Here is a 144,179-nt window from a genome sequence, read left to right as displayed (position 1 = left end):
TCTCTTTCTAGCCTCCCGAATCAACAGGTCTTTGTTCTGGAAGCGGTGAAAGGAAAGCAGAATAGGTCGCGGCTTGTCCCCGTGTCCCGGCTTGGGACCAGGCTACGATGAGCGCGGTCCAGCTCAGGTGGAGAGGCGAATACTTCCTCGCCAAGTACTTCCTTCAGCAAATGGGAAAAAAACTTTGTTGGTTGCGGGCCTTCTATCCCTTCAGGTAAGCCAACGAGCCGGGCATTACTCCGCCTGTTCCTTCCCTCCAGGTCGGTTAGTTTAGCTTTTAGCTTCATGTTGTCAGCCTGCAGCATGTCACAAACAGCCTCTACTTGCTCCAACCGCTGATGTACGGATTCGGCATTTTCCTCCAAAGAGGTCAGTCTGTGGTTATGATTGCTGACCGTCTCTTGAAGTCCGTCCAGCTTCTCATTCACCTCGCAAAAGGATGTTTTGAGCTCATTTAGCAGGGTTGATCTGTGGTCCGATAAAATAGCAATCAGCTCGGATTTGCTAACAGGTGTAGCATCGGAATCTGCCTTTTCTTGTGATTTTACGGATTTGGGAGGCATTGTCAGTCAGGAAGCGTGTTGTTTGTGAGTTGTAGTGGTAGAAAGACGTTACCAGCAGTAGATGCTCGTGAAATTCAGGTCGGGTGCATGTCAAAGGAATAGTGTAGCAGGAGCTGGAGGCTAACACGTCTTCACGCCATGGATTTTACACATAACATAGTAAAATCACACACAATACTCCACTGTGGAATTGTTCTTATATTAAAATGAGAAACAAATCCATCTTTGTACAGCAATGGTTTGAAAAAGGCATTTGGTCGCTGATGCACTTATTGACTGATAAAAATATTTTAATATTTCAAGATTTAATTAAGTATGACCTGCAAATAAGAAATATTACAACATTTAAATAGGCTTTTATTTAAAATATTCTAGTTACTGCATCTTTTTTAATTGTTTTCTATTTCTTCTTCTTATTATTTTCTCTGAAACAAAAAAATACTTAAAAGTATCCATTCTTTCTGAGATAAAAGAGTTAATCTAAATTAAAAAAAAGGATGGAATTGACCACTTAAAATTATATTATGGATGTTATTTTGCAATTGAAGACAGCACTTGTTGGTTCTGTGATTGGGAAACACAATAAACAGTTTATTTTATGAATGTATGCAAAGTAAATCTCTGTGGGATGATGTACAATATTGGCTTTTGTCTGACACTCCAAACTTTGACTGATATTGATGTTGTTTTGGGGATGTTGAAAAAAGAAAAAAATACATAAAAAATGTTTAGAACACAATACCGGATTTATTTGATGTATCCAGAAATGTAAGTTTGTAAAAACAAAATCCTTTCACAAAAACAAAAAAAAAATCTGCTATTTTCTCTCACTTGTATATTGCATAAAGGTCTGGGGACATACATATAAAACAATCACAACACAATCATTATAATACAGAGTAATAACGATAATGAATAAAATAGATTATAGAGACCCAACAAATGAATCATAAAGTTGTTAGAAAGTCAAAATGAAAGTCTTGACAGTTTATTTCAAATCCTGCAGTTTCATTTGCTGCTGCTGTTCTCACCAGCACACTTGTGTTTCTTACACTGGTACTTAGAAGACAATCTTTCACCACACACACTGCAACTCAGCACTTTCTCTCCTGGGTGTCTTCTCATGTGTGCTAAAAGGTTTGATCGGTCACAAAAGCTTCTGTTGCAGATTGAACAAGAATGTGATTTTTCACCGGTGTGTGTTCTTATGTGTACTTTCAAACTGTTACTTTGTACAAAACCTTTACTACAGATTGAACAGGAAAAAGGTTTTTCGCCAGTGTGTGTTCTCATGTGTACTTTCAAATATTGATTTTGTGTAAAACCTTTACCACAGGTTGAACAGGGAAAAGGTTTTTCTCCAGTGTGCGTTCTCATGTGCACTTTCAAATATTGACTTTGTATAAAACCTTTACCACAGATTGAACAAGAAAACGTTTTTTCGCCAGTGTGTGTTCTCATGTGTACTTTCACATTATGACTTCGAACAAAACGTTTACCACAGACTGAACAGATAAAAGCTTTTTCACCAGTGTGTGTTCTCATGTGCACTTTCACATTGTGACTTCGAACAAAACGTTTACCACAGACTGAACAGATAAAAGGTTTTTCTCCAGTGTGTGTTCTCATGTGTCTTTTCAGATGACTATGGTTTTTAAATGTTTTGTGACAGTGAGAACATGTGAAGTGAGTGTTGTCAGTGTGACATGTCTTATCATCTTTAGAGTCTTCATCATCAGTGTCAGGAGAGTGTGACGTTGTGTCCTCACTATCTGATAGTGGAGCTAAGAGCTTGTCTGCTTGTGATCCTCCACAGTGGTCTCCATCAGCTTCTGTTGTCATGTGTTGTGTTGAGCTGCTGCTTGGAGGCTCCCCCCCTCCCCTCTCCTCACTTTCACCTTTCACCTCATCATCTTCACTCTTCACAGGGACACCAGTCACTGGGAACTCCTCCAGTCCTTCAAGATGATCTCCCTCTTGAGTGATGCTGTGTTCCTCCTCTTCCTCTTTAATGTGGGGCGTCAGTGAGTCTTCCTCTTCCTTTTTACAGGGAAGGGTCTGTGTCAAAGAGGAAAAGGAGATGCCAGAGGGTCCGTGGCGCCTGGTCTTCCTCTTTGAAGGATCCTCCTTCACCATCCTGAAGCTACTCTCCTTTTTTTCAGGCAGACGTTGTTCTCCACAGACGTCTGCAGGACACACAATGACAAATATGCTTGAGAAATGTCCAGATTTGCTCAGTCACATGAGGCATTCAGTAAGTTTACATGTACTTAAAATAAAAAGTGATTATATTAATTGGCCTGAAAACAAACACATTGCTCTTTACAACATTATTCACAGGAATAGAAGACCACTTTTTACGAGGGATGGGCAATATGGCCTAAAATCTAAATTGTGATAAATTCCCTTTAACCTGAATGCAGCTGGGATAGGCTCCAGCGTCCCCTGTGATGTTAATGTCAGTTACTGATGTATAAGCTTGGAGAAAAGATGAGGTTGTTTACAGTGTAAATCTGTATTCTGTATTGTTGTCTCAGCTATGATGGAAAGTTTGATCTCCGGGAATTTTAAACAAGGAATCACCATGTGTTTGTGTGGCTAAAGGCTAAAGCTTCCCAACTCCATCTTTCTACTTTGACTTCTGAAATATTAATTGAACAAATTGCAAAAGATTCAGCAACACAGATCTCCAAAATACTGTGTAATTATGCCGTGAAAGCAGACGACTTTTAGCTGTGTGTGTGTGCAGCGCTCATACTTCCTAAAAACCCGTGACGTCTTGCGTACACGTCATCATTACACAACGTTTTTAAGACGAAACTCCCGGGAAATTTTAAATTGCAATTTAGTAAACTAAAAAGGCCGTATTGGCATGTGTTGCAATGTTAATATTTCATCATTGATATATAAACTATCAGACTGCGTGGTCGCTAGTAGTGGCTTTCAGTAGGCCTTTAGGAACCAGTACTAAAAAAAAAAAAATGGTACTTGGTATACAGCTCTTATCTTCATCACTAAACCCTTGAAATATGCTGACATATGTGCTGCCAAAGGTAAATAAACAGTAGCCATATTGAATGATTGCCTTCATCTGACCACGTGAGGTAAGGAGGACGGCCTCTAGGTCACATGGTTACACCCCAGCAATTACACTGTTGATGATTGATGAACATTCATTTTTAAATGGTGGTGTTAAAAAGCAAATATATCTCCATCTTTAGTGATAAATGTGGCCCCTGGATGAACATGTGTCACAAACATTGTATTAGATGATATGTGGATGTTGTGCTTACTTGGACTGTGATGAAGCTGTGAGGACTCAGGTGGTTTGTCTTCATGCTCTTCAGTCTTCACAGAGACAACAGTCAGTGGAAACTTGCTGACATCAGCCTCCACCCGCCCTACAGGACACTCTCCCTCCTGACTGATCCACACTTCCTCCTCTTCATCTTTAATGTGGGGGGGCTGTGGATCCTCCTGCTGCTGAAGGGGACGTTCTTCTTGACGAGCGTTCATCTGTTGGACGTCCGCAAGACAACACAAACAAACTTCAGCTCAGATGTGTCAAATGTTGTTTAGTCTATCAAATATAAAATTTTCCAAGTGGACTGACACCACTTTGTGGTGATGTTCTTCTACACATGGAATAATCATCAGTTATTGATTATTATGAATTGTGTCATTGATTCTATTTTCTGCATTTACATTAATTATTGTTTAAAAAGTAACAACTTATAGAAAACCTCCTGCTGGGATTTTAATACCGTCATGACTGCATGAAGTCAGTCTGCACGTATAAAAGTGTCATTGTGCTGCAGCATCAAGTGACGCCAACTGGCTCCTCCCACTACCAACCTACCAGCCAACCTTGACGTGCACCTCCAAAATAGTCCCACCTCACGTCAACGGTGACCAGGACTACAGAGCTGTGGTCGGTTGGCTTTACTTTTACGCGCAATATCCTCTCCTTGTTCTCCATTACCTCCCTGCTTGGCACTCAGCATCAAGGGTTGTGATTGGGGGTTAAATCACCATAAATGATTCCCGGGCGCAGCACTGCTGCTGCCCACTGCTCCCCTCACCTCCCAGGGTGTGATCAAGGGGATGGGTCAAATGCAGAGGAAAAATTTCACCACACCTAGTGTGTGTGTGACAATCATTGCTACTTTAACTTTCTTCTGCGAAAGCAACATTTTTAACCCAACAGAAAACAAACAGAAGTGCAGCGAAGCACGTGGAACAAGTGCCAGTGAGTATATATATAAATATATACATATACACATACATATATATATATATATATATATATATATATATATATATATATATATATATATATATACAAATTCATAAATGTAAACAATTATTTAAAATATTTGGGTACCTCATGTTCTGACTACATACAAAATATTGATGCAAATTTTTTTAAATTTTATTTTAATATTCTATTCTTTTCTCCTACCCCCACCACCCCCCCCACCCCCACCCCATCTTTTTTGTAAGGGGCGCTGGAAGCCGGCAGACCCGTCAGCGATCCTGTTCTGTCTCCCTATAATGTTTGTCTGATCTTGAATGGGATTGTGCTGAAAATTGTAATTTTCCTGAAGGAACTCTCCTGACGGAATAAATAAAGTACTATCTAATCTAATCTAAATTCATTTTGTGTGCAGTATATTAAAGCTATTTTTAATATTTAACATTTATTTAATTAAATATTTATTTTAGTCCGACTGAATAAGCATTAATCACTTACAATTGTGCAAATAGTGTTTTCGTAATAACAAACATCAGTTGATTTAATTTCCATGATATGTCCACCCAATGCAGCTGATAGGCTCCAACACCCCCTGTCCCCCCTCGCAACCCCAAATAGGGACAAGCGGTAGAAAAATGGATGGATGGATGTTATCAAGGTAATAGAAGTGCGTGCAAACATCATTTGTATTTATTGCTAATACAGTTGACACCAACATAAAGCAGACCACTGCAATAGTACATTATATTACACTGTCATTACAATAACAATAATATTTTTTGTTCATCCTGTAAAACATCTTTGAGTACACTGAAAAGCGCTATACCAAATAAAATGTATTATTATTATTATTATACCATGTGACTTATTCCAGACTTAAATTTCGAGACGTTCGTTTCTTTCTAGTAACAAATATTTAATGATGTTAAGCGTGACTGTAATATACAACAAAAAACAGTTAAAGTATTAAATAAGTCAATATAATCCTCATAGAGAACATATAAAATACACTCCTCAAAAAAAAAACGCTCGCATTTGCTACAAAGGCCTGCTAGCGGGCTAACGCTAGCACGTTAGCTTCGAACAACATATGAGGTAAATAAGATAAATAATATGAAAATATATCATGTATATTACCTCATAAGCCGCGTGTACAAGAGAGGAGTGGAATATATTCTTCCTATTGTTACACCAGCAACTCTTTTTTGTCTTCTGTGGCCGGGCGAAGGAAGTGTGCGCCACTCACTATTGTCCCAGTGAAACACGTGCTGGGCCAACATTTGTTCCGCGGTTGAGAACACCTCGATGACGTCACACAGGAGGAAGCACAAAACAAGATGGCGTCTGGCGGAGAATACGTTGTTTTGGTTATTATGGTTTCTAGGTCTTAATTACAACGTACATGTGCACGTGTGTGTCGTTTAACAGAGTAAACGTCCTTATTAATTGTTTGTATGCGGATACATTAGTCTGAGTGCACTTTGACGTGCTAGCCTAGCCTGCTGGTTAGCTTAGCTTGTTAGCTGCTAACAAAGAGAGGCGGAAGTGATCGACACATCAAAGCAGAGATCCAATGTAAGTGTAAAGTGTTTTTATTGTGTGAACATGTCTACATTACAAATGATGTGAGTGTTGCTGAATCAGCGACTAACTGCTGCCGTTGAAGAAATATTTGTGATTTTAGAAAAAAAAAAAAAAAACGACAACAGAATAAGAGGAGGAACTTTGTCCAACAAAAAAGGAGAAGGAGCGACAACATCAACTACTGGACAGTGTTTTCAAGAAACATCAAGTTGTGTTACACATCCAATCATCTATCTTCTTCTGCTTATCTGAGGTCGGGTCGCGGGGCCAGCAGCCTAAGTAGGGAAGCCCAGCCTTTCCTTTCCCCAGCCACGTCATACAGCTCTTTCTAGGGGATCCCGAGGCGTTCCCAGGCCAGCCAGTTTCTAACATAATAGTGAGAGTCCAGTCCATAGTGGGGCCAGCTGGAGACCATCCCGAGCGCAGACAGGTCAGCAACGCAGAGATGTCCCCAACCGTTGCACAGGCGAGCGGTCCACCCCAGGTCCCGACTCTGGACATATATATATATATATATATATATATATATATATATATATATATATATATATATAATTAAAAACAAAATAAGATAAGGCTCTGAATTGGTTTCTTAACAAAACCTTTCTACTTATAAAATGCAACATTTTAACGTATAAAGTGCAACATAAAACTGCTTCAAGTTGTAGCTCAGATTAAATAAAATGACAAAACTTTCCTTCTACATACAAAAAGTGCAACATTAAACAGTTTCAAGTCAACTCAGCCTCAGATTAACTTTTCTTCCCCCTCCCCACCCTATAACCCTGATGACTTTCACTCAATTGTCATGTTTTCTGCCAGAAAAATCAGTTTATCCACATTGTCTGCAGAAAGAGCAGACCTGCTTGCAGTTACAATATCCCCAGCTGTGAAAAATACCCTTTCGCTGGACACAGAGGTAGCAGGTATGGTGAGGTAGTGCCTGGCTAACTTGGCAGTAAGAGGATATATGGGCTCATTGTATTTCCACCATAGAAGTGGGTCAAAATCGAGTTTTTAATGCACTATGGTCTTAAATCTGCTGCTGTAAAAACACCAACAGCATTTGTTATTGCTTTAGCCCTGCCTGAGTCGCCGAGTAGAAGCTGCTTGAATGCAGTGGGAGCTGCGTTTGTTCGTCTTTCTCTTTGTTGAAGCCATGTTATCCATTGTTGTATCGCACTGCGTAGCCGAAGTGTTCCCAAACGGGAGATCTTAACGAGGCAGGAGTGTCTTTCAGCTCTGGTTTTTACTCTTTGTAGTAGCCCGGTCATTGCTAGCATGCCGTGTGTTGTGCCTCAGTGTGCATTGTTTACACAACGTGTGGTGCTCTACTTAATATGTCCGTGTGGAAACTTGTTCGATACACCACCGAACCGAACCCAAACCCCCGTACCGAAACGGTTCAATACAAATACACGTACCGTTACACCCTTAATACACACACATCTGAAGATTATAAAAAAATAAACATATTTGGTGGGCTAAACAAAATGACTCGGCGAAACAATGTTTGGTATGAGTGATATGACCTCAAATCTATATCTTAATAACAATATATGTCACGATACATCATTTGGTATATGATTGATAATAGAAGAATTTCAAAACTGTTTACAAAGGCTCTTAATTTGGCAGCTGACATATGCAGTAACATATTGTGTCTTTTCTAATTGTATTATTTTATCAAAACAATTATTATTAATGTACTTGTTTATTTACTGTTAATATCTGGTTAATTTATTTGAGAACATAGTACTGGGAATGATGTAATAATAGGGACGGCGTGGCGCAGTGGGAGAGTGGCCGTGCTCAACTCGAGGGTCCCTGGTTCAATCCCCACCTAGTACTAACCTCGTCACGTCCATTGTGTCCTGAGCAAGACACTTCACCCTTGCTCCTGATGGGTGCTGGTTAGCACCTTGCATGGCAGCTCCCTCCATCAGTGTGTGAATGGGTAAATGTGGAAGTAGTGTCAAAGAGTACCTTGAAAGTAGAAAAGCGCGATACAAGTACAACCCATTTATAGAGGTTGTCGTCTGAAAACACACATGTCGTCTGAAAACACACATGAGCAGACACACTGGAGAAAAACCTTTTATCCGTTCAATATGTGGTAATGGTTTTACACAAAATTGGAGTTTGAAAGTGCACATGAGAATACACAGTGGTAAAAAACATTTTGTCTGTTCAACCTGTGGCAAAGGTTTTGTAGAAAGTCACAATTTGAAAATACACATGAGAACACACACTGGTAAAAAACCTTTTTCTTGCTCAACCTGTGGTAAAGGTTTTACAGAAAGTCAAAATTTGAAAAGACACATGAGAACACACACTGGTGAAAAACCTTTTTCTTGCTCAGAATGTGGTAAAGATTTTGTACAAAGTCCCCTTTCAAAAGCACACATGAGAACACACACTGGTGAAAAACCTTTTGTCTGTTCAATCTGTGGTAAAGATTTTACAGAAAGTCGATGGTTAAAAGTGCACATGAGAACACACACTGGTGAAAAACCGTTTTCCTGTTCAGTCTGTGGTAAAGGTTTTACACAAAATCAATATTTGAAAGTACACATGAGAACACACACTGGTGAAAAACCTTTTTCCTGTTCAATCTGTGATAAAGGTTTTACAGAAAACTGGTGTTTGAAAGTACACAAGAGAACACACACTGGTGAAAATTCACATTCCTGTTCAATCTGTAACAGAAGCTTTTGTTGACGATCAAAGCTTGTAGCACACATGAGAAGACACCCAGGAGAGAAAGTGTTGAGTTGCAGTGTGTGTGGTGAAAGATTGTCTTCTAAGTACCAGTGTAAGAAACACAAGTGTGCTGGTGAGAACAGCAGCAGCAAATGAAACTGCAGGATTTGAAATAAACTGTCCAGACTTTCATTTTGACTTTCTAACAACATCAGCACATATAACATGTGTGACATTGTTGTTTGTCTAACAATCTGGTTAATATGCTTCTGCATTTATAGATTAGATATTTTATATTTGTGCTTTTTTCAGTCAAGCACATACATTAATATGCAACATTGTGTACTTTTATTAAAAAATGGACAGAACAATTTGAGTAAAAAGCTGAGTAAACAGTACAACACACATTTTACATGCAATAAACATTTTGTGCGTATGTATACACACACACACACACACACACACATTATATATATATATATATATATATATATATATATATATCCTGTATATTCATCATACAATTTTAGACTTAATTATATGAAATATTGTATTTGTAATTGTTAATAATCCCATAGATTATCACCTTAATATGATATACATATGTACTGGTTCACATCTGAAACATCTTCTGGACCACTTCAGGAAGCATATTGTTATTTACTTTATACATCATTTAAACAGTTGTCTTTTATACAATTTCAAAATGTGTCTTTTTAAACCATTTGTTGGGTCTCTACAATCATTTTTATTCATTATCGTCATTACTCTGTATTATGATGATTGTGTTGTGATTGTTTTATATGTATGTCCCCAGACCTTTATGCAGTATAAAAGTGAGAGAAAATGGCAGATTTTTTTTTTTGTGAAAGGATGGTTTTGTTTTTACAAACTTAAATTTGTGTATTATATATATTGTGTTTTAAACATTTGTTTTAATGTTTTTTATTTTCTTTTTTAACATCCCCACAACAACATCAATATCAGTCAAAGTTTGGAGTGTCAGACAAAAGCCAATATTGTACATCATCCCACAGAGATTTACTTTGCATATATTCTTAAAAAAAACAGTTTATTGTGTTTTCCTATCACAGATCGAACAAGTGTTGTCTTCAATTGCAAAACAACATCCAAAATATTACTTTAAGTGGTCAATTCCGTCGTTTTTTTCTCAAATTATTTATTTTGCCTTAGAAAGAATGGAAAATTTTAAGTTATGAGTTTTTTTCTTGTTCCAGGTTGTACTTAATGAAATCTTCAAATAATAAAAATGTTATCAGTCAATAAGTGCATCAGTGACCAAATGCCTTTTTCAAACCATTGCTGTTCAAAGATGGATTTGTTTCTCATTTTAATATAAGAACAATTCCATAGTGGAGTATTGTGTGTGATGAAGTTGTGTTTGTAAATTAGTTTCCAGTACAACAACACTTGCTGGTAGGGATGGGTACTGTTCACATTTCAACTGATTCGGAACAAATTCCACTACCTCCAAATCAATACCAGTCCTCAACAGTACGACTTTTTGGTACTTTTGTGTCTGTTAATAATTTTGATTGTTTGCGATAAATTTATATTGCAACGTTTAAAAATAAGATTATTATTGATAACTGCGGTCCTTTCGTTACCCTTTGTTTTTTGTTTTTTTGTTTTCATATCATCATTTACATGTAGCTTTATTTACATTTGCAAGTCCAGTACGCTAGATGGCTGTAGTGTAAATTCATAATGTGTTTTGTTGCGCCCAAAAAAGTGTTAATACTGTAAATATTGGATTTATTATGCACCAGCTGTCTGATTCTAACATTTATCTTAGTTATAGTTTTAATTAACTCATTTGGTGGGTGTTAACGTCATGAGAAATTGCTAATGCTAATCAGTAGCATGTCAATAGCAAAGCCAATGTATATTAGCATCAAGCTACCATAACTTTTATAGCGTTTTTTTGAGTCCATTTCTTTGTTGGCATTGACAATTGCAAAATTTATCTCAAGGTAGTTTGACTCAGACTGCTCTCAGTGCTGCTGGGGTGATCTCCAAATGCCAAACAGAGGTCAAATGAGTTCCAAGTTGGATATTCAACAGACATTCAACATCCAGCCAGGCTGACTGTTTGAAAACTCATGCCACGTCTGTCAGTCCCTGCTGACAAGTGCTTTACTTTAAGGGACCGTCAATAAAGTACTTGTCATTGGCTCACTAAGAACATTTCAATTGTCAGTAGCTTTAGTCATGTGACCTAGAACCTCAAACCTACTTTCATATTGTTTGTTCATCACTGCTGTAGTCGGCTCATGCCTTGAATTGTCCGGTTTTAAGGGATAAACAGTAGAAAATGGATGGATGGATGTTTAGTGACAGAGTGGAAACTGTCAAACCTCAAGCCCACCAAGTGCTTGAACCCAAAGCAGTTTTGGGAGAAAAGTTTACAGGTCAGATGAGACTTTGCCTCACCTCCATTCAAGAGTGAAAAGGCTGATCTTTGTACACAAGCAGCTTTTCCAACAAGACAACAATATTAAACACACATAAAAACTGTTTTCAAAGGGTTTCAGGCAGGTTTCTGGGATGTCCGTTCCAGAGACTGGACCTTAACCCTGCTAAACATTTGAGAACATTGCTTTGAACTGGCTCTGTGTCAAGAAAGCAACACATTTCAATCAAATCTACCAGTATTTCCAAGAACGGGGTCAAATATGCAAGTAAAATGTTGCCAGAAGCATCTTGCTTCATTTTTATTTATTGTTACGTGTTGTGAAGAAACCCTGAAGTGCTCTGTTATAAGAACATCAGACTTTCATTCTGACTTCCAGGATTCAAGTCCATAACTTTTATGGACAGAATTTCGAGGCGCAGTCAAGGCGTTAAGGGGATCGGGTTTGGTGACTGCAGGATTAGGTTTCTGCTTTTTGCAGATGATGTGGTCCTGATGGCTTCATCTGGCCAGGATCTTCAGCTCTCACTGGATCGGTTTGCAGCCGAATGTGAAGCGACTGGGATGAGAATCAGCACCTCCAAGTGTGAGTCCATGGTTCTTGCCCGGAAAAGGGTGGAGTGCCATCTGCGCGTTGGGGAGGAGACCCTGCCCCAAGTGGAGGAGTTCAAGTACCTCGGAGTCTTGTTCACGGGTGAGGGAAGAGTGGATGGTGAGATCGACAGGCGGATCGTAATGTGGACGCTGTATCGATGAAGAAGGAGCTGAGCCGAAAGGTAAACCTCTCAATTTACCGGTTGATCTACATTCCCATCCTCACCTATGGTCATGAGCTTTGGGTTATGACCGAAAGGACAAGATCACGGGTACAAGCGGCACAAATGAGTTTCCTCCGCCTGGGTGGTGGGTCTCTCCCTTAGAGATAGGGTGAGAAGCTTTGTCATCCGAGGGGACCTCAAAGTAAAGCCGCTGCACGTCCACATGGAGAGGAGCCAGATGAGGTGGTTCGGGCATCTGGTCAGGATTTAGGGCACGTCCAACCGGTAGGAGGCCACGGGGAATACCCAGGACACGTTGGGAAGACTATGTCTCCCGGCTGGCCTGGGAACGCCTTGGGTTTCCCCGGGAAGAGCTGGACAAAGTGACTGGGGAGAGGGAAGTCTGGGCTTCCCTGCTTAGGCTGCTGCCCCCGCGCGCTGACCTCGGATAAGCCGAAGAAGATGGATGGATGGATTAAGTAATGAAGTTAAACATTGTACTGATATGATCCATGAGTTTATAATGCAGTTTTACCAAGTGATAAAGTAACAGCACAAAGCACACATCAGTCATATTAAATGATGCATCAAGGACAATACTGTAATGACATCAAATAGATATTTTCAATTTCGCCAGAGTACCTGGTTGGTTTCACATCTTGTTCAATACCTCTTTTTTCAAAAGTTATCCTGCCACCGTCACCGTGTGGGTTGCCGTGACACTGGACACAAGACGCATCATAGCAGGTTTGACTGTTTATTATTTCAATAAACCAGTCTTCTTCTGGCCATCCGATCGCGTCACTTTTCAGCGCGCGGGCTCTTCCTGCTTGCCGCCGCCGCACGCCTTTCGGCATCCGGCGTTTGCGTCCGTTGCGGGGCTCGTCATCTCACTCTCTCGTCCTTGATCGTCGTGCTCGTTTTCTGTTTGCCGTGGTGTCCTCGCCTACTCCTCCTCGCTCGTTCCTCCTTCCCCTCTTTTGTGCTGCAACAATAGATGAGCAGATTGAGCGCAGGTGTGTGGTGAACGCACCTGACTTGGCTGGCTGGGGGCGTCGCTCTGAGTGCGTCCCGCCTCCTCTCTCCGCCACACGCCCCGCCTCCTGGCCGCCATTGCGGGTAGGACCGGCATTTGTCCGACCCTGCTGTTGGCTCCTCTGCTCCGTCTCTCCACACATCCAAAAAAAACAGGAAGGGTATGGTGCCATGACCCGGAGTCAAACCAGGGTTGCTGCAGCCACAACACAGAGTACTAACCACTATACCATCATGGCTGTAACAAACCATCCAGACTGAGAATGTGTTTGCTTCCCTGTTCATGTTCATAGACAGAATAGTCACAACTAGTTTGAATGCTAGTGACCAAGCCCCAACATGTTTTACTCTAACAAGAGGAAGGCGTGCTCAGGTAAGATTTGTTTTGTTTCACCTTTTTCCTCACCCACTTTATTCTAAATAAATGTCCCGAGTATACCAACAGATACAACGTCCAGTTATCTATTCACAATGATAACAAGACAAAATGTTCCAGTTAGTAGATATTTATTTTAAATGGAGAAAAACACTCTCAAAGAAACAGCACTGAATTTTGTTTCAGTTCAATTAACAAAAACCGATGAGCTAGCCAGGAGTTGAACCTAGAATCTTCTAATCCGTAGTCAGACGTGTTATCCATTGCACCACTAGCCCTATGTGAAGAAATGTTTTACTGTAGTACAAGTTGTATATTGTAAACATCTTAGGCCAAAGGAACACACAGTTTACATGAGGCTTACTACCAAAACAGGGCTTTACTGACTGCTTATGTTGGACTTTAAAATCTAGTGACCTTCTATTTGTTGCAGCCTGGGCCTTCACCAGCTCTACCTGTTGCAGCTAACCTCCACTAAAAATTAAAACAAAATGCTTCTGGCAATATTTTGGGGAGCATCCAAGTTAAATGCAGCTCAGAGTTTGCAACTTCGGGAGAGGAGCTTCTTTTTTGGTCAAAACCTTCTTTGTTGATGACGATGTAAAACTGGCCTATCTGTCAAAAATGAGCTTTGTGTTCAAGCACTTGGGGAGCTTGAACTTTGACAGTTCCCAGCTTGTCACTGAACATGCTGACTAATTCACCTTCACCTGAGATTGCCAATATGGATGTTATCTCAGATGTTGGACATATCAGCATATCAAAGGTCCTGGGTAGCTCAGTCGGCAGAGCATCAGACTTTTAATCTGAGGGTCCAGGGTTCAAGTCCCTGTTTAAGTGGCTGATGCTGACCTCCATACGTTTCTCAAAAAATGTCCCTTTGCCCCCCTGCAGCAGTCCTTCGAATCTATATTTAATTTAAATAGTTTTCAACAATGATTGTTTTTCCTCTGTTTAATTTGAAAAACTGATATTCAAAAACATCCCTCACATCCACTTTAGTTCAGGTGGGAGAGCGTTAATGTGATCATCTGAAGGTTTAACCACAATACCTAAAACACAAATAGTTAGACAGTGTATGTGTATGAAAAAGTTGTGGTTAATATTTTGCTGTAGGTGTGTTAGATGCACCTTCACCTCACACTGAGCTCAGCTTTATTACTCTCAGTTTCAAGTTATACAGTCCAAGACAAACCCCTAAGGCAACAAATTTGTGTTTGAAACAGCCCGATGTAAGGCTCAGTTAAAGACCAAACATTGGCTTAAGGAACGATACACCGTTAAACCACGTAACGCTTGTCCAAATTAAAAAGAGAGGAAAGGTGTGTCACTACTGATACTAGGATTCCACCAGCAAGGCTGGCAGGCCAGGGAGACCATTTCAGTATTGTAAGAGCCACAGAAGGCTTATTAGTAAAATGAATTGATTTGGAAACTCACCGAGTTGTGCTGAAACCCAGGATTGAACTAGGGACCTTCAGAACTTCAGTCTGACGCTCTCCCAACTGAGCTATTTCAGCTACGAAACATTTTCTTGGGTTTACATATTCAAATGTAACCAAGGTCTGCCCTATTGGTGACTTTTGAGGGGTGGAAGGAGGTCTTTCCAAGGGGTCTCAAAGTCTAGTATTGGTCAGCAGAACAGGTACTTGAGTCCCGGAAGCTCAAAAAGAATATCTTACACTCCATGACTGAGCATTTCAGGGTCTCTAAAAAATGTACCAAAATGCTTCTGAAGAATGTTTTATTACCGAGAATGTTATGATTACTGCAAACATTTGGCAGATTTTTCAGAAATGTTCAAAAGTTCTTAGCTGGCTAATAATTAATTCTTCAAGTGTAGATGAACCATGCTTAGAAGAAAGGTAGTTTAAACGGTATAAGAACAGATACAACTACCAGTTATACATTCGCAATAATAAGGAGAAAAAAACACATGTTTCAGTTAGTAGATTTAAAAAAAAAAAAAAAAAAAAAGCAAAATAAACTCCCCCTAAAATTGTACAGAATACTGTTTCAGTTGAGTTAACAAACAACAGCACGCTGGCTAGGAGTTGAACCTAGAATCTTCTAGTCCGTAGTGAGACACATAATCCATTGCATCACTATCCCTACAGAAAGAAACATCTTACTGTAGGACAGGTTGTGTTTCGTAAATATCTTACGCCAAAACAACACACAGTTTACATCCTCAGGATGTAAGACATTATTTGGATTCTTATTTGAACGACGTCACACAGAAATGTAATGTATGAATGAGTGAGAATGAGGGAGGGATGTTTTGGGTTGGTGCACTAATTGTAAGTGTATCTTGTGTTGTTTATCTTGATTTCATAATAAAAAAAAAAGAGTAATCCTTCGAGCCGGATTTGAACCAGCAACCTAAGTATTTCAGCATGAGCAACTACAGTCCTCCGCTCTACCAACTGAGCTATCGAAGGTTAGTATCACCACATACTTACTCTGATGTTTGAGTCACTTTAGTATCAAAGTTGACTTAGTTGACCTAAGTTGACTTATATAGCCCTAAATCACAAGTGTCTCAAAGGGCTGCACAAGCCCCAACAACGTCTTTGGCTCAGATCCCAAATCAGGGCAAGAAAAAACTCAACCCAATGGGATGACAATGAGAAACCTTGGAGGGGACCGCAGATGTAATTAAAAATATACCAAAATGAGGCCACGTCATTGAAGAATGTTTTACTACCATGAATGTTAGGAATATTGCATACAATTAAACTTCATGTAACCTGCCTGAAACCCTTTGAAACCATCCTGTTTAAATACCCTGTTGTGTACCTTGTTCATTTCGCTGTCAATTGGACTTCAACAAAAGTAGCTGACTATTTGTATGGCGTCACATTAGTGCCAAAAATCGAAGCGCATAAAAACTGTTATCGCGTGCTGATTCTCCACTTCGTGCGCGCGGTGCATTTTCGTTTTGGCACTTTGGGCGCGGGTATGCTTAGACGGCCCCTCCTTTCTGATTGGTCAGGCGAAAAAAGCTGAGCGTCAATCTGAAGTATAGCAGGGCGGGTCATGGTCAATATGTATCAAGATAATACAGCTCCTGTCGACAAACACATTCTAAATCATCCAAATTTAGTGGAGTTGTGGAAAATGTCAATTGAATTTTATCTAAAAGTCTTTGACGAAGGTAATGTCTCATCTGTTGAGAGAACATCACATAGTTAATGTGATTAATTTATTAATTTTCTTTCCTCTATCTACTTGAAGTTTACACCAGAGTCTACCCGAACCCACTTATCTATGCCTACTTCATATCAGGACCACATGATTAGCATTCTGTGGGTTCTTCCGAGGATGTCGTAGTCGTAGTGGTTTGTACAGTCCTTTGAGACATTTGTGATTTAGGGCTATATAAATAAACATTGATTGATATGGGCCTAATTATTCATGTTATGATTGCAATGACTATTTTAGTAGAATAATGAATGACAGGCTATCACTACAATTAATGAATATGGTTTTAATATTACTATAAAAAGTATTTACGTTTCTGCAAACAACTCAAATTATGGAACATGAGATATCAGCCCAGATCAGTACAGATGGCAGAGTTTAAAATATGTATTTAAAAAACAACCAAAAAAGCTAGCTCCCTACATTAGGCAAATTAATGAATGATATGATATGAATAAACACTCCATGTTTCTTCATTTTACCTCGGACAGCTGGTCCCCATCATTTTATTGGTGTCAATGGTACATGTACTATTTAAATATACAATACTCTGACATTTATAACAAATCGAACTGTTTGGAAATGAGTTGAAGTGGAGAATCAGCGCGGGACAACAGTTTTTATGTGCTTGGATTTTTGGCACTAATGTGACGCCATACATGTACTATTTAAATAACCATAACTTTCTCAATTTTCAACTAATTTCCAAACGGTTCGATTTGTTATAAATGTCTGAGTATCGTATGTATGTGTATATTTAAATAGTACATGTATCATTGACATCAATAAAATGATGGGGACCAGCAGTCCGAGGTAAGATGGAGAAACATGGAGTGTTTATTCATATCTATGATGAAAGGTCCATGGCAGTTCCCTGGGATTAAAAAGAAAGGAAATCAGGTTTTCATGGCTGAACAAGTAAGTCTTTAATACTATTATCTCTCAGATTGAATTTGCCTAATGTATGGAGCTAGCTTTTTTTGTTGTTTTTTTAAATACATATTTTTAACTCTGCCATCTATACTGATCTGGGCTGATATCTCATTTTCCATAGTTTGAGTTGTTTGCAGAAACGTAAATACTTTTTATAGTAATATTAAAACCATATTACTTAGTTGTAGTGATAACCTGTCATTCATTATTCTACTAAAATAGTCATTGCAATCATAACATCAATAATTAGGCCCATATGCTAATCATGTGGTCCTGATATGAAGTAGGCATAGATAAGTGGCTTCAGGTAGACTCTGGTGTAAACTTAAAGTAGAGGAAAGAAAATTAATAGTCCCCCATTGTGGCATACATTCAATATTTACATATACAAATATTAAATGAATAACAATATTTTTTTAAACAGACAAGTGAGGAAAGAAAACACATTTGAAAATATAATTTCCATCATTGACTGACATGTGTGGACTGATTGTATGAAAAGAGAGATATTGATCTTGACTCTTCATTAACTATGTGATGTTCTCTCAACAGATGAGACATTACCTTCTTTAAAGACTTTTAGATTAAATTCAATTGGCATTTTCCACAACTCCACTAATTTGGACTTTTAGAATGTGTTTGTCGACAGGAGCTGTATCATCATGATACATATTGACCATGACCCGCCCTGCTATACGTCTGATTGGCCTGCAGCTATTTTCGCCTGACCAATCAGAAAGGAGGGGCGGTCTAAACATAATCGCCCCCAAAGTGCCAAAACCAAGACGGCGCACAAAGACACCGGGCGCAAGCAAAAAGGACGCCACGCGCGCGCACAAAGGCACCAGACGCGCGCAAATGGGTGTCGCGCGCGTGTACGAAGTGGAGAATCAGCGCGCGATAACAGTTTTTATGCGCTTGGATTTTTGGCACTAATGTGACGCCATAGATTTCTCAACTGACCATTAAACTTGTGTCCCCAAGGCATTTGGCTCCAACTTCGGGAGAGTAGCTTCTTTTTTGGTCAAAACCTTCTTACTTGATGAGGATGTAAAAGTGTCTTAATTGTCATTAATGAGGTTTGTGTTCAAGCAATTGGTGAGTTGAGCTTTGACAGTTCCCAGCTTGTCACTGAACATCCTAACTAATTCATGTCCACCTGAGGTTGCCAATATGGCTGTTCTCTTAGATGTTGGGCACCCTCACGTCACACTGAGCCCCGCTTTACTACTCTCACTTTCAACTCATACATGTTTGTTTACTTTGGACTGTAAGTGTGTTGGATGCACCCTCACGTCACACTGAGCCCCGCTTTACTACTCTCACTTTCAACTCATACATGTTTGTTTACTTTGGACTGTAAGTGTGTTGGATGCACCCTCACGTCACACTGAGCCCCGCTTTACTACTCTCACTTTCAACTCATACATGTTTGTTTACTTTGGACTGTAAGTGTGTTGGATGCACCCTCACGTCACACTGAGCCCCGCTTTACTACTCTCACTTTCAACTCATACATGTTTGTTTACTTTGGACTGTAAGTGTGTTGGATGCACCCTCACGTCACACTGAGCCCCGCTTTACTACTCTCACTTTCAACTCATACATGTTTGTTTACTTTGGACTGTAAGTGTGTTGGATGCACCCTCACGTCACACTGAGCCCCGCTTTACTACTCTCACTTTCAACTCATACATGTTTGTTTACTTTGGACTGTAAGTGTGTTGGATGCACCCTCACGTCACACTGAGCCCCGCTTTACTACTCTCACTTTCAACTCATACATGTTTGTTTACTTTGGACTGTAAGTGTGTTGGATGCACCCTCACGTCACACTGAGCCCCGCTTTACTACTCTCACTTTCAACTCATACATGTTTGTTTACTTTGGACTGTAAGTGTGTTGGATGCACCCTCACGTCACACTGAGCCCCGCTTTACTACTCTCACTTTCAACTCATACATGTTTGTTTACTTTGGACTGTAAGTGTGTTGGATGCACCCTCACGTCACACTGAGCCCCGCTTTACTACTCTCACTTTCAACTCATACATGTTTGTTTACTTTGGACTGTAAGTGTGTTGGATGCACCCTCACGTCACACTGAGCCCCGCTTTACTACTCTCACTTTCAACTCATACATGTTTGTTTACTTTGGACTGTAAGTGTGTTGGATGCACCCTCACGTCACACTGAGCCCCGCTTTACTACTCTCACTTTCAACTCATACATGTTTGTTTACTTTGGACTGTAAGTGTGTTGGATGCACCCTCACGTCACACTGAGCCCCGCTTTACTACTCTCACTTTCAACTCATACATGTTTGTTTACTTTGGACTGTAAGTGTGTTGGATGCACCCTCACGTCACACTGAGCCCCGCTTTACTACTCTCACTTTCAACTCATACATGTTTGTTTACTTTGGACTGTAAGTGTGTTGGATGCACCCTCACGTCACACTGAGCCCAGCTTTACTACTCTCACTTTCAACTCATACATGTTTGTTTACTTTGGACTGTAAGTGTGTTGGATGCACCCTCACGTCACACTGAGCCCCGCTTTACTACTCTCACTTTCAACTCATACATGTTTGTTTACTTTGGACTGTAAGTGTGTTGGATGCACCCTCACGTCACACTGAGCCCCGCTTTACTACTCTCACTTTCAACTCATACATGTTTGTTTACTTTGGACTGTAAGTGTGTTGGATGCACCCTCACGTCACACTGAGCCCAGCTTTACTACTCTCACTTTCAACTCATACATGTTTGTTTACTTTGGACTGTAAGTGTGTTGGATGCACCCTCACGTCACACTGAGCCCAGCTTTACTACTCTCACTTTCAACTCATACATGTTTGTTTACTTTGGACTGTAAGTGTGTTGGATGCACCCTCACGTCACACTGAGCCCCGCTTTACTACTCTCACTTTCAACTCATACATGTTTGTTTACTTTGGACTGTAAGTGTGTTGGATGCACCCTCACGTCACACTGAGCCCCGCTTTACTACTCTCACTTTCAACTCATACATGTTTGTTTACTTTGGACTGTAAGTGTGTTGGATGCACCCTCACGTCACACTGAGCCCAGCTTTACTACTCTCACTTTCAACTCATACATGTTTGTTTACTTTGGACTGTAAGTGTGTTGGATGCACCCTCACGTCACACTGAGCCCAGCTTTACTACTCTCACTTTCAACTCATACATGTTTGTTTACTTTGGACTGTAAGTGTGTTGGATGCACCCTCACGTCACACTGAGCCCCGCTTTACTACTCTCACTTTCAACTCATACATGTTTGTTTACTTTGGACTGTAAGTGTGTTGGATGCACCCTCACGTCACACTGAGCCCCGCTTTACTACTCTCACTTTCAACTCATACATGTTTGTTTACTTTGGACTGTAAGTGTGTTGGATGCACCCTCACGTCACACTGAGCCCAGCTTTACTACTCTCACTTTCAACTCATACATGTTTGTTTACTTTGGACCGGCTTTGAGATTGATTGCAAGGTTTGCAGTATCACCAACAGTGACCCACGTGCCATCAAGGCACTTCAGTGCTAGCAGTGGCGTAAACGTCCAAAGAGTTGGAGAGGCTGAGAAAAAGAGCACCTTGCTCATTGCAGAAAGGACCTGTCAAGCAGCTTGTCACATTTAACAATCTGATGTTGAGGTTATTTGCTCAGTTTACGGCCAGACTACACTGAGCATGCCGGATCTGGTCAGCTCTGAGAATGTAAGCCCGGTCAGGCCTGGTTAGTATTTGGATGGGAGAGTGAGCGGGAATACCATGTGCTTTACGCCTTTGGCAATGCACCCTTTTGCTTTTCTTACAACGCTTACAGGAACTTGCCATACTTGTCAATACAGCTACATATTGCTCGTCCAAACAAAACCTTGCTCTTCTGACAGAAAAACATGATACAACCTGCCTATCATGTGATTCTACCATGTTGGCAAAATACAAACACACAATATATTGACATATATAACACATAAAACATGGAATTAGAAGTGAACAGTACCCATCCCTACCAGCAAGTGTTGTTGTACTGGAAACTAATTTACAAACACAACTTCATCACACACAATACTCCACTGTGGAATTGTTCTTATATTAAAATGAGAAACAAATCCATCTTTGTACAGCAATGGTTTGAAAAAGGCATTTGGTCGCTGATGCACTTATTGACTGATAAAATATTTTATTACTTGAATGTTTCATTAAGTACGACCTGCAAACAGACAAAATATTTTAAGCAATTATAAAGGCTTTTGTTCAAAATATTGTGATTCCTGTAAATCTTTTTTTTTTTACTTCTTTACTATTTCTTCTTTACTGTATTTTCTCTGGAACAAAAAAAAAAGAAAATACCCATAATTTGAAAGTTTCCATTCTTCCAAACGCCAAAGGGTTAATTTAAGAAAAAAAGCCCCGGATTGATAACTTTAAATAATTTTTAAGATGTTGTTTTGCAATTGAAGACAACACTTGTTCGTTCTGCGATAGGGAAACAAAATAAACACTATATTTTATGAATGAAATGAATGAATGAAATCCCTGTGAGACGATGTACAATATCGGCTTTTCCCTGACATTCCAAACTTTGATTGATATTAATATTGTTTTGGGGATGTTGAAAAAGAAAAAAAAAAAATGTCTAAAACACAATAAGGGATCTTTCTGTGTGGAGTTTGCATGTTCTCCCCGTGACTGCGTGGGTTCCCTCCGGGTACTCCGGCTTCCTCCCACCTCCAAAGACATGCACCTGGGGATAGGCCCCTCCCACCTCCAAAGACATGCACCTGGGGATAGGCCCCTCCCACCCCCAAAGACATACACCTGGGGATAGGTTGATTGGCAACACTAAATGGTCCCTAATGTGTGAATGTGAGTGTGAATGTTGTTTGTCTATCTGTGTTGGCCCTGCGATGAGGTGGCGACTTATCCAGGTTGTACACTGCCTTCCGCCTGATTGTAGCTGAGATAGGCACCAGCGCCCCCCGTGACCCCAAAGGGAAAAGTGGTAGAAAATGGATGGATGGATGTTTTTAATTCACAAATGTATGTTTGAAAAACAAAACCATCCTTCCACAAACAATTCAGACATTTTCTCTCACTTTTTATTGCATAGAGGTCTGGGGACATACATTTAAAATAATCACAACACAATTATCATAATACAAAAGAGAGTAATAAAGATAATAATAAAATGGATTACAGATTCCCAACAAATGATTCATAAAATCACACATTTTAAAATTGTATAAAAGACAACTGTTTAAATGATGTATAAAGTAAATAATAATATGCTTCCTGAAGTGGTCCAGAAGATGTTTCAGATGTGAACCAGTACATATGTATATCATATAAAGGTGATAATCTATGGGATTATTAACAATTAGAAGTACAAATAAGTAATAATTTTATATTTCAAACTATGTAATCTATAAATGTAAAGATCATATTAAACAGATTGTTAGACAAACAACAATGTCACACATGTTATATGTGCTGATGTTGTTAGAAAGTCAAAATGAAAGTCTGGACAGTTTATTTCAAATCCTGCAGTTTCATTTGCTGCTGCTGTTCTCACCAGCACACTTGTGTTTCTTACACTGGTACTTAGAAGACAATCTTTCACCACACACACTGCAACTCAACACTTTCTCTCCTGGGTGTCTTCTCATGTGTGCTACAAAGTTTGATCGGTCACAAAAGCTTCTGTTGCAGATTGAACAGGAATGCGATTTTTTCCCAGTGTGTGTTCTCATGTGTCTTTTCACATCTGTACTTCTTGTAAAACCTTTACCACAGATTGAACAGGAAAAAGCTTTTTCACCAGTGTGTGTTCTCATGTGTCTTTTCACATCCTGACTTTGTGCAAAACCTTTACCACAGGTTGAACAGGAAAAAGGTTTTTCACCAGTGTGTGTTCTCATGTGTACTTTCAAATTGATACTTTGTCTAAAACCTTTACTGCAGAGTGAACAAGAAAAAGGTTTTTCTCCAGTGTGTGTTCTCATGTGTGTTTTCAGACTACAATGGTATTGAAAGGTTTTGTGACAGTGAGAAGATGTGAAGTGAGTGTTGTCAGTGTGACATGTCTTATCATCTTTAGAGTCTTCATCATCAGTGTCAGGAGAGTGTGACGTTGTGTCCTCACTATCTGATAGTGGAGCTAAGAGCTTGTCTGCTTGTGATCCTCCACAGTGGTCTCCATCAGCTTCTGTTGTCATGTGTTGTGTTGAGCTGCTGCTTGGAGGCTCCCCCCCTCCCCTCTCCTCACTTTCACCTTTCACCTCATCACCTTCACTCTTCACAGGGACACCAGTCACTGGGAACTCCTCCAACCATTTAGGCTGACTGATGCCCTCTTCCTCCTCTTCCTCTTTAATGTGCGGCGGCTCTTGGTCCTCCTCTTCCTCTTTAAAGTAGGGTGTCAGTGGGTCCTCCTCTTCCTTTTTAATGTGAGGGGTCAGCAGGTTCTCTTGCTCCTTAAAGTGAGGGGTCAGTGGGTCCTCCTCTTCATTTTTGATGTGTAAGATCAGTGGGTCCTCCGCTTGCCCTTTAATGTGAAGGGTCAGTTTAACATTATGGGTCTGTGGCGTCTCGCCTTCCTCTTTAATGTGGGGGGGGGTGTGGCTCCTCTCCTCCCTCTTTGCTGTGCTGGGAATGTGGTACCTCTTCTTTCTCGCGTATGTTGGGGGACTGTGGTTCCTTCTCCTGCTCATGGGGTAGAGGTTCTTCTTCAACGTCTGCGGGACAGGAGAAAACAAACATTGTTTAGAAAAGTCCAGCTTTGCTCAAATCAAACCAAATCAACTTTACTTATAAAGCACATTTAATATTTACCACAAAGTGCTGTACAATAGGCAGGTTAAAAGATAACACAAGGGAAACTAGCAAACACACCACAACACAAACAAAGCCCGATAGATAATAAATAAAACATAGAAACAGGTTCACAGCAGGTGCATAATGGGCTGCCATAGCAAAATGGAGATCACAGAATGTTAAAGGCCATGGAATAAAAGTGTGTTTTTAAGAGTGATTTAAAAACAGGAAGAGAGGAGGCCTGTCTAACACTCAAAGTTAAGTTGTTCCAGAGCTTGCGAGTAGCAGCGGCGAAAGCTCTGTCACCGCTTAGCTTCAGCCTTGTGTAAGAGACCGTCAACAGCAGCTGACGTTACTACCCCACCCCCCACCCCCCCCCCCCCCCCCCCCATTATCTAAGGGATCAGGTGGGGGTGGGGGGCGTGTTCAGCAAGGCCGAAGGAGGTCGGAGATGTATGTTGGAGCGATGTTGTTTAGACATTTGAAAACAAATAGTAGTTCTACTAATTGATTCGGTAGAGCCCAGGGAGCCAGTGAAGGGACGCTAGTATGGGGGTGATGTGCTCACGCCTGTGGGTCTGTGTTAGCAGACGAGCAGCAGAGTTCTGCACGAGCTGCAGGCAGGCGAGGGAGGCCCGGCTAATGCCTACATACAGGGCGTTGCAGTCGTCAAGACGAGTCGAGATAAATCCCTACGTACAGTAGTTATAAGTGCCGAGGGGAGGGAGAGCGACTTGGACTAAACAACATAAAATCACAGGGCCAACACTGATAAACAGACAACATTCACACTCACATTCACACACTAGGGCCAATTTAGTGTTGCCAATCAACCTATCCCCAGGTGCATTTCTTTGGAAGTAGGAGGAAGCCGGAGTACCCGGAGGGAACCCACACATTCACGGGGAGGACATGCAAACTCCACACAAAAAGATCCCGAGCCCGGGATTGAACCCTGACTACTCAGGGCCTTCATATTGTGAGGCAGACGCACTAACCCCTCTTCCATCCTCTAAACTCTGCTGGTACTATTCCAGAAGAGAGGCTACTATTGATAATGTTAAGGACGCTTGATCCAATAGTAGCAAGTACCTCCTTAAACAGGTAAGGTGGGAGGGCATCTGCAGGAGAACCAGAGGGCTTCATATGACTAACCGTGTCCTTTAGAAAGGAAAAGGACACCGGCTCAAACTGATGGAAAACAGAAGAAAAGTGCAGAGGAATAGAAAGGTCCTAGGAAAGCTGAGATAAACTGGCTCTAGGTGACACAATTTAGTCAGTGAAAAAGTGGACAGAATTTTCACAGAATTCTGAAGAAGCATCAAAACCAACAGATTTGGGAGCGTCAATGACAATGCTAATGGTCTTGAACAGAACTCTGGGGTTGTTACAGTTAGAAGCTATAATCTCAGATAGATATTTATTCATCTTTGCTGGAGGACAACATGCTCTCTTTAAAAATGGCAAAAGACACATGCAGCCTGTCTTTTTTCCATTGTTCTCTCTGCTCTCCTACATTCGCGCCTGGCCGCACGAGTGACGTCATTCAACCAGGGCTCAGGTGTGGGTTTGGCGCGGCGGAACTTGAAAGGAGGGATAGTATCCAGTGTTTGTAAACAAATAGAGTTGAACCCAGAAACCAACTCTTCAGTATTCAGACACACAGAGGCTGCAGAATTATCATCACAAAGATTCTAAAAAATGGAAGAGAAAACAGAGCAGGAGACCAAGAATTAAACATGCGAGAGCGTTGAGGCGGAGCGCACAATGTAACGGACACTGAGTGGGAATATCAAACAGGATCGGCATATGATCAGAGAACACAGCGTCGCAAACCATACGAGAGCACTAAATGGAGTTTATGCCTGCGTTCATGTGTGGAACCACACACAGACTGTACAAAGTTAAATGAGTCAGGAAGCTCCTGGAAAGCGACTCGTCTGGGCTTAGGTGTGAATATTAAAATCACCAGCAATAAGGACAAGATTATATTTAGGCAGGATTTCAGCCCAAATTTCAGAAAAGTCAGTTATAAAGTCTTTGTGGTACTTGGGTGGTTGATGGACGACGGCACACAGGACGACATCAGAAAGACCCAGTTCAAACATGCACAGTTCCAAGCTTGAAAAGGAGGATTGCAGGCGTATCAGACGGCATTTAAATTCATTTTTAAAAACCACTGCTAATCCTCCTCCTTTTTGACCAGACGACCGCGGAGAATAAACGTAGGAACACTCTGGAAGCAGAAGTTCATTAAGAGGGGCGGACTCACCGGCTCTCAGCCATGTTTCCGTCACACAGAATTGGTCAAGTCTGCGGGAAGTTCAGGATAATCGTTTTGTTTGTCAAAGATTTTGCGTTCACAAGACTGAACCTGGCAGGGGCCACCACGTCCAAGGCCGCAGCTATTCCAGGTGGGGCCCGACAGACAGCCCGCAGGTGGCGGGAATCCACCCCGCGCCTCCGGGGGCAGGGACAGCAGGAGCAACGGCGGCAAGTCTCATCCTCCAAACCAACGATATAGGAACAAGCCAGGAACCGATGGGATCCAGCGAGCATGGGTGCAGGAGGAGACCGGATACCGCACCATTCCTCCTTCGGGAAGCCATGGGAAGCCGGGCCAGGAGTGCCCTAAATTTCACCAGCTGGCCGCCACGTTTACCACGGCGCCGGAGACACTGCCGCTGGGGGAGAGGAACCAGGGGGCGGGAAAGGAAGGCAGGAATCCATGCAGGTGAAAAAGCTGACTTGGACCCCAGCAATTACACAGTCGATGCTTGTCCTGGACTGTGGTGCCGGGGAACCACACAGTGATGGAGGAGGTGAGGATGGACTCGATGATGGCTGAATAAAACTGCACCAGCATCTTGGTCGGCACCTTAAGTTACCTCAGCTGCCGCAGGAAGTACATCCTTTGTTGGGCCTTCTTCGTCATACACAAGCAGTGAGCTGACAGAGACGAAAATAGACGCAAACAACACAAACACGAACAGAGCTGACAGCGAGACACAGCAGGCCAAAGCACATACTAGCGCCATCTTTGAAATACCTAAAACTCATTATTATATCAACGATCAGAGACAGAAACTCTTCATTTAACATAATGTCCTTGTTTGATGCTTCAAAACAGCTCAATTAACACATAAAAAGGAAAAGTGAAATAACAGACGGACAGGGCTTTGCTGTTTGTAACACACACACACACAGCAAAATGCGCTAATGTTAAAAGCTAATTAGCCTTCACCTCAAGCCAGGACTGCGAGCGAGCTGAGCTGCTGTTTGTTTCTAGAACGTCAACGGGCTCATAGTGATGTTACTAGTACAAACCTTGTTTCCATATGAGTTGGGAAATTGTGTTAGATGTAAATATAAACGGAATACAATGATTTGCAAATCCTTTTCAACCCATATTCAATTGAATGCACTACAAAGACAACATATTTGATGTTCAAAGTCATAAACTTTATTTTTTTTACAAATAATAATTAACTTAGAATACCATGGCTGCAACACAAGCCAAAGTAGTTGGGAAAGGGCATGTTCACCACTGTGTTACATCACCTTTTCTTTTAACAACACTCAATAAACATTTGGGAACTGAGGAAACAAATTTTTGAAGCTTTGAAAGTGGATCATTTTTTACCATTCTTGTTTTATGGAGAGCTTCAGTCGTTCAACAGTCCGGGGTCTCCACTGTCGTATTTTACGCTTCATAATGCGCCACACATTTTCCATGGGAGACAGGTCTGGACTGCAGGCAGGCTAGGAAAGTACCCGCACTCTTTTTTTACGAAGCCACACTGTTGTAACACTTGTCTTGCTGAAATAACCAGGAGCGTCCTTGATAACGTTGTTTGGATGACAACATATGGTGCTCCAAAACCTGTATGGACCTTTCAGCATTAATGGTGCCTTCACAGATGTGTAAGTTACCCATGCCTTGGGCACTAATACACACCCATACCATCACACATGCTGGCTTTTCAACTTTGCGCCTACAACAATCCGAATGGTTATTTTCCTCTTTGCTCTGGAGGACACCACGTCCTCTGTTTCCAAATATAATTTGAAATGTAGTTACTGACAGTGGTTTTATGAAGTATTCCTGAGCCCATGTGGTGATATCCTTTACACACTGATGTCGCTTTTTGATGCAGTAACGCCTGAGGGGTCAAAAGTCCGTAATATCATCGCTTACGTGCAGTGATTTCTCCAGATTCTCTAAACTTTTTGATGATTTTACGGACCGTAGATGGCAAAATCCCTAAATTCCTTGCAATAGGTCGTTGAGAAATGTTGTTCTAAAACTGTTCGACAATATGCATTAAAATTGGTGACCCTCAGCCCATTGTTGTTTGTGAATTACTTAGCATTTCATGGAAGCTGCTTTTATACCCAACCATGGCACCCACCTGTTCCCAATTAGCCTGCACACCTGTGGGATGTTCCACATAAGTGTTTGATGAGCATTCCTCAACTTTATCAGTATTTATTGCCACCGTTCCCAACTTCTTTGCTTCTTTGTCACATGTTGCTGGCATCAAATTCTAAAGTTAATGATTTGCAAAAAAAAAAAAAAAAAAAGGTTTATCAGTTTGAACATCAAATATGTTGTCTTTGTAGCATATTCAACTGAATATGGCTTGAAAATGATTTGCAAATCATTGTATTCCGTTTATATTTACATCTAACACAATTTCCCAACTCATATGGAAACGGGGTTTGTAGTTGACTGGGAGGTGTTTACTATAATTTGGGGAGAGTCCGCTGGCTGATGCTTACCTGCTAAACACCTACCTGCTCATGACACACACTGCTGATTGGCTGTTACTGCTCTGTCTGTAACCAATCAGATGGTTGTGTGGGTGGGACAATGCTGGGTGCTGTGTAGAGTACTGATGGAAACAGGCAGAACGAAGCGGCGCAGCTTGTTAAGACTTTAGATTAATATGTTCGTGTGGAAACTCGTTCGTTACACATCCGAACCGAACCGAAACCCCCATACCGAAACGGTTCAATACAAATACACGTATACACAAATACATCCCCAATCTTCACTACTAAACCTTTGAAATATGCTGACATATGTGCTGTTAAAGGTAAATAAACAGTAGCCATATTGAATGTTTGCCTTCATTTGACCACGTGAGGTAAGGAGGACGGCCTCTAGGTCACATGGTTACACCCCAGCAATTACACTGTTGATGATTGATGAGCATTCATATTTAAATGGTGGTGTTAAAAAGCAAATATATCTTCATCTTTAGTGATAAATGTGTCCCCCGGATGAACATGTGTCACAAACATTTTATTAGATGATATGTGGATGTTGTGCTTACTTGGACTGTGATGAAGCTGTGAGGACTCAGGTGGTTTGTCTTCATGCTCTTCAGTCTTCACAGAGACAACAGTCAGTGGAAACTTGCTGACATCAGCCTCCTCCTGCCCTACAGAAAAATCTCCCCTCTCTTCCTCTTTAAAATAGGGGGGCTGTGGATACTCCTTGTCCCCTTTAAAATGTGAGGGCTGTGGATACTCTAAAGTGAAACTGTCCCCCTGCAGATGAGGGAGACATTCTTCTTGGTGTCCAATCAGCTGATGGATGTCTACAGGACACAAACAAATCACATTTTAACTCCTACATGCTATGAAATAATGTGCTGTGGCTATTGAAAATGTTATTAATCAAGTGTTCCACTGGGAACGTTTTCGATTAATCGTGTAACTGGATAAAACATAGTGTTGCTTGGTTAAAAACAAATTTAAGCAACTATAAGACACTTCACTTAATAATGAACGGTCAATTAGTCTGAGATGGTATGAGATCAAGATGTCATCTTTAGATCAGGCTTGGTTTTTCCACAATCACTGCCACGTTAAAAAGTTAAAGTACCAATGATTGTCACACACACACTAGGTGTGGGGAGATTATTCTCTGCATTTGGCCCATTACCCTTGATCAACCCTTGGGAGGTGAAGTGAGCAGTGAGCAGCAGCGGTGGCCGCGCCCAGGAATCTGTTTTATGGGGATTTAACCCCCAATTCCAAACCCAATTCCAACCCTTGATGCTGAGTCCCAAGCAGGAAAGTAATGGGTCCAATTTTTATAGTCTTTGGTATGACTCAGTTGGGGTTTGAAATCACAACCTACCCATCTCAGGGCAGACACTCTAACCACTAGAACACTGAGTAGGTGGATGTAGTAGGTGTTGTAGTAGGTTAATGGCTGCACCAATATGAAGGAAATAATAGCTTTGACACACATATGGGGCGGCATGGCTCGGTTGGTAGAGTGGCCGTGCCAGCAACTTGAGAGTTGCAGGTTCAATTCCCGCTTGTGCCATCCTAGTTACTGCTGTTGTGTCCTTGGGCAAGACACTTTACCCACCTGCTCCCAGTGCCACCCACACTGGTTTAAATGTAACTTAGATATTGGGTGTCACTATGTAAAGCGCTTTGAGTCACTTGAGAAAAGCGCTATATAAATATAATTCACATAATTCACAACATATATAACTTGTCAAACCTGCCAGCTAGCAGGCTAGGTTTACAGAGTCAGTCACCATGGTAACTGACTCTGACTTTGTCTTACCTTTCTTATTTTTGGAGGTAAAACTCTCGAGCTTTACATACTCAGGACTTTGCACTTAACCTGCTCTCTGGAATATTCCCCCGGTGACTGTGTGAGTTTTGTGTAAACATGTTGATACACATTGTTACAAACATCAACCTCTCATAAATATTGTGTGTCTGACAAATTCTCCTTCTTATGAACAATGTAAAACAATCAGTGCATCATCCTCACATGACCGTTCGGGCTCCAGTACTCTGGAATGCCCTCCCGGTAACAGTTCGAGATGCTACCTCAGTAGAAGCATTTAAGTCTCATCTTAAAACTCATCTGTATACTCTAGCCTTTAAATAGACCTCCTTTTTAGACCAGTTGATCTGCCGCTTCTTTTCTTTCTCCTATGTCCCCCCCTCCCTTGTGGAGGGGGTCCGGTCCGATGACCATGGATGAAGTACTGACTGTCCAGAGTCGAGACCCAGGATGGACCGCTCGTCGGGACCCAGGATGGACCGCTCGCCTGTATCGGTTGGGGACATCTCTACGCTGCTGATCCGCTTGAGATGGTTTCCTGTGGACGGGACTCTCACTGCTGTCTTGGAGCCACTATGGATTGAACTTTCACAGTATCATGTTAGACCCGCTCGACATCCATTGCTTTCGGTCCCCTAGAGGGGGGGGGTTGCCCACATCTGAGGTCCTCTCCAAGGTTTCTCATAGTCAGCATTGTCGCTGGCGTCCCACTGAATGTGAATTCTCCCTGCCCACTGGGTGTGAGTTTTCCTTGCCCTTTTGTGGGTTCTTCCGAGGATGTTGTAGTCGTAATGATTTGTGCAGTCCTTTGAGACATTTGTGATTTGGGGCTATATAAATAAACATTGATTGATTGATTGATTGACAATTATTCTTCCTGTAGACAATCTATTTAGGAATAGTGTTAATAATGAAATATAAAGTTAGTAAAGATGTGAGAGTAAGAAGTAAACAAACCTGTTCTGTGCAACACAACTTGATGTTTTTCATGTTGTCGCTCCTTCTCCTCTTTTGTTGGACAAAGTTCCTCCTCGTACTCTGCTGTGGTTCTTTGGCACATTTTCACACAATCACAACACTTTACACTCACACTTGATCTCTACTTAGTGATGTGTTTTGATCACTTCCACCTCTCTTTGTTAGCAGCTAACAAGCTAAGCTAACTAGCAAGCTAAGCTAGCTCGAGAAGCATCAAAGTGCGCTCAGACTAATATAACCGGATGCAAACAGTTATTAACGATGTTTACTCTATTTACTAGAGTGTAATAAAGGACATATATGTGTACATGGAGGCATAGATTAAGAACATTGAACTGTGACGACTGCAATAACGTCTTCATCGTCAGACGCCATCTTGCTTTGTCCTCGCCGTGTTTGGTTCGCGCGCAGTGTTGTCAGATCTCGCGAGAGAAACAAGTAACCAGCTCTTTTCCAAATCTCGCGAGAGGAATAAGTACAACCAGCTTTCCACCCCCGGTTTACTTCTTGTGAAAATAAAAGTAAACTTGTCCATTTCAAAGCAACCAAAAAAAAAAAAAAAAAAAAAAAAACTATTTCCATAAAAATATTTAAATATTTGAAAATGTTTTGAAACAACAGTAGCATCAGGAAAGAAAAACAAGAAACAAAATAGATATTACACTAATGGTATTCTTTTTGTCTTTGATGGTAATCGTTTTTATAATGTATTGTAGCGTCCCGGAAGAGTTGGTGTCGCAAGGGGTTCTGGGTATTTGTGTTGTTGTTTTTCTGTTGCTTTGCGGTGCTGATGTTCTCCCGAAATGCATTTGTTGTTCTTGTTTGGTGTGATTCACAGTGGGGTGCATGTTTGTGACAGTTTTGGTGTTGTTTATGCGGCCACCATAAGTGTGACCTGTGGGGCTGTTGACTAAGTACGCATTGCTTTCACTTGTGTGTGTGTGTTCAAAATTAACATGATCATTAAAGCTGGTAATAATCTTACAACGTGTTAGCATTTCTTGATGTCTTTGAGTAGAGACTTCTAAAGAATCCCGTCCAACGCTACATTGGTGTCAGAAGTGGGATGGCTTTCTCAGAAAAACTTGAGGATCTCATCAAATGCCTGGAGAATGCACTTTCGAATGAAGATCAACTACCTCACCACAAGGAAGAGGGAAGGAACAAGCGCCGCCCTGGTGGATTGGAGGCTCCACTACTTCAGCGCCAAGTAAGGGAGAGGAACTTGCGCCGCCCTGGTGGACTGGAGGCCCATCTACTTGGAGGAAGAATGGAAGCTCAATCTGATGGGACAAGAGTGGAAGTGCAACCGGAAGGAGGAAGTGCGCCTCGTGTGGGAAGGAGTGCCAGGCGAAGAAGTGCCTCTCCTGTGCGGATGGTGGACACAAATTCCCTGCGAGATGACTACAGGCCAAGCATCGCCACACCAAAGCTTCCTCACTATAGTGGAGAAGGCTCTATTGAATCCTTCCTCCTTCAGGTCCAGCTAGCAGCACGTTTAAATGGCTGGTCTGATGTGGCAACCGCAGGGCATGTGGCGCTGTCCCTGGAAGGCCCAGCCCTACAGTGTTTGGTCGATTTACAAGAGGAGGAATTGGCTGATTGGCATGCCATGCGCGAGGCTCTTCAACGACGTTACGGGCGACCAATCCATGCAGACGAAGCACGAGAGCAGCTGTACAAGCGGCGACGCCTTTTGGGAGAAAGTCTCGGAACTTATGCTGCGGACCTTCGCCGTCTGGTGCGAAGGGGCCACCCAGCGTTTCCAGAAGTATTACAAGAAGAGCTCACCGTGCAAGCTTTTGTCCGTGGTCTACAGCCTGAACGACTTCGAGAACACCTCAGACTGTTTGCTAAACACTCTCTCTCTGCCGCATTGATTGAAGCCGAACGTGTGGAGCACGTCCTGTGTCCAGATGGCCGCCGTGATGTTCCGCGAGTCCGCCAGGCTGGATGTCACGAGACAGAACGAGAGGGAGCCGACCAAGTGACTGCAACGCCACGGCTACGCTCCTCCCGGAGGAGGCAGACCGAAGTGAACTGTTACCGCTGCGGTGTCCCTGGCCACATTGCCAGACACTGTCCAGCCCCTTCCCCCATTGATGTTGCTGCTGAGGTGTCGTCAAACTAGAAAGGGGTGTCAGTGTCGGGGAACTGACACCCGGGATGGTTTCTACGGTACCCGAGGGTGACGCACAACGCCTGGGCCGCCTGGGCAAGGCCCGGGGGCTATACCTGGAATGTGAGCTTGATGGAACGGTCTGCAGAGCCCTGGTTGACACGGGGTCCACTATCTCCATCATCCGGCCGGGTGTCCTTCCCCACTTGCAGCACAGCTTGCCACCAGGCTGGACAATCACCAACACCCAAATTACAACAGTCACAGGAAGCAAGGCCACCATGCTGGGCCAAGGGACAGTGTGCATTAAGGTGGCGGACCAAGAGAGACGACACCCATTCTGGCTGGCTGACATTCAGGACCCCTGCATTGTTGGACTTGACCTGTTGGAGATGTGGGGAGCCGTGGTCGATGTATCTAGGGCCATGCTTCATCTTGGTGAGAAAACAATTGCCCTTCAGGGGACTGATGAGCCCGGCGCCTGCAGAGTGACAGCCCCCACAGAGCCATCCCCTGCTACGGCCTTCATGGTGGACCAGGAGAAGTCTCAGCCTAACCCTTCTACTAATAGGCCGACTACTAAAGAGACTCAGCAAGCTATTGCAGAACTGTTAGAGCGAAGCAGTCAAGGCCTGGATACCAATCAACAGGACCGACTGAAAAGCTTACTAAATGCCTTCCAGGACATTTTTGCAGCGAAAGATGAAGACTGCACGCACACCAGTCTCGTACTCCACGACATCGACACAGGAGACGCACGACCAATCCGGCTTCACCCACGCCGTCTGCCTCTTGCCAAACGAGTGGCTGCCCAGGAGAAAATTGAGGAGATGCGCCAGGCGGGGGTCATCGAGCCCTCCAGTAGTCCATGGGCAGCACCCGCAGTTCTGGTCAAGAAGAAGGACGGCTCGTGGCGGTTCTGTGTCGACTACAGACGGCTCAACGATGTAACCCGCAAGGATTCCTACCCGTTGCCGCGCATAGATGATGCGTTGGACTACATAACTGGCTCCTCCTGGTTCAGCTCCCTGGATCTCCGAAGCGGCTATTGGCAGGTGGAGTTGGCTGCCGAAGCTCGACCAAAGACAGCATTCACGATAGGTCAAGGACTCTGGCAGTTCAAGGTGATGCCATTCGGGCTTTGCAACGCACCCGCCACTTTTGAGCGGTTGATGGAGAGAGTGTTGGCATCCATCCCCCGTGATCGCTGCCAGAGTGTGGTATACCTGGATGACCTCCTGGTGCATGCTGCAGGATTTAAGGGGGCTCTACAGAACCTCCAGCATGTGTTCCAAGCCATTCGTCAGGCTGGGCTGCGATTGAACCCCAAAAAGTGCCATTTGCTTCGGCGTGAAGTTTCCTTCCTGGGGCATGTCGTTAGTGGACAAGGTGTTGCCACTGATCCAGCCAAGGTTGCTACTGTCCGTGACTGGCCAACGCCAAGAGATGTTAAAGAGCTGCGGAGTTTCCTAGGACTGGCCTCCTATTACCGGAGATTCATCAAGGACTTTGCAACCATCGCTGGCCCCTTGCACCAGCTCACACACAAGGGACAGTTATTTGAATGGACTGACAGCTGCAATGAGGCCTTTACACAGCTGCGAGAGGCCTTGGTCCGAGCCCCGGTGTTGGCCTACCCAGACCCCAGCCGATCTTTCGTGGTTGATACAGATGCCAGTGATGTCGGTGTGGGGGTTGTGCTGTCACAGGAAGGGAATCACGGCGAGCAGGTGGTGGCCTTTTACAGTCGGGGGTTGAGCAAGCCAGAGCGGAACTACTGCGTCACTCGTCGGGAATTGTTGGCCATTGTCCTCGGCCTTCGCCATTTCCGTCCCTACCTTTATGGTCAAAGGTTTGTGTTGCGGACTGATCACGCCTCCCTCACCTGGTTGCTGAACTTCAAGGAACCCGAGGGGCAGCTTGCCAGGTGGGTCGAGATCTTGCAGGAATATGACTTCACGATTTCTCATCGACCAGGCCGCCTGCATGGCAACGCTGACGCGTTGTCCAGACGTCCCTGTGAGGAGGCGTGTCGTTTCTGCCGGCGGGCGGAGGAGCGGTGCATGCCAGACCCGTCAGTAGCTGCAGTCAGGCAACATGACATCACGGTCGGCCTGGACTGCTTCACCCCCCAACAATTGATCGACCATCAAAGGCAAGACCCAGTGCTTGAGAGAGCTCGCAGCTGGGTGGGGGCACAGCGGCGGCCGGAATGGGCCACAGTGGTGCACTTGGACACTGAGACCAAAGCACTGTACTCCCAGTGGGACAGCCTCCTGTTGTCTCGCGACCTGCTGTATCGCCGCTGGGAAGCCCCGACAGGACAACATGCTGCCCTCCAACTCGTGGTACCCCGTGTGCCGCGGCCTCAGGTCCTCGAAGTGATGCATGGCTTCCCAGGGACTGGCCATTTTGGAGTGACCAAGACCTTGCTCCGACTGAGGCAGCGTTTTTACTGGCCAGGCTGTCGCCGTGACGTAGAGATGCATGTCCATCGCTGTGATGCATGCACCGCAAAGAAAGGTCCCACGCGCCGCTCCCATGCTCCCTTACAGCAGTTCCAGGTGGGGGCCCCTATGGAACGAGTGGGTGTGGACATTCTCGGCCCGTTCCCGGTCACTGATAGCGGAAACCGCTACATCTTAGTGGCCATGGACTATTTCACAAAGTGGCCCGAAGCGTATGCGGTACCCGACCAGAGCGCTGCGACAACTGCAGAGAGATTGGTTTCGGAGATGTTCTGCCGATTCGGAGCTCCAGAGGAGCTGCACAGCGACCAGGGACGGAACTTCGAGTCCCAGGTATTCCAGGAGGTGTGCCGTCGCCTGGGTGTGAAAAAGACTCGCACCACACCGCTGCATCCCCAGAGCGACGGGTTGGTGGAGCGTTTTAATAGGACTTTGGCCACACAACTTGCCATTCTCACTGACAAGCGGCAGAGAGACTGGGACTTACACCTCCCACTCATTCTTTGGGCCTACAGGACAGCGGTGCAGGAGTCAACACGCTGCACCCCTGCATCATTAATGTTTGGTCACGAATTGCGTACGCCTGTTGATTTGGTTTTTGGCCCAGCCCCAGAACCAGAAGTGACCGGAGCACCGGGCCTGGACTACTACTACCACCTTGTGGAGCGGCTGCGGGAGGCCCACGAGTTTGCCCGGACCAGTCTAATGGAGGCTGGGGTCCAACAGAAGCGAGCATATGACCTCCGCAGTCGAGGCCAAGCCTTTGAACCCGGCGCACATGTCTGGGTCTACAACCCGGTGAGAAAGAAAGGACTCTCCCCAAAGCTCACTAGCCACTGGGTGGGACCCTGCAAGGTCCTCCAGAGGTTGTCCGACGTGGTCTATCGGATACGACTGGCACCTCGGAACCGGCTGGTGGTGCTGCACCGGGACCGCTTGGCCCCATACCAGCCATTGGACCAGAGCCGGGGGCACTTGGACTCAAGTACCCTGCCGGAGAGGGAGATACCCCCAGGGAGAAATGAGGATGCTGAAATAACCCCCCCTTCTGACTTACCTGCAGACAGTGGTGGCAGCCAGCCGCCAACAGGGGGGCGTCGACGACGCCAGTTACCTCAGCACCTACGGGACTTTGTGATGAACGCATGGGCTGTTGGGGACAACGAACCCAGCTAGGTGGGGGCTGTGTAGCGTCCCGGAAGAGTTGGTGTCGCAAGGGGTTCTGGGTATTTGTGTTGTTGTGTTTCTGTTGCTTTGCGGTGCTGATGTTCTCCCGAAATGCATTTGTTGTTCTTGTTTGGTGTGATTCACGGTGGGGTGCATGTTTGTGACAGTTTTGGTGTTGTTTATGCGGCCACCATAAGTGTGACCTGTGGGGCTGTTGACTAAGTACGCATTGCTTTCACTTGTGTGTGTGTGTTCAAAATTAACATGATCATTAAAGCTGGCAATGATCTTACAACGTGTTAGCATTTCTTGATGTCTTTGAGTAGAGACTTCTAAAGAATCCCGTCCAACGCTACAGTATTTTAGAATGTGGGAGGTTTTCATGTCCTTTTAAAATTTCCTTTGTCGTTATTTATATTATATCTATCTATATACCTATATATCGATATATATATATATATATATATATATATATATATATATATATATATATATATATATATATATATATATTAGGACTGGGCAACAATTTAAAATTTGAATCAAAGTTAATCGCACTATTTCTCCGATTAATCGCGATTAACTGCATTGTATACACAAAGCCCAATAATGAATTCAAAAGTAGTGTGTAGTGCACCTTTATTGGAATATTCTCTCACATGAACAAAAGGGCCAAAACATTTGTTGTGCAAACACAATTTAAATCAGTCCTTGTTAAACAGTAGCAGTTAAATAGCATATTTTATGAAAATCAACTCAAAAATTTTAAATACAAACATTTAAGCTTATTGCCACTGCCAGGGTATTAAAGTTATCCTGTTTGTTATGGAAAATAAATATAATCTACATACAAATCTCTGAGCCACAATCATAACATCTGAACAGGCAATTTCTGAGGTAACAGCAGAAACATTTTTCTAATCAGGGATCTTATGTTTAAAAAACCTATATTATAGGTAGTGGGTTGTTTTAGGGAATGTTTGATCAAATTATCCGTGGTAGCAATATTAATAATGTTGTGTTTATTCTGCGTAGTGCACTTAAAATAATTATGACCATATCTAGGAATTGATATGATGGGAATTTTCCGATTGTTTGCTTGGTGCTTTGATAAACTGAAGGCATCATATTCATGGTACTATATTGTGATGTTTTGAGCCAGGGAAAAAAGAACTACCCTACCCAGCATGCAACAGGAGTGACGAGCATGCGCGGTAGCCCAGTATAGGTTGTGTCGCCATGACGGCATCTTGTATGTTGTGATATGCACGCTCTGAAAGCAAACGTTAAGAACTCAGCCAACACTCCTGGTCTGCATTATTCATAAATAGACAGACAACACATATACTCCGCTGCTTCACAGGCCGCTGGATGTAGCCGGCAAAGTATTCCCATGCTAGCTAGCCGGTCTAGCAAGCACGCCTCATTCAGTCCAAAACGGCCCGATCTATCCACATCCAGAATTGTCTGGCGGTCGTAAGTGATCCCCGAGTGACCACGCTGTAAGCCAGCCAGGAAATTTGCAGAATTGTCCGGTATTTTTGCCAAATGTTCCATCTTTACCAAGAGCCCATCGACGCCGAAGTACATCCGGGAGTTGCCATCTTGTTAAGAAAAGGCGTTAACAAAATAAAAGCATGTAAACAACATACGCAAATGTGCGATCAAATAATTGTCGGTGTTAATAGATTGATAAGTTAACGCATAATTAACCCATTAATTTGCCCACCCCTAATATATATATATATATATATATATATATATATATATATATATATATATATATATATATATATATATATATATATATATATATATATATATACATATATATATATATATATATATATATATATATATATATATATATATATATATAGTTTTTTTATATAAATAGTTGGCAGCAGAAGCTCCATGTATTACCTGAAGAAACATTTTGACTTCTGACCTTTCCACATTATTTCTCTCATCTTTACTGCTGGAGTTCAGCTCACTGAGGATGTAAGCTCTGTTTTTTGTATTTTAATTATCTTTAATTATTCATAAACAGGCTAAAAACAAACCATTATTATGACTACTTCCTCATTTGTTTCACTCTCTACTAATTAAAACTATTCTAGCATGAAAACATTCAGGATGTTAATTCAAACAATATTACACATCCCCAAACGTACCATTTTATTAATGTATTAATATCATACGATATTACATTGAATATTCACATGTTAATGAAAATGTTTATTTCCACTCAGGGATTAATAAAGTATTTCTGATTCTGATTCTGATAATTACATCACTCTCATAAAGCCTTCAAAGCTGAATATGTTTTTACCATAGCTCAGCTTCACAATGTTGGAATATTGACTGCTGATATTGATATTCTTCTATTGTTTACAATATTACACTTTACTCTCTTTCTTTGCTCAAATGAACAGGATGAAAGTGTCTTTAATTGTCACTACTATCTATATATAATTATGTATATAATAATCTTCCATTCTTCACCTTCATTACAGCTTGATTTAACTCTCATCTTATTTTATCCAGAGAGAACTTGACCATAAAATAGATAGCTGCACGTCAATAAACTGTCACTAAACTTCAATAATCCAATCAATCCACTTTATTTATATAGCACATTTAAACAACAATAACGTTTCCAAAGTGCTGCACAGCCATGTTAAAAACAATATTATGCTCCACCAATGACTGAATAAAACAAAAATAAATACAAATAAAACCAATAAAAACAATACAAAAACAAATATGATTAAAAACTATTTTAAAGGGTAAAATCAATTTAAACTGTAAAATAAAAATCAAAGTGTATAAAAAACACAGAGGACAACAGAGGACAGAGGACCACACAACTCACGTAGTGTTAAAAGCCAAAGAATAAAAGTGGGTGTTAAGACGAGACTTAAAACACTCCACTGTGGAAGCAGTTTGAACATGGAGGGGCAGAGTGTTCCAGAGCTTAGGGCCGACCACAGAGAAGGCCCTGTCTCCCCTGGTCTTAAGTCTGGTCTTGGGCACCACGACCTGGAACTGGCTCTCGGACCTCAGAGCGCGCGCAGGAATGTAAATTTGGATGAAGTCCGAGATATATTGAGGTGCCAGTCCATGTAAAGATTTAAAAACAAACAGCAATGTTTTAAAATCAATTCTAAAATGAACAGGGAGCCAGTGCAAACTGAAGAATTGGGGTTATATGCTGGCGTTTCCTGGCCCCTGTTGAAAGTCCTGCTGCCGCCTTCTGGACTAACTGCAACCGGGAGAGATTTTTTTGGCTAATGCCAGCATAAAGTGCATTGCAGTAGTCCAGGCCACTTGAAATAAAAGCATGCACGACTTCTTCAAAAAGGTTAAAAAATAAAAACGGTTTAACCTTTACTAAAAGACGAAGGTGATAAAAACACGATTTTAAAACGCACTTGACTTGTTTGTCTAGTTTAAAATGGCTGTGTAAAGTGACGCCAAGGCTGGTGACTTTGGGACGCACATCATTTTGCAATGGTCCCAAGTCAGTGAGGGCCGGACCAAAAACTAAAATTTCCGTTTTTCCCTCATTCATTATTAAAACATTCTGGGCTAACCAAGCCTTGACGTCACATAGACAGTTAAGGAGGGGTGTCAGGGGGCCGTGGCCTTTTGAAATCGGCATATAAATTTGGCAGTCTTCTGCATAAAAGTGATAAAACACTCCATGTTTCTTAAAAATATCTCCAAGAGGGAGGAAATAAAGAGCGAACAGGATGGGGCCTAAAATAGATCCTTGGGGGACACCACAGTAAAGCGGGGCAGAAGAGGAGGTGGCGTCCCCCAGCCTGACAGAGAAGGACCTCTCAGACAGGTAAGATCTGAACCACTCTAACGCAGTCCCCCTGACAGCCACACAGTCTCTCAGGCGGTCTAAAAGAATTGTGTGGTGGACTGTATCAAAGGCAGCTGTAAGATCTAAAAGCACTAAAATGGCAGAGCTGCCAGAATCAGACATTAAAAGCAAGTCATTAAAAACCTTTAAAAGTGCAGATTCAGTACTGTGCAAAGCTTTGTATCCAGACTGAAATGGATCGAAAGTGCTATTTTCATCTAAAAAAGGCTGCAGTTGTGCCAGAACACATTTCTACAAAATCTTTGACACAAAAGGTAATTTAGAAATGGGCCGATAATTTGACAAACTTGTCGAATCAAGACCTGGTTTTTTAATCAAAGGCTCAACAACAGCTCTTTCACAAAAGGAGGGGACACAGCCAGAAATCAAGCTGCTGTTGATGATGTTCCTAACAGACACATCAATAGTGTCCCAGATTTCTTTGAAAAAGCGAGGGGGGACTGGGTCTGTGGAACATAACGAGGGTTTTAGCTTGCCGACTATTCCTGTAAGTTCAGGCATGGACACAGGCTCAAAGTGACAGAACACAGTCGAGCACTGAGTGGCCACATTAAAACCTAATGGAAAACGAGAAAGATTTGCCAGAATAGAAGCAACCTTATCATTATATCCAAAATAGTTTCTCTCGTTTTGATGAAATAACATTAGAAGGATTGTTACAACGTGTAAATGGAATAAAACAAACAACATGTTTACTTGACCCACTTCCTGGGAAACTTATCAAGGAGCTTTTTGTATTATTAGGTCCATCAGTGCTAAATATTATAAACTTATCACTTTCCTCGGGCACTGTTCCCGTTGCATTCAAAAAAGCGGTTATTCATCCTCTCCTTAAAAGACCTAACCTCGATCCTGACCTCATGGTAAACTACCGACCGGTGTCTCACCTTCCCTTTATTTCGAAAATCCTCGAAAAAAATTGTTGCAGAGCAGCTAAATGAGCACCTAGCGTTTAACAATCTATGTGAAACCTTTCAATCCGGTTTCAGGGCAAATCACTCGACGGAGACAGCCCTCGCAAAATTGACTAATGATCTATTGCTAACGATGGATTCTGATGCGTCATCTATGTTGCTGCTCCTCGATCTTAGCGCTGCTTTCGATACCGTCGATCATAATATTTTATTAGAGCGTATCAAAATACGAATTGGTATGTCAGACTCAGCCCTGTCATGGTTTAACTCTTATCTTACTGATAGGATGCAGTGCGTCTCCTATAACAGTGTGACCTCGGACTACGTTAAGGTAACGTGTGGAGTTCCCCAGGGTTCGGTCCTTGGCCCTGCACTCTTCAGCATCTACATGCTGCCGCTGGGTGACGTCATACGTAAATACGGTGTTAGCTTTCACTGTTATGCTGATGACACCCAACTCTACATGCCCCTAAAGCTGACCAACACGCCGGACTGTAGTCAGCTGGAGGCGTGTCTTAATGAAATTAAACAATGGATGTCCGCTAACTTTTTGCAACTCAACGCCAAAAAAACGGAAATGCTGATTATCGGTCCTGCTAGACACCGACCTCTATTTAATAATACAACTCTAACATTTGACAACCAAACAATTAAACATGGCGACACGGTAAAGAATCTGGGTATTATCTTCGACCCAACTCTCTCCTTTGAGGCACACATTAAAAGCGTTACTAAAACGGCCTTCTTTCATCTCCGCAATATCGCTAAAATTCGCTCCATTCTGTCCACTAAAGACGCTGAGATCATTATCCATGCGTTTGTTACGTCTCGCCTCGACTACTGTAACGTATTATTTTCGGGTCCCCCCATGTCTAGCATTAAAAGATTACAGTTGGTACAAAATGCGGCTGCTAGACTTTTGACAAGAACAAGAAAGTTTGATCATATTACGCCTGTACTGTATATACCTTTATATACATATATACATACATATATACCTATACTGGCTCACCTGCACTGGCTTCCTGTGCACTTAAGATGTGACTTTAAGGTTTTACTACTTACGTATAAAATACTACACGGTCTAGCTCCATCCTATCTTGCCGATTGTATTGTACCATATGTCCCGGCAAGAAATCTGCGTTCAAAGGACTCCGGCTTATTAGTGATTCCTAGAGCTCAAAAAAAGTCTGCGGGCTATAGGGCGTTTTCCGTTCGGGCTCCAGTACTCTGGAATGCCCTCCCGGTAACAGTTCGAGATGCTACCTCAGTAGAAGCATTTAAGTCTCATCTTAAAACTCATCTGTATACTCTAGCCTTTAAATAGACCTCATTTTTAGACCAGTTGATCTGCCGCTTCTTTTCTTTCTCCTATGTCCCCCCCTCCCTTGTGGAGGGGGTCCGGTCCGATGACCATGGATGAAGTACTGACTGTCCAGAGTCGAGACCCAGGATGGACCGCTCGTCGGGACCCAGGATGGACCGCTCGCCTGTATCGGTTGGGGACATCTCTACGCTGCTGATCCGCTTGAGATGGTTTCCTGCGGACGGGACTCTCGCTGCTGTCTTGGAGCCACTATGGATTGAACTTTCACAGTATCATGTTAGACCCGCTAGACATCCATTGCTTTCGGTCCCCTAGAGGGGGGGGGGTTGCCCACATCTGAGGTCCTCTCCAAGGTTTCTCATAGTCAGCATTGTCACTGGCGTCCCACTGGATGTGAATTCTCCCTGCCCACTGGGTGTGAGTTTTCCTTGCCCTTTTGTGGGTTCTTCCGAGGATGTTGTAGTCGTAATGATTTGTGCAGTCCTTTGAGACATTTGTGATTTGGGGCTATATAAATAAACATTGATTGATTGAATGTTTTGCATCCCCTGTCATCCTAGTTCCCCCCCGCCCCCCGCCCCAGAGAGGAGTTGTACAGTCTAATGGCGTGTGGGACAAAGGAGTTTTTGAGTGTATTAGTCCTGCACTTGGGATGAAGCAGTCTAGAACTGAACAGGCTCCTCTGGCTGCTGATAACACTATGCAGAGGGTGACTGGCATCATCCAGGATGCTCACCAGTTTGTCAACAGTCCTCTTCTCTGCCACCCTCACCAGTGAGTCCAGTTTCATTCCGATTGTAGAACCGGCCCGCCTGATCAGTTTCTCAAGTCTGGAGCTGTCCTTCTTAGATGTACTGCCCCCCCAGCACACTACCATGTAGAACAGAACACTGGCAACCACAGACTGGTAGTACATCCACAGGAGTTTTCTACAAATGTTGAAGGAGTGCAGTCTCCTGAGGAAGTACAGCCTGCTCTGTCCTTTCTTGTACTGGTGGTCCGTGTTAACAGTCCAGTCCAGCTTATTGTCCACCCAAACCCCGAGGTACTTGAATGAGTCCACGGTCTGTACCTCAACTCCCTCGATCACAATAGGTTGTGACCGTGGACTCGACCTCCCAAAGTCAATGACCAGCTCCTTGGTCTTTGACGGATTGAACTGCAAGACGTTCGTGTGGCACCAGACAACAATGTCCCTCACCAGGTTCCGAAACTCCTCCTCTCTGCCGTCCCTGATGCACCCGACGATGGCTGTGTCATCCGCGTACTTCTGGATGTGACACAGCTCTGAGTTGTAGCAGAAGTCAGCGGTGTACAGGGTGAAGAGAAGAGGGGCCAGCACCGTTCCCAGCACCAATGATGTATAAAGTAAATAATAATATGCTTCCAGAAGTGGTCCAGAAGATGTTTCAGATGTGAAGCAGTAAATATGAACTAAGAGGGATTTATGTGTACTCAAAAGCAAAGGTATGAACACATGTAAAACAAATATGTACATCATATAAAGGAGTTCATCTATGGAATCATCTACAATTAGAAAAAAAAATGCAACTCTTCATTATTACAAAAAACATATGAAACACTATTATGAATAAGTATAAAAGTAAATTATGGATATCTGCACTTAAAATGTTTACTGTAACATATTTTATATACTATTTATTCTCACCTTTTCAGTCAAAAATCTGTTCATTTTAAAGTACACAAATGTGTATATTAACTCATGTGCTTGACTGAAATAAAAGCACTAATTTGAAGTGTCTAATCTATAAATGTTAGAAACATATTAACATTATTGTACACACACAACAATGATGTCACACATGTTATATGTGCTGATGTTGTTAGAAAGTCAAAATGAAAGTCTGGACAGTTTATTTCAAATCCTGCAGTTTCATTTGCTGCTGCTGTTCTCACCAGCACACTTGTGTTTCTTACACTGGTACTTAGAAGACAATCTTTCACCACACACACTGCAACTCAACACTTTCTCTCCTGGGTGTCTTCTCATGTGTACTGTGAAAGATTGTCGGTGACGAAAGCTTTTGTTGCATCTTGAACAGGAGTATGGTTTTTCACCAGAGTGTGTTCTCACGTGTGTTTTTAAAAGGGGCCTTAGAGTAAAATTTTTACCGCAGATTGAACCCGGAAAAGGTTTTTCACCAGTGTGTGTTCTCATGTGTGCTTTTAAGGTTTGATTTGTTACAAAACTTTTACCACATTCTGAGCAGGAAAAAGTTTTTTCTCTAGTGTGTATTCTCATGTGTACTTTTAACCTTTGATTTATTACAAAACTTTTGACACATTCTGAGCAGGAAAAAGGTTTTTCACCAGTATGTATTCTCATGTGTGTTTTCAAATTGTGCCAATGCGTAAAATCTTTACCGCAGATTGAACATGAAAAAGGTTTTTCTCCAGTGTGTGTTCTCATGTGTCTTTTCAAATTTTGTCTTTTAGTAAAATCTTTACTACAGATAAAACATGAAAAGGTTTTTCTCCAGTGTGTGTTCTCATGTGTCTTTTCAGATGACTATGGTATTTAAAAGTTTTGTGACAGTGAGAAGATGTGAAGTGAGTGTTGTCAGTGTGACATGTCTTATCATCTTTAGAGTCTTCATCATCAGTGTCAGGAGAGTGTGACGTTGTGTCCTCACTATCTGATAGTGGAGCTAAGAGCTTGTCTGCTTGTGATCCTCCACAGTGGTCTCCATCAGCTTCTGTTGTCATGTGTTGTGTTGAGCTGCTGCTTGGAGGCTCCCCCCCTCCCCTCTCCTCACTTTCACCTTTCACCTCATCATCTTCACTCTTCACAGGGACACCAGTCACTGGCATCTTGGTGACATCAACCTCCTCCAGTCCTTCAAGATGCTCTCTCTGCTGACTGATGCTGTGTTCTTCCTCTTCCTCTTGAATGTGAGGGGTCAGTGGATCCACATATTCCTCTTTAAATCGGGGTGTCAGTGGGTCCTCCTCTTCCTTTTTAAAATGGGGCATCAGTAGGTATTTCTCTTCCTTCTTAATGTGGGAGGGCTGTGGCTCCTCCGTCCGCATCCTGAAGCTGCACTTCTGTTGCTCAGGGTGAAGATGTTCTTCACAGACGTCTGCAAGACAAACACAGCATCTCTGCTCAGTCACACAATGCATTCACTACTTTTACATGCACTTAGGAAAAACAAGTTATCGTATGAACTCTCTTGAAATCTCAGTGACGCACAAACACGCTGCTCTTTACAACATTATTTACAGGAATAGAAAAACAAACCAGGACGACAGGACTTTCTACTATGGATAGACGATATGGTTTAAAATGTATTTTGCGATACATTATTTCATATAGAATTAGTAATAAAACCATTTTAAAACAGGCTACATGTCAGGTTCAAACACTGATGACATCAATTAAACAAGACAAGATGCAAAGAATCAAACAGAGACATAATTCAATTTGGATTCAATTGAGGAGAAACGTGTCGACCTCTAACTTTTTACAGTGTCACCCACGCTCTGGCGAAAGATTGTACTCCCCCTTCTTTATTTTACTTTCTTCGACCACATGACCACAGCTACTTCGAGAGGGAAGTGTGTCATAAACAGCGTTGCCTTTGGTTACGGAACAGTTCAAAAGAAAAGGTCGTAAATGAGTTCAAAAAGAGGTTCGTAAAACAGTTCAAAAAGAGGTTCGTAAAACAGTTGAAAAAGGAGGTTCAAAAAGAGGTCCCCTGGAGGGGACACTGGTTCTGCTTCCTCTTTGCTTTTGTAGTACTTGGGTCAGACAATATCTTTATGTTTGATTATAATACATGAAAGAAAACAGGAACACCTTCATCTTGCTTTCCCCAACACAGTGGAGTTTTACAAGCCTTACTCTTGGTAGGTTTCAAAGACAGCTTTTGCTTCTCACCAGTCACTCAATGCAACACAAAGTTTTTGTGATAACTTAGAAACAATTATTCTGACACTACACAGGCTCCTAATTTAGTTGCTGAAATATGCAGTCAAATATTACATGATTTCCAGTATTATTTTGTCAAATAAATAAACCAGATATTAACAGTAAATAAACAAGTACATTAATAATAATCGTTTCGACAAAATAATACAATTAGAAAAGACACAATATGTTACTGCATATGTCAACTGCCAAATTAGGAGCTTTTGTAACCCGCTTTGAATTTTTTCTATCATCAATCATATATCAAATGATGTATCGTGACATATATTGTTATTAAGATATAGATTTGAGGTCATAGCACTCATACCAAACTTTGGTTTGCCGAGTCATTTTGTTTGGCCCACCAAATATATATTTTTTTTATAATCTTCAGATGTGTGTGTATTAAGGGTTTAACGGTACGTGTATTTGTATTGAACCGTTTCGGTACGGGGGTTCTGGTTCGGAGGTGTATTGAACAAGTTTCCACACGGACATATTAAGTAGCGCACCGCACGTTGTGTCAACAATGCACACTGAGGCACAACACACAGCATGCTAACAACGACCGGGCTACTACAACATGTAAAAGTCAGAGCTGGAAGACCCTCCTGCATCGTTAAGATCTCCCGTCTGGGAACACTTCGGCTTTGCAGTGCGATACAACAATGGGTAACATGGCTTCAACGAAGAGAAAGACGAACAAACACTGCTCCCACTGCATTCAAGCAGCTTCTACTCTGCGACTCAGGCAGGGCTAAAGCAATAACAAATGCTGTTGGTGTTTTTACAGCAGCAGATTTAAGACCATATTGCATTAAAAACTCGATTTTGACCCACTTCTGTGGTGGAAGAACAATGAGCCCATATATCCTCTTACTGCCAAGTTAGCCAGGCACTACCTCGCCATACCTGCTACCTCCGTGCCCAGCGAAAGGGTATTTTTCACAGTTGGGGACATTGTAACTGCAAGCAGGTCTGCTCTTTCTGCAGACAATGTGGATAAACTGATTTTTCTGGCAGAAAACATGAAAATTGATTGAAAGTCACCAGGGTTAAAGGCTGGAGGGTGGGAAAAAGAAAAGTTAATATGAGGCTGAGTTGACTTGAAACTGTTTAATGCTGCACTTTTTGTATGTAGAAGAAAAGTTTTGTCATTTTATTTAATCCGAGCAACAACTTGAAGCAGTTTAATGTTGCACTTTATATGTGAGAATGTTGCACTTTATATGAAGAAAGGTGTCATGACGCGGAGTCGAACCCGCGTTACCTCAGCGGCTGGAGCTGCGTGTGCCTCTGCTGACAGTGAGCCAAGAGGCGCCTCTGCTGACAGCGCACCAAGAAGCACCCTCGCTCGTGCTGAGGGCACCACGCCCACGCAGCAACGAGCCTACACGCTATCAATAATCAACACATCTGGACTTGATGAGAGGGAGCAGCATAAAGACCAGCAGACCCGAGGACCCTTTGCCAGAACGTCGCTAACCTTCCAGTAAGCATCACGTCTGACATTCCCTGTTTTCCCAGTGAATTTCTTGCCCTTGTTTTGCTCTATCTCTCTGTTTTCCCCTGGTTCATGTCCTTTTGTATTTCCTCAGTGACTACGCTATCCTTCCTTATTTGTGCCTTGTCACTCAACTCGCATCCGGATTCCTGACTGCTCTCCTCGATCCACGACCTCCCTGCTCGGACCCAGACCACGCTGCCCTGCTCTTGCCCATGACCTCTTGCCTGTCCACGACCTGCCTCTTCGCCTTGCCCTCTTGGATTACGACGAAAGATACAACCAACATTTACAGACAACAACCCTTGGTAACATTTACATATTTAATATTACACATAGTGAAGTGAAGTGAATTATATTTATATAGCGCTTTTCTCTAGTGACTCAAAGCGCTTAACATAGTGAAACCCAATATTTAAGTTACAGTTAAACCAGTGTGGGTGGCACTGGGAGCAGGTGGGTACTCATTCACTTTGAGTAGCATACACACGCCACGCATTCATCAAAGGTTTTAAATAAACCTTGTAAACCGCAGTCCTGCCCTGGTTGTTGCCTCCTTCCCTTCTCTGGTACACAACAAAAGGTTTGGTTAAGAAACCAATTCTGAGCCTTATCTTATTTAGTTTTTATTGTGTGTATATATATATATATATATATATATATATATATATATATATATATATATCTGCCTAGAGTCGGGACCCAGGGTGGGCTGTGCATCGGTTGGGGGCATCTCTGCGTTGCTGACCTGTCCCTGCTCGGGATGGTCTCCGGCTGGCCCCACTATGGATTGGACTCTCACTATTATGTTAGAAACTGGCTGGCCTGGGAACGCTTTGGGATCCCCCGGGAAGAGCTGTACGAAGCGGCTGGGGAAAAGAAAGGCTGGGCATCTCTTCTTAGGCTGCTGCCCCCGCAATCCGACCTCAGATAAGCAGAAGAAGATGGACGGATGGTTGGATGGATGGAAGGATGTGTAACACAACTTGATGTTTCTTGAAAACAGCGTCCAGTAGTTGATGTTGTTGCTCCTTCTCCTCTTTTGTTGGACAAAGTTCCTCCTTGTACTCTGCTATCATTTTTTTTTCAAACATCACACATTTTTCTTCAACAGCAGCAGTTAGTCGCTGATTCAGCAACACTCACATCATTTGTAATGTAGACATGTTCACACAATAAAAACACTTTACACTTACATTGGATCTCTGCTTTGATGTGTCGATCACTTCCGCCTCTCTTTGTTAGCAGCTAACAAGCTAAGCTAACCAGCAGGCTAGGCTAGCACGTCAAAGTGCACTCAGACTAATGTATCCGCATACAAACAATTAATAACGACGTTTACTCTGTTAAACGACACACATGTGCACATGTACGTTGTAATTAAGACATGTAACCATAATAACCAATACAACGTCTTGTTTTGTTCTACCTCCTGTGTGACGTCATCGAGGTGTTCTCAACCGCAGAACAAATGTTGGCCAAATACGTGTTTCACTGGGACAATAGTGAGTGGTGCACACTTCCTTCAAACACGTGTTTCACTGGGACACTAGTGAGTGGTGCACACTTCCTTCAAACACGTGTTTCACTGGGACAATAGTGAGTGGTGCACACTTCCTTCAAACACGTGTTTCACTGGGACAATAGTGAGTGGTGCACACTTCCTTCAAACACGTGTTTCACTGGGACAATAGTGAGTGGTGCACACTTCCTTCGCCCGGCCACAGAAGACAAAAAAGAGTTGCTGGTGTAACAATAGGAAGAATATATTCCACTCCTCTCTTGTACACGCGGCTTATGAGGTAATATACATGATATATTTTCATATTATTTATCTTATTTACCTCATATGTTGTTCGAAGCTAACGTGCTAGCTTTAGCCCGCTAGCAGGCCTTTGTAGCAAATGCGAGCGTTTTTCTTGAGTGTATTTTATAAGTTCTCTATGAGAATTATATTGACTTATTTAATACTTTAACTGTTTTTTGTTGTATATTACAGTCACGCTTAACATCATTAAATATTTGTTACTAGAAAGAAACGAACGTCTTGTAATTTAAGTCTGGAATAAGTCACATGGTATAATAATAATAATACATTTTATTTGGTATAGCGCTTTTCAGTGTACTCAAAGATGCTTTACAGGATGAAAAAATAATTACAAATATTATTATTATAATGACAGTAGAATATTATTGCAGTGGTCTGCTTTGTGTTGGTGTCAACTTTATTAACAATAAATATAAATTATGTTTGCATGCACTTCTATTCCTTTGATAACATCCATCCATTTTCTACCGCTTGTCCCTATTTGGGGTTGCGAGGGGGGACAGGGGGTGTTGGAGCCTATCTCAGCTGCATTGGGTGGACATATCATGGAAATTAAATCAACTGGTGTTTGTTATTACGAAAACACTATTTGCACAATTGTAAGCGATTAATGCTTATTCAGTCAGACTAAAATAAATATTTAATTAAATAAATGTTAAATATGAAAAATGGCTTTAATATACTGCACACAAATTGAATATGCATCAATATTTTGTTTGTAATCAAATCATGAGGTACCCAAATATTCTAATATATATATATATATATATATATGTATATATATATATATATATTAGGGCTGGGTAACGATTAAAAATTGTAATCGAAGTTAATCGCACTATTTCTCCGAGTAATCGCGATTAACTGCATTGTATACACAAAGCCCAATAATGAATTCAAAAGTAGTGTGTAGTGCACCTTTATTGGAATATTCTCTCACATGAACAAAAGCGCCAAAACATTTGTTGTGCAAACACAATTTAAATCAGTCCTTGTTAAACAGTAGCAGTTAAATTGCATATTTTATGAAAATCAACTCAAAAAATGTAAATACAAACATTTAAGCTGATTGCCACTGCCAGGGTATTTAAGTTATCCTGTTTGTTATGGAAAATAAATATAATCTACATACAAATCTCTGAGCCACAATCATAACATCTGAACAGGCAATTTCTGAGGTAACAGCAGAAACATTTTTTTTTATCAGGGTCTTATGTTTAAAAAACCTATATTATAGGTAGTGGGCTGTTTTAGGGAATTTTTGATCAAATTATCCGTAGTAGCAATATTAATAATGTTGTGTTTATTCTGCGTAGTGCACTTAAAATAATTAAGACCATATCTAGGAATTGATATGATGGGAATTTTCCGATTGTTTGCTTGGTGCTTTGATAAACTGAACGCATCATATACATGGTACTATATTGTGATGTTATGAGCCAGGAAAAAAAAGAACTACCCTACCCAGCATGCAACAGGAGTGACGAGCATGCGTGGTAGCCCAGTATAGGTTGTGTCGCCATGACGGAATCTTGTATGTTGTGATATGCACGCTCTGAAAGCAAACGTTAAGAACTCAGCCAACACTCCTGGTCTGCATTATTGATAAATAGACAGACAACACATATACTCCGCTGCTTCACAGGCCGCTGGATGTAGCCGGCAAAGTATTCCCATGCTAGCTAGCCGGTCTAGCAAGCACGCCTCATTCAGTCCAAAACGGCCCGATCTATCCACATTCAGAATTGTCTGGCGGTCGTAAGTGATCCCCGAGTGACCACGCTGTAAACCAGCCATGAAATTTGCAGAATTGTCCGGTATTTTTGCCAAATGTTCCATCTTTACCAAGAGCCCCTCGACGCCGGGCGACGCCATCTTGTTACGAAAAGGCGTTAACAAAATAAAAGCATGTAAACAACATACGCAAATGTGAGATAAAATAATTGTCGGTGTTAATAGAGTGATGAATTAACTCGTAATTAATTTGCCCACCCCTAATATATATATATATATATATATATATATTCTCACGCCAGCACATTCCTTAAGGTGTGAGTGAGGTTCAAGCAACATACTATCACACGGCCACACTCGCTGGCACTTGTTACACGTGCTTCGCTGCACTTCTGTTTCTTGTCTGTTGGGCTAAAAATGTTGCTTTTGCAGAAGGAAAAACAAGGAGAGGATGTTGTGCGTAAAAGTAAAGCCAACCGACCACAGCTCTGTAGTCCTGGTCACCGTTGACGTGAGGTGGGACTATTTTGGAGGTGCACGTCAAGGTTGGCTGGTAGGTTGGTAGTGGGAGGAGCCAGTTGGCGTCACTTGATGCTGCAGCACAATGACACTTTTATACGTGCAGACTGACTTCATGCAGTCATGACGGTATTAAAATCCCAGCAGGAGGTTTTCTATAAGTTGTTACTTTTTAATCAATAATTAATGTAAATGCAGAAAATAGGATCAATGACACAATTCATAATAATCAATAACTGATGATTATTCCATGTGTAGAAGAACATCACCACAGAGTGGTGTCAGTCCACTTGGAAAATATTATATTTGATAGACTAAACAACATTTGACACATCTGAGCTGAAGTTTGTTTGTGTTGTCTTGCGGACGTCCAACAGATGAACGCTCGTCAAGAAGAACGTCCCCTTCAGCAGCAGGAGGATCCACAGCCCCCCCACATTAAAGAGGAAGAGGAGGAAGTGTGGATCAGTCAGGAGGGAGAGTGTCCTGTAGGGCAGGAGGAGGCTGATGTCAGCAAGTTTCCACTGACTGTTGTCTCTGTGAAGACTGAAGAGCATGAAGACAAACCACCTGAGTCCTCACAGCTTCATCACAGTCCAAGTAAGCACAACATCCACATATCATCTAATACAATGTTTGTGACACATGTTCATCCGGGGGACACATTTATCACTAAAGATGGAGATATATTTGCTTTTTAACACCACCATTTAAAAATGAATGCTCATCAATCATCAACAGTGTAATTGCTGGGGTGTAACCATGTGACCTAGAGGCCGTCCTCCTTACCTCACGTGGTCAAATGAAGGCAAACGTTCAATATGGCTACTGTTTATTTACCTTTAGCAGCACATATGTCAGCATATTTCAAAGGTTTAGTGGTGTAGATAAGAGCTGTATACCAAGTACCATTTTTTTTTTTTTTTAGTACTGGTTCCTAAAGGTCTACTGAAAGCCACTACTAGCGACCACGCAGTCTGATAGTTTATATATCAATGATGAAATATTAACATTGCAACACATGCCAATACGGCCGCTTTAGTTTACTAAATTGCAATTATAAATTTCCCGGGAGTTTCGTCTTAAAAACGTTGTGTAACGATGACGTGTACGCAAGACGTCACAGGTTTATAGGAAGTATGAGCGCTGCACACACACACAGCTAAAAGTCGTCTGCTTTAACGGCATAATTACACAGTATTTTGGAGATCTGTGTTGCTGAATCTTTTGCAATTTGTTCAATTAATATTGGAGAAGTCACAGTAGAAAGATGGAGTTGGGAAGCTTTACCCTTTAGCCACACAAACACACGGTGATTCCTTGTTTAAAATTCCCGGAGGTGAAACTTTCCTATGGATCAGAGCGCGGTCAAGAGAACATGAATCACGACAGAATGTCAACCAGCAGGTTTCGGTGAGATAATTGTGGTTAAAACGTCGCTTCTTACCGGAGAAAAGCTGAGCTTGTGCCATCCATAAAGCTGCCGTCAACTCCTCTGAGACACTGGCGTCAAGACACCCGTGGAGACACACCTCCGACTATCAGGTACTATTTAACTCACTAAAACAATAGCAACACAATAGAAAGATAAGGGATTTCCCAGAATTATCCTAGTAAATGTGTCTAAAAACATCAGAATCCGTCCCAATGCAATCGCGTTTTTTTTTTTTTCTAGTCCGTCGCTATCAATATCTTCAACCACAAATCTTTCATCCTCACTCAAATTAATGGGGAAATTGTCGTTTTCTCCTGTCCGAATAGCACTTTTTGTTGGAGGCTCCCATTAAAATCAATGTGAATATGTGAGGAGCCCCCACACTTGTGACGTCATCGTCTGCGACTTCCGGTAGAGTCAGGGCTTTTCTCTTAGCACCGAAAGTTGCAAACTTTATCGTGGATGTTCTCTACTAAATCCTTTCAGCAAAAATATGGCAATATCGCGAAATGATCAAGTATGACACATAGAATGGACCTGCTATCCCCGTTTAAATAAGAACATCTCATTTCAGTAGGCCTTTAATTATGTGGTCCATGAAGACCGTGAAGATTCTGGACTAACGGCACAACTATTTGTATTTTTAATTCCAGCTGACTGAGGTAACTATGACACGTTGTCACATTGAGTTCAGCTGCCGCTGCTACACATTACAATCAGCTTTGAATGATGACAAATAAGGAAGCAACCAAAGTTTGATGTGTGTGTTATTGAGAAGAAGATGACATAACTGCATTTCACCTTGCACTGCACACATAGTTGACTTCTTTAAGACTTCAACCTCTTCTGCAAATAGGAATGCTATTTAAAATGCCTCTTTTCCACTTTTTTATTTCCACAAATTACATGTAGTACCGAAAAGAGTACCGATAAATACTGGTATCGATAAGGAATATTGATTAGGGTATCATATCCATAAATCTATAAATGTACATCCCTACTGAAGATACAAGCCAGATATTGGTCTCAAGATGGCGGCGCCCTGCTCGGCTGCGGCTGCAGAGGCTCTTGGTAGTAATAGAACATTTTGGCAAATCTACCAGTAATTTCTGTGAATTTCATGGCTGGCTTCCAGCGTGGACACTCCGTAGTAACGTACGACCGCCAGACAATTTTGGATGTGGATGGATCGGGCAGTATTAGACCGAAAGATGCGTATACGTTGGACCTCCTCGCTATCCTGGGAATACTACGCCGGCTACATCCAGCGGCCTGTGAGGCAGCGGAGCCTAGTACCAGAGGGGACCGCAGACAGAGGAGACATAAGCGGTGTGATCAGAAACAGAAACGGAGATGCTGAGCGGGGCTAACAACAAAGCTAAAGGCTAATCCTCACAGAACGCCGCTTCCTTCCATCCTGCTCTCAAATGTCCGCTCACTGGAGAACAAACTGGACTACCTGACGCTGGATTCATATGCAAGACACTGCTGCAGGAATTGTAATTTTCCTGAAGGAACTCTCCTGAAGGAATCAATAAAGTTCTATCTATCTATTTATCTATCTAGATGAGAGACTGCTGCGCCATATTTCTCACAGAAACGTGGCTGAAACCATTCGTCCCGGGCGAGGCAGTTAGCATCGAGGAGCTAACTATGTTTCGGTCGGATAGGAGCAGCACTCTCACTGGTAAATCCCGAGGCGGTGGTGTTTGTATATACATCAATAACAACTGGTGCAACAACGGGAAGAACGTCTCATGTCACTGCTCTCCCGATGTAGAAATATTAACTATAAAATGCAGGCCATTTTATTTACCTCGGGAATTCAGTGCTATGATCTTCACAACAGTGTACATTCCCCCCAGTGCTCACACCAAAGAAGCTTTGAATGCTTTGTGCTGCTCCATCAATGAACTGCAAACTACACATCCAGAGGAAGTTTTCATCGTTGCAGGGGATTTTAATCAAGCTTACATGAAAACAGTTTTCCCTCATTTCCATCAATATGTGAATTTTGCAACCAGGGATGGAAGCAAGCTGGACTTGGTTTATAGTAATATTAAACAGGCGTATAAAGCTGCACCACGCCCCCACCTGGGCTCCTCAGACCATCTATATGTGATGCTAATTCCTGCATACAAGCCCCTGCTGATCAGAAAGCAAGCTACAGTGAAGCAGGTGAGGACCTGGCCAGAGGGAGCAATGGAAGCATTACAAGACTGCTTCGGAACCACAGACTGGGACATGTTCAAGGCAGCCGTCACCGATAATCATAACACATGTGTGGAGGAGTATGCAAAGTCTGTGTCCGCATACATTCAGAAGTGCATGGAGGATGTCAGTGTGATCAGATTAGGGGCGGCATGGCGTAGTGGGTAGAGCGGCCGTGCCAGAAACCGGGGGGTTGCAGGTTCGCTTCCCACCTATTAACATCCAAATCGCTGCCGTTGTGTCCTTGGGCAGGACACTTCACCCTTGCCCGCGGTGCCGCTCACACTGGTGAATGAATGATGAATGAATGATTGGTGGTGGTAGGAGGGGCCGTAGGCGCAAATTGGCAGCCACGCTTCCGTTGGTCTACCCCAGGGCAGCTACAGATGTAGCTTACCACCACCAGGTGTGAATGAATGATGGCTTCCCACTTCTCTGTGAGCGCTTTGAGTATATAACAATAGAAAAGCGCGATATAAATCGAATCCATTATTATTATTATTATTATTATTATCGAGAACATCCCCACACGGGCCAACGAGAAACTCTGGATGGATGAACAGTGAGGTACTGCGTGCAATGCTGAAGGCTCGGAACAAGGCGTTTAAGTCTAGCGACATGGTAGCAGTAAAAACAGCCAGAGCTAACCTGAACCGTGCCATTAAGGTTGCAAAGGTGCTCACAGTCAGAAAGTGCAGGACTTCTTCCAGAACCCCACGAACACTCGACAAATGTGGCAGGGCATACAGGTCATCACGGACTATAAAGCTGCCCCCCATCCCTGTGACAACAGTATCAGCTTCCTAAATGACCTAAACAACTACTTTGAAAGGTTTGAGGCACTTAACACCCCTCCGGCGAGAAAATCCATCACTCCGGCGAGAAAAAACACCCCTCGCTCTGATGAGCAGCCGCTCAACTTGGACACAGCGGATGTCCTGAATACCCTGAGGAAAGTGAACCCCCGGACCTGATGACATTCCGGGCCAGGTGCTTCAGGGATGTGCAGACCAGTTGGCGGGGGTTCTCACAGACATCTTCAACATCTCGCAGGGAGGTGGTGAAACATCTGGTTGACTGGTGCAGAACCAACAACCTGGTCCTGAACGTCGACAAGACCAAGGAGATCATCGTTGACTTCAGGAAGCACCGGTCCAGCCACACTTCACTCTTCATCAACGGCACAGCGGTGGAGATGGTAAGCAGCACCAAGTTCCTGGGGGTGCAGATTACTGACAATATAACCTTGTCCCTACACACCGGAGATCTTGTAAAAAGAGCTCAGCAGCGCATGCACTTTTTGCGTCGGATGTAAAGAGCACAGCTCCCTCCCCCCATTCTCAGCACATTCTACAGAGGAACTATAGAGAGCCTGCTGACCAACAGCATCTCTGTCTGGACTGGAGCCTGCAATGGCTCAGACTGGAAGTCTCTCCAGAGAGTGGTGAGGACGACGGAAAAGATTATCAGGTACCTGAGGCAGAGCAACAGCCCCAGAGCATGATTGACCCCCCACCATGCTTAACAGTAGGAATGGTGTTCTTCTCTTTGTAAGCTTCATTTTTTTCTCCTCCAGACATAACGTTGATTCATAGGCCCAAAGAGTTCCAGTTTTGTCTCATCACTCCATAGAACAGTTTCCCAAAACATTTGGGGTTTGTCCAGATGATTTTTTGGCATACTGGAGTCTATTTTTCTTGTGCCTGGTAGTCAGAAGTGGGGTGCGCCTGGGAGTTTTGGCACGGAGGCCTTCATCTCGTAGTGCGCGCCTTATTGTCTGGGACGAAACCTGCGTTCCCCCCTCTGCAATGTCCTGTTGTAGTTCCTCAGTTGTTACCCGGGGGTTTTTCACCACTGTACGCACACAGCATCCTCTTTCTACCACGCCCAGGTAGTGTTTCCACTGTGCCTTTAGCTTTAAACTTGCGAATTATGCTCCCAACTGTGTCTCTTGGAATGTGTAATGTCTTTGCTATTTTCTTATATCCATATCCTTTCTTATGAAGAGAAATGACCTCCTCTCTTGACTTCTTTGACCACTCCCTGGACTTCACCATGTTGCAAATACACCATTGACCATCTACAAGAAGCTGAGCGTCAGTCTTTTTCAATCACTTTAATTGTTGCTCGTTATGGTTCTAATCACATCTACAGGTGTGTTCAACACCTGATTGAAAATACCTTATTCAAATTCTGTTCTTAAGAGTTATGATCTGCAAGGGGTTGAATAATTTTGTCAATGAGATATTAAGAAAAATGTCCTTTTTTGGTATTTTGTAAAATACAGTGTTAAGATTTGAGTTGCATTTGTCTATTTGACACATCTTTATTTGATATGACTATAAACAAAATACGGAATAAATGTCCAACTAGCTAAAACACCAAAATTGTGTGGCGGTTTAATAATTTGGATCACAACTGTATATCTGCACCTTATTGTTTTTTTTATCCTGCACTACCAAGAGATAATGCAACGAAATTGCGTTTTTATTTGTACTGTAAAGTTCAACTTTGAATGACAATAAAAAGGAAGTCTAAGTCTAAATATCTTATAAAAAATAAAATCATTTTTTTATTTGGATTTAGTTACTTCTCCACTGTCCATCAATGTCTCAACACCTTTGAGAGATGATTTAATCTAGTTCATTTCTACTAATTAGCTATGTTTTGTTGATATCAAACATCAGAATCAAACATACTTTATTAATCCCTGAGGGGAAATTAAAATGTTCAGCAGAATCCCATTCAAGGTCAGACAAACATTCCAGGGAGACAGAACAGGATCGCTGACTGGTCTGCCAACTTGCGGCGCCCCTTGCAAAAAAGGTGAGATACATACGTGTAAACAAGTGGGGGGAATGTGAGAAAAAATGAAAAATCGGTCTCAGCCTGGGCCCCTGGAGAGGGGGTCCAGACTGAGGCCAAGGGAAAAAAACTACTTATAGCCCTAGCATACATCCCTCTTTCATGTGTGTAAGAGGGAAACATCAAAGAAGACAAAGGACATTAAAAGAGCAGAGCTGATGCAACCAGACACTTCTACATACAGCTATGAATAAAAAGTAAAAGAAACAAATACACTGTGGTGGCTTTTGCGGTGTCCCACACCATTGTCTGTTGGGGTGAAGGGAGCTTGGCCAGAGACGGGAGCAGACCCAACAAAGCAACCAAGAGAGCCGACTCCACCCTCGGCCGCCGACCAGGTCTCGGCCAGTGTCCAGTCCGCATGGATGAGTGAGGATACGTCCAAGGAGACCGAGGTGTCCGATACCTGCTCATTCAGCCAAGACACTGTGAAGCTTTTCCGTCCCGGCGCTCAGTGCTAGCTCCGCAGTCCTGTCTCTTCATCTGCATCTCCTCCAGTCTCTCCAAACGGATTCTGGTGTGGCAGAGACCCAGCAGCTGGTCTCCATGGCCACAAGGCTCTCGGGAGGCGGATCCAGAAGTCCACAAAAAAGCACTGCAGAAGTCACGAAAGTACCACCCCTTGTCACACAATCCCAAAGGGTCCGGACCAAAAGGCAAAAAAAAAAAAATATATATATATATATGTATATATATATATATATATATATATGTATATGTATATATATATATATATATATATATATATATATATATATACATATGCATATGTATATAAACACATGAAAAGAAGATGGAAACACAAAAGGATGACACAAGAGCACAGAGTTCCTGCCAACAGCAGCCACTACAGGGTCACCATCTTGGGGCGGGGGGGAATTGCAGCATACAAGCTACAACAACACAGAAATCGTAAAAGTTTCCTAAAGGAAAATGTTCATATTTAAATAAGTAGAGTAAATAAATCATAAACAGGATTTTCCAGTTTAAATGCAAATGTTGATGCTCCTCTTAGACACTGTTCTTTGTTCTCTTTCGGGTGTACAAGCAGCTGTCTTGTTTGTATGTAAGTGTTTTACTGCTGTGTTTATTTTTTTCATGAGTTTTTGTATTGCTTCGCTGATGTACCGTATGGTTTTGACATCTTGAAAGTCAACGTGGGGACTGATAAAATCCTCAGAGACATTATCAGAATATATGCAGGACAAAGTGTCATGTGACTGGGTAAATCTGGACTTTTCTTAAGCATTTGTTCGTCTAACTTGTGTATTGAAGAACATTTCCCTGAGCAGCAAGAGCGGACCTCAAGGATGGAGCAGAATCAGTCACAACCACCTTATATTAAAAAGGAAATGGAGGTTCTGCAGTACCCCAAGATTAAAGAGGAAGAGGATTCAAAGCAACCCCACATTAAAGGGAAGGAGGAGCCAGATAGCTCTCACATTAAGGAGACAAATGAATCACAGCCCTCCCTTACCTTACAGAGAAAGAGGAGTCACAGCTCCACTCACAATAAAGAGGAAGAGTAGGACTCACTGACTTTTTGCTGCGTCAACACAGAAAAAGGTTAAGTGAAATAACTTAGATGTTAACTATCGGTCAATAATGCTTGTCTTTCTCTCAGACAGACAGGGCTTTACTGTCCGTAACACACACACACGCACGCACGCACACATCGCAAAATGAGCTAACGTTACGCTAAAAGCTAATCAGCCTTCACCTCAAGGACTGTGAGCAAGCTGAGCTACCGCCTATACCTCCAGATCGTCAACGGGCTCATAGTGATGTTACAAGCAGTTGACTGGGAGGTGTTTATTATGATATGGGGATCGTCCGCTGCATTATGCTCACCTGCTGAACACCTTTCTGCTAACATGCACCGTCTCTCCTCTCTGCCTGCCTCTGCCATGAGCCCTGATTCCATGCACTCTGAATACGCACTGCTGATTGGCTCTTACCGCTTTGCCTGTAACCAATCAGATGGTTGTGTGGGTGGGACAATGGTGGGGGCTGCAGAGACATAGTGACAGAGACAGAGGCAGTACGAAGCGTACCAGCTTGTTAAGACTTTAGTTTAGCACAAAATGATAATATCAATACGTCTAATGAAGTCAAATACAAATAAGGCAACCAGAGAAGTATCCTACACTTCTCTTTTGTAAAGTAAATGTGAACATGCGATACGGGCATCTACATCGACTATATGATTTGCCTGAGAAGCCGGACAGGACAAAAAAAACAAAAATGTTTTGGTTTTTTTAAGACTTTAGTTTAGGCGGTGGGTAATGTGTTGATGTTGTTAAGGTGGCCTGGCAGTATAGCTCGGTTGGTAGAGCGGCCATGCCAGCAACTTGAGGGTTCCAGGTTCAATCCCAGCTTCTGCCATCTGAGCCATTGTGTCCTTGTGAAGGACACTTTACCCACCTGCTCCCAGTGCCACCCACATTGGTTTAAATGTACACTTCCACGTGATGTAGAACAGTAGTACCACATTTTAAACATACACACACATCTAAAGAATATAAAAATAAATATATTTGGTGGGCCAAACAAAATGACTCGGGGAAACAATGTTTGGTATGGGCCATATGACTTAAAATCTATATCTTAATAACAATATATGTCACGATATATCATTTGGTATATGATTGCTAATAGAAGAATTTCAAAATGGGTTACAAAAGCTCCTAATTTGGCAGCTGACATATGCAGTAACATATTGTGTCATTTCTAATTGTATTAATTTGTCGAAATAATTATTATTAATGTACTTGTTTATTTACTGTTAATATCTGGTTGCTTTATTTGAGAAAATAATACTGGAAATGATGAAATATTTTACTGCATATTTCATCAACTAAATTAGGAGCCTGTGTAGCCTGTTTTAAAACGGTTCTATTAGTAATTCTATAAGAAATAATATATGACAGAATCAATTTTAAACCATCAACCGTCTATCCATTGTAGAAAGTCCTGTTGTGCTGGTTTGTTTTTCCTTCCTGTGAATAATGTTGTAAAGAGCAGCGTGTTTGTGCGTCACTGAGATTTCAAGACAGTTCATACGATAACTTGTTTTTCCTAAGTGCATGTAAAAGTACTGAATGCATTGTGTGACTGAGCACAGATGGATGTTTCTAAAACGTGTTTGTCTTCTTGTGGCCTGCAGACGTCTGTGAAGAACATCTTCTCCCTGAGCAACAGAAGTGGAGCTTCAGGATGGAGCCACAGCCCTCCCACATTAAAAAGGAAAAGAAACACCCACTGATCCCCCATTTTAAAGCGGAAGAGGATGACCCACTGACCACTCACATCAAAGAGGAAGAGGAGGACTCATTGACCCCCAATTTTAAAAAGGAAGAGGAGAAGCCACTAATAACCCATTTTAAAGAGGAAGAGGAGGACCTACTGACCCCTTACTTTAAAGAGGAAGAGGAGGACTCATTGACCCCCAATTTTAAAAAGGAAGAGGAGAAGCCACTAATAACCCATTTTAAAGAGGAAGAGGAGGACCTACTGACCCCTCACTTTAAAGAGGAAGAGGAGGACCAAGAGCCGCCGCACATTAGAGAGGAAGAGGAGGAAGAGGGCATCAGTCAGCCTAAATGGTTGGAGGAGTTCCCAGTGACTGGTGTCCCTGTGAAGAGTGAAGATGATGAGGTGAAAGGTGAAAGTGAGGAGAGGGGAGGGGGGGAGCCTCCAAGCAGCAGCTCAACACAACACATGACAACAGAAGCTGATGGAGACCACTGTGGAGGATCACAAGCAGACAAGCTCTTAGCTCCACTATCAGATAGTGAGGACACAACGTCACACTCTCCTGACACTGATGATGAAGACTCTAAAGATGATAAGACATGTCACACTGACAACACTCGCTTCACATGTTCTCACTGTCACAAAACTTTTAAATACCATTGTCGTCTAAAATCACACATGAGAACACACACTGGAGAAAAACCTTTCTCTTGTTCAATCTGTGGTAAAGGTTTTACACAAAGTATCAATTTGAAAGTACACATGAGAACACACACTTGTGAAAAACGTTTTTCCTGTTCAACCTGTGGTAAAGGTTTTACACAAAGTCAGAGTTTGAAAATACATATTAGAACACACACTAGAGAAAAACCTTTTTCTTGTTCACTCTGTAGTAAAGGTTTTACACAAAGTATCAATTTGAAGGTACACATGAGAACACACACCAGTGAAAAACCTTTTTCCTGTTCAATCTGTGGTAAAGGTTTTAGAGAAAGTCAACATTTGAAAAGACACATGAGAACACACACTGGTGAAAAACCTTTTTCATGTTCAAACTGCGGTAAACATTTTACTCAGAGGCCAGATTTAAAAGTACACATGAGAACACACACTGGAGAAAAACCTTTTTCATGTTCTATCTGTGGTAAAGGTTTTTCAAGAAGTCAACATTTGAAAGTACACATGAGAACACACACTGGAGAAAAACCTTTTTCATGTTCAATCTGCGGTAAAGATTTTACTCGAAGGGAAAATTTCAAAAAGCACATGAGAATACACACTGGAGAAAAACCTTTTCCTGTTCAATCTGCAGTAAATATTTTGCGCAACGACACTATTTGAAAGAACACGTGAGAACACACACTGGAGAAAAACCTTTTACATGTTTAGTATGTTGTAAAAGTTTTTTACAAAGTCAGCATTTGAAAAGACACACGAGAAGACACCCAGGAGAGAAAGTGTTGAGTTGCAGTGTGTGTGGTGAAAGATTGTCTTCTAAGTAGCAGTGTAAGAAACACAAGTGTGCTGGTGAGAACAGCAGCAGCAAATGAAACTGCAGGATTTGAAATAAACTGTCCAGACTTTAACTTTGACCTTCTAAAAACATCAGCACATAGTTTCTAAGATTTATAGATGAGGTATTTTAGATTATTGCCTTTTTTCAGTCAAGTACTACACATGACAAGTGTTTTTTAAAGTTGTTCATGATTTATCCCCCTTTTTTAGAATTCCTCAAACATTATCAATTTCAGAAAACATGGGAACGTTTGGAATGTTTGGGAAAAGTTAATTATGTACATCATCCCACAGAGCTTTACTGTACATCCATCCATTTGTTCTACCACTTGTCTCTTTCATTTTATATGTATAGCATTTAATCACATACTTGTCCGCCAAAGGGTGTTGCGTTTTGGAGGAACTCCTTCTGTCAGAGTGCTGTTCACACTTCTTTTACTGCGGAAATCTACTCACAAAAACAATCCAAACAGTAGGAAACAAAAAACGATGGTGCGAAAAAGAGAAGACTAAACGTGCATTTTGGAAAAAATAACAAAAGCTACTTCTATACACAAATAAAGTCAACTTGGTTTGGAGTTACAAGACGTGCACACTACAAAACAACACCAAGATGGATGGCACTGGGAATGGCCAAGGTAGCAAAATACTCAAAGCATGTAATCAACTGGCGTGGAGTAGAATCGCCGAGTGCCATCCAGCTGTCAAGGTGCTGCTTAAGTAGCACCAGGGTCAATTGGAAGCAGCTGTGCACGTCCCACAACTCCGCCCACAAAGGCAACACAGGAACTCGAGGAGGAAGGAGAAATGTAAGAACAAGGTCAACTGCACCAAAAGACGAAAACTGACTGTTGGAGCCAAATTTCCTTATTTGCTTATATTGTTTTTATTTTGTTTTCTCTGATTGATAGCTGGCTTCAGTTCATGCTGAATGTCCCTTTCTGCAGATTGCTCCGCCCACTTCCTGTTGAGAACCAGGAAGTGTTGACAGGGATGGGACTGTTGCTATGGTGCGGTTGCCATGGTAGCCTCCTTTAATTGTGTTCAGCTGGGAACACTGGGGGGTGATTGCATGGAGGACAAACAGTTTTGGAGCGTGTGGTGTGGTGTGTGGTCAGGTCTCACTGCTGTGACAATGTGCCATTCAAGGTCAGCATACATAATGTTCTAGAACCTACTTTTCATTTCATTTTGATAGCTTGGAATAAAGGGATTGTCATATCCAAACACATTTCTACAGTACTGGACATTCAATCATCAAACTGGTCAACACAGTATCAGTATCAGTATCAGCCCAAAGATAAGTGCTGTACAATGAGAATAAAATGCCTCGTAGCCGATTATACAAATGTGATCAATTCATCTAGATATTGTCCTGCCACAGTGAATAGGTTTCCCTTTTTAAAGGGCAAATTCCTCCCAGGGTCTTTTGTCCTAATGACTGTCTGGATAAAGTGAGGAGAATATAATTCAGGAAAACAATTTATTTTACTAATAAACTAGATTAAGTAACACATTTTTACAGTTAGCTAAATTGGACAGAACACCTGCATCATCTTCTCAACAACACCCACATTCTTACAAACAACATATTTAAGAATGGTGGTGTTAAATACAAAGTGCATTCAGATACAAACAATTATTTTTGATGTTTACTCTATTAAAGGACATATATGTTTACATGTATGCACTGATTAAAAATACAGAACAATAATGCCCACGTTTAGACTTTCTCCATCAAACGCCATCTTGCTTTCTCCTCCTTTCTATTTCCAGCAGACTAGTAGAACATCTTAGGTGTATTGCTGCCCTCCACAGTCTATTAACAAAATGTCTTCCTTCTGTCCTATGGCCCACACTACAGACTTGGACACAAACAGGACAGAAAGTAAAAAGCAGCTTTAAGGAGGTCAAAACAAAATGTATGCATTCTTGCCAACGGCCGCTGGGTGGCAGCAGAGGCTCCATGTATTACCTGAAGAAACATTTGACTTCTGACCTTTCCACATTATTTCTCTCATCTTTACTGCTGGAGTTCAGCTCACTGAGGATGTAAGCTACATTTTGGTATCTTAATTATCTTTAATTATTCATAAACAGGCTTAAAACAAACCATTATTATCATTACTGCCTCATTTGTTTCACTCTCTACTAATTAAAACTATTCTAGCATGAAAACATTCAGGATGTTCATACAAAAAATATTACACATCCCCCAAACGTAACAATTTATTATGGTATTCATATAATATTACATTTAATATACACATGGTCATAACAGTGCTGACAATTTAAATTCCCTGTGGGGATTAATAAAGTATTTCTGATTCTGATCATTACATCACTCTCATAAAGCCTTCAATGCTGAATATGTTTTTTACGATAGCTGAGCTTCACAATGTTGGAATATTGACTGCTGATATTAACATTCTTCTATTGTTTAGAATATTACAGTCTACTCTTTTTCTTTGCTCAAATGAACAGGATGGAAGTGTCTTTAATTGTCACTACTGAGTGTAATTATGTATATAATAATCTTCATTACCGCTTGATTTAACTCTCATTTTATTTTATCCATAGAGAACTTAACCATAAAAAGATGGCTGCACATCAATAAACCGTCACTAAACTTCAATAAAACTAAATACATCATATTTGAAGATTGTAAAAATGTAAAACACAAATTATGATGGATAATATTGAAATTAAAGGAATTAAGGTAATCGCATTTTTCTGAGTTAATATAGATGATGAAGTAAACTGGACACTACATGTAAGTCATATAAAGAAAACAATAAAACAATGGAGTGCAATACTAAAGAGAATAAAATACGTACAAATATTAACTAGAATTATTGTAGCCAACTTCAGTTGAAGCATACATTGTTTATTGCATAAAAGTCTGGGGACATACATATAAAACAATCACACAACAATATTCATATTCAAGAGAGTAATAAAGACAACTAATAGAATGGATTCTAGAGACCCAACAAATTATTCAAAAAATCACACATTATAAAAGTAAAAGATCTTGTATAAAAGACAACTGTTCAAATGATGTATAAAGTAAATAATTATATGCTTCCAGAAGTGGTCCAGAAGATGTTTCAGATGTGAACCAGTAAATATGAACTAAGAGGGATTTATGTGTACTCAAAAGCAAAGGTATGAACACATGCAAAACAAATATGTACATCATATAAAGGAGTTCATCTATGGAATCATCTACAATTAGAAAATAAAATATGTAACACGTCATTTTTCAAAAAACATATAAAACACTATTATGAATAAGTATAGAGGTAAATTATGGATATTTACACATACAATGTTTATTGCATGTAACATAATTGTATGTACTGTTTATTCTCACCTTTTCAGTCAAATTGTTGTGTTCATTTCAAAGTACACAAATGTGTATATTAAATCATGTACTTGACTGTAATAAACACACTAATCTGAAGTGTCTAATCTATAAATGTAGAAGCGTATTAACCAGATTGTTAGACAAACAACAATGTCACACATGTTATATGTGCTGATGTTGTTAGAAAGTCAAAATGAAAGTCTGGACAGTTTATTTCAAATCCTGCAGTTTCATTTGCTGCTGCTGTTCTCACCAGCACACTTGTGTTTCTTACACTGCTACTTAGAAGACAATCTTTCACCACACACACTGCAACCTCACACTTTCTCACCTGCGTGTGTTCTCATATGCACTGTAAGAGTGTTTAGGTGACCAAAGCTTTTATCGCAGCTTGAACAGGAGTATGGTTTTTCACCAGAGTGCTATATCATGTGTAATTTTAATTGTCGTCCTTCTATATAACTTTTACAACATACTGAACATATGAAAGGTTTTTCACCAGCGTGTGTTCTCATTTTTACTTTTAAACTTTGTCTTATGACAAAACTTTTACCACATTATGAGAAGGAACAAGGTTTTTCTCCAGTGTGTATTCTCATGTGTGTTTTTAAATGTTGCCTTCGAATAGATTTTTTACCGCAGATTGAACAGGAAAAAGGTTTTTCTCCAGTGTGTGTTCTCAAATGTACTTTTAAACCTTGATTTATTACAAAACTTTTACCACATTCTGAGCAGGAAATTTTATTTTCTCCAGTGGTAATCTCATATGTACTTTCAAAGATTGCCTTTGAGTAAAATTTTTAACACAAATTGAACATGAAAAAGGTTTTTTCTCCAGTGTGTATTGTCATGTGTGTTTTAAAATTTTGCCTTCGAGTAAAATCTTTACCACAGATTGAACATGAAAAACGTTTTACTCCAGTGTGTGTTCTCATATGTACTTTTAAACTTTGATTTAGTACGATACTTTTACCACAGTCTGAGCAGGAAACATTTTTTTTCTCCATTGTGTAATCTCATATGTACTTTCAAAGATTGCCTTTGAGTAAAATTTTTGACACAAATTGAACATGAAAAAGGTTTTTCTCCAGTGTATATTGTCATGTGTGTTTTAAAATTTTGCCTTCGAGTAAAATTTTTACCACAGATTGAACATGAAAAAGGTTTTTCTCCAGTGTCTATTCTCATGTGTGTTTTCAAATTATGGCTTTGAGTATAATTTTTACCACATTCTGAGCAGGAACAATGTTTTCCTCCAGTGTGTGTACTCATGTGTGATTTTAAATAGTACCTTCGAATAAAAACTTTACCACAGATTGAACATAAAAAAGGTCTTTCTCCAGTGTGTGTTCTCATGTGTACTTTCAAATAGCTACTTTTTACAAAACCTTTACTACAGATTGAACACGTAAAAGGTTTTTCTCCAGTGTGTGTTCTCATGTGTCTTTTCAATTTACTAGGATATTTAAAAGTTTTGCGAGAGTGAGAAGATGTGAAGTGAGTGTTGTCAGTGTGACATGTCTTATCATCTTTAGAGTCTTCATCATCAGTGTCAGGAGAGTGTGACGTTGTGTCCTCACTATCTGATAGTGGAGCTAAGAGCTTGTCTGCTTGTGATCCTCCACAGTGGTCTCCATCAGCTTCTGTTGTCATGTGTTGTGTTGAGCTGCTGCTTGGAGGCTCCCCCCCTCCCCTCTCCTCACTTTCACCTTTCACCTCATCATCTTCACTCTTCACAGGGACACCAGTCACTGGGAACTCCTCCAACCATTTAGGCTGACTGATGCCCTCTTCCTCCTCTTCCTCTTTAATGTGCGGCGGCTCTTGCTCCTCCTCTTCCTCTTTAAAGTAGGGGGTCAGCGGGTTCTCTTGCTCCTTAAAGTAAGGGGTCAGTAGGTCCTCCTCTTCCTTTTTAAAATGGGGTATCAGTGGGTATTCCTCTTCCTTCTTAATGTGGGAGGGCTGTGGCTCCTCTGTCCGCATCCTGAAGCTCCACTTCTGTTGCTGAGGGTGAAGATGTTCTTCACAGATGTCTGCAAGACAAACACAGCATCTCTGCTCAGTCACACAATGCATTCAGTACTTTTACATGCACTTAGGAAAAACAAGTTATCGTATGAACTGTCTTGAAATCTCAGTGACGCACAAACACGCTGCTCTTTACAACATTATTCACAGGAAAAGAAACAAAAACCAGGACGACAGGACTTTTTACTATGGATGAACGATATGGTTTAAAATTGATTTTGCGATACAGTATTTCATTTAGAATTACTGATACAACCATTTTAAAACAGGCTACACAGGCTCCTAATTTAGTTGCTGAAATATGCAGTAAAATATTACATTTCCAGTATTATTTTCTCAAATAAAGTAACCAGATATAACAGTAAATAAACAAGTACATTATTAATAACTGTTTTGACAAAATAATACTATTAGAAACGAACAATATGTAACTGCATATGTCAGCTGCCAAATTAGGAGCTTTTGTACCTATTTTGAAATTATTCTATTCTCAATCATATATCAAATTATATATTGTGACATATATTGTTATTAGGATATAGATTTGAGGTCATATCGCCCATACCAAACATTGGTTCGTCGAGTCATTTTGTTTGGCCCACCAAATATATTTAATTTTAATATTCTTCAGATGTGCGTGTATGTTTAAAATGTGGGACTACTGTTCTACATCACGTGGAAGTGTCATGTCATGGGGATGGTGTGTTTTCAACTAAGGGTGTGACGATACGGTCAGCTCACCAAAGGATACTCGATATTGGCTTTAGGAGAACGAGTCAATATTTTGGTGGTAACATGATTCTTACACATGTGTGTACTTCATGTGTATATGAATGTACTTTCCCTTGTGTGCTTCGTTTGACTGTAACTTCATAGTGGATAATATCTATAAACAACCTCAATTGTTTTACATATTTAATTTGAAGGGCTGTTTACTTATCTGACAAATTCAAAGGAAACTGCACTTTTTTAAAAATGTTACCTATCATTCACAATCCTTATGTAAGACATTTGTTTCAAACTATTATGAATTTGAATTATTAAATAATCATGAGCAAAAAATCAGCTAACATTGGAGTCAATGGGAGCTCCTCTGTTAGACCCACAAAGTCCTCCAAAAAAACATCCAAAAACTGCCAACAATACTCATTTTACATTTTGTGACCTGAATATTAACCAAGTATTAATGATATTGTTATTATAAGCGCTAATATTAAGGACCTACTTTTAGCGGCGCGTTGATCACAGAAGTAACTAGCTTATGCTGCTATATTGACATACTGAACTGTTTTCTCACCTCTAAGATGATGAAAGCTAATTCTACAAACCCCGTTTCCATATGAGTTGGGAAATTGTGTTAGATGTAAATATAAACGGAATACAATGATTTGCAAATTATTTTCAACCCATATTCAGTTGAATATGCTACAAAGACAACATATTTCATGTTCAAACTGATAAACATTTTTTTTTTTTTTTTGCAAATAATCATTACCTTTAGAATTTGATGCAAGCAACACGTAACAAAGTAGTTGGGAAAGGTGGTAATAAATACTGATAAAGTTGAGGAATGCTCATCAAACACTTATTTGGAACATCCCACGGGTGTGCAGGCTAATTGGGAACAGGTGGGTGCCATGATTGGGTATAAAAGCAGCTTCCATGAAATGCTAAGTAATTCACTAACAAGGATGGGGCGAGGGTCACCAATTTGTAAGCAAATTGTCGAACAACATTTCTTAACGAGCTATTGAAAGGAATTCAGGGATTTTCCCATCTACGGTCCGTAAAATCGTCAAAAGGTTCAGAGAATCTGGAGAAATCACTGCACGTAAGCAATGACATCACGGACCTTTGATCCCTCAGGTGGTACTGCATCAAAAACCGACATCAGTGTGTGAAGGGTATAACCAGATGGGCTCAGGAACGCTTCATAAAACCACTGTCAGTAACTACAGTTGGTCGCTACATCTGTAAGTGCAAGTTAAAACTCTACTATGCAGAGCGAAAGCCATTTATCAACACCCAGGAACGCCGCCGGCTTGGCTGGGCCCGAGCTCATCTAAGTTGGACTGATGCAAAGTGGAAAAGTGTTCTGTGGTCTGACGAGTCCATATTTCAAATTATATTTGGAAACTGTGGATATGGTGTCCTCCGGAACAAAGAGGAAAATAATCATCCGGATTGTTCTAGGCGCACAGTTCAAAAGCTAGCATGTGTGATGGTATGGGGGTGTATTAGTGTCCAAGGCATGGGTAACTTACACATGTGTGATGGTATGGGGGTGTATTAGTGTCCAAGGCATGGGTAACTTACACATGTGTGATGGTATGGGGGTGTATTAGTGTCCAAGGCATGGGTAACTTACACATGTGTGAAGGCACCATTAATGCTGAATGGTCCATGCAGGTTTTGGAGCAACATATGTTGTCATCCAAGCAATGTTAACATGGACGCCTCTGCTTATTTCAGCAAAACAATGCCAAGCCACGTGTTACAACAGCGTGGCTTCGTAGTAGAAGAGTGCGGGTACTTTCCTGGCCCGGCTGCAGTCCAGACATGTCTCCCATCAAAAATGTGTGACGCATTATGAAGCGTAAAATACAACAACAAGACCCCGGACTGTTGATTATTTCTGCCCCTATATATGCCTGTCTTTGTTTGCCTTTTGTTCTCGGACTTTAGTTTGCTACACGCAACAGATGACGTCACATTTCCCGATTGTGGTAAAAGACTTTTTCTTATACGATTAGCTTCCATGCTATATTGTTTGCTTGTCCGTAGTTTATATACTAGCGCTTTTTGTTCCTTTTATCTTCCACGTTAGTTCTGTTTGTTTTGTCTTTAGTGCCTAATGCAAGTGTTTTTTGTTCAAAAATTGTTTTTGTAGTGTATAACAAATCATTATCCTTATCCTCACGCTGTGTTCCATCCTCCACTGCACCCACGAGAGAACAACTTTTCACCACGATGCCAGCAAGATGTCACAGTAAAGTCCGAGCTAATGAAGCTTCTCTCGCAGCGGAAGTCGAAGAATTCGACAGGATAACGTGGAGGTTAGCCTAAGCAATGCAGGCTGGGACATTCCGCGGCGCGCCGGATGTCGAGATGATCTTGGGGCTTGGAGGTCTCCAAGTCCCGCTTGACTCCACTGGGTCCAGCAACACCCCGTCTCACCCCCTCGCACGCGTCGGCAGAGGCGGAAGCCGCGGCGAAGGGCGTCGCGTAGCTAACTCCACCATCACCCCTTCACAGACACAGCCACTTTCAACTCGTCCAGGACTCACCATACACGCCTGGTAATCCTTTTGGTTTTTCTACTATTGACTCCCCCGGAGTCAATAGAAGAAATCTGATCTGGTGACGTCAGCCCTCTTACGTCCCCAGAACATAGTGGGGATTAAGAATTTTTTTTAGAGCAGGCACTTCCTCAGTCGTCCACAGGGGACATAAATGACAATCTTACACTCCTTAAATACATTTGTTTTCAATCACAGTATAAGTCTTTATTTTCTGAATTTGATTGCTTGATTGATTTATACTTGTATTAGTAGATTGCACAGTTCAGTACATATTCCGTACAATTGACCACTAAATGGTAACATCACCATTAAGTTTTTCAACTTGTTTAGTCAGGGTCCATGTTAATCAATTCATGGTACAAATATATACTATCAACATAATACAGTCATCACACAAGTTAATCATCATAGTATATACATTGAATTATTTACATTATTTACAATCTGGGGGGTGGGATGAGGAGCTTTGGTTGATATCAGTACTTCAGTCATCAACAATTGCATCAACAGAGAAATGTGGACATTGAAACAGTGTAGGTCTTACAGTAAGATATGTACAGCCAGCAGAGAACATAGTGAGTTCAGATAGCATAAGAACAAGTATATACATTAGAAGTACATTTGATTATTTACATTAGGTTATTTATAATCCGGGGACATGAGATATGAATGGAGGAGGGTATTAGTAAAGGGTTGAAGTTGCCTGGAGGTGTTGTTTTAGAGCGGTTTTGAAGGAATATAGAGATGCACTTACTTTTACACCTGTTGGGAGTGCATTCCACATTGATGTGGCATAGAAAGAGAATGAGTTAAGACCTTTGTTAGATCGGAATCTGGGTTTAACGTGGTTTGTGGAGCTCCCCCTGGTGTTGTGGTTATGGCGGTCATTTACGTTAAGGAAGTAGTTGGACTTGTACTTCGGTATCAAGGAGGTGTAGCGGATTTTATAGACTAGGCTCAGTGCAAGTTGTTTTACTCTGTCCTCCACCCTTAGCCAGCCCACTTTGGAAAAGTCGGTTGGAGTGAGGTGTGATCTGGGGTGGAGGTCTAAAAGTAACCGGACTAGCTTATTCTGGGATGTTTGGAGTCTAGATTTGAGGGTTTTGGAGGTGCTGGAGTACCAGGAGGTGCAAGCGTAATCGAAAAAGGGTTGAATGAGAGTTCCCGCTAGAATCTTCAAGGTGCTTTTGTTGACCAGAGAGGACATTCTGTAGAGGAATCTCGTTCTTTGGTTGACCTTTTTGATTACCTTGGTTGCCATTTTATCACAGGAATGATTAGCCTCTAGAATGGAACGTAGGTAGGTGATCTCATCTTTCCTGGTGATAACAATGTCACCCACTTTTATAGTGAAATCACTGACTTTCTTAAAGGGGAACATTATCACAATTTCAGAAGGGTTAAAACCAATAAAAAACAGTTCCCAGTGGCTTATTTTATTTTTCGAAGTTTTTTTCAAAATTTTACCCGTCCTGGAATATCCCTAATAAAACCTTTAAAGTGCTTGATTTTGGCTATGTGCGAAGCCACTGTTCATTTTCCTGTGACGTCAGATAGCGATGCCAATACAAACAACATGGCGGTTACCATAGCAAGATATAGCGACATTAGCTCGGATTCAGCCTCGGATTTCAGCGGCTTAAGCGATTCAACAGATTACGCATGTATTGAAAGGGATGGTTGGAGTATGGAGGCAGATAGCGAAAACGAAATTGAAGAAGAACTTTTCTTTTTATTTATTAACTTTTATTTTTTATTATTGTAAAACTGAAATACACACAATGACAATGTATAAGCTATATGATTCAATTAACATACTGAAATGTTATGCACAATATCTAAACATTAGCTTCACACAAATATACAGCATTATCGCCAAACAAATACTGCTGAGTGTTGAAACTATTTCGATGGTGGAAATATGCGACCAGCAGCCATTTTAAATCCTCAAACATTCATTAAATTAGTGCCCAAAAATCGTTTTTCAATACACATCTTACTATCAAACTTAGCAACTTTCCACCTTAGTATTGAGTTACATAAACAAGTTAAACAGTTTACTTACAGACTTATCTTTTCCAAGGCTTGTAAGAGTTAACACAACTCGACTACTTCTTATTGTTTATGAACTAGACAAACATCGTAAACCGGAAGTGCCCAAAGTAAACCGGAAGTGCCCAAACTAATGACGCAGAGCATTTCCCATCGCCACAAGGTGTCAGTAATAGTCCACAATCAAACGGGCATAACACTCCCCGCTTGGTATAATGTTTTATACCACTATACAGTCTCTTTACGAAGGAGCAACACAACCTCTGAAACAGGTCTAGTGTAGATTATTGGAGTACCTTGTCGGATGATCTTAACATCTACTTTTCTTACTTTGTTGTCATGGCTGTTGATAGACTTGACGATGAGTCCAGTGGGACATTCATTTCTTCTCACCTGGCCGTCTTTCAGTAGTACTAGGTCTCCAATTTGCAGGTTAGGCCTTTCTGCATACCATTTTCTCCTAGTTTGTATGGTTGACAGGTATTCTTGTTTCCATCGCTTCCCGGATCTATCAGAGAGAGATTGGACTTGTCGCCATTGTTGTGAGTGGATGTCTTTCACGTTGAAGTCTCCTGGCGGTGCAGATATGACGTCTCTCTTCAGTGTCAGCAAGGTTGCAGGTGTTAGTATTGCTGGCATCTCTGGTTTAGTTGAAACTGGAATGAGAGGTCTTGCGTTTATAATTGCCATGACCTCAGCCATGAGAGTGGTGAGCACCTCATGAGAAAGGTGAGAGCCTCCCTCCTTAAGGAGCAATGCATCCAGGATACGGCGAGTGATGCCAATTAGTCTTTCCCACACTCCTCCCATGTGGGAAGAGTTTGGCGGATTGAAGATCCAAGTGCACACTTAGTCCTGCAGGTAAGTTTTCAACTCTTTTTCCAACGACTCTTCCTCTTTTTCCGACCACTTGTCCCTCGCCGTCAACTTCTCTTCCTCGTCATGCTTCTTGTCGTCTGTGCTGGAGTCCATGACGATGGCCTTGGACTTGCTCCCCGCTCTGGACTTCTTGGGGCTGGACGAGGAGCGTCCTGCTTGGGCGTCGCTCTTCTTGCCCTTGGCGGCGGACTTGTCGGCCGACACTTTTTTCTTGGCCCTCTTCTTTTTCTTGGCGGGAAGCTGTTTGCCGCTGTTCTGTCTCTGAGGATCTCATCAGTCCCCACGTTGACTTTCAAGATGTCAAAACCATACGGTACATCAGCGAAGCAATACAAAAACTCATGAAAAAAATAAACACAGCAGTAAAACACTTACATACAAAGAAGACAGCTGCTTGTACACCCGAAAGAGAACAAAGAACAGTGTCTAAGAGGAGCATCAACATTTGCATTTAAACTGTAAAATCCTGTTTATGATTTATTTACTCTACTTATTTAAATATGAACATTTTCCTTTAGGAAACTTTTATGATTTGTGTGTTGTTGTAGCTTGTATGCTGCAATTTTTTTTTTCCCCCCAAGTGGCTGCTGTTGGCAGGAACTCTGTGCTCTTGTGTCATCCTTTTCTTTTCATGTTTATATATATATATATATATATATATATATATATATATATATATATATATATATATATATATTTTTTTTTTTTTTTTTTTTTTTTAAATATATATATATTTTCTTTATTTTTTTTTTTTGCCTTTTGGTCCGGACCTTTTGGGACTGTGTGACAAGGGGTGGCACTTTCATGACTTCTGCGGTGCTTTTTTGTGAACTTCTGGATCTGCCTCCCGAGAGCCTTTTGGCCATGGAGACCAGCTGCTGGGTTTCTGCCACACCAGAATCCGTTTGGAGAGACTGGAGGAGATGCAGATGAAGAGACAGAACTGTGGAGCTAGCACTGAGCGCCGGGACGGAAAAGCTTCACAGTGTCTTGGCTGAATGAGCAGGTATCGGACACCTCAGTCTCCTTGGACATATCCTCACTCATCCATGCGGACTGGACACTGGCCGAGACTTGGTTTGGCGGCCGAGAGTGGAGTCGGCTCTCTTGGTTGCTTTGTTGGGTCTGCTCCCGTCTCTGGCCATGCTCCCTTCACCCCAACAGACAATGGCGTGGGACACCGCAAAAGCCACCACAGTGTATATGTTTCTTTTACTTTTTATTCATGTATGTATGTAGAAGTGGCTGGTTGCATCAGCTCTGCTCTTTTAATGTCCTTTGTCTTCTTTGATGTTTCCCTCTTACACACATGAAAGAGGAATGTGTGCTATGGCTATGAGTTGTTTTCTTCCCTTGGCCTCAGTCTGGACCGCCTCTCCAGGGGCCCAGGCTTAGACCGATTTTTTTTTTCTCTCATTCCCCCCACTTGTTTACCTGTATGTATCTCACCTTTTTTGCAAGGGGCGCCGCAAGTTGGCAGACCCGTCAGCGATCCTGTTCTGTCTCCCTGGAATCTTTGTCTGACCTTGAATGGGATTCTGCTGAACATTTTAATTTCCCCTCGGGGATTAATAAAGTATGTCTAATTCTGATTCTTCACCTTTTTTGCAAGGGGCGCCGCAAGTTGGCAGACCCGTCAGCGATCCTGTTCTGTCCCCCTAGAATGTTTGTCTGACCTTGAATGGGATTCTGCTGAACATTTTAATTTCCCCTCGGGGGTTAATAAAATATGTCTGATTTTGATGTTTAACATCAACAAAACATGGCTAATTAGTACAAATAAACTACATTAATTCATCTCTCAAAGGTGTTGAGACATTGCTGGACACCGGAGTAGTAACTAAATCCAAATAAAAAATGATTTTATTTTTTTAAGATATCTGGCTTGTATTTTCAGTAGGGATGTAAATTTATAGATTCATGGATATGATACCCTAATAAATATTCCTTATCGATACCAGTATTTATCAGTACTCTTGTCGGTACTACATGTCATTTGTGGAAATAAAAACCTGGAAAAAAGGCATTTTAAATAGCATTTCTATTAGCACAAGAGTTTGAACACCTCCAACATGATGTTCTGTAACATTTTAAAGCAGGGAAGTCTTTTATCAGCAGCTGTTTATTTGAAGTCTTAAATAGATAGATAGATAGTACTTCATTGATTCCTTCAGGAGAGTTCCTTCAGGAAAATTAAAAGAAGTCAACTATGTGTGCAGTGCAAGGTGAAATGCAGTTATGTCATCTTCTTCTCAATAACACACACATCAAACTTTGGTTGCTTCCTTATTTGTCATCATTCAAAGCTGATTGTAATGTGTAGCAGCGGCAGCTGAACTCAGTGTGAAAATGTATCATAGTTACGTCAGTCAGCTGGAATTAAAAATACAAATAGTTGTGCCGTTAGTCCAGAATCTTCACGGTCCTCATGGACAACATAATTAGGAACCAGTATTAATTAAAAAAATGGTACTTGGTGTACATCTCTTATCTTCACCACTAAACCTTTGAAATATGCTGACATATGTGCTGCTAAGGTAAATAAACAGTAGCCATATTGAATGTTTGCCTTCATTTGACCACGTGAGGTAAGGAGGACGGCCTCTAGGTCACATGGTTACACCCCAGCAATTACACTGTTGATGATTGATGAGCATTCATATTTAAATGGTGGTGTTAAAAAGCAAATATATCTCCATCTTTAGTGATAAATGTGGCCCCCGGATGAACATGTGTCACAAACATTGTATTAGATGATATGTGGATGTTGTGCTTACTTGGACTGTGATGAAGCTGTGAGGACTCAGGTGGTTTGTCTTCAAGCTCTTCAGTCTTCACAGAGACAACAGTCAGTGGAAACTTGCTGACATCAGCCTCCTCCTGCCCTACAGGACACTCTCCCCCCTCTTCCTCTTTAAAATAAGAGGGCTGTGCATCCTTCTTGTCCCCTTTAAAATGTGAGGGCTGTGGATACTCTAAAGTGAAACTGTCCCCCTGCAGATGAGGGAGACATTCTTCTTGGTGTCCAATCAGCTGATGGATGTCTACAGGACACAAACAAAACACATTTTAACTCCTACATGCTGAATATTAAATTGTACATGAAATATAGGGCTGTGGCTATTGAAAATGTTATTAATCAAGTGTTCTACTGGAAATTTTCCGATTAGTTGAGTAACTGAATAAAACAGTGTTGCTTGGTTAAAGACAAATTTAAGCGACTATAAAACATTTCACTTAATAATGAACAGTCAATTGGTTTGAGATGGTATGAGATCAAAATGTTATCTTTAGAGCAGGCTTTGTTTTTTTGCCAATCACAGCCACGTTAAAAAGTCAAAGTACCAATGATTGTCATACACACACTAGGTGTGGGGAGATTATTCCCTGCATTTAGCCCATCACCCTTGATCACACCCTGAGAGGTGAGGGGAGCAGTGAGCAGCAGCGGTGGCCATGCCCGGGAATAACTTTTATGGTGATTAAACCCCAATTAAAACCCTTGATGCTGAGTGCAAGGCAGAGAAGTAATGGGTCCCATTTTTATAGTATTTGGTATGACTGGGTTGGGGTTTGAACTCACAACCTACCGATCTCAGGGAGGGTGCACCAAAATGAAGGAAATAACAGGTCAGTATGCTTTGACACACATATATAACTTGTCAAACCTGCCAGCTATCAGGCTAGGTTTACAGCGTCAGTCACCATGGTAACTGACTCTGACTTTGTCTTACCTCTCTTATTTTTGGAGGTAAAACTCTCGAGCTTTACATACTCAGGACTTTGCACTTAACCTGCTCTCTGGAATATTCCCCTGGTGACTGTGTGAGTTTTGTGTAAACTTGTTGATACACATTGTTACAAACATCAAACTCTCATAAATATTGTGTGTCTGACACTGTCTCGTTTTTATGAAGAACATAAAACAATTCACGGTGGCAGAGGGGTTAGTGCGTCTGCCTCACAATACCAAGTTCCTGCAGTCCTGGGTTCAAATCCAGGCTTGGGATCTTTCTGTGTGGAGTTTGCATGTTCTCCCCGTGAATGCGTGGGTTCCCTCCGGGTATTCCGGCTTCCTCCCACTTCCAAAAACATGCACCTGGGGATAGGTTGATTGGCAACACTAAATTGGCCCTAGTGTGTGAATGTGAGTGTTAATGTTGTTCGTCTATCTGTGTTGGCTCTGCGATGAGGTGGCGACTTGTCCAGGGTGTACCCCGCCTTCCGCCCGATTGTAGCTGAGATAGGCGCCTGCGCCCCCCGCGACCCCAAAAGGGAATAAGCGGTAGAAAATGGATGGATGGATGGATAAAACAATTAGTGCATCATCCTCACATAACAATTAATCTTCCTACAGACAATCTATTTAGGAATAGTGTTAATAATGAAATATAAAGTTAGTAAAGATGTGAGAGTAAGAAGTAAACAAACCTGTTCTGTGTAACACAACTTGATGTTTTTCATGTTGTCGCTCCTTCTCCTCTTTTGTTGGACAAAGTTCCTCCTCGTACTCTGCTGTCGTTCTTTGGCACATTTTCACACAATCACAACACTTTACACTCACACTTGATCTCTACTTAGTGATGTGTTTTGATCACTTCCGCCTCTCTTTGTTAGCAGCTAACAAGCTAAGCTAACTAGCAGGCTAAGCTAGCTCGAGAAGCATCAAAGTGCGCTCAGACTAATATAACCGGATGCAAACAGTTATTAACGATGTTTACTCTATTTACTAGAGTGTAATAAAGGACATATATGTGTACATGGGGGCACAGATTAAGAACATTGAACTGTGACGACTGCAATAACGTCTTCACCGTCAGACGCCATCTTGCTTTATCCTCGCCGTGTTTGGTTCGCGCGCAGTGTTGTCAGATCTCGCGAGAGAAATAAGTAAGCAGCTATTTTCCAAATCTCGCGAGAGAAATAAGTAAAACCAGCTTTCCACCACCGGTAAAAATATTTTATTATATACTATTTACTTATTATGAAAATAAAAGTAAAATTGTCCATTTCAAATTTTCATAGTAAAGACATAAAACTTATTTCCGTAAAAAAATGTCAATATTTAAAAATATATTCAAACAAAAGTAGCATAAGGAATGACAAAAAAGAAACAAAATTAATATTACATTAATGATATTATTTTCGTTTTTGATGTTAATCGTTTTTATAATGTAATTTAGAATGTGGGAGGTTTTCATGTTCTTTTCAAATTTCCTTTGAATAGAATAGAATAGAATAGAGTTTTATTGTCATTATTGCAGTGAACAGGTTCAAAGAACAACGAAATTGGAGCAGATCCCCTAAGGTGCATGTACAATATGGTAATATAAATAGTACAAAAAAAAGGTAGATAGAAATAAGAGATGTATCTATATATGTATATATATCCACACAGATGCATACATGCATGCATATGAATATATATACACACGCTAACTTTTTGCAACTTAATGCCAAAAAAACGGAAATGCTGATTATCGGTCCTGCTAGACACCGACCTCTATTTAATAATACAACTTTAACATTTGACAACCAAATAATAAAACAAGGTGACTCTGTAAAAAATCTGGGTATTATCTTCGACCCAACTCTCTCCTTTGAGTCACACATTAAAAGCGTTACTAAAACGGCCTTCTTTCATCTCCGTAATATCGCTAAAATTCGCTCCATTTTGTCCACTAAAGACGCCGAGATCATTATCCATGCGTTTGTTACGTCTCGTCTCGATTACTGTAACGTATTATTTTCGGGTCTCCCCATGTCTAGCATTAAAAGATTACAGTTGGTACAAAATGCGGCTGCTAGACTTTTGACAAGAACAAGAAAGTTTGATCATATTACGCCTGTACTGGCTCACCTGCACTGGCTTCCTGTGCACTTAAGATGTGACTTTAAGGTTTTATTACTTACGTATAAAATACTACACGGTCTAGCTCCAGCCTATCTTGCCGATTGTATTGTACCGTATGTCCCGGCAAGAAATCTGCGTTCAAAAGACTCCGGCTTGTTAGTGATTCCTAGAGCTCAAAAAAAGTCTGCGGGCTATAGAGCGTTTTCCGTTCGGGCTCCAGTACTCTGGAATGCCCTCCCGGTAACAGTTCGAGATGCTACCTCAGTAGAAGCATTTAAGTCTCATCTTAAAACTCATTTGTATACTCTAGCCTTTAAATAGACCTCCTTTTTAGACCAGTTGATCTGCCGCTTCTTTTCTTTCTCCTATGTCCCCCCCTCCCTTGTGGAGGGGGTCCGGTCCGATGACCATGGATGAAGTACTGACTGTCCAGAGTCGAGACCCAGGATGGACCGCTCGTCGGGACCCAGGATGGACCGCTCGCCTGTATCGGTTGGGGACACCTCTACGCTGCTGATCCGCTTCAGATGGTTTCCTGTGGACGGGACTCTCGCTGCTGTCTTGGAGCCACTATGGATTGAACTTTCACAGTATCATGTTGGACCCGCTCGACATCCATTGCTTTCGGTCCCCTAGAGGGGGGGGGTTGCCCACATCTGAGGTCCTCTCCAAGGTTTCTCATAGTCAGCATTGTCGCTGGCGTCCCACTGAATGTGAATTCTCCCTGCCCACTGGGTGTGAGTTTTCCTTGCCCTTTTGTGGGTTCTTCCGAGGATGTTGTAGTCGTAATGATTTGTGCAGTCCTTTGAGACATTTGTGATTTGGGGCTATATAAATAAACATTGATTGATTGATTGATTGACACATGCATATAACATTATTGCTTATTACAGTCCGAAAAAATTGAAAGAAATTAAAAACATGACACATGAGGACATGAAGGACATATTGTGCTACTATGGCTCTTGGGTAAAAGCTGATTTTTAGTGAATTTGTACCAGCTTTTAGCACCCTATGGCGTCTGCCCGAGGGTGGCATTATATATATTATATCCATCTATCGATTGATAGATAGATAGATAGATAGATCTATCTCTCTTTCCATTTTCTACCGCTTATTCCCTTTTGGGGTCGCAGGGGGTGGGGCTGGGAGGGGGGGTGCTGGTGCCTATCTCAGCTAGAATTGGGCGGAAGGCGGCGTACACCCTGGACAAGTCCCCACCTTATCGCAGGACCAACACAGATAGACAGACAACATTCACACTCACACTCACACACACACTAGGGCCAATTTAGTGTTGCCAATCAACCTGTCGCCAGGTGCATGTCTTTGGAGGTGGGAGGGGCCTATCCCCAGGTGCATGTCTTCTGAAGTGGGCGGAAGCCGGAGTACCTGGAGAGAACCCACACATTCACGGGGAGGACATGCAAACTCCACACAGAAAAATCCCGAGCCCGGGATTGAACCCTGACTACTCAGGACTTTCGTATTGTGACACAGACGCACTAACCCCTCTGCCACCGTGCTGCCAGATATAGATGTATAGATATAATATATGTAATGCCAATTGAAATTTAAAGAGGACATGAAAACCTCCTACATTCTAAAATACATTATGAAAACAAATGATCATCAAAAACAAAAATAATATCATAAGTGTAATATTTATTTTGTTTCTTTTTTTCTTTCCTTATGCTACTGTTGTTTCAATACATTGTTAAATATTTGAATATTTTTACGAAAATAAGTTGTATGTCTTTGTTTTGAAAATTTAAAATGGACAGTGTAGATCATTTGGTGAAATGACTGTTTTGTTGTTGTTTGTGGTTACTCGTAGGAAGAACTGTGACGAGCTGCATGAATAAGTTGGCTTTAATTAAGACTTCAGCAGGACAGTAATTGTACATACGCACTGCATGAGAGGGTGGTAGTAACTGACTCCTCGATGTGCACACCCTGGTGGTGTGTTCGAGAATTACAACATGAAAACAGCTGCAAGAAACAAAATCTGTACAAAAAATGCTGCAAGTCAAAGCCACAGAGTCAGTCCAAGTTTACCACAAACAAGTGCTATGGACAGTCTGTGCATGATGTGACAGTGGATCAACACAGCCAAAGTGAAAATGACACATTCTACGTGGATGGCTTGGAAATAGAAAATTGCATTGACTCTGTAAATCCACAACAAAGAGACAAAGATGAAGGATTTGTCACAGTGTGCATAAACGACATGCCAACCAAAATGAAAGTGGATACAGGGGCTAAATGCAATGTAATGTCACTGAAGACTTTCAATAGAGTAAACAGCGGCGTGAAACTCGCCAAACAACACAGAAGCACAAATTTGGTTGCTTACAGAGGAGCCAAAATCGAGACACAAGGTGAAGCTACGCTGACATGCTTTTTAAAGGGACAGCGCCACTTACTGCCATTTTTCACAGTGGATAGAATGTGACATCACTGTTGGGCTTCCGTGCATGCCTGCGTACGGGGCTAGTCGAGTTGAGTCCCGATGTGCACCATGTCACCACAGAGAACACTGGAGAGTTCAGCGCAAGGATCCTCACACAATACCAAGATATTTTCAGTGAAGAGCTCGGAGAACTACCAGTTGTTTACACAATGACAGTGGACCCCAATGTGCCGCCAGTTGTTAGGCCGGCCCACCGCATCCCAGTAGCGATGCAAGACTGTGTGAAAGCTGAACTTAAACGCATGGAAAGCATAGACGTTATTACTTCAGTCACCGAACCAACAGCTTGGGTGTCATCCATGGTCGCTGGGCACACAAAAGTCAAATCAGAAATCAGATTGTGCATCAACCCCAAAGATTTAAAGGCCTACTGAAATGAGATTTTCTTATTTAAACGGGGACAGCAGGTCCAATCTATGTGTCATACTTGATCATTTCGCGATATTGCCATATATTTGCTGAAAGGATTTAGTAGTGATCATCCACGATAAATTTCGCAACTTTCGGTGCTAAGAGAAATGCCAGAAGTCGCAGACGATGACGTCACATGTTTGATGGCTCCTCACATATTCACATTGTTTTTAATGGGAGCCTCCAACAAAAAGTGCTATCCGGACCGAGAAAACAACAATTTTCCCATTAATTTGAGCGAGGATGAAAGATTCGTGTTTGGGGATATTGATAGCGACGGACTAGAAAAAAATAATTTAAAAAAAGTTTTAAAAAAAAAACGTGATTGCATTGGGACGGATTCCGAAGTTTTTTGACATATTTACTAGGTTAATTCTAGGAAATCCCTTATCTTTCTATTGTGTTGCTAGTGTTTTAGTGAGTTAAATAGTACCTGATAGTCGGAAGTGTGTCTCCACGACTGTCTTGACGCCAGTGTCTCAGGGGAGTCGACGGCAGCTATGGATGGCACAAGCTCAGCTTTTCTCCGGTAAGAACTGACTTTTTAACCACAATTTTCTCACCGAAACCTGCTGGTTGACGTGTGGTCGGGATCCATGTTCTCTTGACCGCACTCTGATCCATAGGAAAGTTTCAGCTCCAGGATTTTTAAACAAGGAATCACTGTGTGTTTGTGTGGCTAAAGGCTAAAGCTTCCCAACTCCATCTTTCTACTGTGACTTCTCCAATATTAATTGAACAAATTGCAAAAGATTCAGCAACACAGATGTCCAAAAAAACTGTATAATTATGCCGTTAAAGTAGACGACTTTTAGCTGTGTGTGTGTGCAGCGCTCATACTTCCTAAAAACCTGTGACGTCTTGCGTACACGTCATCATTACACAACGTTTCGAAGACGAAACTCCCGGGAAATTTTAAATTGCAATTTAGTAAACTAAAGCGGCCGTATTGGCATGTGTTGCAATGTTAATATTTCATCATTGATATATAAACTATCAGACTGCGTGGTGGCTAGTAGTGGCTTTCAGTAGGACTTTAAATGAAGCACTAAAACGGCCCCACCACCCCATGAGAAGTGTGGAGGAGGTAGCAGCACAAATGTTTTCAGTGCTAGATGCAAAAAATTCATTCTGGCAGATCCGCCTAGACAAGATGTCCTCAATGAAGACAACATTCAGTACTCCTTTTGGACGTTACTGATTCCTTCGCATGCCTTTCGGCATTAACTCAGCAAGCGGAGTATTCCAGCGCACAATGGATCAGCTCTTTGCTGGATATCCATGCTCAGTTATTGTCGATGACATCATCATCGGAGGCCGTGATGTGGCGGAGCATGACGCCAACCTAAAAAAGGTGCTTGAACGTGTGAAGGAAATAAACCTCAAACTCAACATGCAGAAATGCAAATTTCGACTTGACCAAGTAAACTACGTTGGTCATATCTTCACAAGTAAAGGTTTGAAAGTTGACCCCTCCAAAACTGCTGCTATCACAGACATGCCAGTCCCCACCGATGTCACTTCACTTCAACGTTTCCTGGGAATGGTTAACTATCTTGGCAAGCACATTCCAAACCTCAGTGACATCGCAACGCCACTGAGGAAGCTGACTCACAAAGAGACCGCATGGTGCTGGTTCCAGCAACACCAAGATGCTTTCGACCGCCTGAAAGCATGTCTCTCCTTTCCACCAGTATTGGCCTACTAAGATGTCAAAGAGCCAGTCACGCTGACCTGTGACGCGTCATGCTTTGGACTAGGAGCTGCCTCATGTAAAATGGAAGGCCAGTAGCCTCTGCATCCCGCGCCCTTACAGAAACAGAAACTCAATACGCTCAAATTGAGAAGGAGCTTCTAGCTGTTGTGTTTGCATGCACCAAGTTCAGAGACTATGTGTATGGCAAGGCCACCACAGTAGAAACTGACCACCAACCATTGGGGACTATCTTGAAGAAACCAATTCACAATGCCCCGGCCCGTCTTCAGCAGATGCTGCTACGCTTGCAAAGCTATGACATAAGCCTAATCTACAAAAAGGAAAGCACATGTACTTGGCTGACACTCTTTCAAGAGCCCCTAATGCAACAGACAGTGAGAGCCCATCTGATAGTGGTTCTTTCGACGTCATGTCGGTGAGCTACATTTCTACAGCCCGCCTGGAAGAGCTCAAGAAGCACATGGAGGAGGTTGAAGTAATGCAGACTCAGTGTAGTTATCCAGCGTGGATGGCTTGCCAGAAAGACTCAGCTGCAGCCTGCCATTGAAGTTTTCTTCCCCTACAGAGACGAACTCACTGTGGAAGATGGAATTGTCATGAAAAGGCAGAAAGCAGTCATTCCAACGTCACTACAAAAAGAGTACATTAATATTGTACACAAAGGTCACCCAGGCATTGAAGCAACCAAACGCAGAGCAAGAGGTATCATCTTTTGGCCATCAATGTCACGAGACATCACTAAAGAACTACTTTTTTGCACAATGTGCAGCAGCACAAAACCACATCAGCAAAAAGAACCACTTCATCTCCATCCAGTTCCAGACCTTCCGTGGTCACAGTTGCTACAGACCTTTTTGAATGGTGTGGACAACACTACCAGGTGATAGTGGATTCCTATTCTGGATGGTTTGAAATTGACCTTCTACAAAACATCACAGCGACAGTTGTAATTTCCAAAATGAAAATAACATTTTTCATTGCACGGTACACCACACACACTGCTATCTGATAATGTAAGACAGTACAAGTGTGAGCAATTCAGGAAATTTGCTGAGGAGCGGGACTTCATCCACACCACCAGTAGCCCAGAGTTTCCCAAGTCGAATGGACTTGCGGAAAGAGCTGTCAGGAGTGACAAGCAACTGATGGAGAAATTCCACCGGGACAAAACTGATGTCTTCCTAAACCTCCTGAACCTCAGAAACATTCCCCGAGATGCAGACCTTGGTTCCCCTGCCGAACGTTTAATGTCAAGACAAACGCGTGCAGCTATCCCAGTGTGTACCAGACTACTACATCCAACAGAAAAAGACTCAACACAAGTACACGCTCGATTGTCGACAAGAGAACTACAGTGAAATGTCACTACGACAAGTCAAGTCGCCCACTGACTCCCCTGGCAGAAGGGCAAGTGATCCGTATGCAGACTCCTGCTGGACATGACCGACTTGGAATAGTGGAAAAGTCGTGCGAAGAGCCACGTTCCTACATCATGCAGTCCGATGGGAGAAGATACAGGAGGAATCGTCGCCACATCGTCCCGGTTCAAGAACAACCACCAACACCGTTCCAGAACGGCGAAGCAGACTCTCAGGATGGTAGACATACCATGGTGGACTTGGTCCCTCCCACACCACTGAGAGAAAAGACAGTGATTAGGCAAACGGAAAGTACATCACCAATTCGACCCAGATTCACGACGCGGACTGACACAGCTTACACAACACGTGCAGGACGAGTTTGCAGACCCAATCCAAAGTATGTGCAGTAAGAAAAGAAAAATGCACCTGTGATTTATTTTGAGATAGTATTTTTCTAGCTGTTCTATGATTTGTTTAGATATTCCATAGAGATGGTGAATTGTTTGTACTCACCCTACACAGTTAAGAGATTTGATCTCAGTTACATATCAATCAATCAATCAATGTTTACTTATATAGCCCTAAATCACTAGTGTCTCAAAGGGCTGCACAAACCACAACACAAACCACTACGACATCCTCGGTAGGCCCACATAAGGGCAAGGAAAACTCACACCCAGTGGGACGTCGGTGACAATGATGACTATGAGAACCTTGGAGAGGACGAAAGCAATGGATGTCGAGCGGGTCTAACATGATACTGTGAAAGTTCAATCCATAATGGATCCAACACAGCCGTGAGAGTCCTGTCCAGAGCGGATCCAACACAGCAGCAAGAGTCCCGTTCACAGCAGGAAACCATCCCAAGCGGAGGCGGATCAGCAGCGCAGGGATGTCCCAAGCCGAAACACAGGCGGGCGGTCCATCCTGGGTCCCGACTCTGGATGAGCGGTTCATCCTGGGTCTGGAGAGCCAGTACGTCATCCATGGCCACCGGATCGGACCGGACCCCCTCCACAAGGGAGAGTGGGACATAGGAGAAAAAGAAAATAAACGGCGGATCAACTGGTCTAAAAAGGGAGTCTTTAAAGGCTAGAGTAAACAAATGAGTTTTAAGGTGAGACTTAAATGCTTCTACTGAGGTGGCATCTCAAACTGTTACCGGTAGGGCATTCCAGAGTACTGGAGCCCGAAATGAAAACGCTCTATAGCCCGCAGACTTTTTTTGGGCTTTGGGAATCACTAATAAGCCGGAGTCTTTCTAACGCAGATTTCTTGCCGGGACATATGGTACAATACAATCGGCAAGATAGGATGGAGCTAGACCGTGTAGTATTTTATACGTAAGTAGTAAAACCTTAAAGTCACATCTTAAGTGCACAGGAAGCCAGTGCAGGTGAGCCAGTATAGGTATATATGTATGTATATATGTATATAAAGGTATATACAGTATAGGTATATATGTATGTATATATGTATATAAAGGTATATACAGTATAGGTATATATGTATGTATATATGTATATAAAGGTATATACAGTACAGGTATATATGTATGTATATATGTATATAAAGGTATATACAGTATAGGTATATATGTATGTATATATGTATATAAAGGTATATACAGTACAGGCGTAATGTGATCAAACTTTCTTGTTCTTGTCAAAAGTCTAGCAGCCGCATTTTGTACCAACTGTAATCTTTTAATGCTAAACATGGGGAGACCCGAAAATAATACGTTACAGTAGTCGAGGCGAGACGTAACAAACGCATGGATAATGATCTCAGCGTCTTTAGTGGACAGAATGGAGTGAATTTTAGCGATATTACGGACATGAAAGAAGGCCGTTTTAGTAACGCTTTTAATGTGTGGCTCAAAGGAGAGAGTTGGGTCGAAGATAATACCCAGATTCTTTACCGAGTCGCCTTGTTTAATTGTTTGGTTGTCAAATGTTAAAGTTGTATTATTAAAAAGAGGTCGGTGTCTAGCAGGACCGATAATCAGCATTTCCGTTTTTTTGGCGTTGAGTTGCAAAAAGTTAGCGGACATCCATTGTTTAATTTCATTAAGACACGCCTCCAGCTGACTACAATCCGGCGTGTTGGTCAGTTTTAGGGGCATGTGGATATTCATTTCACTTATCTTCTTTTGTTTTTTTTAAGGACGCTGAACTAAAAGGGAAGGATGTATATGATTTGGTAAAATGACTGTTTTTTTGTTGTAATTCTAGAACACACCACCAGGGTGTGCACATCGAGGAGTCAGATACTACCACCCTCTCATGCAGTGCGTACTAGAGATGCGCGGATAGGCAATTATATCACCCGCAACCACATCACTAAAGTCGTCATCCACCCGCAATCCACCCGAACCAACATTTCATCAAAGCCACACCCACCCGCCCGTTGTTATATATCTAATATAGACGATGCAAGGCATTAGTGAGGTTAGAAAGTGTAACTCCCTCCAAATAGCACAGACACAATGGCTTTCTTGAACTGATTTATTAAAAGGCTTACTTTCCTTTCAAATTCACCGTGAAAACTGTAATAAATAAAGCAGGTTACAAACGTAAAAATAATAACATGCACAGCATGTGGATCAAACATTTTACTAAGTAAAAAACCAACAAATGACAAATACCTCATTGGCCACACCCGGAAGTAGCTTCCTTACATCCGTCGACAGACCAAACGAGACACTTCAAAATAAAAGTATGCCCACATACTGTTTCAAAGAGTGCTGCTCGTTTTTCGTATGTGGGTAACAACATTTAACTATTTATAGATGGTTGATTTCTATAGGCTAGTAAGGTAAAGTGTTGTACCTGACAAGTTTGGGCTACGTTGCTTCTGCAGCCTTCATCAGAGGTGTCACGTGATGTTAGCGTGACGTTGTCTGTGACGTGATGTATGGATTGTACCATCAAGAGTTGTCAGGTACAACACTTTACCTACTAGCCTATATAAACCAACCATTTATAAATACATGTCAGTAGGCTAAATGAACCTATTCAACATAACATTTAACTATGTATAATGTAGCGGCTGGCTACGAGGTGTTAAACAATGACTTTGGCTGGGGGGCGGGACTTCCGGGAGAGATAGAGAAGTGACGTTATCGACAGGAAGTGAGAGTTTGCATTGTCCAGGGAAAAGCGTTAGAGACATGAGAGCTGTTGTGTGGTTGTATTACATCTTGTGCAATAAAGACAAGACAAACGAAGAAGTTTTTTTGAGCCTACATTCCTGGGATTATTACAATATATATTTCCGAATTGGTTCAACCGCCACCCGCCCGAATCTATTTAAAATCTATCTTTTCGTCATGTCACCCGCCCGACCCGCGGTTTATCCGCGGACTCCGCGGTTGTGACCGCAAACCGCGCATCTCTAGTGCGTACGTACAATTGCTGTCCTGCTGAAGACTTAATTAAAGCCAACTTATTCATGCAGCTCGACATAGTTCTTCCTACGGGTAACCACAAAGAACAACACATGGCAACAAAAGTGGGTGACATCGTTATCACCAGGAAAGATGAGATCACCTACCTAGGTTCCATTCTAGAGGCTAATCATTCCTGTGATAAAATGGCAACCAAGGTCATCAAAAAGGTCAACCAAAGAACGAGATTCCTCTACAGAATCTCCTCTCTGGTCAACAAAAGCACCTTGAAGATTCTAGCGGGAACTCTCCTTCAACCCTTTTTTGATTACGCTTGCACCTTCTGGTACTCCAGCACCTCCAAAACTCTCAAATCTAGACTCCGGACATCCCAGAACAAGCTAGTCCGGTCACTTTTAGACCTCCACCCCAGATCACACCTCACTCCAACCCACTTCTCCAAAGTGGGCTGGCTCAGGGTGGAGGACAGAGTAAAACAACTTGCACTGAGCCTAGTCTATAAAATCCGCGACACCTCCCTGATACCGAAGTACATGTCCAACTACTTCCTGACCGCCATAACCACAACACCAGGGGGAGCTCCACAAACCACGTTAAACCCAGATTCCGATCTAACAAAGGTCTTAACTCATTCTCTTTCTATGCCACATCAATGTGGAATGCACTCCCAACAGGTGGAAAAGTAAGTGCATCTCTATATTCCTTCAAAACCGCTCTAAAACAACACCTCCAGGCAACTTCAACCCTTTCCTAATACCCTCCTCCATTCACATCCCATCTCCCCGGATTATAAATAACCTAATGTAAATAATCAAATGTTCTTCTAATGTATATACTTGTTCTTATGCTATCTGAACTCACTATGTTCTCTGCTGGCTGTACATATCCTACTGTAAGACCTACACACTTTCAATGTCCACATTTCTCTGTTGATGCAATTGTTGATGACTGAAGTACTGATATCAACCAAAAATCCGCATCCCACCCCCAGATTGTAAATAATGTAATTAATTCAATGTATATACTATGATGATTAACATGTGTGATGACTGTATTATGCTGATAGTATATATTTGTACCATGAATTGATTAACATGGACCCCGACTTAAACAAGTTGAAAACTTATTGGGGTGTTACCATTTAGTGGTCAATTGTACGGAATATGTACTGTACTGTGTAATCTACTAATACAAGTATCAATCAATCAATCAATCAATCAATCCATCAATCAATCAATCAAAAATGATATTTCAAATATATAAACCGTATTTTACTTTAAATCATGTATGTATGAAAATAATTAACTAGTACTTTTTTAATGCACTTATTGTGTTGTCTGTCTAATTGTAATAAATGCAGACGAGGCGTGTTCAACGTTGACTCACACAGCGTGCTCATAACCACATTCTAGCTGTCTGCATGGCGACATACGACACCACTTCACGGGGCTACCGCGCATGCTCGTCACTACTGTTGCATGCTGGGTAGTGTAGTTCTTAAACTCCCTAGCTCAAAACATCACAACTATGACTCTTTGGCCCCGCCCCTACGGACGCATGCTTGGAAGATATGCGCTTTGCGGCAAAGTCCTCCTTTTCTCCACACACGCTTCTAAGCCTCGGCACATCTCCTCACATTGCTACTAACTACACTTTATTCATCTTCCGTGTCAGGATAAACTCCACTCGTCTCAGCCACATTTGGAGATTATTAGGCCCGTTTAGCTTGATAGTTGTTTGAGCGCGCCAATTAGCTTAGCATGCTAGTTAGCTTAGCTTGTTAGCCGCTAACAAAGAGACGCGGATTTGATCAACACATCGCTTAGTTAAGATCAAGTGTGAGTGTAAAGTGTTGTGATTGTGTGAAAATGTGCGAAAGAACGATAGAAAAGTATGAGGAGGAACTTTGTTGTGTGAAAATGTGCGAAAGAACGATAGCAGAGTACAAAGAGGAACTTTCTCGTACAAAAGAAGAGAACGAGAGACTACGTCAACTATTGGAGGCTGTTTTCAAGAAACCTCAAGTTGTGTTACACAGAACAGGTTTGTTTACTTCTTACTCTCACATCTTTACTAACTTTATATTTCATCATGAACATGACGTGTTTGCAGCAGTCATTTCCATTAGATCAGGGGTGTCCAAACTTTTTCCATGGAGGGCCGAACACGGAAAAATGTAAGCATGCAGGGGCCATTTTGATATTTTTCATTTTCCAACCATAACAACATATACAGATTTTTTGTTTTAATCCTTAGGGCTCCTGGGGAGCATAGAGGGTCTCACTCACTAAAATGTTAAAAATAAGTCAAATTATTATTTTTTTAATTTTATTTAAGGCTTACAGTAAATCTCTATATCAACTTGAAGTTGATATAAAGTAAAACAAATAAGGTTTTGTGCCTTTTCAGTCAAAGACAACTTTGTTTTTTATAGTAAAACTGAAATATGCAGTATTTAGATAGATGGATAGGACTTTATTGATTCCTTCAGGAGAGTTTCTTTATTTAGCAATTAAAGTCCTCAAAGATCAATAATGCAGGACATTATTGATTTTAATTATTTAATATTTTTTGAGTAATCACAGTGAAAAGTTAATTAAAGTCCTACTAAATATATTTGAGATCCGAAAGGTTCCCCACTCATAAAGTGATGCATTTTTATTAGATTGTTTTTTTTACTTTTAACACTTAAATTTCAAGATAAACCTCCAATATATGTCGATTTTAAGTTTGAACTATTATTTTGTTTATTTCATGCTCTTTTGTCCAAATTTTGATGTTTTTATATGGCAACCACACAACATATGCAATATTTTTCTACATAAAACATTTTAAAGTGGTAACTTTTAAGTAATAATTCATTGTAACAAATTGTTTTGTCCTTTTTTTGAGCAATGGAAAAAAAAACAAAATAAAGACACGAAGAAAAAAAAAACTGCCTGCATGGCAGCTTTGTGTCAACATTAACACGTTTTCTCACTATATTTCACTTCATTCCACTTTTTTAAAATGTTTTAATTTTTGCAATACTATCAATTTTGCAATTTTTGCAGGATGTGTGGCGGGTTAGCTGCGGGTCGCAAATGGCTTCCGGGCCGCATTTTGGACACCCCTGCATTAGATAATGTCCAAATAGAGATGGTTTGGCACGCTTATAATTAAAAAAACAAAACTAATGTTGTTTTTCATCAGATATGTAGTAGTATTGTATATGTGGATGGGGGCCCTGCTTTGGTAATAATGTGTACCCCTTTCAGAGATCACATTTAGTTCCACTTCAAACATTCACATGATGGACAATAAGATGAGATGGTATAACATGAACAATTGTGGAACCTTTTTACTCAAAGGGGGATCTCGTTGGAAGCGCGATGTATGAGCAGACGCTGTTTGGGTATAACAAAATGGTGTCTGCCAATGTAGTTTACAATGTCACTACGTCAGTAGTTGTCAAACCTTTTTCACCAAGTACCACCTCAGAAAATACTTGGATTTCCAAGTACCACCATCATGAACAGCATTAAAATACAGTAGCATAGTAGGCCTTAATTATTCATTAAAAACAAGGAAGACACATTATTTAACGAGTATATTTAATCATTTTAAATACTGTTGCATTACACACAGTTTGAACAGTAACACTGCGTTTGCATGTAGGAAAATAAAAGACTGTACTTAAATAATACGCAGTGCACACCAGATAGATTCTGGTGCGCATCAGGTAGTTTCTAGGATGCAGTTTCCTCAGTTGACCTCTGATCTGGTCCACAGAGATGACTATACATGGGTTTCCGATGACGTCACACCCGTCCCACAATTCCCTTGTCCGCCATCTTGTATGTCAAAACAAACACTCGTTAAGGACGCCTCCGTTGTTATTTTTGTGAGAATGGGTCACACATGTGTCGTTTGGGGCTGTGTAAACCGCGCCAATTCAGGACAAAGAACAACAAAGTACTACGATATCCCTAAGGTTATAGTAAAACAGGGAAAGGAAACCGAGCGACTGTCGACAGAAAGGAGCAACCTGTGGCTAGCTAGAATCAATCGAGTGGGATTTACCCCTGATCCAGCAAAACGACATTATAAAGTTTGCTCTGATCATTTTGTAACAGGTACTTTGAATTATGTTGCTCTCTGTATCGATGATAAAATGTGTTATGGTTAGAATGGATATTAAAACATAGGAGGAACTACTGTGCCTGTGCTTGTACTTAATAACGCTCGACGTCTGACGTTGTTGTTGCACAAATATAACCTTCTATATATAATATAGGCAATCGCTGCTTATTTTTGGACGATTTTATTAAAATGTGAATGAATTAAATCAAGTAACCCTAAACTATGCAGTTGCATAGTTAGAATCATATAGTTCTGAAAATACCTTTGGGTACTATTTATCAAGTGCTTCTGGACGATAGTCTTCAGCATATCCTGGAATCAGAGAAAGTAAGACAGGCTTAATTTTTCGTTTGGATTTTAACTCTCTGTACAAGTCTGACAGTTCATCTTGTGTCCCCTTCTGTACCTCCGGTAGTTTCCTCTGTTTTAATGGTGCCGGTGTATCTCCAGATACGATTGCCTTGTCTAGCTTTCTCTTCATTGTCTTGGCGGATGTGAAGTTAATGTCCTGTATGGTCTTGTACCCAACTTTCTTGACTGCAGATGGAAGTAGCCAGTAAGATTTTTCCTGTGTGACTGTCGTGTTGTCCCGCATCTTGACGCTCGTTTCAATGGCAAACAACAATGCAGAAACATGTGAACATATTTCGCCAATACCTGCCATATATGTACAGTGTCCTGATAAAACACGACCCGTCTTCTCTGATATGACCCATGGCACCAAACACATATCAGTTGATCTCTGAGAGTGACGAACACCAGCGATGAGCACACATTTATCTTCCATTGTAGCCAGTTTCATTTCCTGTACCCATCCACACACAAAGTAATTGTACGCTTCGAGCGACTTGTAGCCCTTGAGCTCATCCAGAGTGTAGGCACTAACATTGTTCACCAAATAGTTGACGATGTCGGCGTAACTTATATCCGGATAACATTTCAAGTCCGTAGTCCATTCGTGCTTTCCCACCTCATACGGATCTTTATCACCAATATCCTTCCATTTCTGTAAATACCTGGCTTTGCATCTAGCGTCTGTCTGTGGGGAACTTTTACGACTTCTTTCAAATTTCCTGAAGTGGACGTCATTGTTGCTGCAAAAGTGTGGAAATATATTTAGAAAACTGCCGCAGACGAGTAAACAAAGTTTTGTTGCACAAGATGGCGGCTGACTCGAAGGATTATGGGTAATCGCCGCTAGCGGAAACCCATCTATTGTCTGGTGGAGGTGGAAGAGTAAGGGGTTGCAACCATGGCTGGGGGGGAGAAGAAGAGGGGGTGGCTGCGATGAGGAGTGGGGGGTGGGGAGGACACATGCTGGTTGAACCGGTTGAAGAAGTTCTTCATCTCAATTGTCCCCCCTACTGCTCTGGTCTTTGTCTTGTGGCCTGTGAGGGTTTTCACACCTTACTAGACCTCCCTCATGTTGTTCTGCTCCACCTTCTTCCTGTAGCTTAGTTTAGTCTTTATTTGAAGGGACAATGCACAGAAACATTAAGCTCAAAGACAGATATGTTCTGTTCCAGATTATAGCCAAATAGCTAATTTCCATCTGCAGTCCCTGGCTACCTGTCCTTAGCCTTCCTCACATGTCCTTTCTTCTCCCGCTGTGCTGCTCTCATTGCCTCCCTGTCTCCACTCCTGAAGGCAGCTTTCTTCTTGTTGAGCACAGCTTGAACCTCCTGTGTTACCCAGGGTGTGTTATTAGGGTAGCACCGAACAGTCTTGGCAGGGCAGGTCACGTCTAGGCAGAAGTTGAGGTGATCCGTAAGACAGTGAGTCTGACCATCAATGTCCTCACCATGTGGAAACTGTGTTCCATTTGTCTGTCACAGAATGACATCACACTAAGACGTTCAGTGACAGTTTTCCAGTGTTTATCAGTGATTTTTCTTCAGTTATTTAGAATTTTTGTACAGTATCAATCAATGTTTATTTATATAGCCCTAACTCACAGGTGTCTTAAAGGGCTAAAAAAAAAGGCAGTAAAAACCTTTAAAACAAAGTGTTTGCTAGTGAAATTTTCTGAAATATGTAGGTATATTCTTGCTATCGTTTACATTTTCAGAATGTATAATGTTGTGTTTTAGAGTAATGCTTTGATATTTTATCAGGTTCAAACACCGATGGTATATCTTAGACAAGACAAGAAGCAAAGAAATCAAAAAGAGACCGGTTTCAATTTAACTCATAAGGAGAAACGTCTGGGCTGCAACTTTGTACAGTTTCCCACCACGCTTTGACGAGGGAGTTCCACGCGTCCTCTTTCATTTGGGCCTTTTCTGATTAAATAGCTGCAGCTGTTTCTAAAGGGAGGGGGGCCGTACACAGCTTTTGCACTCAGTCATAAACAGTTCAAAGAAAAGGTGCCTGGAGTTGCGTCAGGTCTGCTCCCTCTCCGCTTCGTGGATCTCGGGTCAGGACAAGGTCTTCCTGTGGCTGTCAATAGATCAAAGAAACCGACACCTCCATGTTGCATCCCATCGCAGATAGTGGAGTTTTACAAGCCTTTTGTTTGATAAGATGAAATACAGTTTTTGTCTTCTAGCAGGGGACCTGAACTCAATGGAACACAAAGTTGTGTTATAACTAATGTACAATTATTCTGACAATTTTGTTATTATTGTTAATATTATCTGGAATCAATTTTTGGCAGCAGCAAAATGGTAATTTGGGTAGTTTTTAGCTCTAAAAAGGGTATTTAAACAACAGTACAGTAGGTACTTGATTTACATATGTGTAAGGCCCATAAGGGTATTCTAGTAGAATATGCAGAGATAAGATATGTCAATATGAAAATGTTACTTAAAATACATTTTTGTCAACAACAAAGTGTCCATTTGGGTAGATATTTGCTCTAAAAGGGAATTTAAACAAGTAAACAGTACAGTAGGTACTTGATTTTGATATATGGAATGGTCATAAGGGTATTATAGTAAAATACGCTTCTGTAAATATGCGATGTGTAAATATCAAAATATTACGTCAAATCACTTTTTGTCAGGCAATATTACATTTAATGACAATTTTACATACATTTAGACATCCAAACCTGTTGTACATATTTATCATGTGCAGGAAGAAATAACAGTTACAGCTGTGTGTATCTTCCAAACGAGAAATAGGTTTTATCACATCAACATGGGACTAACAACACTCCTTTAAATCTCATCAATACCACAGAAGAGACAAACTGTCCTTTTCCGGGCACGATAAAGTCTTAAATAATGTCAAACACGTAGCGACACAATAACCAGGAAGATAAAGTGTTTATCTTACACCTAGTAATCCGCTGTGGACAGACCAAGCCAAAACTGCAGCTTCAGCGAAGGAAATACGTTTTCGGCAGGCATTCACATTTTGCCACAACACCCCCAAAGGAACATGGGGGAAAGTCCTAGTTGGAAATACAGCCGGATTAACTCCTGAACTAGAAAGTCAAGGGCGGTCACGGCATGTTCTTGTCGTCGATGTTGGTCAATCTTTTAGGGCATTACGGCAAGTCACAAGGGCAGTCGCAGCTTTTGTCACGGTTGCCTTGGTTAAATTCGAGCCCTGCTAACGGAATTAATTTTTAATCAACGTTATTAATTTGTGTGTTACTTCAAATAACTGACATGCAGTTAAGATAAGTTTCATATGAGAGCAGTCTTCACCGGACCGAACAGCAGGACTGGTGTAACAATGACATTATTACATGTCACTCTTTATAACTCCTTGTGCAGATCTGATTGTTCATTATTTAAATGTTGACTTCAGTTTGAAACAAAGGTGCTAACATTCATCGCAGCATTTGGGGAGGCATGTTTTAAAGGGGAACATTATCACAATTTCAGAAGGGTTGAAACCAATAAAAATCAGTTTCTAGTTGCTTATTTTATTTTTCGAAGTTTTACTCAAAATTTTACCCATCACGCAATAACCCAAAAAACGACTTCAAAGTGCCTGATTTTAACCGTCGTTATAGCCACCCGTCTATTGTCCTGTGACGTCACTTCGTGAAGCCAACAAAAACAAATATGGCGGATAGCACAGAAAAGTATAGCGTAGTAGCTCTGATTCAGACTCTGATTTCAGCGCCGTAAGCGATTCATGTATTGAAACGGATGGTTGGAGTGTGGAGGCAGATAGCAAAAGAGAAATTGAAGAAGAAACTGAAGCTATTTAATCATATCACGACAGACAGCGGCAACGAGGACGAATTCGGCGATCGCCACCTAACCAACGATTGCATCTTTTGACCACTGGTGCAACTTAAAAATCCGCCGATTGGTAAGTGTTTGTTTGGCATTAAATGTGGGTGGAGGGAAGGGCTGGATGAAAATATCGCTACAAATGAGGCATAATGATGCAATATGTACATACAGCTAGCCTAAATAGCATGTTAGCATCGATTAGCTTGCAGTCATGCTGTGACCAAATATGTCTGATTAGCACATAAGTCAATAACATCAACAAAACTCACCGTTGGGATTTCTCTGTTATGGTTTACTAAAGACGTGACGGACGGACACCAGATGGCATTAATGTCCAAAGATTTATTCTTATACAAAGTAAAAAAAAAAAAATATATATATATATCATAGTATATATATATATATAATACAAAATATACTAATAATAATAATAACAATACTAATAAACTAGAGAATGATGTGTGTATCAAAAAACCCAAGAGTGTGTTGTAAGACTATGTGTATAGATTAACTGGAGTGTCTTACCAAAGTGTTGGAGGTGCGTGTTGAGAGACGCGATGCAGTCCAATAAGGGCAAAGACAGGCAGGGTAGTCCGTGGAAGGAAGCGAGGAGTCGAGGGACGAAGGAAGCAATCTGATGACGAAGGAGATCCGGAGAAGAGTGAGACGCACAGCTCACTTTGCAGGTGACGGAGAGTTTGTACTTCAACAGAGAACTAAGTTCCCGCCAGGATCCCTGGGTCCACTGGTCTTTTAAGCAGCTCACGTCGTCACTCACAGGTGTGGACTGCGGCCAGCTGCGGCGGAGAGTGGGCGCGGTCCGCTTGATGAGCGTGTCCGGCTGCGCTGTCAGCGGGCCCTCTGGGTGGAACCGCAGCGGAGGAAGATGCAAACCACATGTGACACAACATTCTCTGACTTTATTGTTGGAAATGCATCTGCTTTGAGTGTCGCAGGATATCCAAAAATTCTTGCCATCTCTGTCGTAGCATTGCTGTCGTCGGTAAAATGTGCGTCCAATTTCTTGCCACTTTCGTATCTTTTGGCCACTGGTGCAACTTGAAACCGTCCCTGTGTGTGTTGTTACACCCTCGGACAACACACTGACGAGGCATATTGTCTCCAAGGTAGTGAAAACAGTAGAAAAAACGGAAAATAACAGAGCTGATTTGACTTGTTGCGCGTAATGTGTATGAGAAAATGGCAGATTGCTTTACGTTTTAAAGTCACGTTGTGACGTCATCGCTCCGACAGCGAACAATTGAAAAGGCGTTTACATCGCCATATTCACCCTTTTAGAGTTCGGAAATCGGTTAAAAAACATATGGTCTTTTTTCTGCAACATCAAGGTATATATTGACGCTTACGTAGGTCTGGCGATAATGTTCCCCTTTAAAGCAGCTGTTGTGATAGTAGCATTCGGTGTGTGCTCCTATAAGAATGGCAGTATGTGGGGTACGTGACGAGTAAGTGAGTGGGCAAGTTAGGAGAGGTAGTGCTAGCATGTGCAGGACTGTCAATAGCATGTTGGATGTCCGGTGTTGCCCTGTGGAAATTATAAATAAAGTGAGCAAGTTGTAACTAATTGATGGCCTCATCATTCCGAAGTGAAAGGTCTCCCCTGCTCTCCTCGACTACGGTCTGGGAGCCGACAAGCAGGGAAAGTGTAAAACAGAACTTGCAACCCGGTGCATCCCTGCTTAAAGCGTCACCTTTATTGTTAGATAGATGGATAGTACTTTATTTATTCCGTCAGGAGAGTTCCTTCAGGAAAATTACAATTTTCAGCACAATCCCATTCAAGATCAGACAAACATTACAGGGAGACAGAACAGGATCGCTGACGGGTCTGCCGGCTTCCAGCGCTCCTTACAAAAAAGATGACATACAGGTAAACAAGGGGTGTGGGGGGAAGAAAAAAATAGAAGATTAAAATAAAATTAAAAAATCGGTCTTAGCCTAGGCCCTGGAGTGGGGGTGCAGACTGAGGCCAAGGGGAAAAAAAAAAAAAGTTTTGAAGTCCATATTGTACTTCACACCCTTATTATTAACCAGTAGAATTGTAGTTTTTTGCCTTTCTTCCTCTTCAAGATGTTATCGCTTGTATGCAGTCAGATGAAAGAGCGGAAGCGGTACTTTTCAAAGGTAGTATCGTACTGTTCTCAGTTGATTGGCCACAATGCAATACATTATATACATGACAAACAGCTCAATTTTTGTTCCATCTGACATAACAAGGACAAAGATAAGACCTTCTGGAGGAAAGTTCTTTGGTCAGATAAAATAAAAATGGAGCTGTTTGGCCACAATACCCAGGAATATGTTTGGAGGAGAAAAAGAGAGATCTTTAATCCCAGGAACACCACACCTACCTTCAAGCATGGTGGTGGTTGTATTATGCTCTGGGTCCGTTTTGCTGCCAATGGAACTGGTGCTTTAAATGAGATAATGAAAAAGAAGGATTACCTCCAAATTCTTCAGGACAAGCTAAAATCATCAGCCCGGAGGTTGGGTCTTGGGCGCAGTTGGGTGTTCCAACAGGACAATGTCAAACACACGTCAAAAGTGTCAAGGAATATCTAAATCATGCTAGAATTAAGGTTTTAGAATGGCCTTCCCAAAGTCGTGTGGACAATGCTGAAGAAACAAGTTTATGTCAGAAAACCAACACATTTGGCTGAACTGCGCCAATTTTGTCAAGAGAAGTGGTCAAAAATTCAAGCAGAAGCTTGTGGATGGCGACCAAAAGCGCCTTATTGCAGTGAAACTTGCCAAGGGTCATGTAAGCAAATATTAACATTGCTGTATGTACACTTTTGACCCAGCACATTTGCTCACATGTACAGTAGACCCATAATAAATTCATAAAAGAAGAAAACTTCATGAATGTTTTTAGTGAGCAACAAGTATGTGCTCCAATCACTACATCACAAATAAATAAGAGTTGTAGAAATGATTGGAAACTCAAGACAGCCATGACATTATGTTCTTTACAAGTGTATGTAAACTTTTGATCGCGACTCTATTTATGCATGTGTATATGTATATATATCCATCCATCCACCCATTTTCTACCGCTTACCCACTTCGGAGTCGCGGGGTGCTGGAGCCTATCTCAGTTACAATTGGGTGGAAGGCGGAGTATGTATGTATATATATATATATATATATGTTCAGTTTAACAGTCCTGTTGTGATTGATTGAATGCCCTGAGAATTATACTGGACATTCTTTTGTAATTGCCACAAAATAACGTGTAGTATTTTGTTAATTTCTTGCCAAAAATATTTTTATTTTATAGATATTTTCAAAGCACAATATTGACCTTAGGGCCCTCTGGCCCCCCATGGAGGACCCGTAAAATCTGTGCCTTTTAAGACCTCACTGTTGGCTTTTGTAGGCTCATGTTACTTCTCAACTAGTCAAAGTTGATGCTAATCGACCTGTTTCTTCTCCTTTTTACTGAATGTGAAAGCAAAAGTGAGTCCTCAAATAACCCAATCGTAAAGCAGACTCGAAAATGAAATCTGAATTGGTAAAATCTTGTCTATTTCCATCCCAGCATGTGTTTGTCTTCTTGTGTCCTGCAGATGTCTGTGAAAAATATCGCCCACCTGAGCAGCAGGAGGGGTCCTCCAGTATGGAGCAGAAGAAGTCACAGTACCTCCACGTGAAAGAAGAGGAGCCACAGCCCCCCTACTTTAAAGTGGAGGAAAAACAGCGGCTGTCCCCCCACTTCATAAAGGAAGACAAGAGACACCTCGTCAGTGTGAAGAGTGAAGATGATGAGGTCAAAGGTGAGTGTGTGGAGAAGAGAGAGGCGGAGCCTCCAAGCAGCAGTTTAGCAGAAGCTGATGGAGACCACTGTGGAGGATCACAAGCAGACAAGCTCTTAGCTCCACTATCAGATAGTGAGGACACAACGTCACACTCTCCTGACACTGATGATGAAGACTCTAAAGATGATAAGACATGTCACACTGACAACACTCACTTCACATCTTCTCACTCTCACAAAACTTTTAGTAACCGTTCCAATATTAAGTCAAAGTTAAAGTACCAATGATGGTCACACACACACTAGGTGTGGTGAAATTTGTCCTCAGCATTTGACCCATCCCCTTGATCAATCCCTGGGAAGTGAGGGGAGCAGTGGGCAGCAGCGGTGCCGCGCCCGGGAATCATTTATAGTGATTTAAAGGGGAACATTATCACAATTTCAGAAGGGTTAAAACAAATAACGGGGACGGCGTGGCGCAGTGGGGAGAGTGGCCGTGCGCAACCCGAGGGTCCTTGGTTCAATTCCCGCCTAGTACCAACCTCGTCACGTCCGTTGTGTCCTGAGCAAGACACTTCACCCTTGCTCCTGATGGGTGCTGGTTAGCGCCTTGCATGGCAGCTCCCTCCATCAGTGTGTGAATGTGTGTGTGAATGGGTAAATGTGGAAGTAGTGTCAAAGCGCTTTGAGTACCTTGAAGGTAGAAAAGCGCTATACAAGTACAACCCATTTATCATTTATAATCAGTTCCCAGTGGCTTATTTTATTTTTCAAAGTTTTTTTCAAAATTGTACCCGTCCCGGAATATCCCTAAAAAAAGCTTTAAAGTTCTTGATTTTCGCTATTTGCGAAGCCACTGTCCATTTCCCTGTGAAGTCACATAGCGAATCCGATACAAACCAATGGTCGATAGAACAGCTAGATAGAGTGACATTAGCTCGGATTCAGACTGGGATTTCAGCGGCTTAAGCGATTCAACAGATTACGCATGTATTGAAACAGATGGTTGGAGTATGGAGGCAGATTGCGAAAACGAAATTGAAGAAGAAACCGAAGCTATTGAGCGAATAGCTATTGACGCTATTCGGCCATGCATGTCTGCGTTAGCATCGCCGGTAAAATGTGCGGACCAACCGATCAGGACTTTCGCATTGACACTGGATCAACTTAAATCCGTCGATTGGTGTTTGTTTCTCATTAAATGTGGGTGGAAGGAAACGCAAATACAACTACCAATGTACATACAGCTAGCCTAAATAGCATGTTAGCATCGATTAGCTGGCAGTCATGCCGCGACCAAATATGTCTGATTAGCACAAAAGTCAATATATCAACAACACTCACCTTTGTGATTTTGTTGACTTTATCATTGGGAATGCATCTGCTTTGAGTGTCGCAGGATTTCCAGACATTCTTGTCATCTCTGTGCCATCTCTGTCGTAGCATCGCCGGTAAAAACCAAACAAGGGAATTTTGCATCTCTTGACACTGGAGCAACTTAAATCCGTCGATTGGTAAGTGTTTGTTTGGCATTAAATGTGGGTGGAGGGTAGGCTAGGTGCAAATATAGCTACAAATGAGTCATAACGATGCAATATGTACATACAGCTAACATCTAGCCTAAATAGCATGTTAGCATCGATTAGCAGGCCGTGCTAATCGATGCACATTCTACGTAAATCAACTTGAATCCATCCCTGATCGTGTTGTTACACCCTCTGACAACACACCGATGAGGCATGATGTCTCCAAGGTACCGGAAAACAGTCGAAAAAACGGAAAATAACAGAGCTGATTTGACTTGGTGTGTGTAATGTGGAGAAAATGGCGTTGACTATCTAGGTGACGTCACGTTCTGACGTCATCGCTCCAAGAGCCATAAATCGAAAGGCGTTTAATTCGCCAAAATTCACCTATTTAGAGTTCGGAAATCAGTTAAAAAAAATATATCGTCCTTTTTCTGCAACATCAAGGTATATATTGAGGCTTACATAGGTCTGGTGATAATGTTCCCCTTTAACCCCCAATTCCAACCCTTGATGCTGAGTGCCAAGCAGGGAAGTCATGGGTCCCGTTTTTATAGTCTTTGGTATGACTCGGCCGGGGTTTGAACTCCCAACCTACCCATCTCAGGGCGGACACTCTAACCACTAGGCCGCTGAGTAGGAAAAGACACACGAGAATAAACACTGGAGGAGAACCTTTTTCATGTTCAATCTGCGGTAAAGATTTTACTTGAAGACGCCATTTCAAAGCGCACATGAGATATGATTTATTCTGTTTTTGTTACCGAATTTTTCGGACTATAAGTCGCAGTTTTTTTCATAGTTTGGCCGGGGGTGCGACATATACTCTGGAGCGACTTATGTGTGACATTATTAACACATTACCATAGAATATCCATCCATCCATCCATCCATCTTCTTCCGCTTCTCCGAGGTCGGGTCGCGGGGGCAACAGCCTAGGCAGGGAAGCCCAGACTTCCCTCTCCCCAGCCACTTCGTCCAGCTCTTCCCGGGGGATCCCGAGGCGTTCCCAGGCCAGCCGGGAGACATAGTCTTCCCAACGTGTCCTGGGTCTTCCCCGTGGCCTCCTACCGGTTGGACGTGCCCTAAACACCTCCCTAGGGAGGCGTTCGGGTGGCATCCTGACCAGATGCCCGAACCACCTCATCTGGCTCCTCTCGATGTGAAGGAGCAGCGGCTTTACTTTGAGTTCCTCCGGATGGCAGAGCATCTCACCCTATCTCTAAGGGAGAGCCCCGCCACACGGCGGAGGAAACTCATTTGGGCCGCTTTTACCCGTGATCTTATCCTTTCGGTCATGACCCAAAGCTCATGACCATAGGTGAGGATGGGAACGTAGATCGACCGGTAAATTGAGAGCTTTGCCTTCCGGCTCAGCTCCTTCTTCACCACAACGGATCGATACGTCTGCATTACTGAAGATGCCGCACCGATCCGCCTGTCGATCTCACGATCCACTCTTCCCTCACTCGTGAACAAGACTCCTAGGTACTTGAACTCCTCCACTTGGGGCAGGGTCTCCTCCCCAACCCAGGGGATGGCATTCCACCCTTTTCCGGGCGAGAACCATGGACTCGGACTTGGAGGTGCTGATTCTCATTCCGGTCGCTTCACACTCGGCTGCGAACCGATCCAGCGAGAGCTGAAGATCCCGGTCAGATGGAGCCATCAGGACCACATCATCTGCAAAAAGCTGAGACCTAATCCCGCGGTCACCAAACCGAAACTCCTCAACACCTTGACTGCGCCTAGAAATTCTGTCCATAAAAGTTATGAACAGAATCGGTGACAAAGGACAGCCTTGGCGGAGTCCAACCCTCACTGGAAACGTGTCCGACTTACTGCCGGCAATGTGGACCAAGCTCTGGCACTGATCGTACAGGGAGTGGACCGCCACAATAAGACAGTTCGGTACCCCATACTCTCTGAGCACTCCCCACAGGACTTCCAGAGGGACACGGTCGAATGCCTTATTCAAGTCCACAAAGCACATGTAGACTGGTTGGGCAAACTCCCATGCACCCTCAAGAACCCTGCCGAGAGTATAGAGCTGGTCCACAGTTCCACGACCAGGACGAAAACCACACTGTTCCTCCTGAATCCGAGGTTCGACTATCCGGCGTAGCCTCCTCTCCAGTACACCTGTATAAACCTTACCGGGAAGGCTGAGGAGTGTGATCCCACGATAGTTGGAACACACCCTCCGGTCCCCCTTCTTAAAGAGAGGAACCACCACGCCGGTCTGCCAATCCAGAGGTACCGCCCCCGATGTCCACGCGACGCTGCAGAGTCTTGTCAACCAAGACAGCCCCACAGTCCCCAGAGCCTTAAGGAACTCCGGGCGGGTCTCATCCACCCCTGGGGCCTTGCCACCGAGGAGCTTTTTAACTACCTCAGCGACCTCAGCCCCAGAAATAGGAGAGTCCACCACAGATTCCCCAGGCACTGCTTCCTCATAGGAAGACGTGTTGGTGGGATTGAGGAGGTCTTCGAAGTATTCCTTCCACCCATCCACAACATCCGCAGTTGAGGTCAGAAGAACACCATCCGTACCATACACGGTGTTGATAGTGCACTGCTTCCCCTTCCTGAGGCGGCGGACGGTGGTCCAGAATCGCTTCGAAGTCGTTTTCCATGGCTTCACCGAACTCTTCCCATGTCCGAGTTTTTGCCTCCGCGACCGCTGAAGCTGCACACCGCTTGGCCTGTCGGTACCTGTCCACTGCCTCCGGAGTCCTATGAGCCAAAAGGACCCGATAGGACTCCTTCTTCAGCTTGACGGCATCCCTCACCGCTGGTGTCCACCAAGGGGTTTTTGGATTGCCGCCCCGACAGGCACCAACTACCTTGCGGCAACAGCTCCAAACAGCCGCCTCGACAATAGAGGTGCGGAACATGGTCCACTCGGACTCAATGTCCAGCACCTCCCTCGTGACATGTTCAAAGTTCTTCCGGAGGTGGGAATTGAAACTTTCTCTGACAGGAGACTCTGCCAGACGTTCCCAGCAGACCCTCACACTGCGTTTGGGCCTCCCAGGTCTGTCCGGCATCCTCCCCCACCATCGCAGCCAACTCACCACCAGGTGGTGATCGGTAGAAAGCTCCGCCCCTCTCTTCACCCGAGTGTCCAAAACATAAGGCCGCAAATCCGATGACACAACTACAAAGTCGATCATGGAACTGCGGCCTAGGGTGTCCTGGTGCCAAGTGCACATATGGATACCCTTATGTTTGAACATGGTGTTTGTTATGGACAAACTGTGACGAGCACAAAAGTCCAATAACAAAACACCACTTGGGTTCAGATCCGGGCGGCCATTCTTCCCAATCACGCCTCTCCAGGTTTCACTGTCGTTGCCAACGTGAGCGTTGAAGTCCCCCAGTAGGACAAGGGAATCACCCGGGGGTGCACTTTCCAGTACTCCCTCGAGTGTTCCCAAAACGGGTGGGTACTCTGGACTGCTGCTTGGTGCGTAAGCACAAACAACAGTCAGGACCCGTCCCCCCACCCGAAGGCGGAGGGAGGTTACCCTTTCGTCCACCGGGTTGAACTCCAACGTGCAGGCTTTGAGCCGGGGGGAAACAAGAATTGCCACCCCAGCCCGTCGCCTCTCACTGCGGGCAACGCCAGAGTGGAAGAGGGTCCAGTCCCTCTCGAGAGAACTGGTTCCAGAACCCTTGCTGTGCGTCGAAGTGAGTCCGACTATATCCAGCCGGAACTTCTCTACCTCGCGCACTAGCTCAGGCTCCTCCCCCCCAGTGAGGTGACGTTCCACGTCCCAAGAACTAGCTTCTGTAGCCGAGGATCGGACCGCCAAGTGCCCTGCCTTCGGCTGTCGCCCAGCTCACATTGCACCCGACCTCTATGGCCCCTGCTATGGGTGGTGAGCCCATTGGAGGGGTGACCCACGTTGCCTCTTCGGGCTGTGCCCGGTCGGGGCCCATGGGAACAGGCCCGGCCACCAGGTGCTCGCCATCGTGCCCCACCTCCGGGCCATAGAATATCAAATTACATTATTTATCATTCGCGGAAAAGATCAAGAAAATGTCAGCAATTGTCACACACGTCAACCAATAAGAATTCGGCGGGGGGGGATTTATTGATTAGAAGTGACAGATAGTTTGGTAAAGGTATAGCATGTTCTATATGTTATAGTTATTTGAATGACTCTTACCATAATATGTTAGGTTAACATACTAGGCACCTTCTCAGTTGGTTATTCATGCCTCATATAACGTACACTTATTCAGCCTGTTGTTCACTATTCTTTGTTTATTTTAAATTGCCTTTCAAATGTCTATTCTTGGTTTTGGATTTTATCAAATGAATTTCCCCCCAAAAAGGCGACTTATACTCCAGTGCGACGTTTTTTCCCCTTCTTGATTATGCACTTTTGGCCGGTGCGACGTGTACTCCGGAGCGACTTATAATACGAAAAATACACTACTTGGGGCGGTATAGCTCGGTTGGTAGAGTGGCCGTGCCAGCAACTTTAGGGTTCCAGGTTTGAGCCCAGCTTCTGCCATTCTAGTCACTGCCATTGTGTCCTTGGGCAAGACACTTTACCCACCTGCTCCCAGTGCCACCCACATTGTTTTAAATGTAACTTAGATATTGTGTTTCACTATGTAAAGCGCTTTGAGTCACTAGAGAAAATCACTATATAAATATAATTCACTTCACTTCACATGATATCTTGTTATTCTATTTTCTCATTTCAAGAACTGCACTTTTTGGAATCATTCACAGTCCCTATGTAAGTTAAAGTTAAGTTCCCAACGGTAGTCACACACTAGGTGTGGTGAAATGATCCTCTGCATTTGACCCATCCCCAAGTTCACCCCCTGGGAGGTGAGGGCAGCGGAGGCCGCACTCGGGAATCATTTGGTGATTTAACCCCCAACCCTTGATGCTGAGTGCCAAGCAAGGAGGCAATGGGTCCCGTTTTTATAGTCTTTGGTATCACTCGGCAAGGATTTGACCTCACGACTTTCCAGTCTTAGGGCAGACACTCTAACCACAAGGCCACTGAGCAGGTCGATGGTTAATGCATCCTCAGTAGAAAATAAACCTTTGCAAAAGTTAGCTAACAATTGAGTCATTGGCAGCCACTCTATTCTGCCTATAAAGTGTTCTAAATAACATCCTAAAACCCGCTTCAACATTTAAATACACACTGTAAGTATATATGTAATGTAGTAACATTCTTAATAACATGTCATATTTACATATCTTGCTCATTTTAAGCATACTATGTCTGCTCTCACTGGGATGCCGACTGATGGGATGTTCTTATCTTCCCGTTTAGATGAAGAATTAATCCTCACAAAGGGTTAAAAAAGGGTGGGTGCAAAAGAGCGTATTTTCGTGTTTTTCTTGCCATCTCCAGGTCTAAGTTGGATGTCAGAGTTGACCAAGTTCTCGGTTTATGTCCACAACCTTCTACTACATAAGTGAGAAGCATGATTTATAATGTAGAATTAGCTTTCACCCTCTTAGAGGCGAGAAAGCAGCTCAGTATGTCAATATAGCAGCATAAGTTAGTTACTTCTGTGATCAATGCACCGCTAAAAGTAGGTCCTTAGCGTTAGCGCTTATAATAACAATATCACTAATACTTGGTTAATATTCAGGTCACAAAATGTAAATGGAGTATTGTTGGCAGTTTTTTTGGAGGACTTTGTGGGTCAAATAGAGGAACTCCCATTGACTCCAATGTTAGCTGATTTTTGCTCACGTTTATTTAATAATTACATTTATAAAAGTTTAAAACATATGTCTTACATAAGGATTGTGAATGATAGGCAGCATTTTAAAAAAGTGCAGTTTCCTTTGAATTTGTCAGATAAGTAAACAGTCCTTCAAATTAAATATGTAAAACAATTGAGGTTGTTTATAGATATTATCCACTATGAAGTTACAGTAAAACTAAGCACACAAGGGAAAGTACATTCATATACACATGAAGTACACACATGTGTAAGAATCATGTTACCACCAAAATATTGTCTTGTTCTCCTAAAGCCAATATCGAGTATCCTTTGGTGAGCTGACCGTATCGTCACACCCTTAGTTGAAAGCACACCATCCCCATGACATGACACTTCCACGTGATGTAGAACAGTAGTCCCACATTTTAAACATACACACACATCTGAAGAATATTAAAATTAAATATATTTGGTGGGCCAAACAAAACGACTCGACGAACCAATGTTTGGTATGGGCGATATGACCTCAAATCTATATCCTAACAACAATATGTCACAATATATAATTTGATATATGATTGAGAATAGAATAATTTCAAAACAGGTTACAAAAGCTCCTAATTTGGCAGCTGACATATGCAGTAACATATTGTGTAATTTCTAATTGTATTATTTTGTCGAAACAATTATTATTAATGTACTTGTTTATTTACTGTCAATATCTGGTTACTTTATTTGAGAAAATATAACTGGAAATGATGTAGTCAGCTGGAGGCGTGTCTTAATGAAATTAAACAATGGATGTCCGCTAACTTTTTGCAACTCAACGCCAAAAAAACGGAAATGCTGATTATCGGTCCTGCTAGACACCGAACTCTATTTAATAATACAACTGTAACATTTGACAACCAAACAATTAAACAAGGCGACACGGTAAAGAATCTGGGTATTATCTTCGACCCAACTCTCTCCTTTGAGGCACACATTAAAAGCGTTACTAAAACGGCCTTCTTTCATCTCCGTAATATCGCTAAAATTCGCTCCATTCTGTCCACTAAAGACGCTGAGATCATTATCCATGCGTTTGTTACGTCTCGCCTCGACTACTGTAACGTATTATTTTCGGGTCTCCCCATGTCTAGCATTAAAAGATTACAGTTGGTACAAAATGCGGCTGCTAGACTTTTGACAAGAACAAGAAAGTTTGATCACATTACGCCTGTACTGTATATACCTTTATATACATATATACATACATATATACTGTATATACCTTTATATACATATATACATACATATATACCTGTACTGGCTCACCTGCACTGGCTTCCTGTGCACTTAAGATGTGACTTTAAGGTTTTACTACTTACGTATAAAATACTACACGGTCTAGCTCCATCTTATCTTGCCGATTGTATTGTACCATATGTCCCGGCAAGAAATCTGCGTTCAAAGGACTCCGGCTTATTAGTGATTCCCAAAGCCCAAAAAAAGTCTGCGGGCTATAGAGCATTTTCCGTTCGGGCTCCAGTACTCTGGAATGCCCTCCCGGTAACAGTTCGCGATGCCACCTCAGTAGAAGCATTTAAGTCTCACCTTAAAACTCATTTGTATACTCTAGCCTTTAAATAGACTCCCATTTTAGACCAGTTGATCTGCCGTTTCTTTTCTTTTTCTTCTATGTCCCACTCTCCCGTGTGGAGGGGGTCCGGTCCGATCCGGTGGCCATGTACTGCTCGCCTGTGTATCGGCTGGGGACATCTCTGCGCTGCTGGTCCGCCTACGCTTGGGATGGTTTCCTGCTGGCTCCGCTATCCATTGTGGATTGAACTTTCACAGTATCATGTTAGATCCGCTCGACATCCATTGCTTTCCTCCTCTCTAAGGTTCTCATAGTCATCATTGTCACCGACGTCCCACTGGGTGTGAGTTTTCCTTGCCCTTATGTGGGCCTACCGAGGATGTCGTGGTGGTTTGTGCAGCCCTTTGAGACACTAGTGATTTAGGGCTATATAAGCAAACATTGATTGATTGATTGATAATATTTTTCTGCATATTTCACCAACTAAATTAGGAGCCTGTTTTAAAATGGTTGTATTAGTAATTCTATATAGAATAATTTATCGCAAAATCAATTTTAAACCATATCGTTCATCCATAGTAAAAAGTCCTGTCATCCTGTTTTTTGTTTATTTTCCTGTGAATAATGTTGTAAAGAGCAGCATGTTTGTGCGTCACTGAGATTTCAAGACAGTTCATACGATAACTTGTTTTTCCTAGGTACATGTAAAAGTACTGAATGCATTGTGTGACTGAGCAGACATGGTGTGTTTGTCTTGCAGACGTCTGTGAAGAACATCTTCACCCTGAGCAACAGAAGTGGAGCTTCAGGATGCGGACAGAGGAGCCACAGCCCTCCCACATTAAGAAGGAAGAGGAATACCTTCAGATCCCCCATTTTAAAGAGGAAGAGGAGGACCAACTAACACCCCATTTTAAAGAGGAAGAGGAGGACCCACTGATACCTCTTTTAAAAGAGAAATCGGTGAAGAGTGAAGATGATGAGGTGAAAGGTGAAAGTGAGGAGAGGGGAGGGGGGGAGCCTCCAAGCAGCAGCTCAACACAACACATGACAACAGAAGCTGATGGAGACCACTGTGGAGGATCACAAGCAGACAAGCTCTTAGCTCCACTATCAGATAGTGAGGACACAACGTCACACTCTCCTGACACTGATGATGAAGACTCTAAAGATGATAAGACATGTCACACTGACAACACTCACTTCACATCTTCTCTCTCTCACAAAACTTTTAAATACCATTGTCGTCTAAAAACACACATGAGAACACACACTGGAGAAAAAACTTTTATCTGTTCACTCTGCGGTAAATGTTTTGCACGAAGTTCAAGTTTGGTAAAACACATGAAAACACACACTGGTGAAAAACCTTTCTCTTGTTCAATCTGTGGTAAAAATTATACTCAAAGCCATAATTTGAAAACACACATGAGAACACACACTGGAGAAAAACCTTTTTCATGTTCAATCTGTGGTAAAAATTTTACTCGAAGGCAAAATTTTAAAACACACATGACAATACACACTGGAGAAAAACCTTTTTCATGTTCAATTTGTGTCAAAAATTTTACTCAAAGGCAATCTTTGAAAATACATATGAGATTACACAATAGAGAAAAAAATGTTTCCTGCTCAGACTGTGGTAAAAGTATTGTAATAAATCAAAGTTAAAAATTACATATGAGAACACACACTGGAGAAAAACCTTTTTCATGTTCAATCTGCGGTAAAGATTTTACTCAAAAGAAGCATTTCAAAGCACGCATGAGAATACACACTGGAGAAAAACCTTTTTCATGTTCAATCTGTGGTAAAAAATCTATTCGAAGGCAACATTTAAAAACACACATGACAATACACACTGGAGAAAAACCTTGTTCCTTCTCATAATGTGGTAAAAGTTTTGTCATAAGACAAAGTTTAAAAGTAAAAATGAGAACACACGCTGGTGAAAAACCTTTCATATGTTCAGTATGTTGTAAAAGTTATATAGAAGGACGACAATTAAAATTACACATGATATAGCAGTCTGGTGAAAAACCATACTCCTGTTCAAGCTGCGATAAAAGCTTTGGTCACCTAAACACTCTTACAGTGCATATGAGAACACACGCAGGTGAGAAAGTGTGAAGTTGCAGTGTGTGTGGTGAAAGATTGTCTTCTAAGTAGCAGTGTAAGAAACACAAGTGTGCTGGTGAGAACAGCAGCAGCAAATGAAACTGCAGGATTTGAAATAAACTGTCCAGACTTTCATTTTGACTTTCTAACAACATCAGCACATATAACATGTGTGACATTGTTGTTTGTCCAACAATCTGTTTAATATGCTTCTATATTTATAGATTAGACACTTCAGATTAGTGTGTTTATCACAGTCAAGTACATGATTTAATATACATATTTGTGTACTTTAAAATGAACACAACAATTTGACTGAAAAGGTGAGAATAAACAGTACATAAAATTATGTTACATGCAATAAATATTGTATGTGTAAATATCCATAATTTACCTCTATACTTATTCATAATAGTGTTTTATATGTTTTTTGAAGAATGGTTGATTGGCAACACTAAATGTTCCCTAGTGTGTGAATGTGAGTGTGAATGTTGTCTGTCTATCTGTGTTGGCCCTGCCACGAAGTGGCGACTTGTCCAGGGTGTACCCCGCCTTCCACCCGATTGTAGCTGAGATAGGCGCCAGCGCCCCCCGCGACACCGAAAGGGAATAAGCGGTAGAAAATGGATGGGATGGATGGATGTGTTACATATTTTATTTTCTAATTGTAGATGATTCCATAGATGAACTCCTTTATATGATGTACATATTTGTTTTACATGTGTTCATACCTTTGCTTTTGAGTACACATAAATCCCTCTTAGTTCATATGTACTGCTTCACATCTGAAACATCTTCTGGACCACTTCTGGAAGCATATTATTATTTACTTTATACATCATTTGAACAGTTGTCTTTTATACAAGATATTTTACTTTTATAATGTGTGATTTTTTGAATAATTTGTTGGGTCTCTAGAATCCATTCTATTAGTTGTCTTTATTACTCTCTTGTGTAATATGATGATTGTTGTGTGATTGTTTTATATGTATGTCCCCAGACTTTTATGCAATAAACAATGTATGTTTCAACTGAAGTTGGCTACAATAATTCTAGTTAATATTTGTATGTATTTTATTCTCTTTAGTATTGCACTCCATTGTTTTATTGTTTTCTTTATATGACTTACATGTAGTGTCCAGCTTACTTCATCATCTATATTAACTCATAAAAATGCGATTACCTTAATTCCTTTAATTTCAATATTATCCATCATAATTTGTGTTTTACATTTTTACAATCTTCAAATACGACGTATTTAGTTTTATTGAAGTTTAGTGACGGTTTATTGATGTGCAGACATCTTTTTATGGTTAAGTTCTCTATGGATAAAATAAAATGAGAGTTAAATCAAGCGGTAATGAAGATTATTATATACATAATTACACTCAGTAGTGACAAAGACACTTCCATCCTGTTCATTTGAGCAAAGAAAAAGAGTAAAGTGTAATATTCTAAACAATAGAAGAATATTAATATCAGCAGTCAATATTCCAACATTGTGAAGCTAAGCTATCGTAAAAAACATATTCAGCATTGAAGGCTTTATGAGAGTGATGTAATGATCAGAATCAGAAATACTTTATTAATCCCCACAGGGAATTTAAATTGTCAGCACTGTTATGACCATGTGTATATTAAATGTAATATTATATGAATACCATAATAAATTGTTACGTTTGGGGGATGTGTAATATTTTTTGTATGAACATCCTGAATGTTTTTATGCTAGAATAGTTTTAATTAGTAGAGAGTGAAACAAATGAGGCAGTAATGATAATAATGGTTTGTTTTAAGCCTGTTTATGAATAATTAAAGATAATTAAGATACCAAAATGTAGCTTACATCCTCAGTGAGCTGAACTCCAGCAGTAAAGATGAGAGAAATAATGTGGAAAGGTCAGAAGTCAAATGTTTCTTCAGGTGATACATGGAGCCTCTGCTGCCACCCAGCGGCCGTTGGAAAGAATGCATACATTTTGTTTTGACCTCCTTCAAGCTGCTTTTTACTTTCTGTCCTGTTTGTGTCCAAGTCTGTAGTGTGGGCCATAGGACAGAAGGAAGACATTTTGTTAATAGACTGTGGAGGGCAGCAATACACCTAAGATGTTCTACTAGTCTGCTGGAAATAGAAAGGAGGAGAAAGCAAGATGGCGTTTGATGGAGAAAGTCTAAACGTGGGCATTATTGTTCTGTATTTTTAATCAGTGCATACATGTGCACATATATGTCCTTTAATAGAGTAAACATCAAAAATAATTGTTTGTATCTGAATGCACTTTGTATTTAACACCACCATTCTTAAATATGTTGTTTGTAAGAATGTGGGTGTTGTTGAGAAGATGATGCAGGTGTTCTGTCCAATTTAGCTAACTGTAAAAATGTGTTACTTAATCTAGTTTATTAGTAAAATAAATTGTTTTCCTGAATTATATTCTCCTCACTTTATCCAGACAGTCATTAGGACAAAAGACCCTGGGAGGAATTTGCCCTTTAAAAAGGGAAACCTATTCACTGTGGCAGGACAATATCTAGATGAATTGATCACATTTGTATAATCGGCTACGAGGCATTTTATTGTCATTGTACAGCACTTATCTTTGGGCTGATACTGATACTGATACTGATACTGTGTTGACCAGTTTGATGATTGAATGTCCAGTACTGTAGAAATGTGTTTGGATATGACAATCCCTTTATTCCAAGCTATCAAAATGAAATGAAAAGTAGGTTCTAGAACATAATGTATGCTGACCTTGGCTTGAATGGCACATTGTCACAGCAGTGAGACCTGACCACACACCACACCACACGCTCCAAAACTGTTTGTCCTCCATGCAATCACCCCCCAGTGTTCCCAGCTGAACACAATTAAAGGAGGCTACCATGGCAACCACACCATAGCAACAGTCCCATCCCTGTCAACACTTCCTGGTTCTCAACAGGAAGTGGGCGGAGCAATCTGCAGAAAGGGAAATTCAGCATGAACTGAAGCCAGCAATCAATCAGAGAAAACTAAATAAAAACAATATAAGCAAATAAGGAAATTTGGCTCCAACAGTCAGTTTTCGTCTTTTGGTGCAGTTGACCTTGTTCTTACATTTCTCCTTCCTCCTAGAGTTCCTGTGTTGCCTTTGTGGGCGGAGTTGTGGGACGTGCACAGCTGCTTCCGATTGACCCTGGTGCTACTTAAGCAGCACCTTGACAGCTGGATGGCACTCGGCGATTCCATTACACGCCAGTTGATTCCATGCTTTGAGTATTTTGCTACCTTGGCCATTCCCAGTGCCATCCATCTTGGTGTTGTTTTGTAGTGTGCACGTCTTGTAACTCCAAACCAAGTTGACTTTATTTGTGTATAGAAGTAGCTTTTGTTATTTTTTCCAAAATGCACATTTAGTCTTCTCTTTTTCGCACCATCGTTTTTTGTTTCCTACTGTTTGGATTGTTTTTGTGAGTAGATTTCCGCAGTAAAAGAAGTGTGAACAGCACTCTGACAGAAGGAGTTCCTCCAAAACGCAACACCCTTTGGCGGACAAGTATGTGATTAAATGCTATACATATAAAATGAAAGAGACAAGTGGTAGAACAAATGGATGGATGTACAGTAAAGCTCTGTGGGATGATGTACATAATTAACTTTTCCCAAACATTCCAAACGTTCCCATGTTTTCTGAAATTGATAATGTTTGAGGAATTCTAAAAAAGGGGGATAAATCATGAACAACTTTAAAAAACACTTGTCATGTGTAGTACTTGACTGAAAAAAGGTAATAATCTAAAATATCTCATCTATAAATCTTAGAAACTATGTGCTGATGTTTTTAGAAGGTCAAAATGAAAGTCTGGACAGTTTATTTCAAATCCTGCAGTTTCATTTGCTGCTGCTGTTCTCACCAGCACACTTGTGTTTCTTACACTGGTACTTAGAAGACAATCTTTCACCACACACACTGCAACTCAACACTTTCTCTCCTGGGTGTCTTTTCATGTGTCTTTTCAAATGCTGACTTTGTAAAAAACTTTTACAACATACTGAACATGTAAAAGGTTTTTCTCCAGTGTGTGTTCTCACGTGTTCTTTCAAATAGTGCCGTTGCGCAAAATATTTACTGCAGATTGAACAGGAAAAGGTTTTTCTCCAGTGTGTATTCTCATGTGCTTTTTGAAATTTTCCCTTCGAGTAAAATCTTTACCGCAGATTGAACATGAAAAAGGTTTTTCTCCAGTGTGTGTTCTCATGTGTACTTTCAAATGTGGCCTCTGAGTAAAATCTTTACCACAGATAGAACATGAAAAAGTTTTTTTTCCAGTGTGTGTTGTCATGTGTACTTTCAAATGTGGCCTCTGAGTAAAATCTTTACCACAGATAGAACATGAAAAAGGTTTTTCTCCAGTGTGTGTTCTCATGTGTACTTTCAAATTGATACTTTGTGTAAAACCTTTACTGCAGAGTGAACAAGAAAAAGGTTTTTCTCCAGTGTGTGTTCTCATGTGTGTTTTCAGACGACTTTGGTATTTAAAAGTTTTGTGAGCGTGAGAAGATGTGAAGTGAGTGTTGTCAGTGTGACATGTCTTATCATCTTTAGAGTCTTCATCATCAGTGTCAGGAGAGTGTGACGTTGTGTCCTCACTATCTGATAGTGGAGCTAAGAGCTTGTCTGCTTGTGATCCTCCACAGTGGTCTCCATCAGCTTCTGTTGTCATGTGTTGTGTTGAGCTGCTGCTTGGAGGCTCCCCCCCTCCCCTCTCCTCACTTTCACCTTTCACCTCATCATCTTCACTCTTCACAGGGACACCAGTCACTGGGAACTCCTCCAACCATTTAGGCTGACTGATGCCCTCTTCCTCCTCTTCCTCTTTAATGTGCGGCGGCTCTTGGTCCTCCTCTTCCTCTTTAATGTGAGGGCTCAGTGGATCCACCGCTTCCTTTTTAAAATGGGGTGTCAGTGGGTCCCCCTCTTCCTCTTTAAAATGGGTTATTAGTGGCTTCTCCTCTTCCTTTTTAAAATTGGGGGTCAATGAGTCCTCTTCTTCCTCTTTGATGTGAGTGGTCAGTGGGTCATCCTCTTCCGCTTTAAAATGGGGGATCAGTGGGTGTTTCTTTTCCTTTTTAATGTGGGAGGGCTGTGGCTCCATCCTGAAGCTCCACTTCTGTTGCTCAGGGAGAAGATGTTCTTCACAGACGTCTGCAGGCCACAAGAAGACAAACACGTTTTAGAAACATCCATCTGTGCTCAGTCACACAATGCATTCAGTACTTTTACATGCACTTAGGAAAAACAAGTTATCGTATGAACTGTCTTGAAATCTCAGTGACGCACAAACACGCTGCTCTTTACAACATTATTTACAGGAAAGGAAAAACAAACCAGCACAACAGGACTTTCTACAATGGATAGACGGTTGATGGTTTAAAATTGATTCTGTCATATATTATTTCTTATAGAATTATTAATAGAACCGTTTTAAAACAGGCTACACAGGCTCCTAATTTAGTTGATGAAATATGCAGTAAAATATTTCATCATTTCCAGTATTATTTTCTCAAATAAAGCAACCAGATATTAACAGTAAATAAACAAGTACATTAATAATAATTGTTTCGCCAAATTAATACAATTAGAAAAGACACAATATGTTACTGCATATGTCAGCTGCCAAATTAGGAGCTTTTGTAACCCATTTGGAAATTCCTCTATTAGCAATCATATACCAAATGATATATCGTGACATATATTGTTATTAAGATATAGATTTTAAGTCATATGGCCCATACCAAACATTGTTTCCCCGAGTCATTTTGTTTGGCCCACCAAATATATTTATTTTTATATTCTTTAGATGTGTGTGTATGTTTAAAATGTGGTACTACTGTTCTACATCACGTGGAAGTGTACATTTAAACCAATGTGGGTGGCACTGGGAGCAGGTGGGTAAAGTGTCTTGCCCAAGGACACAATGGCTCAGATGGCAGAAGCTGGGATTGAACCTGGAACCCTCAAGTTGCTGGCATGGCCGCTCTACCAACCGAGCTATACTGCCAGGCCACCTTAACAACATCAACACATTACCCACCGCCTAAACTAAAGTCTTAAAAAAAACAAAACATTTTTTGTTTTTTTGTCCTGTCCGGCTTCTCAGGCAAATCATATAGTCGATGTAGATGCCCATATCGCATGTTCACATTTACTTTACAAAAGAGAAGTGTAGGATACTTCTCTGGTTGCCTTATTTGTATTTGACTTCATTAGACGTATTGATATTATCATTTTGTGCTAAACTAAAGTCTTAACAAGCTGGTACGCTTCGTACTGCCTCTGTCTCTGTCACTATGTCTCTGCAGCCCCCAGCATTGTCCCACCCACACAACCATCTGATTGGTTACAGGCAAAGCGGTAAGAGCCAATCAGCAGTGCGTATTCAGAGTGCATGGAATCAGGGCTCACGGCAGAGGCAGGCAGAGAGGAGAGACGGTGCATGTTAGCAGAAAGGTGTTCAGCAGGTGAGCATAATGCAGCGGACGATCCCCATATCATAATAAACACCTCCCAGTCAACTACTTGTAACATCACTATGAGCCCTTTGACGTTCTGGGGGTATAGGCGGTAGCTTAGCTCGCTCACAGTCCTTGAGGTGAAGGCTGATTAGCTTTTAGCGTAACGTTAGCTCATTTTGCGATGTGTGTGTGCGTGCGTGCGTGTGTGTGTGTGTGTTACGGACAGTAAAGCCCTGTCTGTCTGAGAGAAAGACAAGCATTATTGACCGATAGTTAACATCTAAGTTATTTCACTTAACCTTTTTCTGTGTTGACGCAGCAAAAAGTCAGTGAGTCCTACTCTTCCTCTTTATTGTGAGCGGAGCTGTGACTCCTCTTTCTCTGTAAGGTAAGGGAGGGCTGTGATTCATTTTTCTCCTTAATGTGAGAGCTATCTGGCTCCTCCTTCCCTTTAATGTGGGGTTGCTTTGAATCCTCTTCCTCTTTAATCTTGGGGTACTGCAGAACCTCCATTTCCTTTTTAATATAAGGGGTTGTGACTGATTCTGCTCCATCCTTGAGGTCCGCTCTTGCTGCTCAGGGAAATGTTCTTCAATACACAAGTTAGACGAACAAATGCTTAAGAAAAGTCCAGATTTACCCAGTCACATGACACTTTGTCCTGCATATATTCTGATAATGTCTCTGAGGATTTTATCAGTCCCCACGTTGACATTCAAGATGTCAAAACCATACGGTACATCAGGGAAGCAATACAAAAACTCATGAAAAAAATAAACACAGCTGTAAAACACTTACATACAAACAAGACAGCTGCTTGTACACCCGAAAGAGAACAAAGCACAGTGTCTAAGAGGAACATCAACATTTGCATTTAAACTGTAAAATCCTGTTTATGATTTATTTACTCTACTTATTTAAATATGAACATTTTCCTTTAGGAAACTTTTACGATTTGTGTGTTGTTGTAGCTTGTATGCTGCATTTCCCCCCCGCCCCAAGATGGTGACCCTGTAGTGGCTGCTGTTGGCAGGAGCTCTGTGCTCTTGTGTCATCCTTTAGTGTTTCCCTCTTCTTTTCATGTGTTTATATACATATACATATACATATACATATATATATATATATATATATATATATATATATATATATATATATATATATATATATATATTCATGCCTTTTGGTCCGGACCCTTTGGGACTGTGTGACAAGGGGTGGCACTTTCGTGACTTCTGCGGTGCTTTTTTGTGGACTTCTGGATCCGCCTCCCGAGAGCCTTGTGGCCATGGAGACCAGCTGCTGGGTTTCTGCCACACCAGAATCCGTTTGGAGAGACTGGAGGAGATGCAGATGAAGAGACAGGACTGCGGAGCTAGCACTGAGCGCCGGGACGGAAAAGCTTCACAGTGTCTTGGCTGAATGAGCAGGTATCGGAAACCTCGGTCTCCTTGGACGTATCCTCACTCATCCATGCGGACTGGACACTGGCCGAGACTTGGTCGGCGGCCGAGGGTGGAGTCGGCTCTCTTGGTTGCTTTGTTGGGTCTGCTCCCGTCTCTGGCCAAGCTCCCTTCACCCCAGCAGACAATGGCGTGGGACACCGCAAAAGCCACCACAGTGTATTTGTTTCTTTTACTTTTTATTCATAGCTGTATGTAGAAGTGGCTGGTTGCATCAGCTCTGCTCTTTTAATGTCCTTTGTCTTCTTTGATGTTTCCCTCTTACACATGAAAGAGGGATGTATGCTAGGGCTATAAGTTGTTTTTTTCCCTTGGCCTCAGTCTGGACCCCCTCTCCAGGGGCCCAGGCTGAGACCGATTTTTAATTTTTTCTCACATTCCCCCCACTTGTTTACATGTATGTATCTCACCTTTTTTGCAAGGGGCGCCGCAAGTTGGCAGACCCGTCAGCGATCCTGTTCTGTCTCCCTGGAATGTTTGTCTGACCTTGACACTGTATTTTACAAAATACCAAAAAAGGACATATTTCTTAATATCTCATTGACAAAATTATTCAACCCCTTGCAGATCATAACTCTTAAGAACAGAATTTGAATAAGGTCTTTTCAATCAGGTGTTGAACACACCTGTAGATGTGATTAGAACCATAACGAGCAACAATTAAAGTGATTGAAAAAGACTGACGCTCAGCTTCTTGTAGATGGTCAATGGTGTATTTGCAACATGGTGAAGTCCAGGGAGTGGTCAAAGAAGTCAAGAGAGGAGGTCATTTCTCTTCATAAGAAAGGATATGGATATAAGAAAATAGCAAAGACATTACACATTCCAAGAGACACAGTTGGGAGCATAATTCGCAAGTTTAAAGCTAAAGGCACAGTGGAAACACTACCTGGGCGTGGTAGAAAGAGGATGCTGTGTGCGTACAGTGGTGAAAAACCCCCGGGTAACAACTGAGGAACTACAACAGGACATTGCAGAGGGGGGAACGCAGGTTTCGTCCCAGACAATAAGGCGCGCACTACGAGATGAAGGCCTCCATGCCAAAACTCCCAGGCGCACCCCACTTCTGACTACCAGGCACAAGAAAATAGACTCCAGTATGCCAAAAAATCATCTGGACAAACCCCAAATGTTTTGGGAAACTGTTCTATGGAGTGATGAGACAAAACTGGAACTCTTTGGGCCTATGAATCAACGTTATGTCTGGAGGAGAAAAAAATGAAGCTTACAAAGAGAAGAACACCATCCCTACTGTTAAGCATGGTGGGGGGTCAATCATGCTCTGGGGCTGTTGCTCTGCCTCAGGTACCTGATAATCTTTTCCGTCGTCCTCACCACTCTCTGGAGAGACTTCCAGTCTGAGCCATTGCAGGCTCCAGTCCAGACAGAGATGCTGTTGGTCAGCAGGCTCTCTATAGTTCCTCTGTAGAATGTGCTGAGAATGGGGGGAGGGAGCTGTGCTCTTTACATCCGACGCAAAAAGTGCATGCGCTGCTGAGCTCTTTTTACAAGATCTCCGGTGTGTAGGGACAAGGTTATATTGTCAGTAATCTGCACCCCCAGGAACTTGGTGCTGCTTACCATCTCCACCGCTGTGCCGTTGATGAAGAGTGAAGTGTGGCTGGACTGGTGCTTCCTGAAGTCAACGATGATCTCCTTGGTCTTGTCGACGTTCAGGACCAGGTTGTTGGTTCTGCACCAGTCAACCAGATGTTTCACCACCTCCCTGCGAGATGTTGAAGATGTCTGTGAGAACCCCCGCCAACTGGTCTGCACATCCCTGAAGCACCTGGCCCGGAATGTCATCAGGTCCGGGGGTTCACTTTCCTCAGGGTATTCAGGACATCTGCTGTGTCCAAGTTGAGCGGCTGCTCATCAGAGCGAGGGGTGTTTTTTATAGCCGGAGTGATGGATTTTCTCGCCGGAGGGGTGTTAAGTGCCTCAAACCTTTCAAAGTAGTTGTTTAGGTCATTTAGGAAGCTAATACTGTTGTCACAGGGACGGGGGGCAGCTTTATAGTCCATGATGACCTGTATGCCCTGCCACATTTGTCGAGTGTTCGTGGGGTTCTGGAAGAAGTCCTGCACTTTCTGACTGTGAGCACCTTTGCAACCTTAATGGCACGGTTCAGGTTAGCTCTGGCTGTTTTTACTGCTACCATGTCGCTAGACTTAAACGCCTTGTTCCGAGCCTTCAGCATTGCACGCAGTACCTCACTGTTCATCCATCCAGAGTTTCTCTACGGCCCGTGTGGGGATGTTCTTGATAATAATAATAATAATAATAATAATAATGGATTCGATTTATATCGCGCTTTTCTATTGTTAGATACTCAAAGCGCTCACAGAGAAGTGGGAAGCCATCATTCATTCACACCTGGTGGTGGTAAGCTACATCTGTAGCTGCCCTGGGGTAGACCAACGGAAGCGTGGCTGCCAATTTGCGCCTACGGCCCCTCCTACCACCACCAATCATTCATTCATCATTCATTCACCAGTGTGAGCGGCACTGCGGGCAAGGGTGAAGTGTCCTGCCCAAGGACACAACGGCAGCGATTTGGATGTTAATAGGTGGGAAGCGAACCTGCAACCCCCGGTTTCTGGCACGGCCGCTCTACCCACTACGCCATGCCGCCCCTAATCTGATCACACTGACATCCTCCATGCACTTCTGAATGTATGCGGACACAGACTTTGCATACTTCTCCACACATGTGTTATGATTATCGGTGACGGCTGCCTTGAACATGTCCCAGTCTGTGGTTCCGAAGCAGTCTTGTAATGCTTCCATTGCTCCCTCTGGCCAGGTCCTCACCTGCTTCACTGTAGCTTGCTTTCTGATCAGCAGGGGCTTGTATGCAGGAATTAGCATCACATATAGATGGTCTGAGGAGCCCAGGTGGGGGCGTGGTGCAGCTTTATACGCCTGTTTAATATTACTATAAACCAAGTCCAGCTTGCTTCCATCCCTCGTTGCAAAATTCACATATTGATGGAAATGAGGGAAAACTGTTTTCATGTAAACTTGATTAAAATCCCCTGCGACGATGAAAACTTCCTCTGGATGTGTAGTTTGCAGTTCATTGATGGAGCAGCACAAAGCATTCAAAGCTTCTTTGGTGTGAGCACTGGGGGGAATGTACACTGTTGTGAAGATCATAGCACTGAATTCCCGAGGTAAATAAAATGGCCTGCATTTTATAGTTAATATTTCTACATCGGGAGAGCAGTGACATGAGACGTTCTTCCCGTTGTTGCACCAGTTGTTATTGATGTATATACAAACACCACCGCCTCGGGATTTACCAGTGAGAGTGCTGCTCCTATCCGACCGAAACATAGTTAGCTCCTCGATGCTAACTGCCTCGCCCGGGACGAATGGTTTCAGCCACGTTTCTGTGAGAAATATGGCGCAGCAGTCTCTCATCTAGATAGATGACACCCAACTTTACATGCCCCTAAAGCTGACCAACACGCCGGACTGTAGTCAGTTGGAAGCGTGTCTTAATGAAATTAAACAATGGATGTCCGCTAACTTTTTGCAACTTAATGCCAAAAAAACGGAAATGCTGATTATCGGTCCTGCTAGACACCGACCTCTATTTAATAATACAACTTTAACATTTGACAACCAAATAATAAAACAAGGTGACTCTGTAAAAAATCTGGGTATTATCTTCGACCCAACTCTCTCCTTTGAGTCACACATTAAAAGCGTTACTAAAACGGCCTTCTTTCATCTCCGTAATATCGCTAAAATTCGCTCCATTTTGTCCACTAAAGACGCCGAGATCATTATCCATGCGTTTGTTACGTCTCGTCTCGATTACTGTAACGTATTATTTTCGGGTCTCCCCATGTCTAGCATTAAAAGATTACAGTTGGTACAAAATGCGGCTGCTAGACTTTTGACAAGAACAAGAAAGTTTGATCATATTACGCCTGTACTGGCTCACCTGCACTGGCTTCCTGTGCACTTAAGATGTGACTTTAAGGTTTTACTACTTACGTATAAAATACTACACGGTCTAGCTCCAGCCTATCTTGCCGATTGTATTGTACCGTATGTCCCGGCAAGAAATCTGCGTTCAAAAGACTCCGGCTTATTAGTGATTCCTAGAGCTCAAAAAAAGTCTGCGGGCTATAGAGCGTTTTCCGTTCGGGCTCCAGTACTCTGGAATGCCCTCCCGGTAACAGTTCGAGATGCTACCTCAGTAGAAGCATTTAAGTCTCATCTTAAAACTCATCTGTATACTCTAGCCTTTAAATAGACCTCCTTTTTAGACCAGTTGATCTGCCGCTTCTTTTCTTTCTCCTATGTCCCCCCCTCCCTTGTGGAGGGGGTCCGGTCCGATGACCATGGATGAAGTACTGGCTGTCCAGAGTCGAGACCCAGGATGGACCGCTCGTCGGGACCCAGGATGGACCGCTCGCCTGTATCGGTTGGGGACATCTCTACGCTGCTGATCCGCTCGAGATGGTTTCCTGTGGACGGGACTCTCGCTGCTGTCTTGGAGCCACTGTGGATTGAACTTTCGCAGTATCATGTTGGACCCGCTCGACATCCATTGCTTTCGGTCCCCTAGAGGGGGGGGGTTGCCCACATCTGAGGTCCTCTCCAAGGTTTCTCATAGTCAGCATTGTCGCTGGCGTCCCACTGAATGTGAATTCTCCCTGCCCACTGGGTGTGAGTTTTCCTTGCCCTTTTGTGGGTTCTTCCGAGGATGTTGTAGTCGTAATGATTTGTGCAGTCCTTTGAGACATTTGTGATTTGGGGCTATATAAATAAACATTGATTGATGATTGATTGATAAATAGTACTTTATTGATTCCTTCAGGAGAGTTCCCTCAGGAAAATTACAATTCCAGCAGCAGTGTATTGCATATGAATCCAGCGTCAGGTAGTCCAGTTTGTTCTCCAGTGAGCGGACATTTGAGAGCAGGATGGAAGGAAGCGGCGTTCTGTGAGGATTAGCCTTTAGCTTTGTTGTTAGCCCCGCTCGGCATCTCCGTTTCTGTTTCTGATCACACCGCTTATGTCTCCTCTGTCTGCGGTCCCCTCTGGTACTAGGCTCCGCTGCCTCACAGGCCGCTGGATGTAGCCGGCGTAGTATTCCCAGGATAGCGAGGAGGTCCAACGTATACGCATCTTTCGGTCTAATACTGCCCGATCCATCCACATCCAAAATTGTCTGGCGGTCCTACGTTACTACGGAGTGTCCACGCTGGAAGCCAGCCATGAAATTCACAGAAATTACTGGTAGATTTGCCAAAATGTTCTATTACTACCAAGAGCCTCTGCAGCCGCAGCCGAGCAGGGCGCCGCCATCTTGAGACCAATATCTGGCTTGTATCTTCAGTAGGGATGTAAATTTATAGATTTATGGATATGATACCCTAATCAATATTCCTTATCGATACCAGTATTTATCGGTACTCTTGTCGGTACTACATGTCATTTGTGGAAATAAAAAAGTGGAAAAGAGGCATTTTAAATAGCATTCCTATTTGCAGAAGAGGTTGAAGTCTTAAAGAAGTCAACTATGTGTGCAGTGCAAGGTGAAATGCAGTTATGTCATCTTCTTCTCAATAACACACACATCAAACTTTGGTTGCTTCCTTATTTGTCATTATTTAAAGCCGATTGTAATGTGTAGCAGCGGCAGCTGAACTCAATGTGACAACGTGTCATAGTTACTTCAGTCAGCTGGAATTAAAAATACAAATAGTTGTGTCGTTAGTCCAGAATCTTCACGGTCTTCATGGACCACATAATTAAAGGCCTACTGAAATGAGATGTTCTTATTTAAACGGGGATAGCAGGTCCATTCTATGTGTCATACTTGATCATTTCGCGATATTGCCATATTTTTGCTGAAAGGATTTAGTAGAGAACATCCACGATAAAGTTTGCAACTTTCGGTGCTAAGAGAAAAGCCCTGACTCTACCGGAAGTCGCAGACAATGACGTCACAAGTGTGGGGGCTCCTCACATATTCACATTGATTTTAATGGGAGCCTCCAACAAAAAGTGCTATTCGGACAGGAGAAAACGACAATTTCCCCTTTAATTTGAGTGAGGATGAAAGATTTGTGGTTGAAGATATTGATAGCGACGGACTAGAAAAAAAAAAACGCGATTGCATTGGGACGGATTCAGATGTTTTTAGACACATTTACTAGGATAATTCTGGGAAATCCCTTATCTTTCTATTGTGTTGCTATTGTTTTAGTGAGTTAAATAGTACCTGATAGTCGGAGGTGTGTCTCCACGGGTGTCTTGACGCCAGTGTCTCAGAGGAGTTGACGGCAGCTTTATGGATGGCACAAGCTCAGCTTTTCTCCGGTAAGAAGCGACGTTTTAACCACAATTATCTCACCGAAACCTGCTGGTTGACGTGTGGTCGTGATTCATGTTCTCTTGACCGCGCTCTGATCCATAGGAAAGTTTCACCTCCGGGAATTTTAAACAAGGAATCACCGTGTGTTTGTGTGGCTAAAGGGTAAAGCTTCCCAACTCCATCTTTCTACTGTGACTTCTCCAATATTAATTGAACAAATTGCAAAAGATTCAGCAACACAGATCTCCAAAATACTGTGTAATTATGCCGTTAAAGCAGACGACTTTTAGCTGTGTGTGTGTGCAGCGCTCACACTTCCTATAAACCCGTGACGTCTTGCGTAGACGTCATCGTAACACAACGTTTTTAAGACGAAACTCCCGGGAAATTTAAAATTTCAATTTAGTAAACTAAAAAGGCCGTATTGGCATGTGTTGCAATGTTAATATTTCATCATTGATATATAAACTATCAGACTGTGTGGTGGCTAGTAGTGGGTTTTAGTAGACCTTTAGGAACCAGTACTAAAAAAAAAAATGGTACTTGGTATACAGCTCTTATCTTCACCACTAAACCTTTGAAATATGCTGACATATGTGCTGCCAAAGGTAAATAAACAGAAGCCATATTGAATGTTTGCCTTCATCTGACCAGGTGAGGTAAGGAGGACGGCCTCTAGGTCACATGGTTACACCCCAGCAATTACACTGTTGATGATTGATGAGCATTCATTTTTAAATGGTGGTGTTAAAAAGCAAATATATCTTCATCTTTAGTGATAAATGTGTCCCCCGGATGAACATGTGTCACACACATTGTATTAGATGATATGTGGATGTTGTGCTTACTTGGACTGTGATGAAGCTGTGAGGACTCAGGTGGTTTGTCTTCATGCTCTTCAGTCTTCACAGAGACAACAGTCAGTGGAAACTTGCTGACATCAGCCTCCTCCTGCCCTACAGGACACTCTCCCTCCTGACTGATCCACACTTCCTCCTCTTCCTCTTTCATGTGGGGGGGCTGTGGATCCTCCTGCTGCTGAAGGGGACGTTCTTCTTGACGAGCGTTCATCTGTTGGACGTCCGCAAGACAACACAAACAAACTTCAGCTCAGATGTGTCAAATATTTTTTAGTCTATCAAATATAATATTTTCCAAGTGGACTGACACCACTTTGTGGTGATGTTCTTCTACACATGGAATAATCATCAGTTATTGATTATTATGAATTGTGTCATTGATCCTGTTTTTTGCATTTACATTAATTATTGATGAAAAAGTAACAACTTATAGAAAACCTCCTGCTGGGATTTTAATACCGTCATGACTGCATGAAGTCAGTCTGCACGTATAAAAGTGTCATTGTGCTGCAGCATCAAGTGACGCCAACTGGCTCCTCCCACTACCAACCTACCAGCCAACCTTGACGTGCACCTCCAAAATAGTCCCACCTCACGTCAACGGTGACCAGGACTACAGAGCTGTGGTCGGTTGGCTTTACTTTTACGCACAATATCCTCTCCTTGTTTTTCCTACTGCAAAAGCAACATTTTTAGCCCAACAGACAAGAAACAGAAGTGCAGCGAAGCACGTGTAACAAGTGCCAGCGAGTGTGGCCGTGTGATAGTATGTTGCTTGAACCTCACTCACACCTTAAGGAATGTGCTGGCGTGAGAATATATATATATATATATATATATATATATATTAGGAGTGGGCAAATTAATGCGTTAATTACGAGTTAATTCATCACTCTATTAACACCTACAATTATTTGATCGCACATTTGCGTATGTTGTTTACATGCTTTTATTTTGTTAACGCCTTTTCTTAACAAGATGGCGACGCCCGGACGGGCTTCGGCGTGGAGGAGCTCTTGGTAAAGATGGAACATTTGGCAAAAATACCGGACAATTCTGCAAATTTCCTGGCTGGCTTACAGCGTGGTCACTCCGGGATCACTTACGACCGCCAGACAATTCTGAATGTGGATAGATGGGGCCGTTTTGGACTGAATGAGGCGTGCTCACTAGACCGGGTAGCTAGCATGGGAATACTTTGCCGGCTACATCCAGCGGCCTGTGAAGCAGCGGAGTATATGTGTTGTCTGTCTATTTATGAATAATGCAGACCAGGAGTGTTGGCTGAGTTCTTAACGTTTGCTTTCAGAGCGTGCATATCACAACATACAAGATGCTGTCATGGCGACACACAACCTATACCGGGCTACCGCGCATGCTCGTCACTCCTGTTGCATGCTGGGTAGGGTAGTTCTTTTTTTCCCTGGCTCATAACATCACAATATAGTACCATGTATATGATGCCTTCAGTTTATCAAAGCACCAAGCAAACAATCGGAAAATTCCCATCATATCAAATCCTAGATAAATGATAAATAAATAAATAAATGGGTTGTACTTGTATAGCGCTTTTCTACCTTCAAGGTACTCAAAGAGCTTTGACACTACTTCCACATTTACCCATTCACACACACATTCACACACTGATGGAGGGAGCTGCCATGCAAGGCGCCAACCAGCAACCATCAGGAGCAAGGGTGAAGTGTCCTGCTCAGGACACAACGGACGTGACGAGGTTGGTTCTAGGTGGGATTTGAACCAGTGACCCTCGGGTTGCGCACGGCCACTCTGCCACTGCGCCACGCCGTCCTATGGTCATAATTATTTTAAGTGCACTACGCAGAATAAACACAGCATTATTGATATTGCTAGAACAGATAATTTGATCAAACATTCCCTAAAACAGCCCACTACCTGTAATATAGGTTTTTTTAAACATAAGATCCCTGATTAAAAAAATGTTTCTGCTGTTACCTCAGAAATTGCCTGTTCAGATGTTATGATTGTGGCTCAGAGATTTGTATGTAGATTATATTTATTTTCCATAACAAACAGGATAACTTAAATACCCTGGCAGTGGCAATTAGCTTAAATGTTTGTATTTACATTTTTTGAGTTGATTTTCATAAAATATGCTATTTAACTGCTACTGTTTAACAAGGACTGATTTAAATTGTGTTTGCACAACAAATGTTTTGGGGGCTTTTGTTCATGTGGGAGAATATTCCAATAAAGGTGCACTACACACTACTTTTGAATTCATTATTGGGCTTTGTGTATACAATGCAGTTAATCGCGATTAATCGGAGAAATAGTGCGATTAACTTACCCAGCCCTAATATATATATATATATATATATATATATATATATATATATATATATATACATACATATATATATATACATATAAATATATATATATATATATATATATAAATATATATATATATACATATATATATATATATATATATATATATACATATATATATATATACATATATATATATACATATATATATATACATATAAATATATATATATATATATATATATATATATATATATATATATATATATATATATATATATATATATTAGAATATTTGGGTACCTCATGATTTGATTACAAACAAAATATTGATGCATATTCAATTTGTGTGCAGTATATTAAAGCCATTTTTCATATTTAACATTTATTTAATTAAATATTTATTTTAGTCTGACTGAATAAGCATTAATCGCTTACAATTGTGCAAATAGTGTATTCATAATAACAAACATCAGTTGATTTAATTTCCATGATATGTCCACCCAATGCAGCTGAGATAGGCTCCAACACCCCCTGTCCCCCCTCGCAACCCCAAATAGGGACAAGCGGTAGAAAATGGATGGATGTTATCAAAGGAATAGAAGTGCATGCAAACATCATTTGTATTTATTGTTAATAAAGTTGACACCAACACAAAATAGACCACTGCAATAATATTCTACTGTCATTATAATAATAATATTTGTAATTATTTTTTCATCCTGTAAAGCATCTTTGAGTACACTGAAAAGCGCTATACCAAATAAAATGTATTATTATTATTATTATTATTATTATTATACCATGTGACTTATTCCAGACTTAAATTTCGAGACGTTCGTTTCTTTCTAGTAACAAATATTTAATGATGTTAAGCGTGACTGTAATATACAACAAAAATACTGTTAAAAGTATTAAATAAGTCAATATAATTCTTACATAGAACATATAAAATACACTCCTCAAAAAAAAAACGCTCGCATTTGCGACAAAGGCCTGCTAGCGGGCTAAAGCTAGCACGTTAGCTTCGAACAACATATGAGGTAAATAAGATAAATAATATGAAAATATATCATGTATATTACCTCATAAGCCGCGTGTACAAGAGAGGAGTGGAATATATTCTTCCTATTGTTACACCAGCAACTCTTTTTTGTCTTCTGTGGCCGGGCGAAGGAAGTGTGCACCACTCACTATTGTCCCAGTGAAACACGTGTTTGAAGGAAGTGTGCACCACTCACTATTGTCCCAGTGAAACACGTGTTTGAAGGAAGTGTGCACCACTCACTATTGTCCCAGTGAAACACGTGTTTGAAGGAAGTGTGCACCACTCACTATTGTCCCAGTGAAACACGTGTTTGAAGGAAGTGTGCACCACTCACTATTGTCCCAGTGAAACACGTGTTTGAAGGAAGTGTGCACCACTCACTATTGTCCCAGTGAAACACGTATTTGGCCAACATTTGTTCTGCGGTTGAGAACACCTCGATGACGTCACACAGGAGGTAGAACAAAACAAGACGTTGTATTGGTTATTATGGTTTCTAGGTCTTAATTACAACGTACATGTGCACATGTGTGTCGTTTAACAGTGTAAACGTCGTTATTAATTGTTTGTATGCGGATACATTAGTCTGAGTGCACTTTGACGTGCTAGCCTAGCCTGCTGGTTAGCTTAGCTTGTTAGCTGCTAACAAAGAGAGGCAGAAGTGATCGACACATCAAAGCAGAGATCCAATGTAAGTGTAAAGTGTTTTTATTGTGTGAACATGTCTACATTACAAATGATGTGAGTGTTGCTGAATCAGCGACTAACTGCTGCTGTTGAAGAAAAATGTGTGATGTTAGAAAAAAAAAATGATAGCAGAGTACAAGGAGGAACTTTGTCCAACAAAAGAGGAGAAGGAGCGACAACATCAACTACTGGACGCTGTTTTCAAGAAACATCAAGTTGTGTTACACATCCTTCCATCCATCCAACCATCCGTCCATCTTCTTCTGCTTATCTGAGGTCGGATTGCGGGGGCAGCAGCCTAAGAAGAGATGCCCAGCCTTTCTTTTCCCCAGCCGCTTCGTACAGCTCTTCCCGGGGGATCCCAAAGCGTTCCCAGGCCAGCCAGTTTCTAACATAATAGTGAGAGTCCAATCCATAGTGGGGCCAGCCGGAGACCATCCCGAGCATGGACAGGTCAGCAACGCAGAGATGCCCCCAACCGATGCACAGACCACCCTGGGTCCCGACTCTAGGCAGATATATATATATATATATATATATATATACACACACAATAAAAACTAAATAAGATAAGGCTCAGAATTGGTTTCTTAACCAAACCTTTTGTTGTGTACCAGAGAAGGGAAGGAGGCAACAACCAGGGCAGGACTGCGGTTTACAAGGTTTATTTAAAACCTTTGATGAATGCGTGGCGTGTGTATGCTACTCAAAGTGAATGAGTACCCACCTGCTCCCAGTGCCACCCACACTGGTTTAACTGTAACTTAAATATTGGGTTTCACTATGTAAAGCGCTTTGAGTCACTAGAGAAAAGCGCTATATAAATATAATTCACTTCACTTCACTATGTGTAATATTAAATATGTAAATGTTACCAAGGGTTGTTGTCTGTAAATGTTGGTTGTATCTTTCGTCGTAATCCAAGAGGGCAAGGCGAAGAGGCAGGTCGTGGACATGCAAGAGGTCATGGGCAAGAGCAGGGCAGCGTGGTCTGGGTCCGAGCAGGGAGGTCGTGGATCGAGGAGAGCAGTCAGGAATCCGGATGCGAGTTGAGTGACAAGGCACAAATAAGGAAGGATAGCGTAGTCACTGAGGAAATACAAAAGGACATGAACCAGGGGAAAACAGAGAGATAGAGTAAAACAAGGGCAAGAAATTCACTGGGAAAACAGGGAATGTCAGACGTGATGCTTACTGGAAGGTTAGCGACGTTCTGGCAAAGGGTCCTCGGGTCTGCTGGTCTTTATGCTGCTCCCTCTCATCAAGTCCAGGTGTGTTGATTATTGATAGCGTGTAGGCTCGTTGCTGCGTGGGCGTGGTGCCCTCAGCACGAGCGAGGGCGCTTCTTGGTGCGCTGTCAGCAGAGGCGCCTCTTGGCTCACTGTCAGCAGAGGCACACGCAGCTCCAGCCGCTGAGGTAACGCGGGTTCGACTCCGCGTCATGACACCTTTCTACATATAAAGTGCAACATTCTCACATATAAAGTGCAACATTAAACTGCTTCAAGTTGTTGCTCAGATTAAATAAAATGACAAAACTTTTCTTCTACATACAAAAAGTGCAGCATTAAACAATTTCAAGTCAACTCAGCCTCATATTAACTTTTCTTTTTCCCATCCTCCAGCCTTTAACCCTGGTGACTTTCAATCAATTTTCATGTTTTCTGCCAGAAAAATCAGTTTATCCACCTTGTCTGCAGAAAGAGCAGACCTGCTTGCAGTTACAATGTCCCCAGCTGTGAAAAATACCCTTTCGCTGGACACGGAGGTAGCAGGTATGGTGAGGTAGTGCCTGGCTAACTTGGCAGTAAGAGGATATATGGGCTCATTGTTCTTCCACCACAGAAGTGGGTCAAAATCGAGTTTTTAATGCACTATGGTCTTAAATCTGCTGCTGTAAAAACACCAACAGCATTTGTTATTGCTTTAGCCCTGCCTGAGTCGCAGAGTAGAAGCTGCTTGAATGCAGTGGGAGCTGCGTTTGTTCGTCTTTCTCTTCGTTGAAGCCATGTTATCCATTGTTGTATCGCACTGCAAAGCCGAAGTGTTCCCAAACGGGAGATCTTAACGATGCAGGAGGGTCTTCCAGCTCTGGCTTTTACACTTTGTAGTAGCCCGGTCGTTGTTAGCATGCTGTGTGTTGTGCCTCAGTGTACATTGTTGACACAACGTGTGGTGCGCTACTTAATATGTCCGTGTGGAAACTTGTTCGATACACCTCCGAACCAGAACCCCCGTACCGAAACGGTTCAATACAAATACACGTACCGTTACACCCTTAATACACACACATCTGAAGATTATAAAAAAATAAATATATTTGGTGGGCCAAACAAAATGACTCGGCAAACCAAAGTTTGGTATGAGTGCTATGACCTCAAATCTATATCTTAATAACAATATATGTCACGATACATCATTTGATATATGATTGATGATAGAAAAAATTCAAAGCGGGTTACAAAAGCTCCTAATTTGGCAGTTGACATATGCAGTAACATATTGTGTCTTTTCTAATTGTATTATTTTGTCGAAACGATTATTATTAATGTACTTGTTTATTTACTATTAATATCTGGTTAATTTATTTGACAAAATAATTCTGGAAATTATGTAATATTTGACTGCATATTTCAGCAACTAAATTAGGAGCCTGTGTAGTGTCAGAATAATTGTTTCTAAGTTATCACAAAAACTTTGTGTTGCATTGAGTGACTGGTGAGAAGCAAAAGCTGTCTTTGAAACCTACCAAGAGTAAGGCTCGTAAAACTCCACTGTGTTGGGGAAAGCAAGATGAAGGTGTTCCTGTTTTCTTTCATGTATTATAATCAAACATAAAGATATTGTCTGACCCAAGTACTACAAAAGCAAAGAGGAAGCAGAACCAGTGTCCCCTCCAGGGGACCTCTTTTTTGAACCTCCTTTTTCAACTGTTTTACGAACCTCTTTTTGAACTGTTTTACGAACCTCTTTTTGAACTGTTTTACGAACCTCTTTTTGAACTAATTTACGACCTTTTCTTTTGAACTGTTCCGTAACCAAAGGCAACGCTGTTTATGACACACTTCCCTCTCGAAGTAGCTGTGGTCATGTGGTCGAAGAAAGTAAAATAAAGAAGGAGGAGTACAATCTTTCGCCAGAGCGTGGGTGACACTGTAAAAAGTTAGAGGTCGACACATTTCTCCTCAATTGAATCCAAATTGAATTATGTCTCTGTTTGATTCTTTGCATCTTGTCTTGTTTAATTGATGTCATCAGTGTTTGAACCTGACATGTAGCCTGTTTTAAAATGGTTTTATTACTAATTCTATATGAAATAATGTATCGCAAAATACATTTTAAACCATATCGTCTATCCATAGTAGAAAGTCCTGTCGTCCTGGTTTGTTTTTCTATTCCTGTAAATAATGTTGTAAAGAGCAGCGTGTTTGTGCGTCACTGAGATTTCAAGAGAGTTCATACGATAACTTGTTTTTCCTAAGTGCATGTAAAAGTACTGAATGCATTGTGTGACTGAGCAGACATGGTGTGTGTTTGTCTTGCAGACATCTGTGAAGAACATCTTCACCCTGAGCAACAGAAGTGCAGCTTCAGGATGCGGACGGAGGAGCCACAGCCCTCCCACATTAAGAAGGAAGAGAAATACCTACTGATGCCCCATTTTAAAAAGGAAGAGGAGGACCCACTGACACCCCGATTTAAAGAGGAATATGTGGATCCACTGACCCCTCACATTCAAGAGGAAGAGGAAGAGCACAGCATCAGTCAGCAGAGAGAGCATCTTGAAGGACTGGAGGAGGTTGATGTCACCAAGATGCCAGTGACTGGTGTCCCTGTGAAGAGTGAAGGAGATGAGGTCGAAGGTGAAAGTGAGGAGAGGGGAGGGGGGGAGCCTCCAAGCAGCAGCTCAACACAACACATGACAACAGAAGCTGATGGAGACCACTGTGGAGGATCACAAGCAGACAAGCTCTTAGCTCCACTATCAGATAGTGAGGACACAACGTCACACTCTCCTGACACTGATGATGAAGACTCTAAAGATGATAAGACATGTCACACTGACAACACTCACTTCACATCTTCTCTCCGTCACAAAACATTTAAATACCAAAGTCGTCTGAAAAGACACATGAGAACACACACTGGAGAAAAACCTTTTCATGTTTTATCTGTAGTAAAGATTTTACTAAAAGACAAAATTTGAAAAGACACATGAGAACACACACTGGAGAAAAACCTTTTTCATGTTCAATCTGCAGTAAAGATTTTACGCATTGGCACAATTTGAAAACACACATGAGAATACATACTGGTGAAAAACCTTTTTCCTGCTCAGAATGTGGCAAAAGTTTTGTAATAATGCAAAGGTTAAAAGTACACATGAGAATACACACTAGAGAAAAAACTTTTTCCTGCTCAGAATGTGGTAAAAGTTTTGTAACAAATCAAACCTTAAAAGCACACATGAGAACACACACTGGTGAAAAACCTTTTTCGGGTTCAATCTGTGGTAAAGATTTTACTCTAAGGCCCCTTTTAAAAACACACGTGAGAACACACTCTGGTGAAAAACCATACTCTTGTTCAAACTGCAACAAAAGCTTTCGTCACCGACAATCTTTCACAGTACACATGAGAAGACACCCAGGAGAGAAAGTGTTGAGTTGCAGTGTGTGTGGTGAAAGATTGTCTTCTAAGTACCAGTGTAAGAAACACAAGTGTGCTGGTGAGAACAGCAGCAGCAAATGAAACTGCAGGATTTGAAATAAATTGTCAAAACCTTAACTTTGACTTTCTAACAACATCAGCACATATAACATGTGTGACATCATTGTTGTGTGTGTAACACAATCTTGTTAATATGATTCTAACATTTATAGATTAGACACTTCAGATTAGTGCTTTTATTTCAGTCAAGTACATGAGTTAATATACACATTTGTGTACTTTGAAATGAACAGATTTTTGACTGAAAAGGTGAGAATAAATAGTATATAAAATATGTTACTTACAGTAAACATTTTAAGTGTAGATATCCATAATTTACTTTTATACTTATTCATAATAGTGTTTCATATGTTTTTTGTAATAATGAAGAGTTGCATATTGTATTTTCTAATTGTAGATGATTCCATAGATGAACTCTTATATATGATGTACATATTTGTTTTACATGTGTTCATACCTTTGCTTTTGAGTACACATAAATCCCTCTTAGTTCATATTTACTGGTTCACATCTGAAACATCTTCTGGACCACTTCTGGAAGCATATTATCATTTACTTTATACATCATTGGTGCTGGGAACGGTGCTGGCCTCTCTTCTCTTCACCCTGTACACCGCTGACTTCTGCTACAACTCAGAGCTGTGTCACATCTAGAAGTACGCGGATGACACAGCCATCGTCGGGTGCATCAGGGACGGCAGAGAGGAGGAGTTTCGGAACCTGGTGAGGGACATTGTTGTCTGGTGCCACACGAACGTCTTGCAGCTCAATCCGTCAAAGACCAAGGAGCTGGTCATTGACTTTGGGAGGTCGAGTCCACGGTCACAACCTATTGTGATCGAGGGAGTTGAGGTACAGACCGTGGACTCATTCAAGTACCTCGGGGTTTGGGTGGACAATAAGCTGGACTGGACTGTTAACACGGACCACCAGTACAAGAAAGGACAGAGCAGGCTGTACTTCCTCAGGAGACTGCACTCCTTCAACATTTGTAGAAAACTCCTGTGGATGTACTACCAGTCTGTGGTTGCCAGTGTTCTGTTCTACATGGTAGTGTGCTGGGGGGGCAGTACATCTAAGAAGGACAGCTCCAGACTTGAGAAACTGATCAGGCGGGCCGGTTCTACGATCGGAATGAAACTGGACTCACTGGTGACGGTGGCAGAGAAGAGGACTGTGGACAAACTAGTGAGCATCCTGGATGATGCCAGTCACCCTCTGCATAGCGTTATCAGCAGCCAGAGGAGCCTGTTCAGTTCTAGACTGCTTCATCCCAAGTGCAGGACTAATAGACTCAAGAACTCCTTTGTCCCACAGGCCATTAGACTGTACAACTCCTCTCTGGGGCGGGGGGCGGGGGGTATTAGGATGACAGGGGATGCAAAACAATAACAGTGCAATACATTTTCATAACATGGTCACTACTGCCTACTTTGTCTTGTTATATTCTTATTTTACTGTTATATTGTTGTTCCCATTGTTTTTATTCTTTTTGTAATATTTCTCTATTTTGTTTCCTTTTAAACCCCCATTATTTACTTTTTACTTTCTTTTTTTTTTTTTAAATTGATCTCAACTCTGTACACTGCTGCTGGAATTTTTAATTTTCCTGAAGGAACTCTCCTGAAGGAATCAATAAAGTACTATCTATCTATCTATCTATCTATCTATCTATCTATCTATCTATCTATCTATCTATCTATCTATCTATCTATCTATCTATCTATCTATCTATCTATCTATCTATCTATCTATCTATCTATCTATCTATCTATCATTTGAACAATTGTTTTTTTTATACAAGATCATTTACTTTTAAAATGTGTGACTTTATGAATCATTTGTTGGGTCTCTATAATCCATTCTATTAATTGTCCTTTTTACTTTCTTGTGTAATATGAATATTGATGTGTGCTTGTTTTATATGTATGTCCCCAGACTTTTATGCAATAAACAATGTATGACTCAACTAAAGTTGGGTACAATAATTATAGTTAATATTCATAAGTATGTATTTTATTCTATTTCGTATTGCACTCCATTTTTTTATGTTTTCTTTATATGACTTACATGTAGTGTCCAGCTTACTTCATCATCTATATTAACTCCTAAAAATGTGATGACCTTTATTCCTTTCATTTCAATATTATCCATCATAATTTGTGTTTTACATTTTTACAATCTCCAAATATGGTATATTTAGTTTTAAGTGGAAACAAGTGGAAAGGGGATCAATTGGAAGTCTCCTATCAAATTTTAAAAGAAAACTGTTGAAATTATCAAAGTGTGGTTAAAGCTGAGAAAACAAAATATTTGTCAGACTTAATTTTAAGTAGCATCAGTAAGCCATTTGTTCTTTTTAATAACATCAGTAATGTTCTTAAACCGAATCCAGCCACTTCACTGGAGATGACAAGTGAAACTTGTGAAAAATGTCTCTCCTTTTTTAATGATAAGGTTGCTTCTATTCTGGCAAATCTTTCTCGTTTTCCATTAAGTTTTAATGTGGCCACTCAGTGCTCGACTGTGTTCTGTCACTTTGAGCCTGTGTCCATGCCTGAACTTACAGGAATAGTCGGCAAGCTAAAACCCTCGTCATGTTCCACAGACCCAGTCCCCCCTCGCTTTTTTAAAGAAATCTGGGACACTATTGATGTGTCTGTTAGGAACATCATCAACAGCAGCTTGATTTCTGGCTGTGTCCCCTCCTTTTGTAAAAGAGCTGTTGTTGAGCCTTTGATTAAAAAACCAGGTCTTGATTCGACAAGTTTGTCAAATTATCGGCCCATTTCCAAATTACCTTTTGTGTCAAAGATTTTGTAGAAATGTGTTCTGGCACAACTGCAGCCTTTTTTAGATGAAAATAGCACTTTAGATCCATTTCAGTCTGGATACAAAGCTTTGCACAGTACTGAATCTGCACTATTAAAGGTTTTTAATGACTTGCTTTTAATGTCTGATTCTGGCAGCTCTGCCATTTTAGTGCTTTTAGATCTTACAGCTGCCTTTGACACAGTTGACCACACAATTCTTTTAGAGCGCCTGAGAGACTGTGTGGGTGTCAGGGGGACTGTGTTAGAGTGGTTCAGATCTTACCTGTCTGAGAGGTCCTTCTCTGTCAGGCTGGGGGACGCCACCTCCTCTTCTGCCCCGCTTTACTGTGGTGTCCCCCAAGGATCTATTTTAGGCCCCATCCTGTTCGCTCTTTATTTCCTCCCTCTTGGAGATATTTTTAAGAAACATGGAGTGTTTTATCACTTTTATGCAGAAGACTGCCAAATTTATATGCCGATTTCAAAAGGCCACGGCCCCCTGACACCCCTTCTTAACTGTCTATGTGACGTCAAGGCTTGGTTAGCCCAGAATTTTTTAATAATGAATGAGGGAAAAACGGAAATTTTAGTTTTTGGTCCGGCCCTCACTGACTTGGGACCATTGCAAAATGATGTGCGTCCCAAAGTCACCAGCCTTGGCGTCACTATACACAGCGATTTTAAACTAGACAAACAAGTCAAGTGCGTTTTAAAATCGTGTTTTTATCACCTTCGTCTTTTAGTAAAGGTTAAACCGTTTTTATTTTTTAACCTTTTTGAAGAAGTCGTGCATGCTTTTATTTGAAGTGGCCTGGACTACTGCAATGCACTTTATGCTGGCATTAGCCAAAAAAATCTCTCCTGGTTGCAGTTAGTCCAGAAGGTGGCAGCAGGACTTTTAACAGGGGCCAGGAAACGCCAGCATATAACCCCAATTCTTCAGAGTTTGCACTGGCTCCCTGTTCATTTTAGAATTGATTTTAAAACATTGCTGTTTGTTTTTAAATCTTTACATGGACTGGCACCTCAATATATCTCGGACCTCATCCAAATTTACATTCCTGCGCGCGCTCTGAGGTCCGAGAGCCAGCTTCAGCTCGTGGTGCCCAAGACCAGACTTAAGACCAGGGGAGACAGGGCCTTCTCTGTGGTCGGCCCTAAGCTCTGGAACACTCTGCCCCTCCATGTTCAAACTGCTTCCACAGTGGAGTGTTTTAAGTCTCGTCTTAAATCCCACTTTTATTCTTTGGCTTTTAACACTACGTGAGTTGTGTGGTCCTCTGTCCTCTGTTGTCCTCTGTGTTTTTTATACACTTTGATTATTATTTTACAGTTTTAATTGATTTTACCCTTTAAAATAGTTTTTAATCATATTTGTTTTTGTATTGTTTTTATTGGTTTTATTTGTATTTATTTTTGTTTTATTCAGTCATTGGTGGAGCATAATATTGTTTTTAACATGGCTGTGCAGCACTTTGGAAACGTTATTGTTGTTTAAATGTGCTATATAAATAAAGTGGATTGATTGGATTATTGAAGTTTAGTGACAGTTTATTGATGTTAAGCCATCTTTTTATGGTCAAGTTCTCTCTGGATAAAATAAGATGAGAGTTAAATCAAGCGGTAATGAAGGTGAAGAATGGAAGATTATTATATACATAATTATATATAGATAGTAGTGACAATTAAAGACACTTTCATCCTGTTCATTTGAGCAAAGAAAGAGAGTAAAGTGTAATATTGTAAACAATAGAAGAATATCAATATCCGCAGTCAATATTCCAACATTGTGAAGCTGAGCTATGGTAAAAACATATTCAGCTTTGAAGGCTTTATGAGAGTGATGTAATTATCAGAATCAGAATCAGAAATACTTTATTAATCCCTGAGTGGAAATAAACATTTTCATTAACATGTGAATATTCAATGTAATATTGTATGATTTTAATACAATAATAAAATGGTACGTTTGGGGATGTGTAATATTGTTTGAATTAACATCCTGAATAGTTTTAATTAGTAGAGAGTGAAACAAATGAGGAAGTAGTCATAATAATGGTTTGTTTTTAGCCTGTTTATGAATAATTAAAGATAATTAAAATACAAAAAACAGAGCTTACATCCTCAGTGAGCTGAACTTCAGCTGTAAAGATGAGAGAAATAATGTGGAAAGGTCAGAAGTCAAATGTTTCTTCAGGTAATACATGGAGCCTCTGCTGCCAACTATTTATATAAAAAAACTATATATATATATATATGTATATATATATATATATATATATATATATATATATATATATATATATATATATATATATATATATATATATTAGGGGTGGGCAAATGAATGGGTTAATTATGCGTTAACTCATCAATCTATTAACGCCGACAATTATTTTATCTCACATTTGCGTATGTTGTTTACATGCTTTTATTTTGTTAACGCCTTTTCTTAACAAGATGGCAACTCCCGGATGTACTTCGGCGTGGAGGAGCTCTTGGTAAAGATGGAACATTTGGCAAAAATACCAGACGATTCTGCAAATTTCATGGCTGGCTTACAGCGTGGTCACTCCGGGA

At 41.6% G+C, this 144,179-nt stretch overlaps 7 protein-coding genes and 3 non-coding genes across 16 annotated transcripts in view; 4 read left to right on the top strand and 6 right to left on the bottom strand.

The window, feature by feature from the left end:
• LOC133546577 (gastrula zinc finger protein XlCGF57.1-like) overlaps nucleotides 1-6,143 on the bottom strand; it is a 34,581-nt gene extending 28,438 nt beyond the window's left edge. The window contains exons 1-2 of the mRNA XM_061892354.1: nucleotides 5,956-6,143; nucleotides 3,857-4,079 (exon numbers count right to left, since the gene is read on the bottom strand). Coding sequence (XP_061748338.1) covers nucleotides 3,857-4,079 — 223 coding nt within the window. The 5' untranslated portion in view covers nucleotides 5,956-6,143. The remainder of the gene's footprint in view (nucleotides 1-3,856; nucleotides 4,080-5,955) is intronic.
• Nucleotides 6,144-13,913: 7,770 nt separating this feature from the next.
• Nucleotides 13,914-13,986, bottom strand: trnar-acg (transfer RNA arginine (anticodon ACG)). Its single transcript has one exon. It is a non-coding gene; the product is annotated as a tRNA-Arg (tRNA).
• Nucleotides 13,987-14,475: 489 nt separating this feature from the next.
• trnak-uuu (transfer RNA lysine (anticodon UUU)) lies at nucleotides 14,476-14,548 on the top strand. The gene has a single exon. It is a non-coding gene; the product is annotated as a tRNA-Lys (tRNA).
• Nucleotides 14,549-15,155: 607 nt separating this feature from the next.
• On the bottom strand, nucleotides 15,156-15,228 carry trnaf-gaa (transfer RNA phenylalanine (anticodon GAA)). The gene has a single exon. It is a non-coding gene; the product is annotated as a tRNA-Phe (tRNA).
• A 7,725-nt stretch (nucleotides 15,229-22,953) lies between these two features.
• Nucleotides 22,954-30,291, bottom strand: LOC133546600 (oocyte zinc finger protein XlCOF8.4-like). 3 transcript variants are annotated; one of them, XM_061892385.1, is made up of 3 exons: nucleotides 30,029-30,291; nucleotides 29,472-29,584; nucleotides 22,954-24,610 (listed from the first exon to the last, which is right to left on the bottom strand). In XM_061892385.1, exon 3 carries the CDS (start codon nucleotides 24,584-24,586, stop codon nucleotides 23,426-23,428), a length of 1,161 nt encoding a protein of 386 aa, XP_061748369.1. In that variant the 5' UTR covers nucleotides 24,587-24,610; nucleotides 29,472-29,584; nucleotides 30,029-30,291; the 3' UTR covers nucleotides 22,954-23,425. The 3 variants fall into 3 exon arrangements, with proteins under 3 accessions (XP_061748369.1, XP_061748370.1, XP_061748368.1); XM_061892386.1 differs by having other exon boundaries at nucleotides 29,487-29,584; XM_061892384.1 differs by lacking the exon at nucleotides 29,472-29,584.
• A 20,959-nt stretch (nucleotides 30,292-51,250) lies between these two features.
• On the top strand, nucleotides 51,251-64,905 carry LOC133546596 (zinc finger protein ZFP2-like). 2 transcript variants are annotated; one of them, XM_061892380.1, is made up of 4 exons: nucleotides 51,251-51,395; nucleotides 53,588-53,708; nucleotides 54,052-54,274; nucleotides 59,327-59,479. In XM_061892380.1, exons 1-4 carry the CDS (start codon nucleotides 51,391-51,393, stop codon nucleotides 59,332-59,334), a joined length of 357 nt encoding a protein of 118 aa, XP_061748364.1. In that variant the 5' UTR covers nucleotides 51,251-51,390; the 3' UTR covers nucleotides 59,335-59,479. The 2 variants fall into 2 exon arrangements, with proteins under 2 accessions (XP_061748364.1, XP_061748363.1); XM_061892379.1 differs by lacking the exon at nucleotides 59,327-59,479 and adding an exon at nucleotides 63,352-64,905 and having other exon boundaries at nucleotides 51,252-51,395.
• Nucleotides 64,906-67,821: 2,916 nt separating this feature from the next.
• LOC133546587 (oocyte zinc finger protein XlCOF8.4-like) lies at nucleotides 67,822-81,432 on the bottom strand. Of its 2 annotated transcripts, XM_061892368.1 has the most exons (3): nucleotides 81,018-81,432; nucleotides 79,364-79,630; nucleotides 67,822-70,358 (listed from the first exon to the last, which is right to left on the bottom strand). In XM_061892368.1, the coding sequence occupies exons 1-3, from the start codon at nucleotides 81,118-81,120 to the stop codon at nucleotides 69,295-69,297; spliced, it is 1,434 nt and encodes a 477-aa protein (XP_061748352.1). In that variant the 5' UTR covers nucleotides 81,121-81,432; the 3' UTR covers nucleotides 67,822-69,294. The 2 variants fall into 2 exon arrangements, with proteins under 2 accessions (XP_061748352.1, XP_061748353.1); XM_061892369.1 differs by lacking the exon at nucleotides 67,822-70,358 and having other exon boundaries at nucleotides 78,860-79,630.
• Nucleotides 81,433-93,363: 11,931 nt separating this feature from the next.
• LOC133546597 (zinc finger protein 180-like) lies at nucleotides 93,364-115,881 on the top strand. Its single transcript, XM_061892381.1, has 3 exons — nucleotides 93,364-93,854; nucleotides 103,720-103,926; nucleotides 113,488-115,881. Exons 1-3 carry the CDS (start codon nucleotides 93,680-93,682, stop codon nucleotides 114,396-114,398), a joined length of 1,293 nt encoding a protein of 430 aa, XP_061748365.1. The 5' UTR covers nucleotides 93,364-93,679; the 3' UTR covers nucleotides 114,399-115,881.
• A 714-nt stretch (nucleotides 115,882-116,595) lies between these two features.
• Nucleotides 116,596-133,537, bottom strand: LOC133546592 (oocyte zinc finger protein XlCOF8.4-like). 3 transcript variants are annotated; one of them, XR_009805243.1, is made up of 4 exons: nucleotides 133,406-133,537; nucleotides 129,996-130,218; nucleotides 117,601-120,034; nucleotides 116,596-117,509 (listed from the first exon to the last, which is right to left on the bottom strand). XR_009805243.1 is itself a non-coding variant. In XM_061892375.1 (3 exons), the coding sequence occupies exons 2-3, from the start codon at nucleotides 130,216-130,218 to the stop codon at nucleotides 118,929-118,931; spliced, it is 1,329 nt and encodes a 442-aa protein (XP_061748359.1). In that variant the 5' UTR covers nucleotides 133,406-133,537; the 3' UTR covers nucleotides 116,596-118,928. The 3 variants fall into 3 exon arrangements, 2 of the variants coding, with proteins under 2 accessions (XP_061748359.1, XP_061748360.1); XM_061892375.1 differs by having other exon boundaries at nucleotides 116,596-120,034; XM_061892376.1 differs by lacking the exons at nucleotides 116,596-117,509; nucleotides 117,601-120,034 and adding an exon at nucleotides 123,259-123,581.
• Nucleotides 133,538-133,818: 281 nt separating this feature from the next.
• Nucleotides 133,819-138,349, top strand: LOC133546594 (uncharacterized). Its single transcript, XM_061892378.1, has 2 exons — nucleotides 133,819-134,059; nucleotides 137,601-138,349. Exon 2 carries the CDS (start codon nucleotides 137,651-137,653, stop codon nucleotides 138,260-138,262), a length of 612 nt encoding a protein of 203 aa, XP_061748362.1. The 5' UTR covers nucleotides 133,819-134,059; nucleotides 137,601-137,650; the 3' UTR covers nucleotides 138,263-138,349.
• Nucleotides 138,350-144,179: the final 5,830 nt, after the last annotated feature.

This window comes from Nerophis ophidion, unplaced genomic scaffold (genome assembly GCF_033978795.1).
Source record: "Nerophis ophidion isolate RoL-2023_Sa unplaced genomic scaffold, RoL_Noph_v1.0 HiC_scaffold_33, whole genome shotgun sequence".
In the NCBI taxonomy this organism is placed as follows: domain Eukaryota; kingdom Metazoa; phylum Chordata; class Actinopteri; order Syngnathiformes; family Syngnathidae; genus Nerophis; species Nerophis ophidion.
This window is presented reverse-complemented; position numbering and strand designations above follow the sequence as displayed.

What these genes read in the sequence shown, in the direction of transcription:
- LOC133546600 (XM_061892384.1), bottom strand. Translation starts at nt 30,073, where the DNA reads ATGAAGACAAACCACCTGAGTCCTCACAGCTTCATCACAGTCCAA. An exon ending in ACAGCTTCATCACAGTCCAA is followed by an intron (nt 24,611 to 30,028) that starts GTAAGCACAACA and finishes CCTGTCCCGCAG; the next exon opens with ACGTTGAAGAAGAACCTCTA.
- LOC133546596 (XM_061892379.1), top strand. An exon ending in GTGCACGTCAAGGTTGGCTG is followed by an intron (nt 53,709 to 54,051) that starts GTAGGTTGGTAG and finishes GACGTCCAACAG; the next exon opens with ATGAACGCTCGTCAAGAAGA. An exon ending in ACAGCTTCATCACAGTCCAA is followed by an intron (nt 54,275 to 63,351) that starts GTAAGCACAACA and finishes TGTGGCCTGCAG; the next exon opens with ACGTCTGTGAAGAACATCTT.
- LOC133546587 (XM_061892368.1), bottom strand. Translation starts at nt 81,120, where the DNA reads ATGTGCCAAAGAACGACAGCAGAGTACGAGGAGGAACTTTGTCCAACA. An exon ending in AGTTGTGTTACACAGAACAG is followed by an intron (nt 79,631 to 81,017) that starts GTTTGTTTACTT and finishes TGTGTCCTGTAG; the next exon opens with ACATCCATCAGCTGATTGGA. An exon ending in ACAGCTTCATCACAGTCCAA is followed by an intron (nt 70,359 to 79,363) that starts GTAAGCACAACA and finishes TTTGTCTTGCAG; the next exon opens with ACATCTGTGAAGAACATCTT.
- LOC133546597 (XM_061892381.1), top strand. Translation starts at nt 93,680, where the DNA reads ATGTGCGAAAGAACGATAGAAAAGTATGAGGAGGAACTTTGTTGTGTG. An exon ending in AGTTGTGTTACACAGAACAG is followed by an intron (nt 93,855 to 103,719) that starts GTTTGTTTACTT and finishes TGTGTCCTGCAG; the next exon opens with ATGTCTGTGAAAAATATCGC. An exon ending in TGAAGATGATGAGGTCAAAG is followed by an intron (nt 103,927 to 113,487) that starts GTGAGTGTGTGG and finishes TTTGTCTTGCAG; the next exon opens with ACGTCTGTGAAGAACATCTT.
- LOC133546592 (XM_061892375.1), bottom strand. Translation starts at nt 130,218, where the DNA reads ATGAACGCTCGTCAAGAAGAACGTCCCCTTCAGCAGCAGGAGGATCCA. An exon ending in ACAGCTTCATCACAGTCCAA is followed by an intron (nt 120,035 to 129,995) that starts GTAAGCACAACA and finishes TGTGGCCTGCAG; the next exon opens with ACGTCTGTGAAGAACATCTT.
- LOC133546594 (XM_061892378.1), top strand. Translation starts at nt 137,651, where the DNA reads ATGCGGACGGAGGAGCCACAGCCCTCCCACATTAAGAAGGAAGAGAAA.